Source organism: Papio anubis, chromosome 18 (genome assembly GCF_008728515.1).
Source record: "Papio anubis isolate 15944 chromosome 18, Panubis1.0, whole genome shotgun sequence".
NCBI lineage: Eukaryota > Metazoa > Chordata > Mammalia > Primates > Cercopithecidae > Papio > Papio anubis.
The window spans coordinates 24,457,210-24,601,388 of NC_044993.1; positions in this window are offsets into that span (position 1 = coordinate 24,457,210).

Consider the following 144,179-nt stretch of genomic DNA (forward strand, 5'->3'; position numbering starts at 1 on the left):
CATTAGGTATTTGTCCTAATACCCTCCACTCCCTGACAGGCTCCAGTGTGGGATGTTCCCCTCCCTGTGTCCACGTATTCTCACTGTTCAACTCCCACTTATGAGTGAGAACATGTGGTATTTGGTTTTCTGTTCCTGTGTCAGTTTGCTGAGAATGATGGTTTCCAGCTTCATCCATGACCCTGCAAAGGACATGATTTCATTCTTTGTTATGGCTGTATATCAGTGATAGACTGAATAAAGTTTTGTATTTTTATTAGAGACAGGGTTTTGCCATGTTGGTCAGGCTGGTCTCAAACTCCTGACCTCAACTGATCCACCGGCCTTGGCCTCCCAAGGTGCTGGGATTACAGGCGTGAACCACTGCACCTGGCCATGAAGAATATTTTAAATCTAAAAGTAAAGAGTTCCAAGTCTCATTACTTAGAAGTCAATGGTTTTATCTTTCCAATGGGTGTCCATATGTACACATTTTTTTGCAGGTATGTGGTCACAAGTCACATATAATCAGACATTTTGCTCTTCTCACTTTTTAAATCATTTGTTTTTAGTTTTTCAAAGTGTTTAAAGCAAGTATTTGTATTCTCTTTTCCATTATACAATTAAGTGTCCATGTTTACAACATATTTTCACACTTGGCTTCCTGTACAAATGTAGGTTTTTGGTGTCCAACTACCTGTGTTAAAATCCCAGCTCCATCTTTCCAGGTCAGTGCCATTGGGGAAGTTGCTTAACCTCTTGAAACCTCAGTTTTCTATTCTGTAAAAAGAGCATAATAGTATTTACCAAATATTATCATCATTAAAATTTTAAAAATCGAGAAACAGTGTAAACATGATGCTCAGAACATACTAATAAATGTTAATTATCTTATTACTGCTGTTATCATTAAAAGAAAATGACAATTTAAAACAGAATCTCATATTTATCATCTCTAAAATAGGGTTAACGCCTATTTACTGTGCTTTTGAGTTGTTATTTTTGTCTTCAGGGAGATTAAAGGAGATGGCATAGTATAGTGCCTATGTTTCTGAAAAAGTTGAACAACTGCCTGGTCATTCAGTTAGAGGTCGATGTGTGCCTGAATCAGAGAAATATTTACACTAATTTTTTAACCACTGCATGACATTGCCTAAATATAAGTCTGATGATGAAGGCCAAGGAGCAGTGGTGACATGAATTCAGAGACTATTGCTGTTCTAGTAGAATAGAAAAAAAATTCCTAAACATGGTTTGCTCTCTGATGGTGGGCAGATCATAGCCCCATCTGAGCTTTGGTTTTCTCATCTAAACATCGCTATGATGGAGCAGTTGATTTTCAGAGCCAATTACAACTCTAAGACTCTTTCTTTTACCCAAAATCTGCCATTGACACATGGATAGATTTTCAATGACAATTCATTTTTTCTTTTAGTTGACCCTCCTAACTTCTATACCCCAGTGAATATAAATTATTAGAGAGGGCTGCCATTATGAAAGTATTTAATGTTCTGCCGAGTTACCATATTGAAAAAATGTGTAGTTAAATAGGAAAGGGTGGACCACTTTGGGAAATAATGCGCTTACATTTCTTCAAAATATTCCGCTGGGCATTACATTGTCTTTGAGTTATTGTAGACAACAATAACTCAAGATACATTGAGTTACATTGTATGCCAGTAACTCAAGATACATTGAGATACATCCCATTAGAGATTGGACGTGATAACCCTAGAGGACACTTTTGCAGCCTCAGAGTTCATGAAAATGCACCTTCCTTACTCTGGAAAGAAGTGCTGCATGAGCAATTGCAACAATTAGCTTTTAATTGCACTTAATCATCTCCGTTTTTAAGCCAAAGGGTAGGTAGATCTTACTGCTTCTCCCACGAAGTCGAAGCACAGACATGGGAGCGCAGACACTGCTAGCTTGTGTCTTGGCAAAAATGCAGGATATGCATTGTTCATAGATGGGAGCCATCCATTGGCTGCTCAATCTGCCACTCTCTGGGATTTATGTGCCAGCCACCTGCATGTAGACAACAGTGGGCCATTATGATGCTAAAGTTCAGCCCCTCTTAGAGCCAAAGTAAAGAAAAGTAACTGTGTTTATTTTAAATATATAATCAATCATAACCCTGTGAATAGTCACTTTTCTATAAATGCCTTCATATATCATCTAAAGCCCTCTTACTTCCACATAATTCTCTTTTGTTTGGTTCCTGGTCTTTGACTTTACAGTTTCATTCAGGGGATAATATAGAACTAAAGCTCCAAACAAGTCTTTCCTCTATATTCTCTCCTTGGAGCCAGTGTTTGCAAGAGAAACATTTTCTATAAATAGGGCAGATGGGGAATGGACTCATAAACACCCCAGCTACAAGGACTGTGTGAAGTAGAAGAATAATCCAATGACTTTGGGGGGGTGAACCCAGGGTTTGAGAGCTAACTTTTAGTATTTGCTTATTCAGTCTTTAGTATTTGCTGACTTTTAGTATTTAGCTATCATTTAGTATTTGTGTGGCTGTGGGCCAATCATTACCTTTCTGTATTTCAGTTTCCTTCACTGTAAAACAGGAACCATGCAGGGCTGCTTGTGAAGACCCAAGAGTAGCTGAACACATAGTGATCCTTGAGCAATGTGCCCATAGGAAACTCTGCTGTTATCACTTCTCATTCACTTTGAGTCAGATCACATTTTCTTTTAAGAGGGTCATTGGTTGACTGACATTCACAGGCAGGTAAACAACAGGGTGAAGAGGCTAAAACTTACATCAGCATCTTATAACAAACAGTTAAAGAAAAGTGGGTGATGAGTTTTGAGAGAAGAGGGCTTAGGAAAGGAGCAAACAGAACCATCTTCCAATATAGAAAATTGAGGTCATTTGCTTTTTTTACTGCTGACAAGCCCTGTAAAGGGTGGGCCATTATTTGAAGGCATATTTTAAGAGCTAACTACTCAGTCTACTGACAGAACAGGCTGCCTTGTAGACTTAGCTTACTTTTGCTGAAGATAGATAAACATAAGCAGTGCAGTGGGGGTCCCAGTAGGGGTTAGAGAGAGAGCTGAATGGTATCAAAAGATGTTTCTTACTCTCAAAAGCCAAGTCTTTCTCATGAGAGATGTCAATTCCTTTTTCATAATGTTGACCATCATAAAAATTTCTCCTTATTATCTGCATTATCTAGACTCCTGTAGAAAGGGAAGAAGGCTCTACCACTTACTGAATATACTATTCTACATACCAGGCACTGAATATTTGTGTTATTTCATCTTCATATACCTAATGTAGGACCAGGTCCATAGGAAACAATCATTGAATATCTGTCACAAAAATAAAGGAATTAATGAATGACCTAAATGCATTATTATGTACATTTTGTGAGTTAGAAGAATGGCTTATAACAAGAGGTGACCATTTAGATTGGTCTTAAAAATATGCGTATAATTTTAAAACATCTTTGAAGAGGAGTTTTTACCAGCAAGATTCAGAAGTCAAATTTTCTTTCTTCTGAATGGAGAGTCAGAGCTGCAAAATCAGCAATTTAGAGAATCCTGCTGTTTATCAAAAGTTAGAATGTCAGCCATCAGCAGACAGGACAAGTGCACTAATGAAAATGTATGGCTTTTCATTATTAGGCCAATTTGCACAATGCAATTGGAATTGAGTAAGTTGTAACAGCTACAAGACCTGTTTAAAACACTAGGATTGATTTTAATGTTACGATTACCATAAATCTTTAACATTTTATGTTTACAAATAGGCCTCAGAAAAGGAAGCCTCTAGTAGGTATATTGCTAATGTCTCTGTAAGTAATTAAGAAAAAAAAAGGCACCTAGACCAGATGCTAAGCAAAGTAAAATCAGTAAGTTGATTTTCAATTTCCCAGAACTAGGAGAAAGTTTATTAAACTCCTGTTGGTCTTCTCCATCATGACAAAGAACAAGGCCCCCACAAGACTGATCCTTTAAGCTGCTGCTTTCAGAAAGGCCTCTATTCTTAGAAGTCTGCTCCTGTGATGATTCCAGGAATTACTCTCCAACAAACTTCAGGTTAAAACTCCTGAGGCCTGTAGCCAGATTAGAAAACAGATGCATCCTTCCTTTGCCCCAAGTTTAGCCACGCAGGAGTGGGCGTGGTCCCACATGTATGGCGTTGTTCAAGAAGGAGACTGTTAACTTACCCCCAAACCATTTTCTTTCTTCAAGGCCAGTTAATTTTGCTTATACCATACCAATGAGGGGTGAGGAGGGTGTTAAAATAAGAAAAAGAAAAATAACAAAGAAAGTAGAAGGCAGTTGATGATGAAAAATGAACTTTCATTGTTTTTTCATTTTTATTTATTTATTTATTTATTTTTGAGACGGAGTCTCGCTCTGTAGCCCAGGCTGGAGTGCAGTGGCGCCATCTTTGCTCACTGCAAGCTCCGCCTCCCGGGTTCACGCCATTCTTCTGCCTCAGCCTCCCGAGTAGCTGGGACTACAGGTGCCCACCACCAAGCTCGGCTAATTTTTTGTATTTTTAGTAGAGGCGGGGTTTCACTGTGTTCGCCAGGATGGTCTCGATCTCCTGACCTTGTGAACCGCCCGCCGCGACCTCCCAAAGTGCTGGGATTACAGGCGTGAGCCACTGCGCCTGGCCCAACTTTCATTGTTTTTTTACTGAATGTGTGTGCAGCAATTTGGGTATTAGATTGGAAAGTTGAAAGTGAATTGGAGAAAAGTTTTTTTTTTTTTTAAATCATTTATTAATTTACTGAGTTGTGCAAATGTGCAGTTTCTAATTGGTATGTTCAATGCCTTTCAAAGGTCAGTGGTAAAGTTGAGAGTAAAACCCCAGTGACTCTCTGCCTTGTTGAATTTCACCAGTCTGCATAATCCCCCACAAAAGTTTGCATTTTTCTTGAACATCCCAAAAAAAAGCATTTTGGACATTAGACTGCTGTCCTCATTGACCTAGGAATTCCTAGCAGGAAATTAAAGAGGATTAAGGAATTAAGAAAGGGTTGTTTTGTGTGTGTGTGTGTGTGTGTGTGTGTGTGTGTATGTGTGTGTTTGTGTGTGTGTGTGTGTGTATTATGGTGTGTGGCAGGAGGGGCTTTATTGGTTTGTATTGTTTAATCCTTAGCAGGAAATTAAAGAGGATTAAGGGTTTTCTGCCTGCATGCATGGGAGGGAGCGGTAGAAGGGTCAAATTGTATTGTTTTTCTCATTTATTTTTTCAACAATATTCATGAGTGCACTTAATATGTCCCATGCCCTGGAATTAAACACTAGGAATATAAAAATGAATAAGAAAAGTGTGTTTTCTTTTTGAAGGAAGTTAGAATCTCTTTGAGAATACAGACCATATATGCAAGTCACCATGAATGTACATGACATGATTATACATTATAATTATGACTTGTCCTATACAGTATATGAAATGACTAGTCACTGAATTGTCTTTTTTTTTTTTTTTTAAGATGAGATCTCCTAATTCTCCTGTCTGAGCTTCCCAAGTAGCTAGGATTACAGGCCACCACACGTGGCACAAACTGTCATTTCTTGATATTAAAGAAGTACTTTGCATCTGACCTAAGTATTAATATGTGTGAGAAGACCCTGTGTGATGAAATTGAGAGCTTGAAATACAGCCCTATGAACACAAGTCTAGGGGAGAAAGCTGATAGTGCTGTGCAAATGCGGATGAAGGAATGTTCAATTCTTGCAGACGGAATTTCAGGCACTTTCTGGAGGAGGTGGCATTGTATTGAATCTTGAAAGATTGGCAGGTGCTAGCCAAATGTGAATGCAAACGTGAGTAGAGGCAATTCTGGGCCCAGCGGGTGGTATGGGCAGAAAGGTAGTGTTAGGAAAGGAGAGTGGAGTATTAGGAAACCCAGAAAAATGTGGTCTGATGGTGTCAGTATCAAGGGGTGCTGGAGCATGGCGATGGGGTGAGATGACCCTGCCTTGGCTCATAAACAGGGTGAGTTGGAGCCATTTAATTAAAAACTTAGGAGTATGAACTTTATATTCTAGGTGATGGGGCTCTCAAAGTGTTCATACATAGCCAAGTTCCCCATTTATCAGAAATAAAGGATATGGGGTGACTCTTCAGTTTCCAGATTCAGAATTGGAGTGAACTGTAAAGGTGATTAGAAGTTGTTATCAAAAATCTTCATGACTTGGTCCTGGTCTCCTTGATAGCCCAATTCCTCACTGTTATGTCCCTTGCTACCAGGTAAAAATGATACCAGATTTTCTTCACTGTGCTGTCATTGCTCCCTGGATCTTTGTGTATTCTGGAATACGTGCCTGGGACACACTTTTGCCTCTATATCTGGCTCTTCATTCATCCTTCAGGTTTCAGTTGAAATGATCCTTCTTCCAAACAGTGTTATTTTATTCAGCAAATCTGAATTAGGATCCCTTTTTTGGGCTCCTCCAGCCCTTGGCATTTCTCCATTGAGGACATGTGTCACACTGAGTGGCACTGCTTGTTTAGTATCTGCAGTCTTTTCCATCATATACACAAATAAGTTGGCTGCAAACTCCTAAGCACATTGATCCTGTGAATAAATAAATGGGACATTCTAGTTGGCTAATGTTCCAAGAGTCATAGAATATGGTTAAAAAAAAGACTTAGTTTTATTTTTAAAAATTACTTGCGTATTGATTAGGGTGAAAGACATGAGCAGTCTTGTTAAGACACTTAAACAAACATGAGACAGACATGTGAGGTCTGTCTTTGGTGACAGAGGTATGGCAGTGTGGCCGTCTTTTTTTAAAACTTCACCTGTTTTCTTATGCCAAGATGGTAACAGCTGTAGGACCACGTGTTCCCCAGTCTCTGCCCACCCTTGCAGTTTCTTGCATTCTTGCCATTATGATAGGATTTATAAGGACCCTTTTCAAAGGAGAGGGATCAGGAAGAGATTTGACAGAGATATAAAAATAGCAGCAGGGTTGAGTGAATAGAAGCTTCCAGACTGAGCTGCTGTTGAAATATAAGACAGAGAAGGGCACTGGTGCCAGTGAAATTCGCTGGTACCTCTGTACCTACAGCTGGCTGCAAAGTCATCGGCACAGTCCTTGCTCCAGTGAGATTTTAGGGGCTGTGAGTTTAAAAGCCACTATAGATTAATTGGCACTTTTGGGCACTTTGGGGGCAGCAGTGGATTTCTCCATTGAAATGTCCATTCAAATTTCACATAGCCAGGTATGGAGAATGCACAAAGGACCAACCCTGCAGGGGTTAAAAGCAGGAAACGAAGCAGAGGTATGGAGCTGAGACTTCGGGGCCAGCTTGCTGGTGAATGGTTAGGCCTGAAGCTAGGGTGTGGAAGAATGGGGAGTGTCATCCCGAGCTGTTTCATAGGAAACTTATTATTGTGGGTTTGCTTGTCTGGACCCATCTTTCCTGGGTAGTATGTGCCAGCCAAGACCATATGGCCTGAATTATTTTGCTTACTTGCCTTGTCTTACATCAGTGACACACACAGACACACACACACAGGCACACACACGCACACGCACAGGCACAAACACACCCCTACCTACCTTATCTTCTAGCCTCACACTGCCTGGGTCACTGTCAGGTCAAGGTTGGTCACTATCAAGGCTGATCTTTATGGAACAGGAAGCTCTTCCGTAGTCACATTTTACTGCAATCATTAGCCAGGTGCCCAGGAAAAGCAATCAATAGCGATAGAGTAATCAGAGGAAGGCTGCAGGGGGCCCAGAGCAGCCAGGAACACATGTCCGGCCTGGGTGTGACTCAGAGATTGACTGCTCCTGCCTCACATGCTTTCCACACAGAATTTAAGGTGAGAGTGGTGGACATTATATGTCTCCAAAACCAGCAAACGTAGGACATTCTTCATGAAGGAGGCATTGGAAACATTCTATAAAGATCCTTCCTGTTGCAAAAGGAACTCTCGGCACCTAAACAGCCTAGATGTGATATAACTAGAAACTCTCATGTACTCTGCATATCTTTACTTTAAATTTAATTCCATCATATTTTGTGGTGATACATATTTATGATGTTAAGACATTTGATTATATATAAAGAGCTCCTCAGTCATAACTAAGCATTAAATGAAGCTTTCATATTTCCCTGTTCCGCAAATATGTTGCTACATGTTTCTGGTACTCCTCCCTCTCTTTTCTCTGTGGTCACTAAAGAAGGAACCTAGAAAGGAGAATGTGAGTCATCCTACTTAATTTGGGAGATTTATACCTTTATGAGAACAAAGCAGTTTTTTGATTGTTTGTTTTAAATATGACTTACTAACTCTAATACCATGTGTAAATGCACAAATCATAAGATTTTTCCAAGCAGAGACTTTTCCTGAATGTCTGCGTTTTCTCTAGTGCTAAGGGCATTGAATCCTTCTATTCTAAATGACCTTCCTCTTCTGCTTAGGAGTGGGAGATGGAGTCTTTGCTCGAGGGCCAGTCAAGGGCCAGCTGTGGTGGTGCAGAGGAAAGGACAGGTGGGAGGGGTCGTCCAGTGAATGATGCTAGAATGAAACTAGGAATGCTCCCCTGGGAAATGGGGGGACTCTGGAGGTAGAGGGCAAAGGCAATATTGCATAGTAAAGTCAAGACACAAATTCCAGATATAAAACATATATGAAGAATGTCCAGTCCAGTGTCAGGTATAAAAAGAGGCAAGGAGTTAAAGGGGTTAGGAGTGCCAATAGTCTCAACATCAGTTGTCCTGACATCGGCCCCTCATCAGATATTTACTGAGCACATGTTTTGAACTATGTCCTGCACTGGATGAGGAGGTTACAGCAGGAATAGAAATGACTTCTCACCTCCTGAATGACATTTATGTTCCAACAACAGTACATAGAGAGACAGGATGAAGTTGGGGTTTAGTGCACCAGACTTGGAGTGGCAGAACTAGGTTCTAAGCCTTGGTTTGCCACTCACTGGTCATGTGCTTTTGAGCAAGTTACTTAATCTCTTTGAATCTGTTTTCTCACTCATACACTAGGAGAACTATGTGACACATAAACTATGCATGCTGAATGCATGGTGCTGGCAGATGCTAGGCTCACAGTACATGACAGCTTATGGATTTGTCTTTGGGCTCCTGAGGCTGTTGTCCAGCGTGGGTGAACCTCAGGTCTTGGGTAAACACTATGGTTAAGAGCTAATGACCTTAGCATGATCATTCTTTGGTAGCATTTTAGCGCACAGTGCTAGTCATTAAGACTTTTCCATTCCTCACCTGCCATAGTCACAGGAAAGTCAAACTCCAGGTCACAGAGGTTTATTTGGGGCCCCTGACATCCACAAAACCTTTATTTTCTACCACTTGAAAACTGGTAAAATTTACTGGACAAGAATTTAACTGAGTCATTTTCAGTAACTGCTGTTAAATTTACCAGCAATAAACAAGTGTCTCTTCTACTTTCTGATAAACTGATTCCTACCCTTTGTGCCTGAAGGGGAGATGATGTCTACAGGAGAAATGGGTAGAACCATATAAAACAAAGCTTCTGGGTCTGTAAATTGCAGGTCGGTGAGGCTGAATTCTCCCGGAGCAATTTCTTAAGAAAACATGAAGATAACCATCTTTACTTGACTGCTTGTTTTTCCAGTGGTGATGATTCCATTTCCCTTGATGAAATACTAAGGGATTTATATGCATGAGATGCCTATGGGGTGATAGATGTTTATTGGCCCAAGGTTATTTCCTTGGGTCAATTTTCTGCTCTTTTCCTATGGGAAGAAGGTGTCATGAACTCATAATATCTAGCATATTCGCATTAAGCATTAGGGTAGGATGCTTCCATTCTCCTTGCTGGCAGCTGGCATTGTTCTTTCTCCATGGCTTCCTGTCCCTTTGGCATTTTGTCACCTTAATGACATGACAAAAGGAAGTGGAAAAGTGACTCTTGCTTTTGATCCAGGTAGACGTGTTTTGATCTGGGGGTACCACTAGGAATGTGAGAGTCAGCATCAATGTCTTGCCAGATTCGTTGTTGAACTTTCAATTGTTATTTTCATGTGCCTCATAGGCCTTCATCTGGATGTGATCTTTATTATAAATGTTTGTCTTTGAATTCCCCAACTGAAAGAATGAACTTCCCAATTCCAGAGTAAACCATAGCATATACATTTTTAACGAACATTTTCTCCCTTAATTAAACTGGTCACTATTGTTTTGAAAACCTCCTATGTGTCAGATACTGTTCTAGACATACTAAAGCATGTTATATCAAAACATCACAGCAACCCTATAGAAGAAGATGATGTAATGGCTACTCTCTGATGAAAGAAAGAAGGCCCAGACATTGCTCAACAGCAAATTGACAGTAAATAGATCCAAAAGAGGCAACCTTGGAATGCACTTTAATCCAAGCCAACGCAGTGCCTCTTGTCTTTATGCTTCAGGTTTCTGCATACCTCTAATGTAACACTGGGATCGTGTTGATCTGTGTTAGAGGCTGAGAGCTTGAGCAAGCTGGAGTCCCCATTGCAGTAAATGATGGGAACAACCTTCGAACTTGCCATTAATAAACTGAACTATTCACATTTCTATGGCATAGCTTGACATTTAAGCTGAAGGTTTGTAATGCTAATAAACAGCTCAGGATGTGATGTGATTGTGTGTGTGTGTGCGTGCATGTGTGTGTGTGTGTGTGTGTGTGTTTGACTGTCACACAATTAAAAGCTTAACTGAGAAGGTTAAAGCTTTCATTAAAAGCCATCCACTTTTATTTATTTAGTGTTTTGGGGACCTGGAGAGAGTACAAATCAAGAATAGGCCTCCAGGGGACATCTTTGTAGATATGAGCCAATGATACTAGTCTAACTATTGGACTGCAGGCAGCCTGATTGTTAGGTTAAGAAAAAAAAAATGAATGAACAAATGTGGTCATTTGAAGAAATCAGACATGTGATTATTTTTCCTTCGCTACAAAAGTACCCGAGAGATCTACCAGCCCCTTCTTTGATTAATACCGCTTGCGGTGGTTGCACACTGCTCAACTTGGCATTGCATTTATCAAAATTTGCCAGAGCAGACAGGCATCTCCATGTGAAAAGAATGACTGTAATGGGCCCCTGAGCCTTGCAGGGAATATCTGGGCTCCATGAATGGAAAAGGTGGACATGCTAGGATGGTGGGCTCATGGCCTAGACTCTGTGCTTTCTTTTCCAAACCATTAAGTCCTCTAAGCAGCTCTTAAGATGAAGGTTTTACTCTCCATCTTCCAAATGAGATGACCTGCATTGTATATAATCTTCAGGGTTCCCTCTTGCCTCTTATTTGCCTCTTGGTCCTGCCAAAGGCCAGAACACAGAGAAAGGTTTCTGGAAGAGCTTTCTCAAGCATTTGTTTCCAGATGCTGACCCAAACTGTTCACTTTTGATTCATCTGGGGAGTGAATTTTTTTAAAAGATGCATATTTGTAGGCCCTACCCTCAGTGTTTTTGATTCAGTGTGTCCAAAAAAAGGTGATTCTGATCATCCATAAGCTTTGTAAAACACTGATTTCTAAACATCATGCTGACTTTGCCTCTAGACACTCAACCTTTGTCCAGGTGGACCCCTGAGCTAACTAAAGGTTCATTCCCTGGAAACCTAAATGCAATAGAGGCCTTTGCAGGACTCTTATTACAAATCTGAAATATATCATCCTAGTCCTCATACAATTGCCATCGCTGAATTGGATGGCAGCCAATATCTCTAACTTTAATTGAAGGTTACTCTGAAACCTCAAAGAATGAATTCAACTTCTGCATTTGCAGTAAATTTTGGCAGGTAATACTGACCTTCATATTTCCCTGTGACCGTTTCATAATGGACCAGAAAAGAAGTTTCACTCAAAAATCAAGCTTCTTCCAGAATTGGTAGGATTTCTCATCTCATGTGAAATAAACAATGTTTCCTTCCTTATCTTGGATGACAGGAAGCTCAGAGCCCTTCTTTGTTCTTAATAGCAGAAACATTTTAACTCTTACCCTTGCTGTATCAATTTTTTCTTCCTTTTTTTCACTATTAATTATTTACCCTTTAAAATTCCTACTCAATATCACTTTAATAAACCATTTGGAAACATTTTGGGAAAAAAATTTAAATCTGAGGACTTGGTGAGTGCAGCATGACATTTGTGGGAAGAGGCATACAGGCCTTCCAGCATCCCACTAGAGACAAATAAGAATATTTTAGATGGTTTCATTCATTCTTTCTTTTGTCTGCTATAGTATCTTCCCTGCCTTAGATTCCTCCTCATGACCTTTAAGAAACTGATCATGCTATGGGCAAGTCCTTCTCCAGCACCCAGGCCACATCATAGATCTTACATTGTGAATATTGTTCATCAGGATGAGCTACGTTTCTAATATTTCCAGGTTCACATACATAAAACTTTAAAACTATATAGGTCTATAGATTTCTCTTATTACTTTTTATATTCAAATCCATTAATATGAAAAATTTCAAAGCCATTTTAGATTGGAAGTAATTCAGCCAGATACCATTTGAATATCAAGTCTGATTTCGGTTGGTTGAGAAATATCGAGAGGGGGCTGCACACGGCTGTTCCTATTTCAAAAGCCTGGATAAACTCACAGCCGTAAAATTTGCCTTTCACAGAATGACCTCTCTATGTATCCTCAGAGTTGAACATGAGAACCAAAATCCTTCTGACCTTTTCCCAAATAACCCTGCAAGGGGAATTTTAAAAAATGAATGAATAAAGTAAAAAAAAAAAAAAAAAAAAAAAAAAGAATTGCAAGCTAAAAATAAACTGGCAGTGAAATTTATAATTTTTAAAAGCAAAAACTCAGGAAGCGTATTTCACGGAATGTAAACATGCCCAACTCCTAATAAGTAGAGATAAATTCCAATTAATTATTGTCAATATTCCAAAAGTTAGGGAAAAACAAACCGACTATGCAGAAACATTTTATTGAAGTGATATTTATAGCATCAGAGTTTTAGAAAAATCTCCATATTCAGTGATTAGGAGTGGTTACCAAATTTAACATATGCCCATTGACTGATGCTTAAAGATAACAATTTTATTTAATAGGACAGGGGGTGTCATGAGTGAGCAATTTTATATTCAGTTTGATAGTCATTAATTTAATATTAATGTTGTTTGAACAGAGAAGGGCATTTTGATTTAAATAATGTTCATCCAGAATCACAATAGAGATGTGTCTATAGCTCAGAAATTCAGATTATTCTTTTAATTCTATTAAATTTGAGGAAATTATTTTATTATGTCCCAATGAATCCCATTTGGTGTGAGAAAAAGAGAAATGGACATTTCTTAAGTACTTGTTAACCCACAGTTTGTTACATCCATTTTGCGATGAAGTTTTCACAAAACATATTAAAATAGTATGTTTTAGTTGTCACTGGCCTGAGGATCAAAACAGGGTCACAGTAACTTTTTAAAAATGGCATGTTTTCTCTAGGCACACTAACTCACTGTGTAGGAAGGTCAGGGTGTTCCAAGCTCTCCCTAAATATTTCCAGGGAATGTCTAAGTGGGGGGTGTCTACACATGTGTGCTCCACCATGTGGCACATTCAACTCCTGTAGCATCTCCTGGTGTCCTGGCTTCTGTGGCCCACAATGTTGCTCATCCTGCTGCTGACCACTGCAAAACCCTTCCTGCGGGTGCTGGTCCCTAGCACTGGGTGCCATTATCCTTGTCTGCTGAAGCCACAGGTTTTGAATCTTCTCTGTGCCTCAGGGAGACTTTAGGAAGCCAGTGCTTTAGACTTAAGTAAACCTCTTTTTTTTTTTTTTTTTTTTTTTTTTTTTTCAGAGTCTTGCTCTTATTGCTTAGGCTGGAGTGCGATGGCATGATCTTGCCTCACTGCAACCTCCACCTCCCAGGTTCAAGTAATTCTCCTGCCTCAGCCTCCCGAGTAGCTGGGGTTGCAGGCGCCCGCCACCACGCCTGGCTGATTTTTGTATTTTTAGTAGAGATGAGGTTTTGCCATGTTGGCCAGGCTGGTCTAGAACTCCTGACCTCGTGATCTGCCTGCCTCAGCCTTCCGAACTGCCGGGATTACAGGGGTAAGCCATCGCGCCGAGCCAAGTAAACCTCTTTTGAAAAACAAATGAAGCATATACACAGAAAAGTGCAGGAATCATAAGTTTAGAGCCCAAATAAGTTTCATAAAATAAAACACCTGTGTAACCACTGTATCAAGAAGTAGAACCTTCCAACACCATTTTGTCACTTGCCTGACAAGGTAACCACTATTTTTACATTGATCCCCATCAGTTAGTTTCGTTTATTTTTGGACTTTGTGTAAATGAAATTGTATCGCTTACTAATCATTCTACTGCTGATGGACAGGTAGATATTTCCAGTTTGGGTCCATGATAAGTCAAGTTGGTATAAACATTCTTTCACTTGCAGTAAGTTTTCTTGAAGTAAGTTTTTACTCACCTTAGTGAAATGGTTTCCAACCTTCCTCCAGCCTCACCTCTCGTACCTAACATGAACTTGTAAGTCATCACTCCAACTATGGTAATCATGGCTTTACAATGTAATGAGTCTCAAATGTGGGAGGATGCCTCAGCAGGTTCATCCTTTGAAAGAGTCTCCTGGGGAAGCACCCCACTTGCTGTGTGGAGACACAGACAGTGGATCAAAAGTCAAGGGAGTCAGGCTGGGAGGGAGCCCTGAATAGTGGGTGCTGAGTTTCTCTCCAGATACCCCTCCTCTTCTTCCACGGTGACCTGTGGGTGGGCTTCACTTCTCTCTCCTGTGGGTGGTGCCCCTTCTCAAAAACTCAAGGAGGTCCTCTACCAAAATAAATAACTCAAGCCAGGACTCCTGGTCAATAATGAATGTGGGTTCTGGTGAGGAAAATTTGAGAATGAAATAAATTACTCACTTCTGGTTTTTGACATGCATTTCTCTCATCCTGGATAAGGTCAGAAGAGCAGTGGAATTCCCTGCTTTTGCATAAGACTATGATTCCAATGATAACAGTTAAAAGTTATCAAACATTTATATTTGCAGGCACTGAGCTATGTATTTAACATCCATACATCATATACTCCCTGGTAGCTTCATGAAGTAGATACTGTGATGTCCATTTTTCAGATAAGGAACCAGAGGCTCTAAGAGTCTAAGTAACCTTCCTGAGGTCACTCTATTAGAAAGTGGTAGAGTCAATAGCTACATATGGATTTGTGTGACTTAAGAGACAATAGTCTTATCCTCCTTGTACATTGCTTTCTATGGAGGGATGCCTAATAAAATAATTTTTTCCTGTAATGAAATGGGAAGGGCCAGGCACGGTGGCTCTTGCCTGTAATCCCAGCACTTTGGGAGGCCGAGGCGGGTGGACCACTTGAGATCAGGAGTTCGACACCAGCCTGGCCAGCATGGTGAAACCCCATCTCTACTAAAAATACAAAAATTAGCTGGATGTGTGGTGGACACCTATAATCCCAGCTACTCTGGAGGCAGAGACAGGAAAATCACTTGACCTTGGGAGGTGGAGGTTACAGTGAGCTGAGATCATGCCACTGCACTCCAGCCTGGGCCACAGAGTGAAACTCCTCAAAAAAAAAAAATATATGTGATAATGCCCAGTACCAGTTGTCACTATAACTGACACAGGCACACAAGGCCATATTATATGAGAAGACAATGCAGTGAATGATGCTTGCACAAGTCTGCTGTGTTTATTTTTTGTGGTTCTGAGCTTTCCCTCTTGTCCCTGATCTTTGCTACAAGGTGGATGACAGGATGCTTATTCGTGTTAGGGTTGAAAGAGGTAGAGTCCATATTAATGGGATCAGAGCACTTTCTCTGCAAAGTCACACCAACAGGCCTGGCCTGTGCTGACCTTGCAACATATGAAGGCAGGCTGCTAACAGGAAACACAGGGCCATTTCTGACTTGCTTTTAAGTCCACTGTCATCCGATGTCGGGAATGATCCTCATTACCATCTCAGAAACAGAGCTACCAGCTTGCAACTCTTTCTCCCTCCTGCTGATACAGGAGGTAGCATGCAAGTCTTTCATCTCTGGGATTGATGACTGCAATTTGTCTTTCTGGGGCTTCCACTGCTGCTTGGGCAGGCAGCAGCCAGACCTGAGAAGCCCTCCTGATGCTTCCAAGTCAGCAGATTGCTTCTGGGCTGGCCATGCTTCAGTGCCTTCCCGTTAAATACTGTATTGATTTTAGGACTTTCTTACTTCCATGCAGCTCAGGACCCATAGTTGGCTGGGATAGGAAAGTGGGGAGGAAAGGTATAATGAGGAGAGTTGCTCAGCAGGTTTGCACACACAGCCGTAAGCTATCTGATGCTACTGATTTATTTTATTTATTTAACAAATGTAATAAGACATGGCTTCTGATTTGACAGAGGACTCGGTGGGAGGAGAGACCTCGGGGTGAATCTGTGGATATGAGGGTTAAATTTACGGAAAACACACAAAGAAGTTGCATTAAGAAGGAGCAACAAGGGATTAAATTTATAGGAAACAAAAAAATAGGTTGCATTAAGAAGGAACAAGGCTTCAACCAGATGAAATTCCCTTCTCCTCTGTAGGACACCACTGCCTCCCTGCTATTTCATCAGCTCCCACCTAAAGGACTGAAGTCATCTTCATGCAACCCTCCCTATGGCCCTGTATTTCCCCTCTTAACTCTATTTCTCCAGGCAATTGCCAGGCATCCTTTTAAAAAAATTGTAGTAAAATACATATAATATAAAATGTACCATTTCAACCATTTTAAAGTGTACCATTAAGTGACATTAAATATATTCTAAACATTTTGTTACCATCACTACTCATTTCATAACTTAGAACTCTAATTCATCACCCCAAAAGGAAGCCTTGCACCCATTAAGCAGTTACTCCCCATACTTCCCCTCCCTCGTTCCTGAAAACCACTTATATGCTTCCTGTCTCTGTGGATTTGCCTGTTCTAGACATTTCATATAAATAGAATTATACAGTATGTGGTCTTTTCTGTCTGATTTTTTTTGACTTAGCATAATGTGTTTAGTGTTCATCCATATTGTAGCATGTAAAGGATATGGAGAAATTAGAACCCCCATACACTGATGATAGGAATGTAAAACGGTTCAGTCACCGTGGGAATGTTTGGAAATTCCTTAATAAGTCAAACATCTAATTACCACATGACCCAGCAATTCTACTCTTAGGTATATACTCCAAAGAGTTGAAATCAGATAGCAAAATAAGTGTACATTCATCGCAGCTAAAAGGTAGAAACAACCCACATATCTATCAATTGATGAATGGATTAAAAAAATGTAGCATATCCAGGGATTCCTTTGAACAAATCATATCACTTTCCTGCTCAAACTCTTCAATGGCTTTCCCTTCCATTTTGTGTTAAATAGGATTGGACCATCCATGGCTACAGGGTCTCAGGTTATGCAGCCCGCTCAACCTTTCCAACGTGCTCTCACACTATTCCTCCCTTTTCTCATTATCCTCTCACCTTGATACTCAATTTCCTAAAACTTTCAAGTCCTCTCCTGACTCAGGGTCTTTGGCGATGGTGTGTCCTCACTTTTCTTATTACTCACATGCATCTAAACTGTCACCTCGGTTATTTTTCTGTGTCCATGCCCTGTGAATGTCCCTTCAAAACAATTCATATTGTTAATCACTTGTTTATTTTTTCCATTTTTCAATGCCTGTTTTCTCAAGCTCTCTGTAAATGGAAAACTGTGTCTGTGTTTCCATTACAGAGGACATAGTGCCTGGAGCAGAGCTGGGTACCTAGTAGTTGCTCGATAAATACTTGTTGCATGCATGAATAATTACTTTTTTAATACTCTAAGGTTAATTTATTTTTTATTTATTTGTATTTGTATTTGTATTTTATTTTACTTTAAGTTCTGGGATACATGTGCAGAACATGCAGGTTTGTTACATAGGTATACATGTGCCATGGTGGTTTACTGCACCTATCAACTCATTATCTAGGTTTTAAGCCCTCCATGCATCAGGTATTTGTCCCAATGCTCTCCTTCCCTTTGGCCCCCGGCATTGCAGCACAATTTACAATAGCAAAGACTTGGAATAATTACTTTTGATTAGTTTTTGGTAGATGGCGAATTAGTCAGGTAATAGCTTCTATGTAATATGTGGCAATCAGGAGGTTAAAAATCAAGATGTTGGGTCTGGTTAATTTGCTCGAGAGGCAGGATCAGTGTCTATGTGGAGGAGCAATGATAGTTCAGTGGAGAAAAAAAAATTGAGAATTGTGGCACTTTTAAGACTCAGCATGGGCTGTGGATTCTAAAGACGCATCAGGGGTGTGAACATCAAAGTGGGCACCGGCCTTGGGTGACCACTCAGGAAGACAAATGAAGCACCATGGGGTAGGAGGAAGGGCCCAGGTTTTACCAGCTCTGGCCTCAGAATCTCAGAAACATCTTGAACATGATATTTCAAGTCATGTTCGTGGATGGTGAATGTTTTTTGTTATTCATTAAACCTCTTATTATAATTTTGAGCCAAGTGTGTTTATCCTTCATTTCAGTTCCTGGGGTCTCAATAAAGTGAATTTTCTCACCCAGTGATGCTCATGCAACAACTCTATAGGGTGGTTATAAAATATTGTCCATGTGGAGGGGCTAACATTTATTTGTCTTATTTCTATGACATCTGTGTGTATGTTTGCATGCATTTATTAGCAAGTGTGAATTGCATTCTTGCTGCAGCTCCAATCACATAAAATGAAATCACTTTGGCAACTTTTTAACCACTTTAGTTCCTGACATGACCAAGGCCCCCATATGAGAATCTATGGCCTATATGGGTATGAGGCCTGTGCTCTGTGTTTTCCACCAGTCTGCTGGTGGTGTTCATGCATGGCAGAGTTTGAGCATCACAACCCTCCTGTGTGTACTATCCTAGGCAAGGGGGAACAGCCTCTGCTCTCCAACATCAGACACTTCTTCTAGATAACCTATTGTCCTCTCCAGAGTAGGTTTTGGTGTTCTCTCTGTATACTCCCCGTCTGCTGCACCCCTTCGACTATGGACTGAGAGTACATTTGTCTACATATTTCCTTTAGTGTACTGTGAGCTCCCTGGGGAAATTTCTTGTGCCTCCGATTACATCCCTGCCCTGCATTCTTCTTTGTGCTCAGCATCTCAGCCCAAGCTTGGCATTTCAGTATGAACTTGAGAGATGTTTGAAGAATAATGAATGAATCAACCAATTGATAAGTGATCAAGAACAAAATAAAGTAGTTTAAATGTAAAGAGGAAAGAAGAAAGAAATGTCATATATAATGGGGACAGGGGGCAATGACTGAGCAGAGGTGGTTAAGAAATTGGGCGGAGAATAAGAAAGGAGGCAGAGAGAGCCAATGTTGCAAACTTGACCACTGGAAGTTGAGTTCATCATCTTATCACTTGACTGAAGATTTTCCCTGTTCAGGAATAGACCCAATGCCAAGAGCTCTTCTTAAATTCTCCCCCAGTGAACAGCCCATCACAGTGGGTGGAAGAAAGAGTTCAGGATGAGGACAGTCTGATTCTGAATCCTGGTTGCATTGCTGAATAGCTGAATGATCTGGACGGGTTTTCAGCATCTGAGTCCATTTGCTCATCTCGTCCGTAAAACGAGGATAGTGATGACACCTACTCCACAGGACTGAATGAGAACTCAATGAGATGATGCACATAAAATGCACACCACAGACCCAGTTTGCATTCACCCTGCGAGAACTGTTAGTTACTATTGCTGTTATGATGGTGTCTATTCAGATCCCTATAAGGAATTCAGCACCCTTGGATTCTGCCTCTGTGGTACCTCCCATGTTTTTTTCCAACTTTTATTTTAATAGCAAGAAGTTCTCTATGTATTTCTTTTTATTTGCTGCCACGAGAGATTTGCTGATAGTCATCCATTTGTATTTATGCCTAAGGCTTACTGCTTTAATTTGGTCTTTACCTCATTTTCAAGTTTGTTGTAATTATGTTCTCAGCTCCAGAATTGTTTTTTTCTTTTTATTCCCCAAAGCCTCTTGTGAACAGTACATGGAGTGCAAGAATGAATCACTTGCTCCTCTTTTCCTGCAAATAATAGGAACAAGGACACGGGGGTATCTCCTGTTTATTTCCAATAGTAGCTCCGGCTCTTTTGTCTTTTTGAGACTTGTGTCCTGTAAGGTTTGCTTTCGTCATTAGTTTTTTTAAACCAGGTGATCTCACATTTGAAAGAACCCAGTTGGACAGCATACCAGTTGGTGGCTTTGTGTGCATCCTCCAAGTCTGCATGCAATGGAGAAGAGTGCTAGACCAGGAATTAAGATGCGATGGAGACAGACCAGCCCAACAACCTGTCGGAAAGGAGAGAGGATCCATTCAAAGGTCACAGGACGACTTAGTAGCCAAATCAGGTTTCAAACCTCTTAGTTCAATATGCTTGATACTGTGAGAAGCTTGGCGATTTCTAGTCTAGTTTATACAAAATACCAAGGAAGAGCAAAAACAGCTGGAAAGATGTGTGTTCCAATGACAGCTCTGTCCATTCTTGACTCTTAACTTCATCAAGCCATTAAACTTTCTGAACCTGGGTATTTTTATCTATAAAGAGAAAGTAATAGTTCCTACTTGGTAGAGTTGTGATGAGAATTAAATGACCTATTGTGATACTTAAATAAGACTATGGGCTGGGCGCAGTGACTCACACCATAATCCCAGCACTTTGGGAGGCTGAGGTGAGCAGATTGCTTGAGCCCAGGGGTTTAAGACCAGTCTGGGAAACATAGTGAAACCCCGTCTCTACTAAAAATATGAAGGTTAGCTGGAAGTGGTGGCACATGCTTGTGGTCCCAGCTACTCAGGAGGCTGAGATGAGAGGATTGCTTGAGCCTGGAAGGCAGAGGTTGCAGTGAGCTGAGATCATGCCACTGCACTACATCTTGTGTGATAGAGTGAGACCCTGTCTCAGAAAAAGAAAAAACAAATAAAAAAATAAAAAGAAATTGTGTGTGTAATGCACTTACAGTGTTGTCATTTACCTAACGTTAATATTAAGCTATTACTATTATTATTAGCACCCATAGAGGCTTCTTAAGTATATTGCATTTATGAATTGTGCTCTGCTTTGGTGTTAATCCCAGCTCTGCCACTCAATAACTAAGGGATTATTGGCAAGTTGCATGGCCCCTCTTCTCTCAAATGGAAACAAGAACTCTCTGGCTTTGTTCTTAGAATGATTATTATAAAAAAACTGTTGTTATTAAATTACCCCCCTGCTCCTCCAAACATTCTTTTAAAACAAATGCTAGCTAGGTAAATACTGGTATTTAACTCTCAGCGATGACTGGGCAGACTCAGCCTTCTCTGATACTGATACTGGATGAGATTGTTTTATTGTGGGTTGCAAAAGAGCAAGGGCCGGTTCAGCTGTGCATGTTATGCTAACAAAATATTATCGACAGGTTTAATGCCATTGTCAGAAACAATGGAGAGGAAGAAATATGTTAACACCACCCCCCATAATAACTCTTCCCCCAAAGAGTTGACAAAGGGGACTTACTGTTAACATTGGTTTTATTGCTTCTGCTGGCGGAGGGCTTGCCTGTCCCTCTGTGTCTCCTCCAGGGCATGCTATGGGCTGAAGTTCATCCCAGCTCATGGCCTTCCATTATTACTAATGGTGAGAACTGACTGGAGTAGGTGAGCCACCATTTGATTATTCCATTTTTTAAGAAAGTGTCTCTCACAATCAGCTCAAGTGCCATGTTTTCCCATGGGGGCGCCTTCCATTTGTTTTTTAATGAAATACTTGGGTTGAGAAATTGCTTCTCTGTACAGTCCTTTTTCCTTCTCCAACATGGTGAAATAAATGGTTTAGGGTCTGGAGGCATAATTTACTGACTTCATTTAAATTGGACTGGAGGTGATGCTATTTGCACAGCTGTTTTTTTGTGCTGTGCCTACTTGCCTACTCCTTGCCATGTCACATAAGGTAAACTTCGAGTCACCAAGTCCCAGGTTCCTTATTAGGAATAGCATGTGTCTTCTAACCTTGTTGGTTTAAACAGGTGTGAATAGAGTGAAAGCAGATATGGTCAGTTAGATTGAGCTGGAAAAAATCAATGACCCTGGACTCAGAACACTGGATTTCAAGTCCTGAATACGATTTACAGGACTGAAGATTAATCACTGGACTTTTGGAGTTCATTCATTTTCCTGCATTCATTTATTCAAGCCATATTTATTGAACCAGACTTTTTTTTCCAGATCCTGGGGATGTAGAATAGAAAGAGTGAGGCATCTGTTCTCTGGATCCTCCATTAAAGTGGAGCAAGATCAGAAACACACAAGTCACTAAACACAAAATCAAGGCTGTCAAACATGCTTCCAAAGAGATAAACCAGATGGTAAGTGAGAATGACATTGAGCATGACTTTAGATGAAGCGGCCAACATAGTGTTTTAGAATAGGAGGCATTTGGACAGAGACCTGAAGGATGCTAAAGAGTCAGCCACAGGAAAAGCTGCTGGCTCTAGCATCTTGGTAAGAGAAACAGCAGAGGCAAAGGCCTTGGGGATGAGGAGGCTGCTGAGGTGCAGATGAGAAACAGAAATAGGTCAGGATCTTGAGCTCTGGGAGAAGTTTTGAACAGGTATGCAGGGGCTGGAGGATCTAGGCATTTATAGACCACACTAAGCAGACTGAAGTGTCTGGATCAGTGATTCTCAAACATTGCTGTATATGGAACAATCCAGGATCTTTGCAAAATACCACATTATTTCTTCAGGGATTCTGATTTAATTGATCTTGGTTAGGGTGTGGACATTAGAATTTTAATGTGTTCTAAGGTGCAACCAAGGTTAAGAATCAGTGCTTTAGCGACATAGAAATTAACTGAAAGTTTGAAGCAGAGAGTGACTGTGGTCATATTCACATCAGAAATATCACTGAATTCTCCTCCTTTTATGATTGTGCATAGTAGATGCTCATCAAAACATGAACAGATGCCCATTGATGAGTAGATGCTCATCAATTCTGAAAAAATTCTATGGCACTTTACAATTCTAAAAACACTTGGTGGCTGGGCGCGGTGGCTCACGCCTATAATCCCAGCACTTTGGGAGGCCAAGGCGGGTGGATTTCGAGGTCAGGAGATCCAGACCATCCTGGTCAAGATGGTGAAACCCTATCTCTACTAAAAATATAAAAATACAAAAAATTAGCTGTACGTGGTGGCGGGTCCCTGTAGTCCCAGCTACTCGGGAGGCTGGGGCAGGAGAATCGCTTGAACTCAGGAGGCGTAGGTTGCAGTGAACAGAGATGGCGCCACTGCACTCCAGCAACAACAACAACGACAACACTTGGGTATTTCACTAGTTTGAAGTTTTTTTTTTTTTTTTTTCTTCTGAGACGGAGTCTTGCTCTGTCGCCCAGGCTGGAGTGCAGTGGCGCGATCCCGGCTCACTGCCAGCTCCGCCTCCCGGGTTCACGCCATTCTCCTGCCTCAGCCTTCGGAGTAGCTGGGACTACAGGCTCCTGCCACCACTCCCGGCCAATTTTTTTTTTTTTTTTTTTTTTTTTTTTTGTATTTTTTAGTAGAGATGGAGTTTTACTGTGTGAGCCAGAATGGTCTCTATCTCCTGACCTCGTGATTTGCCGGCCTCGGCCTCCCAAAGTGCTGGGATTACAGGCGTAAGCCACCAAGCCCGGCCTGAAGATTTTTTTTTTTTCCATGGGGGCAAAATATATCTCTCATGGATCAAAAGTCTACTTGGACACCCAAATTATTTTCGTAGCTGAAGTCAAGTGGATTGGTCTGAATGTATCTTCCCTCATCAGTTAGGTCGTAGGTGGCACTGATCAGTACATGTCCGTTGGCTTGTCTCACTGTGGAGGTGAAAAGCTCTTTTGATCCTTCTGGTTGAGGCTCTCACAGGGACATAGGGTGAGAATAGGGTGGGAGATTCTCCATACTCAAAGAAAGTGGGTTGGCTGTAAAGCCAGTCCATCTGAATTTATGTCAGATAGTCACATTCCTTTTAAGCCTCAGTATCCTCAAACATGCAGTGGGGAAAAAGCAAGACAGATTCAAGGTTTCCAAGAGAAACACTGAGAAAATAGATCTGTGAGGGCTTTGCACATTCTGAGATTAGTGGTTCTCAGACTCGGATGTGCATTTGAATCCCCTGTTAAAATGAATTGTACATTTCCACCCCCGAGTTTCTGATTCAGTGGGGCTGGTGTGGACCGTGAATTTGCAGTTCCAACAGGTTCCCAGGTGATGCTGATGCTGCTGATCCTCAGAACAGACTTTGAGAACCACAGCTTTAAGTACAGATAATGATAAAGAACACTTATTAAATCAAAGGAGGCCACAGGTGAGAGAGTGGATGAATTTATTTCTCTCTTCTCAAGATTCCAATCAGTATCGTATTTTTCAAATGAAGTTGTCAAGACAAGCTCTGGTCTCAGTGACCATGGCTTCTGAGCACCCTCAGTTTTATGAGCCAACAAGGCAGAGGAGCACACAATGGAACCCTGCTAGTCATCCTCTGCCTGCAGCTTACTCTGTTTTGGCCTCAGGAAGTCACACAAAAGTCTTTTGGAAATATCTCCACTTGATTTCTCTGGTCCAGGGGCTATTAGAATAGAGATCATGACTTGCAATTCTTAAAACTAGGTTGACATCGTACATCTGATATGGGCAGGCTGTGTGTCCTTAAAGAGCCGTCACTTTTCCAAACCTCAGTTTTATTACCTCTAAAATGGGAACAATGGTAGCTGTAGAACTCATGATGTTACGGTGAAGAGAAGTCCAAATATAGTTCTGAAATGTGGAGAATGTTAAAAAATTCTTATTCTCTTTTTTTTCTGTCTCTCCTTCTCTGTCTTACTCTTAGTAAAGGTATCTAGGAGATAAAAGCTATGAAATCCCCAGAAACAAGCAGAAATATACCAATATTGTGCAGAATTGAGGAGGTTTTCCTGTCTTCTGACATTCTTTCATGAATTCCAGAGTAGAAACAGTTGCCTCCCTGGATCATCTCTCCCTCTTACTTTCTAACTTTTGTCTCTCTCTTTCTCATTTCCTCAAGCACTGGGCTTTGTTCAGTTATTCTGACCTGTGATGCGCTGGGAATGAACATGTGATAAAGGCCTTGATGAACAGAATTTTGTTAGGTGGACCTAAGCAGGGGAGAGTCTTTCATTTAGATGAAACAGCATGTATAAAGAAACAAAGTTTAGTGAGGACTTGCATGGTTAGAAAATGGGAAGATATCAAGTGTCTCTTAGAAGAAATGAGGGTGCCTGAGACAGAGAGGTGAAAGCTGAAGCCAGACGTACATAATGGAATGAGACTGTCAAGAGCCCTAAATCATCCTACCCTAGTCTAAAGCCTAAGGGTCAGGAGTTAAAAACTCAAATGCCTTAAGAGGCAGGGCACAGAAGGTCAGGAAAAAAACAAAACAAAACAAAACAAAAAAACACAGGACTAAAATAAAACAGAAGGAATTGGGCTAGTAAGTGCCGTATAAAAATACTCATTTGGAACACGTGGACAAATCGGGGGGGAAAATATGCACTGGGGCTTGTCGGGGGTGGCAGGGGAGGGACAGCATCAGGAAGACTAGCTAATGAATGCTGGGCTGAATACCTAGGTCATGGGTTGATCTGTGTAGCAAACCACCATGGCACACATTTGCCTACGTAATAAACCTGCACATCCTGCACATGTCACCTGGAGCTTAAAATAAAAGTTGAAGGAAAAAAGACAATTTAATGGGGCTAAAAGCTGTTGGAAGCGGGCTTCATGGCTCTATGAAAATGTAATCGAACTGTCTAAACTCCAGGAAATTTTCCAAATAATGACCACCAGAAATTGTTCGAATTTTAATGTTAAAATGGCTACAGATTTTAACTTCCTTCAAAGATACAATGTATTATTAGGCATCATTCTCCTTAGAAGTGCAAAAGACTGCTTGGACTTATAAAAATTAAAGAAAAATTCATAAAAGCAAAAAAAATGATCATTTGACCATTTATTGAAACTAAATTTGGTCAAGGGTAGAGGGATGCTTTAAATCAGGTCCCTAGAAGTTGATCCTGAGAGGGGGATTCACATACAACTGGCTTATTAAGAAGATACGTCCAGGAGATGCCAGCATAAGAATGGGGAAAGCAGAAATAGATGGGGAAGAACCCAAGCTGGGGTGTGATTTCAGGCCAAGGACCGTGGAAGGAATGTTCAGGTTGTTGCTGCGCTGCAGGGGAATTCTGGAGTGGAAGGGATGCTTCAGAGTTTTCTCCCTTTATTCATGGGCTTAAAACCCCTCAGCACTTTGTACTTCTTGTGCCAGCAGATGAAGAGGTGGCAGGCAGCAAAAGCCCGTGGAAGCCAAGCAAAGCTCAAGCAGAAATTATGAAAAAATATGCCAAAAAACCTGCAAGAAGTCCCATCAACATCCTCTATGAGCATCCTGCTTGCAACCTGTCCTTCAGATACTGGAAACTGTTGAAAATGTTTAAACCAGACATGTCAGGCCAAGACTCAGTGTTAGCACTTTGATTCTGGACAGTGCAGAGAATCACCTGGAAATGAACAAGGAAAGAGACAAGGAAACTCAGAGGAAAGCTGCCCAGCATGTCCAGGTTAGAGATAAAGAGGCGACAACCAAAGCAGCCAGGTTGTAGGGGCACAAGGGCACGCACGGAGGCAGAGTCAGCACCATATTGTCAGGAAAAGCTGCAGAGAAGAGGAAAGTCACACCATAGTTCCTCCTCTCTTTATTAAAGTATTTGTTTTGGGAAGTAGAAGGGAGATGCAAAATGTGAATCAATAAAGAAAACACAAGTAAACACGTGAATTGAGAGTGTCCCAATGAAGGGATGAGTCAAGGAGCATCCTAATTGAGTCATCCCAATGACTGGGTTCAGGGAGAGAGCAGAAGACACCAACTCAGTGAACAGAGCGTTTCCCAACTGCTAAACCCTCCCAGGGTCCCTGCCTGCTGTACAGCCTTGAGTTTCAACTTTCACACTTGACTGTGAAAATAATGTGGTCCTAACCCTGCCAGGCTGTGAAGAAATCTTCTCTTGGATTTTGGTCACCCTTGCAAATAGGCAGGAAATACTTAGCAGCCTGGGTGTAGTTCACAGTGTTCTAACAGAAGTCACCATCCTGAAATTAACAGTGAAATTATCACGAGACCCAGAAATGGACACCAGGGCTGCACTGAAGCTGTCATAACATATTCTTGGTCATGTTGCCACTCTTTATCAGCATCACTTTGTATATAACTTATATAATTCTTACAGGTCTAGGGTTCTTTTGTTTTTACATTTAAACTAATATTTGTTGAGCCTTGCCTCCACGCTAAGCACTCTATGAGACCATTTCAAAAACCTCTCATTTCCTTTCTTCCTGACAACCATCATTAGCTGAGACAACCTTGCTCCTTAAGAGTTAGATAAATTGGGATCTAACTCCAATCCATGACTTGAGGATATCCAATAGACTCTTCATGATTTTTATAGATTCCTCGAAGGCTCATTCTCATCAGCAACTTTGACTTGGAGCAATGACATTATACCTCTTCTGAGCATAAATTCCTTGCTACATAAAATGCCATCCCTTGTCTTGGTTTTTTACAAAACAAAACTTGAAGAAAATAATTATTTCTCTCTATAGAAGATTTTGATGAGAAGAGGAGTAACAGATGAAATCAACCAAAGCCAACAGATTGTAATTGAATATTAGACATCTCTGTTACTAAAGTCCCTTAGCCTGCTTCTTATAGATTTTTCATTGGCTACAGCATCCTAGTAGTTTTAAGGCCTTTCCTTATATTATTGACTTGTTTTTCACCCACTGCCGTCCATCTAGCAGTGGTAGTCAATTGAATTGCTAACCATATACTTCTGACTCTCCGTCTTCTGAGCACATGGAAGGATTACTCTTCCTGCCTCCCTCCTTATGTTGGGTGGGGCCAGGAGCAAGATCAATGGGTTTTAAAAGCAAATCTCTTGTGACACTTCTAGACTTGAGAATTTAATTGCCTGTGCAAGAGCCTCCTGAATTCTCTTTGTGAGTGGTATCTGCTCCATCAGCCTGGCTATAAGCAAAGCCTTTCTGTTAACTCACAATGATTATGTAGAATGAGCAAGAAATAAACTCTTGTTTTAAACCATTGAGATTATAGGATTGTTAATCACCACAACATAATCTAGCCTGTCCAGATAGACCCCCTCATTCTTGACCTACCAGACTGCACTTTCCCTACTTTGGACATAAATGAAATCATGCAGTAGGTACTCATCTATGTCTAGTTTATTTTGTTCAGCATAACTTTTCAAAAAATCATCCATCTTGTTGAGTATATCAGTAGTGTGGTCTTTGTGATGTTTGAATAAGAAATAGAACACTGTCTTAATTATTGTAGTTATATAGGTCATCTTCACATTCAAAAGAGTAATTTTTCTAATTTGTTCTTTTTAAATATGACATTGGCTATTCCAGGTACTTCGCATTTCCATATAAAACTTTAGAAATATATTGCTGTTTCTATAAAATGTCTGCCAGATTTTGAATGAAATTAAATTAGATATTTAGCAATTTGGGGAGAAATTATATTTTTAATATCAGGTTGTCCTATCCTTGACTATGGTATCTCTTTTCATTTACTTACGACTCCAATTTTTCTCAGTTAATTTGGAGTGTTTAATTTTCAAATTTTTACCTCCACATATTTAGAAACAGTTTGTGTTTATCTTTCGACCTTGTATCCTGTGACTTTTTCTAAATTCACTTACTTAACTCTAGTAGTTTATTTGTTGAAATCTTTGGTTTTCTTCAAATTGTATGTTTTTTATTTATTTTTCTTGTCTTATTTTCTTTGGCTGTAGCCTCCTGAACTATGTTGACTAGATAAGGTGTGAGTGGATATATGTATGTTGTTTCTACATGTAGAGGGTAAACTGTTCAAGATTTTGCTATCAAATATTATGTTAGTTGTGGTTTGTTTAATGCCCTTTATCAAGTTGAGGAGTTTACCTGTATTCCTAATTTTTTGGACTTTTTAAGTTTCTCCCTTATCGTTAATGGATATTGACTTTAACAGAAGCTTTTTCAACATTAATTGAAATGTTCATATTTTTGTCCCTCTATTGTTCTGTTTAAGTGGTGAATGTCATTTGTCAAACACATGGTAACTGACCAATTTATTATAATTGTTTCTTATAATACCCCTAAATTATGGGATAGAGAAAATTACAAAAACCAGAAATCAGATATTGCTATGCCTATTACCAGATTATTAAACTCTTAATATTCTGTCATGTTTCTTTTTTTTTGAAAAGAAGTAAAATATACAGATACAGCTAAAGACTACCCACCCTCATTTCATTCTCCTTTCCTAGTACTAAAATTGATGAGAATCCTTCATCAAATGTTATACTTTCTACCTAAAGTGTTCCTGCAACTGAACATAGGATTATTTCGCATGTTTTTAACATAAGCATAAGTGGTATCTAATTGTCTTTGACATTTTGCACTTTTAGAAGTTACTTTTGTGACTCTAAGGTGAGATAAGTGTCTAAATGTATTTGATTTTGTATATGAATGACAATCTTCACCAATCCACTGCCCCCGCCTCCACTCAATACCATCAATTCAATTGCCTATCCATTACTCACTCATTAGAAAGCCAATTCTGAAATATAGCAAGTACTCATTTACGTGCTCGCATGTTTTGGGATTCTAATTATAATACTGTATAATATTGGTGCATAAAAGGTTGACTTATTTTCCCATCTCTGTACCAATACCATTCTGAAATAATTACTAAAGTTCACCTTAAATATTGTTAATGTTAGTGTGACCCTCACCTTCTTTTCCTCTGTCCTTTACTCTTTCATATTAACTTTAGAGTAAGGTTATCTAGTTTCCAAAAGAAACAATTTGGAATTTTAATAATATTCAATGGAGTAAAGGGTGTCTTTTACTATAAGTAAAGACTAACATGAGATTAATTTGAGGCAAATTGGTATATTTTACATACTAAATCTTCCCACCCTTAAAATGTTATATAAATGTATAATTATATATATATATAAAAGGTCTTACTTTCTTCAATATTTTCTTTTATAAATATCTCGTTGTGTTTTATATTTTAGTTTCTGTTGTAAATATTTAAAAATCATATTTCCTAATCTGTTTCTGTTAGATACCATTGATTTTTTAAAAATTGTATAGTTTGACACTGAACTATTACCTAACAATACTGATAAACACTCTCATTTGTTCCAATAAATTATCTGTAGATATTTTAATATTTTCAAGAAAGATGATATTATTTGTGAACACTTTTGATTATTTTCTTTCAATTGCTGCATTTTCCTTTTTCTCCTTCCTTCTCTCTCTTCCTCTCTCCTTGACTCCATTTTTCTTTCCTTCTTTTATTCTTTCTTTTCCTCCTTCCTTAATTTACTAGCTAAGACCTCCAGAATAGGGTTGAATAAAAGATGTAATAATGGGAATTCACATCTTGAGCATCAGTTTAATAGAAATGTTTTAAAAACATCACTATTTATGAGGTAACTTTTGTCAAGTTATGGAAATTCCCTTCCATTCCTCAGTTCCTTAAAGTTTATTTATTAAAAGATCTTAAATTTTATTAATTTTGTTCTGTATCTTCTGAAAAGTCATCTAATTTTTATTTTTGGATCATTGGAGTTTCTAGTATTTAACAATTGTTTCATTCTTCAATAGGTCCTAGGTAGTCATAACAGTCTTAGATTCCTTTTGTTAATGTGATAGGTAGAAGTTTTACATCTATATTTTTAAGTGAGATTGTTTTATGATTTCCTATTCAATTAAATCATTAGAAATGGAAATGTCTTTTAAATCATTTCAAACATGAAACAGCATATATGTTGCATAGCGAGGTGTCCTGTGATGACCTAACTACAGCATCTCTAAAATTTTGGCGGTGAAAATGGATTCGGATTTGAATATAAAAATCAGTACTAGTATTTTCAATGATTTCCTTTGTTACTGTTCAGAGGTTGGTCTGACACTGGAATTTCTTTTTCCAAGAGCTTCAGGGAAATGTGGGTATGGATTCTGAGGGGGGTGAGGGTCTGAGGGTATGAGGACAACTGGGATTTGCATCCACTTGGGATTTCTACTCAGAGGCTGAGAAGAAAGATGGCAAGGAGGTGTCCTCCTGCCTGGGACCTGACAAGTCCAGGACCCACAGTCTAGCTTTGAGACTTAGTATACCTTTATTATAGTACCTGCTTTAATTTTTTAGGTGCTAGGCTTATTTTCAAGCATCACGGGTTCAGCTGTGCTTTAGGGGATTAAGAAAGAGTGTAATGTCTACTCCTTGGGCTCAGGGGAATCAGCAGATTAGCAGCAGCACACAGAAGCAGTGAGAAGAGGCAACAGGTGATCTGTGAGGCCAGCAGCAGCTGTGTAGACGGTAGCCGGGCAAAGAGCAAGACTAGGGGCAGCAATGTGGCAGTTGACCCAGGTCTGAATAGAAAACAGTGTGTCTATTATGCCTCTGACAGGAAATCTCATTCAAAGACTCTTAAGCAAAAAAAGGAGTTTATTATCTCACATAATAAAACTCCATGTATAACATGCAGGGCCAGTGTCATCATTGGCAGAGCCCAGTGAAAAACAGAGAGGTGGAACCTTTTGGAGGATGGGAAATCAATCTCTCTTTTCCATGGGGCCCACTGCTGCAATTCAAGGTATTGCAGTCTCCACTCCAGGACACACTTGGATCCTGCCTAGTGGACCAACTGCTGAACATACCTTAGTGCTCCCAGCCTGGGACAAAGATGGTCACCATCTAGCTCTTCCCTAAGTTGCTGCATGACACAGGTCTTCGCCTGTGGAGGTTAGCCAGCCACCAAGCCTGGCAAAGAGAAGCACCTATTGCAGATCAGCTATAGGGTGCAGGGAGCAGGAGGCCAGGTGGAGTCACAGCCCTCCGGAGCAGAGACCAAGCTGTGGAGAACTTGTCCCAGGGAAGGGGGAGAGTAGCAGGAGGCAGAACCATTCATGAGCCATAGCTCCAAGCTCCTGGTTCACACTCCATTGTCCCATTGAACTTCACTTACTAAATACAATTCTGAGGATACATTTATTAGTAATTTTAAGACAATGGCTGTAGAGCATTAAACCCCAACCATAAGGTCATGTGTGATTGCAGTCACTACATGCCCATGAAGCCATCCCTGGTAATATGATGCAGAGGCAATATTCCCAGGAGCTCATTATCACCAGGGCCAGCCACCCTTCATCTCTCAGTTCTGCTCTCCTCTGAGTTGGATTAATCCTCACAGGGATACATGGTAGTAGGGTGACTGTCAACCCCTGGAGTCTCACATCTTTTCATGTCCCAGTTCAAAAGGAAAGAGCACACCTCACTCACTAAAATGTGAAAACATTCCTGGGATTGTATAGGATTACGTGCCTATTCTTGAACCAATCATTGGGGTTGGATAGGATTACATGCCCATTCTTGAACCAATCACTGTGGCCAAGGATATTGACTGGACCGATCCTCTAAACTTGAGTTCCTGCCTGACCTGGAGTTGAGATGGAGACAATTTCAACAAAAGTGCACACACTTTGGCTTTTAACATGAAGGGATAGGTGGATGGTATCAAAGGGAAATTCACCCTTTAAAGCTGAGTATGCAGACATTTGGATGTTAAAGTAGTTTCATTCTGAAAAAAATAAAATAAAGTCAACAAATTAGGCAGTTTAGATGACCAGTTGTAAAGAGGTGGGGGTATCAAATGGTTTAAACAAAAAGTCTAAAATAATTAAAATCCTACAACAGTTGAAGGCTGAGAAAAAAAATGTGTTTGCGAGCAACACAGAGTGTCTTGTGATTCTTGAGATGAAGAGTTTAAAGATCACTGAGGGAAGACGTACCAGATTGAAAAGGTTGTTGAGTGATAACAAACTATCACTGCTCCACATTTGGTTGAATTCCTGGGGGCCATTCCAGTATGAAAATAATTCCGTCAACGGCATGGGGCTTCGTCCACCAAGGTCGGTGGTGTCTATAGGTCTATTCATAGACACAAACTGAAAATGACATTTCACCACTGGGACTGTGAGGAGAAAAATAAGGTCCAGCCAAGCCAGCATGAATTACAGCCTGTAGAAATAAGACTGTTCCTTTGAGAATAAAGTTCTTAAAAACATGTAAAGCGATGTGTTCTTCGTGTGTACAAATGTATTGCCTCTAGACAGAAGTTTAGCTTTTTTTAAAATATTTTATTCAAGGTCTTAAGATTCTAATGTGTTTCAAAAGTGGGTTACTAGGAAGGAAAAAAAGACAGTTAAAAAAGTCAAGTGATTTTTTTAGTAAGCAACTCAATTATTTGTGTTTCCTTTTTTAATTTTATTTTTCCATATGTTATTGGGGTACAGGTGGTATTTGGTTATATGAGTAAGTTCTTTAGTGGTGATTTGTGAGATTTTGGTGCACCCATCACCCGAGCGGCATACACGGCACCATATTTGTAGTCTTTTATCCCTCACCCCACTCCTACTGTTCCCCTCAAGTCCCCAAAGTCCATTGCATCATTCTTATGCCTTTGTGTCCTCATAGCTTAGCTCCCACATATCAGTGAGAACACACGATGTTTGGTTTTCCATGCCTGAGTTACATCACTTAGAATAATAGTCTCCAATCTCATTCAATGATTGACTATCATTGTTTCTTTATAAACTTTGTTTACCTTTCTTTTTAAATTTCTCTCTCTCGGTCTCTTTTTCCTCTCTTCCTGCCCTGTCACCCTCTGTGTATAGTATGCATTTTCATCCCTCTGCAAGGATAAAGTCAAGGTTCCACACTTGGGATCTGGAGAAAGCCTGTTGAATTTTAGCTAGCTACTTGGTATCTCTGTGACTTTGCACAATTGGCTTAATTGCCACTAAAATCTTGGTTTCCTCACCTGTAAAGTGGAGATCATAAGCTCCCTGCCTTTATTGGTTGTTTTGAACATTCGACTAGATTTTATTTATATAGTTCTTAGCACACTGCCTCTCACATAAGAACTGAATTCACGTATATTATTGTGTATGTGCTCACTCTCAGTCTGTTTTTCAAAAATTGTTTTGACCACCATCTTTCTGAATAAACGTTGTCTTTTCGTCTCAGTTTTGAATTATTGAAGTATCTCACTTTACGGCTAAGGGAGGGATCTGTGTAGGTCCAGAGTTAGGTCAACACTTCTAAAGTGAAACTTCGTGGAGTAAAAGAGGCCATCTCTATTGTTGATGGGGAATGGTAGCGCAAATGGCTCTAGAGATAACACTGTTTTGCGTGAGAGAAAATAATTCAGACATGCTTTGATTCATCTGTTTGTAGTGCCATTTTTCTTCTTTTGAAAACTCTTGAAAAGTTGCTGAACTGGCTTCGAGATCAGGAAAACAGATGTGGAGACAATCATTTATGAGGAACCTACTATGTGCTAGAAAATACCCAGGACACATTTTTCTTTTCTTCCTTTCCTTTTATTTTGTTTCATAATACACTTCCCTCACAACCTTGTGAGTTGTTTATAACCCTATGAATTATGTACAGTTAACTTCCTTTTCTGTGCATGAAATTGTCACTTAAAGGGATTCATACCAAAGGTTACTGAATCAGAAGGAGATACCAGGAATTTGAGTCTTGGGCTGCCTGACCATGGTGTCTCTGCTTTCTCCGCCTCAATTGTTGTAGTTAGTATTATTGCTGTCATTGTTGCTAGTACTAGTATTATCATTATTATAATATTTTGTCATTGTTATTGTTGCAGGCAGTGAATATTCATGCTGGTACATTGTATATGACTTCTTTTTTTTGCCACAATGTTGATAGACATCTCTTCAAGAAATTAAATGTTGCCATACCCATCAGTTCAATTGACAAGAAGAATATGCTTTCATGTCAATGTAAATAGTATTTCGAAAATCTACAAAGTAGAGGTGGAAGAAGAAGCAGTTTTTAGTTTATTAAGTAATTATGTAAAAGACATAATAATGTCTTTCATCATAAAAACATAAAAAGAATGAAGTGTATTTGCAAAACATTTATCCTCCAAAAAAGCAGATAAATGGTCCCAATATCCCTTCAATGTCATTTAATTTTCTTATCGATATATTTTTTTTTTTTTGAGAAATACGTATATGGTCTTTCCCTGCTGGCTCTCAGCTATGCCAGCTTTGTGCTTTGAAACCTGACCAACCCACCTACATCCTCGTTCAGTAGCTAATGCCATGGAACTTTGGACCCTCAAGGACTCATTTGTGCATAGGCAGGACAGATGGATTTGATTTGCTTCCTTCCCCAACACTCTTTGCCTTCACTCATTTCTACAGCCCAGAGACTCCCAACTCCTTGTTTTGTTTCCTTTCTTCATCACTTGCTGAATAACTGCCACCCCCCAGAACCAAAGTCTATATTGGATTCTCTGGTTGGATACCAGTTTTTAAATCCTTCTGGCCATGCCAAATTTATAAAAGTTAATCCAGTCCTGGACCCTAGAACAGCACCTTGTCATGCTATGTGTATGTGGAGTGGGTGACCTTGTCAGGGTTAGGCTTGACTCCCCAGTCTGCCCTCAACCCCAGGACTCCTAAGTGAGAACCTGATAGCCATCTCCATTGAGGAAATGTGTGTGAACAGCCTAAGGGTGAGTGCCAATATCTCTAATAGTGCTTTCATATTAATTAACCACAGCCGGTAGCTGGGTTGTAGTGAAGCACTGTGGGCACTGTGTGTGTGTGTGTGTGTGTGTGTGTGTGTGTGCGCGCGCGTGTGTGTGTTCTAACTCAGACAATTTTTATTCCTTAAAAAAAACTAAAGAGTGAATGAGCTTTAAAACATCATTTTAGTTTCTTGACTCTTTTGTACAGTCGCATATCAATTATAAGGTTTTTTTTTTTGGTTGCATACATCCACTCCTCTTTACCTTTGTCCAGCACACAGGGTCTGAAAAAAATGCCGACTTTTTATAAATGAAAGAGGACTCACGTTTTCTTTCCATTTTTCATGTACTGTCTGTCATATTTCTCAGTCTCCAAAGTCTGTGTCTGTGGAAATATAGTTTGTCATACTCAACAGGTAGATGCCAGATGAATCACAGGTACAAGACAAGAGTTTTATGATTGGAAATAAAGTTGTCCTGCGCCCACTTTGAAAAACTGGGTTTTTGCTCCTTTTCTATGTACAACTATTTCAAAACGAGTATTGGACATTGACTGTGCAGCTGATGATCTTAAAATAGGGATTCTCAAATGGAGGATCAAAATCTGCAGGATAATTATCAAATTTGTTGTTTTCTCATATCCCAGGAAGGGGCCTTGAACCATTTTTATATGAGATACTAATAGAAAAGTTGACCCTTAAGCCTTGAGAATGTGATGACCTCTGTAAACTGTGTAGTGAAATTATAAATCAACGGTGAAATGGGAAGGAACCTTAAGACGTAGAAGCTCAGGCAGTACAGAGCTTCAATGGGGAGACTGATGAGTGAGTGGTATCTAAGAGTTCAGCAAGTAACAGAAAAATGATGCTTAAGAAGAGACCATTCATTTTGGTGAGCCGAGGGTCATTTCTGATATTTGAACAAGGAATCTCAAGGTTGTGGTGGGAACAGATAAGCAATTGCAAGTGGTTGCAGAATGAGTGCATGCCATTCTTACTTAACAACTTTGCTGAACTCTTGGTAGGATATTATAGCACAAGAAATAATGGCATTTGTAGGGATACTTTGAATGCCAAGGCCAGTGGTAGAGACAGATTTATTTACAAACCTAAACAGAAAAGATCCCGTGGAGATGGAAAGGGCATCATGGTCAACCATGCCATCATAACTTTGCAATTAAGAATCTTGTTTTGAACCTAAAATCTCTAAACAACATTAATATGGAGTATTATAGATTGTACACACACACACACGTCTTGTCCTTGAGTAGAAGTACAGCCTTTTCTCAGGGATATTTTATTCAAGTGCTTAGCATTTCAAGGTGCTTTGAATAGGTATTGAAAACAATGAGCCTTAAAGTCAGGGCAGGACTGTCTAAGTATTTAAACTGTTCAAGAAACAATGTTCCTCTCCTGCTTTTCTACATCTGCCTTTTCCCTCGCCTCATTTATTGCTGTATCTCTCTCTGTGTGTCTGTTAGCAGAATGTGGTGCTAAGGCTTCAAGGCTCTGGTGAAAGCCTGTGTAGCTCTGAACACCAAATTCACTGTTTCCTAGCTTAGGTGACCTTGGGCCAGGTTCTGAACATCTAAGCCTCAGTTTTTCTGCACCTGTAAAATGGAATAGCAATTTTCCTTACCTAATAGAGTGTTGTGAGTTCTTAAAAGAGATAATCTATGTAAAATGCCAAATGCATATCAGGGTGCCTGATATATATTTGGTACCCAGTAACAGTCCCTTGAATTGCACAAAAATCCAAAGTGAATTCACATCTGAATGATAAGTGTAGCTGGTCAAGAAGGAACCACTATAACATTAGACTATTTTGTAATTTTCAGGATTGTGTTCAGTCATTTAGGAAGGTGAAGACAGACCTGGAATCCTAGAATTTTGTGTTGCTTTTATTTTTATTCCCTAATAGATCCATATATAGATGATGAAACAGGGAACTACACACATACACACACACACACACACACACACACATTGTGCCTCTGTGACAATCATCAACTAAACTTAGTGCACAGAGTCTCTTCATGGTCTCACTGCCAAGCTGAGTGACATAAATGAATTTTTGGTCCCTCAGTTTCTTCTGTAAACTAAGGATAATAATAATAACTTCTTCTTAGAACTGTTGTGAGGATTAAATGTTTAATACACGTGAAGTGCTTGGCAAAGTAGTCACTGTATTTGTTTAATAAGATCTATTTATTGTTGTGGCCATTATTTTAAATAAGTAACATAAAACATAGCAAGAGCTAATGAGTACATATGCATAAATTATTAAGCAAATAAGTAGAAACAATTCAGGCTCAGACACTTGAGAAATATCTCAAGTGATGGTACCTTTGAACTGGGATTTTAACAATGAGAAGGAATTTTTCCAGTATTGAAGAGTATTCTAGGATTAGTAGTAGCAAGACCAAAAGCATGAAGGATGCAAGAGCATGGTAGATCTGAAAGATGAAGAGAAATTTGATGATTAGACATAATTCTATCATCTTATAAATCACGGTGCCTATTGCAATGTCTGACATATGACTTTTGGATGGATGGATGAAGGGCAGGAGTGGGAGGGAGAAAGGAAGGGAGAAATGAATGAGTAGATGGATAGATAAAGGGATGTAGGGAAGAAGAGAGGGAGGGAGGGAAGGAGGGATAAATGGATGAATTATACCATGACCCCAACCTCCTTTCAGTTGTGGCTATTGGGCACAAGTTTGAGATGATGATTTTGTACCTGATACTGGCTTAAACATCCCCCTCAACGTTTCCTGCACTCTGCTCAGACAGGCCAAATCTAATCGATGAGCAAACTTGATCCGACAACCCTCAAAAGGCAACTGTGTGAACAGCGCCTTTGAATTTGTGGTAATATTGCAGACCTCAAGATTCCCATAATGAATCTGGCTGTCAAATTTTAGAGGTTGCCAGAACTAATAGCAGAAGAGAATCCCTACTTGCAAGGAATCTCACCTAAGTTTTCTCCTTTCACAAGTCAGCCAAGCACTGGCCTGGCTATATAAAACAATGAACTTGCATTCCTCTTTTTGCTGTTGCTTATAGCCTTAAGCTGTCACCTTCATTTTAAAAGACCATCAAGGAAAGAGCCCTGGCTTTGTTACATCTTGAAACGTACGTACTTGGAAATGCCTACCACAGTGGACGTTGCTAAATGCTGCAGTAGACTGCATATTTTTCTCTTCTTGTTTCTTTCCCCCTTTGATTTTTTTAAACTGCCTTTTGGATGTTTGGTGCCAACATTTTTTAAAAAATCAATAAGCTCAAACATTACGGCAGCAAGTTTAATATAGCTCACCTTCCCGGAACGGGCCTCAGGGAAAGCGAGAAGCCTCACGTTAAAACGGTGCTGAGCTCGTATCTCGAAAGATGTTTGGGGTGGAAGGCACTTGCTCAGCAAGATTTTGATACCTTCAGATGCAAATGAGATGGTCCCTGCAGGACCAGGCTTGGCATGGGACCATACTGAGATATTTGTAGGGAAATGATGCTCCAATAAGCTCTGACGACTATACTGGGAGCACAACGGCAGCTCAGAATGCTGGAAGACCACAACTGCACAATCACTGGAGTTCTGTCGGAAGGCTGAAGGTAGAACCTGAGGCCAGGGTCCTGTGGGGACTTGCCCTGCTGTGGGAAACAAACTACCACCATTTTTAACATGCAATGGTTCGCTTCATAAGCAACAAACCATGATGTGAGTTCTGGTTTTCTTTTCATCTTCTGAAGAACACAGGTTTGGAGGGCCAACTACATTAGGCAATTTTAGTAACAAATAAGGCTAGTGTCTTCATTCATCCATTCGTTGGTTAAGCACATATTCACTGGAGGCCAAGGTTGCAATCATCCTAGTGTGTTCTAGGATACCAGGGGAGCAAAGCTAGATTTGCTCAACATGGTATCCCAGTCCTGCCTTCGTGGAGCTTCTGATCTGGTCGGGAAAGAAAGACAGATCATCACCCAAATCAATGGAGTATTTTAATTGTGATGGATGCCACATAGGAGACGGAGCTTGGCCAACATTTGTTGAGTGTTTACTCGACTGGGTCCTTCGTATGCAATATCTTCTTTAAATCTCACAACAGTACTTCCATTTTATGTGTTAAATCAAACTATAAATCAGTACATAGAGTATTAATTGTAGCCAACTTTAGAAGATAGGGAATTTTGAATGTATACTGAGATGGTTTGATTTCATGGATTCGACCACCTTCTCAGCTCTGTGCTCCTTACAGTAACTGTCTTAATCTCTGTAACAGGTAATCATTCACTAGTTGCCGACTATGTGCAAAGGGCTGAAGGTGCAGCAGTGAAGAAGACAGGCATGGCCCCTGCCCTCTTGCCTCTTCTAGTCTAATGGAAGTGGTGCTTAGAGTTCAGTGAAGGAAGTCGACAAAAATCAAGCAAACTCTTTTTCTTTGTTATTCTATCTGACTCTCTGAGTCTGTTAAATAAAAATAAAATTACTGTGAATCCAATGCCAGCACTAGAATATTAAAATAATCCAATTACTTTAGTCCATAATTGATTATTAATTGTTATGAAAAAGATATGTAGACATCTTATTTACTCTGCAAGAAGATATTTACTTATCTCAAAAGAAGAGACATTTTGTAAATAGGAGGCTTCATCACTACACTGATTACTTGTCCCAGCACCCTGTGCAATCAGCATTTAATAAATCAAATTATAAATCATCTTCTGAAATGTTAATTAAGTGGTAAAACATTTACTGAAAGTTAAAAGTTACCAAGGATTTAATTATAACCTTGTGGACACCATTTCCAGTTAATTATATACCCTTCTTATGTACTTGATAAACCACAAAATGCACCCCATTAATGATCAATTGGTATTAAATTAGATGGAATTAGTTTTTATTAAATCTAAATTAGATTTTTATTTGTGATACAATAAAATAGTGCACCCAGCTCTTGCCACTATGATTTGGGGATATTTCTGTAGAGAGTGATTACCAGATGTCTAATTGGGCAATTAATAGATACAGTTTCTGAATTAACATAATTGGGGAACCTAAAAAAGAAAACAGAATGATTATGCAGCCAGCAGACCATCTTTTTTTAATCCTACCATTCACTCAGCATTGTCAACCAACCCTTCATTCTTTTGGAAAACCGTGCTTCTCTGTGCTGGATTCCCACCAGAAAAGGTCACTGTGAACATAAAGCAAATGGTGGTGATGTGCTCCATTGTGGAGACAGTAACTTTCAAGGCCACCTATGAGGACAGCCCTCTTCCAGGCTATGCTTGGCCAGTGGGCAGGTACAGTGAGCCTTCATGGTGTTTAGAGAACCTCGATGATAACCGGCTAGATAATAGGGTGTTTACACAGCTGACAAGAGTCCGAATGCACAAATCCATCTCTTTCCAAAAACAATTTGCCAGATGAGTTTAGTTTGATGTTCCAAAGCTTTTTTATTTTGCCATTTAATACACCACAGAAGGGATTGAGACTTAACCTCTCTGTTTCTGCCACCGTCTTAAATCCCTTTATAATTACTTTCCCCACATGTTGAGTGCATCATCCTGCAGTGTCTCCTCTGCCATCTGTATTCTCTTAAGGGATAATCTGCCCCCGACATGTAAACAGGCTCTGTTTAGACCAATCTGGAAAGGTAGGACTTGCCTGCTTTATACATTGTGGGCACCAGCCTCACTGTCTGATCCTTTTTGGTCCAATGGTCTTCTTAAGTTTCAGAATATTGTGCCCACAAACAGACAAAAATTGGTGAGAATTACTAAAAATTAAAAGTATAAGCTTATATATATACACACACATATATATACACACACATATATATATAAAACAGAGAATTTATACTAATGAATTACATAACATTTGTAAAAAGGTTTGACGTACATCATCCTCCATTTGTACTTGAAGTCCTTGTAATGATGCTCTGCTATCCATGTGAGTTGATGAAACACTCTGGTCAGACGGGCTGTTACAGTTTAGTGCTACTTTTATTACTGCTTTCTCATTAAAACAAAACAAAATAAACAAACTGCCTTCTAACTCCATGCTGGTCCATCCCATCCATTACTCATTCAATAAACCTGGGTTGTCCATCACTTCTCTCTTTAGGAGCTCATTCATTCATATAGCAAATGGGGGTGAACTGCCTGTTCTTAACACACAGCTTATAAGAGCTCATTCATTCATATAGCAAATGGATGTGAACAGCTCTGCACCTAACACATTGGGATGCAACAGTAGACAATACTGATAATAGCCCTGTTCTCATGAGGTGTCAGTTAGGTAGGAGAAACAGACTGAAAGATAAATATATAACTAATAACAAATTATTCTAAGCGCTGTACAAAGCAAAAATAAAAGTGAACTCTACAGAAGATAACAAGGAAGTCTTCTTTAACTATTTGGGCAAGAAAGATGTCTTTGAAGACAGATTATTTAAGCTTAAACCTGAGTGGAAGAAAGTGCATTCTGGGCAGAGGGAACATTTAAATGGGCTTGAGGTGGGAAGGAGCTTGGATATTGAGTAAACTGGGGGAACTGGAAGCAGAAGAATGTGATTGCAGCATGATGATGAATACGCAAGTGGCATGAGTTGAGAGTTCAGAGGAAGTAGGCAGTGGCAGTTAAAGCTGTGATTGAGGACCATGATCAGGAGTGGGAATAGTTGGAAACTTTGAGGCCGAGTGGCAGAGTGACCTGATTGGATCGGGCTTTAAGATCAAATCTTGCTGGTTGGTGGAGAATGCCTAGGAAGAGGACTAGAGAAAGAAAAGCTGAGGGGAGGCTGTTAAAAATTTTCCATAAAAGAGAGAGCATGGCCTGGAGTGAGGAATGGGCAGTGGAAGGGACTGAAGGGGACAACTGGGGATACATTTTAAGAAGGAACCAAAAGGATGGATTGGCCATGGGGTTAAGACTATAGAAAACTGAAGAAGTCTCCTAGATTTCTGGCTTAAGCAACTGAGTTTATTTATTCATTCACCAAATCTCTGTCTCTCTCTCTCTCTCATTATCTCTCTCCCTCCCTCCCTCCCTCCCCTGTCTTCCTTCCTTCCTTCCTTCCTTCCTTCCTTCCTTCCTTCCTTCCTTCCCTCCCTCCCTCCGTCCTTCCTTCCCTCCCTCCGTCCTTCCCTTCCTTCCCTCCCTCTTTTTCTCTCTCTCTTTCTCTCTTTCTTCCTTTCTTTCTGTCTGCCTGTCTTTCACAAGGTCTAGCTCTGTCACTGAGGCTGGAGTGCAGTGGCACAGCCATAGTTCACTACAACCTCAAACTCCTGGGCTCAAGCAATCTTCTGTCTCAGCTTCCCAAGTAGCTGGGACTACAGGTGCAGGCCAACACACCTGGCTAATTTTTGTATTTGTTTTTGTAGAGATAGGGTCTTGCTATGTTGCCCAGGCTGATTTTAAACCTCTGGGCTCAAGTGATCCTCCCAGCTTTGTCTCCCAAAGTGCTGATTATAGGCACGATCCACCTCACCCAGCCCAACACATATTTCTTGAGCCCTTTGTACATGCCAGAGATCAGATATTACAAATGTCATCCAGACAGGAAAGGTCTCTGCTCTCATGGAGTTAACACACCTTGAGAGGAGATGATAGGCTAATTGCAGAAAATTCCTTCTATCTTTATTTGTTCAAAATTTGGTTTGAGGAGTATCGAACTTTCATCACCTGTAATTCTGACACAGTTTGCTTTGGCAATGATTGTAACTTACTCTCATCCAATGTGAACTTACTCTCCTCTAAAATGACTTTGCTTCCCTCCTGTTGGGACAGGAGGGATTTCAGAGACCTTATTGTTGTCAGATTATAAATGCTTAACAGGTCTAAGGTTATGTCTTTGGGTGGGAGTCGAGTGGCACAACTAAATGTCCTTAAATTTCAGACCAACTACTCAAGCCATAGTTTTTTTGTTGTTGTTGTTGTTTGTTTGTTCATTTGTTTGTTTGTTTTCAGGGAGTGGTGGGGGGTGAGGGTGCTTTTTAGTGATTGGTCATATAGGAACTTCACAATTAATTCCAATTTTTTGTTTTAAATAAAGTTTCTTCCTAATTATTACAGTGCAATAGATCCCCTTGGTAAAATTTCAAAAATAAAAAAGTAAAAAAAGAAGCATGATCACTCATAATTCCACTTGTTTTATAAAGTAGTTATATAATTCTCATACTTTATATGCATATTTCAATGAAGTTTTTAATTATAAAATTATATCTTGAATTTAACAATGACAAAAATTGGTTTTTAAAACACTCTTCATAGATACAACTTGAATTATTTGGATGTAGAAGTTATTTTCAGTGTATTGCAATCATAAATATAATTTTAATGAAGTACTTTTTACATGAACTTTCTGTGTTATTCAGGATTATTTCATTTTTGGTTGTATCCTGGAAGTAGAATTAACGGGTCAAAAGGTAGGAATGTCTTAAAGACCCATGACGCATATTACTAAATTGTTTCTAAAAGGGTTGTGTTAATTAACACTCCCCAGAGCGATGCAAGAAAGTAAGTTAAGCCAACCTCTTTCAAACATCATTTTCTCCTCTCTCCTGCCTTTAAAATTTTTAATGTGTGTTAATTAAATGGGTGAAAAATTGTCTCTCGTTTTTTTTAGTTGCCTTCTTTTTTATTTTTATTAGATAGTTTGAAAATCTTCCCTACCCCATGTATGTGTTAGTCATTTCTAACTCCTCTTTCATGGATTATATTTTTCATTTCTGTTACTTGCCTATTTAGGTGCTAGTTTTTGTTTTTGTTTTCTTTATTTGTTTGTATGAAATCTTTATATATGTGGCACCCAGGGTTATCTTCTGTTTTACTGGCATTGTTCCTTCCTAGCCTCACCCCTGGTAAAGAGGAGCGTCTTAAAGGTCCTGACACATACGTTTTTATAAAAATGACCAATGTGAGCAAGGTAAAGTGATTTAAATTAATTATTCCACTCTGGGGAAAAAAAAAAAGGAAGAAACAAAAGTCAGAAGTCTATGCCACAGGGGACTGTAGAAAAACACATGCAGTAAGATGCGCCGTTATTATGGATTCACTTTGCCTTCCCAGAATGGGATCCTATAGGACACAGTACTACTTCAGGGCTCAATGCTTTCCAGCATTGATCATGGGAGGACACCAGTGGAGTTTAAGTTGCGACTCAGGATAGAACTCGAAGTAGAAAAGGAGGAAAAACTGTGACGTTTGGAGATACACCTCTCCAAAACCAATGATAAAAAATGAAAGAGCAAGCAAACACCATCAACAAAATACATGCACAGATAAGCTAAGAGTGCTTTGTGCTGTCTTCTAATCTCTGTCATTTCATGATTTGCTACTGGCAATTGTTGTTATTCAAGCAATGAATGAGGACAGAATGTCCTTCCAACCATGGTACCTATAGCTGTTCCTTTTTGTGCAAAATTAAGCAAAGTGCAGCAATTCTTGATTGCTATTATTTTCTTTCTTACTCCAAGAATTTTAACTTTGTTCAGGTTGGAAAATGGGTGATCTTAGTTCAAAGGATGCCTCTGATAGCTCTATCTGTTTATCCGTCTATCTATGATGGTTAATTTTATGTGTTAACTTGACTGGGCCATGGGTGCCCAGATATTTAGTTAAACATCATTCTGGGTGAGTCCATGAGTGTATTTCTGAAGGAGATTGATATTAGAATTGGTAGACAGAGTAAAGTAAATTGCCCTCCCCAATGTGGGTGACACTCATCCAATTCATTAAACGCTGTGTAAGGGAGAAATGTGCTTTCCTTGTTTGACTTTCTTTAAGCTGGGACATTGGTCTTTCTATGCCCTGGAACTCTAACTTACACCATTGGCCCTCCTGGGTCTCCAGCTTGCCTTCTGGACTTCATGGGATGTGTCAGCTTCCATAATTATATGAACCAATTCCATATTTTCTTTCTTCCTTTTTGTATGTCTATCTATCTATCTATCTATCTATCTATCTATCTATCTATCTATCATTTATTCTTGCCACTATTCCATATCTACTACCACTTTTAATCAGCTCTTGATATATATTTTTTTCTTTTTTCTTTTTTTTTTTTTTTAGACAGAGTCTCACCCTGTCACCCAGGCTAGAGTGCAATGGCAAGATCTCAGCTCACTACAAACTCTGCCTCCTGGGTTCAAGTGATTCACCTGCCTCAGCCTCCTGAGTAGCTGGGATTACAGGGGCCTGCCACCGTGCCCGGCTAATTTTTGTATTTTTTTTTTTAGTAGAGATGGGGTTTCACCATGTTGGCCAGGTTGTCTCGAACTTCTGACCTCATGATCCACGTGCACTTGGCCCAAAGTGCTTGGATTAAAACAACACAAATGTATTGTCTTACCATTTTGAAGGTTAGAGGTCCCACACAGGATGAACTGGGCTAAAAGCAAGTTGTCGGCAAGGTTGCATTACTTCTGGAGGCATTTGGGGAGCATCTATGTCCTTGTTTTTTTTCCTGTTTCTAGGGGCTGCTAACATTTTTTGGCTCACGGTTCATTTTTTTTCCATCTTCAAAGTCAGCAACATTGCATCCCTCTCACCCTTCTTTCATGGTCACATTTCCTTCTGACCACAACCAGGAAACATCTTCCACTTTCAGGAACCCATGTAACCAGATTGGGTCCCACAGGATAATCTCTTCATCTCAAGGCCCCTAATTGTATACGCAAAGTTCCTTTTTCCATGCAAGGTGACACATTCAGTTTTTTTGAATTAAGATGGTGGGCATCTTGGAGAAAGGCGTGGTGTGTTCTGTGCATTATCCTGCCTTCAAGAAGCAAGCCCCATTTTTAAAAACATTGCTTTCTGTGTTTAGGGTAAATTCTTGTTATAAACTCACCAGTTTCTGATCCTGAAAATGACTTTTGGTATCCTAAGATCTCATGTACTGAAGAAGTATCAACTAATTTAAATGCTCACCCTGGAATGTGTGCCTTAGGGAATGTCACCACTTCCATGAGCTTCCAGTCTTCTCTTTGGTGTGGGAGAACAAGCCTGGTTGCCTAAGTTCCCTAGTGCAGTGAGAGTCTTGAAAATATGAGGCAGCTCCCCTATGCCCCCACAAGCTTCCATTCTCCTCCGAGCTCCTCTGGACTCCATGCTGGGATGCTCTGCCTTTACTACATGCATGCGTATGTCCTTCCTAATTTCCGAGAGAAGAGAGAGCCTTGAGGACTTGGGTTATCCTAAGTTAATGACTAAAATTTATGTGTACTCCAAAATTCAGATCTATTTATGCTTCTGCTTATCGAATCTCTCAAATCCACCTCAAAATTGCCACGTCCAAAATTAAATTTGTTGTCTTCCCCACACTAAATTTCAAAATCTGTTCTCTTTTTTGGGCTTTCTATTAGAGCCAGTGGTACTAGTAATCACTTTTTACTTTCACGAGCCATTGATCTCCTAAAGAATTGTGGAATTCTTTCACTTCAACAACTGTCTGATCTGAGCAGCAACCATCGCCTCTTACCTTTAGTGGTCACCTAACTGATGTCTCCATACAACCTCTTGCTCTTTACAATCAATTTTCTAGAAAAAAGTCCAGAATGAGCTTTTCAAATAACCATCTGGTAGTATCCTCCTCTCTGCTTGAAACAATCCAATACCTCTTCACCATGGTTGGTCATGCTTGATCTGGCCTGGCTCTGTTGTTATATTCATCAGGCATCCTTACACTCAGTGCTTTCAGCCACCCAGAACTTGGTATGCCATTCACAAAATGTTCTGTGTTCCCCACTAAGAGAAGGCTTTTCTTCAGGCTCCCCACTCTGCCTGGTATCCTCCTCCACTACCCTCATCCTCTGCAAGCCCTCTTCATGAGATAAGCACAAGTCTGATTATCAGGCCTCGAGTCACACATTCAGCTCTTATTGAAACCTTTTTAGCAACCCCCTATGCTGGATCAGACCTCATTGTCCTCATTGCAGCTTGTAATTGCATTCTCATGCAGATAAGGTATCTGTCTGTCTGCTTAGGATTGTATTTTCAGCACATAGTCCAGGCATCTGCCTTGTTTTAGTTTCACACATAGCATCACAGCAGCTTGATGATCAGCTTCCCTCTCCCCAGGTTTCCCTTTCCCTCTCTCTGCCTACACTGCCACTAGAATGAGCTCTCAAAAGTGTAAATCTGAGGATGCCAGTCCTCTGCTTCTGATTTATTTTTAGAATGGGGATGCTTTCATATTGCCTACTGAAAGTAGTCGAACATCCCTTAGCTTTATTGATAGCACTGCAGAACTTAGGCACCTGCTCCCTGATTCCCCATTTTTTCTCCTCCTGATACCCAATGGTTACCCCCACTCAGAGCTGCTCACTGTTGCTGGGACTCTCTGCTCTACTTTCATTTTTGCCTTTCCCTCTGTTGCCTGAACCACCCTTCCCCCAGCTTCTGCATGCTCCAGGCTTTCCCACAGCCCACTCCCACAAGCCGGCTCCTCTAGCCTATTCTTGTCCTTTCCAGCTGGCCAACCTCTCTTCATCCCCCACAGGCTCACATGTTTGTCACATGTTGAAAACACACAGAGCAGCAAGACTAGAGCTGTGTGTGCGCAGATGTCTCCTTTCAACCACATAATAAGCAAACTATTTGTTGAACTTCCATTATATGCCAGGCATTATGGACACAAGAATAAGTAACACACAATTCCTGTCCTCAAGGAGCTTACACTCTAGTGAGAGCAATAGACAAGCAAGTGGATGACGGAATACAGTCATCTAAGTATTATGCTCACCTTAAATAGTCTATAAACTCCTGAAGAAAAGAGCCATATCCTTACATCCCTTTTACCCACATATGTTTTAATAAAGAAATAGGGTCCAAACATTAATCAAACCCTCAGAGTTTTATGGTAGAAATTGTGACTTCTTCTGTCTAACTGCAAGAAGATATAACAAAGACCCCTGCATTGTGTAAAGTCTTCTATATGAAAAGTATTTCTAGATCAGGAATGGAGCCAGATCTGGTCCCTGAAGACCCATTCCACGTCTGTCATTAGAAGCCAAATGACTACCATCTTTACTCAGAATAATGAGCAGCAATGCCGATTGCTGTTTTAACATATGACAGCCAAAACCATTCAGAGAGGCACAGTGAGAGTACAATTCTAATGCAATGTTGTCTTAATCAAACACTTCTTTATCAATAACTTATGGTTAAATTTTTTTTTGATTGATTTGCTTGCATTACTGACCCTAAGGAGAGGTGTTAGCTATGGCAGTTTTATTACACTTTTGTTCAAGTCAACCATCATGACCCAGACCCTGTTGGAATGATTTTTAAATAAATGAAAACAACCCAAAAGTCTAGTCAACAAATTTGATTATATACATGCATTAAAAAATTATTAAACAAATATGCACATGGCATCCTTAGCTGGTGCTTCCCTAATGACAACACCACTCCTCTTGGGCTTGTTAAAGCTTGTACCCCACTAGCTTGTGAACTCAAAGAAAGCAAAAGTCAAGTCTCATCCTCTGTAGCTCTGCAACATACTATGAGTATCTGTCTAATGAAAGAGAGTTCATTCCAATTCAGTTAGGAAACTGGTAACTAATTAGTAAAAGAAACAGATTATATAAATATCCCCCACAATAGAAAACACAATTTTGCAGTAAATGTTGGAAAGAAAATATTTAAAATCACAAGAATACATGGACACAGGGAGGGGAACATCATACACCTGAGCCTGTCGGGGGATCAGGGGCAAGGGGAGGGAGAGCATTAGGACAAGTATCTAATGCATGGGGGGCTTAAAATCTAGATGACAGGTTGACAGGTGCAGCAAGCTACCATGGCGTATGTATACCTGTATAACAAAACTGCACGTTCTGCACATGTATCCCAGAACTTAAAGGAAAATTAAAAAATAAAAAATAATGCAAAGGCATCACCACTAAACAAGATGATCTTAAAATGATAATGCCAAATGCTGTAGAACTTACAGTAAAATAGGGATAGATAATTTGCAGCAGTAGTACAATAATTTGTGTGTTTTATTTATGGCAAGAAAACAATATGGAAATGAAACAGTAAATCATGGCGTGTCAATCTGCTATGGTTTGAATATATACCCAAAGATCATAAGTTGAAAACTTAATCCCCAGTGCAACAGTGTTGAGAGGTGTGACCTTTAAGACACGATTAGGTCATGTCAGCTTTGTTCCTATGAATGAATCCATGCTGTGATCACAGGAATGGTTCCTCATCACAGGTCCCTGATGAAAGGATGAGTTCATCCTCTGGCCCCCTTTACTCTCTCTTGTCCTCTCTTTGTCCTCCCACCATAGGATAATACAGTAAGAAGGCCCTAGCCAGATATGGCCCCTCAATCTTGGAATTCACAGCCTCCAGATATATGAGAAATAAGTCTCTGTTCTTTATAAATTACTCAGTCCCAGATATTCTGTTATAGCAGCACAAAATGAACTAAGCTACAATGCAGTAAAACATTCCACAACAATTAAAAATGATAGTTACAAATACTCTGACATTATGCCTTATGAAACTGTGTATTTCATAATACACAAGAGCTGCAAATAAAACAGACATGGTTTGATTTCAGATGGCACACTCTGGGTGAACCTTTAATATGTTTTATTTTTATTTTTACAAGTGTGCTCTACAATTCAACAGCATAAAAATCATAAACTTCTTTTTCGGACTGTGTTCTAAAGTTCCATATTAAAAATGATGTGATTTCTAGTAACTTCATATTTGTACCACACCATGACTCAACACAATTTCTAAATATTTTGAAAATACTCCTTTTCCCTCTCTACACATACACTGTATATATGTATTTGGGGATGTGTGAGTGTGACTATTTTATTGTATTTATGTAAAAACAATTCCAGGTAAATTCCAGGTAAATATGTTAGATTGAATATACAAATACTATATATTTTCTCTTCCTCTCAAAATCCCATTAAAATGACAATATTGGGCTTCTGTAAAGGGTGTCAGCTGAGTACAGTGGCTCATGCCTGTAATAGCCCAGTGATTTGGGAGACAGAGGTGGGAGGATCACTTGAACCTGGGACTTTGAGATCAAGCCTGAGCATATGTGCCAGACCCCATCTCTCTCTCTCTCTCTCTCTATATATATATATATATAAAAGAAAGAAAAGAAAAGAAAAGAAAAAAAGAATTAGCTGGGTGTGGTTCACAGGCTTGTAGCCTGGGACAGTGAGGTGGGAGGATTGCTTGAGCCATGAGCCCAGGAGTTTGAGGCTGCAGTGAGCTATGATTGTACCACTGCACTCCAGCCCAGGCAATAAAGCAAAACCTTAAAGAACTAGGAGTAGAACTACCATTTGATATAGCAATCCCATTACTGGGTATCAACCCAGAGGAAAATAAGTCATTATACCAAAAAGATACTTGCACATGCATGTTTACAGCAGCACAATTCACAATTGCAAAAATATGGAACCAGCCCAAATGCCCATCAATCAACAAGTGGATAAAGAAAATAATGGCATTTGCAGCAACCAGATTGGAATTGGAGACCGTTATTGTAAGTGAAGTAACTCATGAATGTAAAACCAAACATTGTATGTTCTCACTTGTAAGTGGGAGAAAAGCTATGAGGATGCAAAGGCATAAGAATGACACAATGGAATTTAGGGACTTGGGGAAAACGTAGGAAGTGGGTGAGGGATAAAAGACTACACATGGGTGCAGTGCAGTGTACACTGTTCAGGTGATGAGTGCACCAAAATCTCAGAAATCACCACTAAAGAACTTATTCATGTAACCAAACACCACTTGTTACCCCCAAACCTATCGAAATCGTAAGAAAAAGGCATACATAAGAAGAGAGAAGAAGAACGGGAACAAGCACATGCACAAAATTTTGGAAAGGAAAAGGATGAAGAGTAGTGACTTAGTAGTACTGAGAAAAATGAATCATAAGCTGGTCATGAGGAAAGTTGAGAGGCAATTCATTTTAGACCCCAGAACCCTCCAAATGGCTCAGGATAACACTGGGTACCTCTGAAAGTGAGGGGAAAGACGGTGCTTTTCAGAAGCAGGCTCCCTGTTGATTGCGCCTCTGAGAAGCAGTTTGATTTCCAGATTATTTCCCCACTCTGCTGAGTAACTTTCTCCCATCCCAGCAAGAGAACGAAGTTTTCTTCTCCATAGATGATAAAGCAAACGTTCTGCTTTGTAAAATAAGAAACTTCATAAAAGAAATATGTGTATTTGCCTTTCAGAACTATCACTCAGGTGCCTGGAGTGAAGAGCTGGAAAGGTGAGGTGGAGTCGGAAGATAGGGAAACCAGTTAGCAGACAGTGAAAGCTAGGGAAGAGATCATCTGGAGTGGGAATCCCTGGAGAAATATTTTCTAGAAAGTAGAAATCACAGCCCTTAGTAAGTGACTGGATGTAAAGGAGGGGCCCGAGAGGGATTGATTCCCAGATTTCTGTTTTGGATGACCAGATAGTCACTCTCTCTTTCTGTCTCTTTCTCTCTCTCCCACCCTCAGTATTTTAATTGTTCTGATATTTCCGTGATAAATCCCGGTATCTCAAATATTTTTGGAAAGGAAGGAAAAACACACTTTAGTCAATTTATCCACCATCTCTCTACTTCAAGTTTCATAGCAGCAGTAGGTTTCAAGAAGGAGACTGGGGGGAGAGAGAGAGTAGACATACTATTTAGGTGAGATGCTTATAAACCAGGTGGTAGGAATGTGAGATTTTGCATACTGAATATACAAAGTTCAGTGATACCCTTTTCTATGCAAATTAGCCATCCCTACTATGTGCCATCTGGAGAAATGATTCCATTTGTCTTTGTTATTTGCATCACTTGGGGAGTTACAATTCACCCTGGTGTCAAGTCTGTCCCCAGTACATTTTTCCATCCAAATTGTTGATACATTTTTTTTTGGATACTGTTACTGTAAAGTGAGACACGGGGAAATGGAAAGATCAAGTGAATGCTTGCTTTGCTTTGTCTGGGCAACTCTTCTTCTAAGTGATATTTACTGGTATTTGTCAGTAGAATAAAGCACATTTTAATGTCATGCAGCCTTTCTAAAAATAATATCTTCTATTTACGTATCTCTGTAATTGTAGAAGGAATCACACAATAAAAAGTGACCTTGACAATGCCTGAATATGGCATCTTGACACAGCTTATCCATTACAAAGTTAACATGTCTCCTTACTGGCCATTGTTAGTAACAGCTTGGTATCTGTGGCCACTTCCTGGAAGACATGCAATTGAGCCTTAAAAATTTTTTTTTCATTATGACCAGGGAACAACTGCAGAATATCTGCGTGGCTAATGCTGCCATATCTTTTTTAGGCAAACAGCTGGTAGTTCAATGACTTTCTTTCTAAAAAAAAAAAAAAAAAAAAAAAAAAGAAAAAAAAAACCTGCTTCTTGCTCTGAAGTTTCAGCAGGGAGCTGCTGCTTCATCGTCAAGTCATGTCACATATTTTATAGTGCTAAACTTTGCCGTAGGAGTTGAGAAACAAAAATGAAAGAAAATTGATGCACTCTATGAATTGGTGCCAGTGAACAGAAAGTAATGGGTGGGCATAAAACTCAGCATCTAGTGAGGATGAGGGTAGCACAGTCCCCATTGACATTGGGAACTTGAACATTAGAGCCATTTCAGATGCCTGGAGGAACAATAGTGCTCAGCGGAGGGTTTACAGTGGTGGTGTGATCTGATCATGGGTTCTTAGTGCAATTTCAGGGGGATGGAGTTTGTAAGAGAATGAACTCAGATGAAAAGACTTTAGAAAAAAGTCTTCAGAAAAGAGATCAGAAATGATAGACAGATTGCTTAGAAATGAGAAACAAGAGTCAGGTATGATATTTTCCACACAGGCAAAGGCATGAATGTAACAAAACGCACCTGCCCTTAACACATAAGAGGAGAAATAACTCTGCTCCGTGGTTTTAAAAGGGAAACAGTACACGAGAGTCATTAATAAAAAAGGATGAATGACATTTGTATATAAAGAGTGTTTATAAGTAATTAAGAATTTTATAATGATACATAAAGAAAAGACAAATATTAAATATTACAAGAGAAGAAATGCATCCCATGAATAAACATTTACAAGGTTTAGTCTGAGTAACAAAGAGTGCTAAGTAGAACAACCATGAAGTATCATCTTGCATCTCTCATTTTATTGGAAAATGATAACATAAAAGTTGCAGTGGAATGGTTGCACGTTTACATTGCTGATGGCAGTAAGTTTTTATTTATCTTTTCTAGGAAGCAAGTTGTCAAATCGTGTAAATATATTCCTATTTAGTAATAGACATTCTGGGAGTCTTTCCTGGGTTTGACAATTCTAAATATAGAAAAAGATGCATAAACTGAGAGGTTAATATGTGTGTGTGTGTGTGTGTGTGTGTGTGTGTGTAATTAGAGCTTAATATCAGAAGAAGCCAGCACAGGATAAGTTAAATAAATGATGACATACCCATTGCCTAGATGAATTAACTAAACACTTTAATTATGAGAGCTATGTAGCAACTTGAAAAGCATGTATAATATCCAACTAGGTGTAAAAGAAATAAGCAGGATATTTAATGGGAAATGCACTATGATTATAACTATGTAAAAAATAATAGCTACCATTTATATAGAAGTATTTCTTGTCAGCCACTTTGTTAAGCACTTTGCATTGACTATCCTATTGAATCTTTGTAATAGCCCCATGAGGTTAGCATCCCATTTACAAATGAGCAAACTTTGACTTGGGAGAATGAAGTTTATTGCCTTAAATGACAGAGTTAGCAAGTAGTCTTGAGTATTCTGGGCTCAGCTCTGGAATTTCTAACCACTACTCTGTATTACCCTTTCTGTGAGAACAGAGCAGAAGACTTGGACAGGAAAATGAAAAAGATTTGAAAAGTATATTCAGAATGAGGTTGTTGTTATTTTTATCCTCTGTTTTTAGAATACGCTCTTCTATATAAGGGATATTAACAGCATCTCTGTGATTTAAGTTGCAAATATTATTTTCGTTTTGTTATTTGGTCTGTGACTACCTTTTAAAACTGAAATCTATACATGTTTGCAATGTCTGAGCCAGGTTCGTATTACAGATTCCATACCGATCTGGAATTGAAAAGGTACAAAATAATCTTCTCAAATCTTTGAGAATTAAGTTTCCCCATGGAAGTTATTGAAGCACATAGAGCCAGATAAGTTATTTAAAGCATCATTTGAGTTTTGTAAGGTATTTATAAGACAAAGTACATAGAAAAGGCAGAATTGTATCACTCCCCAGTGACAATTTTGCATTTGCACCATAAAAATATAGTGATTTACAATTTATACATTATTTTCATGTCTTTTAAAACATTAACATTTAAACACCTGGAAACTGACTTTTGGTGATTAACCTTTAAAAAATGAATAGCCTATTTATCCCTGCGTTTCAAAGGTCTTGACATATCACAATAGCTCCAAAAACGTTTAAAGTTAGAGCATAAAGGGGAAGAAGAGAGGAATGGAAGAAAGAATACATCAGTGGAGAGTGGACAGGAACTGAGGAGTCAGACAAATTTTCTCATGTAACATGACATTTTCCACAAAGATGCCTTTAGCAAAAAATTTTATTTTCTAACTCTGAATTCTTTCCCTAAGAGAACAGCATCAAAAGAAGTCCATTTTCAGGACATCCCTAAGAAGACACGATATATAAAAGTAAATGCTATTTATTTTATGCCTGTAGTGCCCAGAAGTGCAGTACATAGAGAAGAATTACTGCTTTTTCCACTAGAGTAGATATGGATTTGAGATTGGGCACAGCTAGCTCTGTTAGAGAAAGTTTCACTTCCTTTGTATGTCAAGGACTCTAGCAGTGGTTTAATGATGGGAAGGACCTTGCCAAGCCTGGGAAGGTGGAAAAGAGGACAACCAATGAATCATGGAAGCATTGCTCATGTGAGTTATAGAGGAATATTATGCAAGTTGAACTGTTATAAGTGGAGGGAAATAGGTGGATTTTAAAGCGCAACACATTTGAAAGAGATAGACTTAACAAATTGTTTTAAGTAGAAATCTGCAAACACACACACACACACACACACACACCCCAAATGTTTATATGTCTCGGGTTATATCTATACCTATATCTATATAAATATATACATAGTATGCAGACAAATACATAGATATGGTGTTTCTCTTTAAAAATCCAGCAGAAAGTTACAGTATTAAACCCAAAAGCTAGCGAGAGTAATACATAATACTTATTGGATGCTACCATATGTTAAATATTTTACATACCTGATCTTATTTCAGTCTTTCCAATGATCCTGTTAGGATTACCCTGTTTCATAGCTGAGAAAACAAAGGCTCTGTGCAGTTAAATAATTTTCCAAAGTTTACTCACAAGAAGTTAGGAGGCTAGAACCCAAGGCTGAGTTGGCAGCCTTTTATTTTTTCCACTATACCCGCTGACTTTAAAATATATTGATGGCTTCCCACACCACTACTGTGGATTTGTGTCTCAAATCCATTTGTTCTCAACAAAGAACCACAAGACACTGAGAAACCGGACCAAGTTTTATTTTTCATTAAGTGGAGTGACGAGAATAAACAAGAAATATTGCTAACATAAAATACAATGCCCCCTTCTGCTCAGGAATGAGTTAGAAATCCAAGGAAAAACCAAACCAAGTCACAACTAATAACTAGATTTTTTTTTGGCTGAAGTAACGATACAAGGCTTACTTACTATTAATGCTCTAGTCATTGGGTCAAGGAAAAGCTTGGCAAACTCTTGGATCTTTTATTGGAATAGTAATTATCCAATACCAGAGACAGAAAGATCTCATTTGTTTGTAAGACAGACTACTTGGGTTACTTTATCATGAGCCTATAAGGATCTTTGAAGTGTAGTCTTAATATAATTGTGAAATGAAGATGTAATTTGAGGATTGCCATTATGTTGTAGAGTTTCCTTCTACATTACTTAAAGTATTTTATGAACAGTAAGCAAGTTATTACATAAAATTAATTAAATCCAGTCACTATTTCTTCTTTGACAAATTACTTTATCAAATTAAAAAAAAAATCTTTGGACATAGATTAAACTGATAAAAAGTATTTTGAACAGGAAAACTGAGAAATCCCCAGATGTTTCTACATCTTTGTAAATATCAGAAATGAGGTATGATTTTTGAATGGGATGAGGATAATTTTGGACAGGATACATTTTAGGTCTAATTCTGGACTTTACAAGGTTTTTATTTAACTTCTTCAATCTAATGTCTTCATCTTCTTTCTTTCATTCTAAAATTCCTGCTTTCCAACATTACTCATATTGTCCCTCATTAATTTTTCTGTAATACTTATGTCTTCATGAGGGTCTCAGCTGCCTCTGTATATCTGATTTTATAAAAGCTACTGGCAGAATTCTGATCTTCAAAAGTAAGAAAAGCATTCCCAGATGTTTGGGGATAAGGATAATGTTTGGGGTTTGGACGCAGGACATCTGTGTGGGAGTCCCAGGTCCACCGCTAACTCACTGGCTGAGTAGCTTGGACGAGTCACTTCACTTTCCTGAACGTCAGTGCCTTCACCTGCAGAGTCATACCAACTGCACACTTTAGTGTGGGTTAAATAAAATCTCTGAGGTAATAAAATCAGTTCCACTAATGTGGATGCTTAGTAACTGTTGGTGAGAAGATACATTTGCCCAGAAATCTTTCTGCAAACTTATTTTTTTTTAAATAAATGACTTAACTCTAAGCTTTACATAAGTAACTTGGTTCAAAGCTTCATGAAGGTGGACACTGTTTCTTTATGTTCACCCTGGAAATTGCAGGCTGTACCCACACTAGTTGGTATAAACTAGGATCTTGAAGTCATAGCTGTTGAATACAAAGCAACATTAATGATTCAGCCAATCAGTAAGTCAATCAGCAGGTATCCATTGAATGCTTACAATGCATGGTGTGAAGCAGATGGGAAATCTATGGCTGCTTTATTACTCTTTTGTAAGCTCTATGAAAACAGCTACTTGATCCAAATGGCTCAGCTGTATCTCTCTAGTTCTATAGTAGCTGAAATAGTTGCTGGTCTAATATAAATGATTGACAAATGTGGGAAGAGTGAACAGTTGTTTCTATCAAGTGGATATAGTAGTAGTGGGGAGAGAGTGGATGCACACTAAATTTTGAAAATCACTAATTTCTTATCTGTGGGCAGAATGGAGATTCGGTCCTGGGCAAAGTTTTCAGAGGAGAAGAGCTTCATAGAGGAGGCGAGAACCAGCTACGATGATAGCATGGGTAGGCTTTTTGGAAGTGGAGAAGAATCATAATGGCCTCTTAGAGAGGGACAGCAGGTGCACACAGAGACATGGGTGCAGGATGGTGTGGAAGGAGAGAGGTATACAGAGACAGGGACACTCTACAGCATTCCTTGGAGGGGGATTTCTTGTCACCGATGAGGATCTTACTCTGTTCTGTCATGGATTGATAGATGGGATGAGTCATTTAGATTCTCTCAATCTCAGCAGTTCTGTGCTGTCCTAGCAGTAGCACTCATCACAGAGGGCCCTGGATATGACAGTGTCTCTAAGATTTTTGAAACATGAAAATTGCCATTTCAAACCCTTAAATTGTTTTCTGTCTCACAAACGTAAATTTGCATTTATCATTGTAGCAATGTCTCTTTTTCTAGAGAGATCACTTCATGGGGCTCTTAGATACCAGAACTTTAAGCCTCACCCAAGTTCCTGGAGTAAATGAAAATCTTGACCTACTGGAATGTAGGTGATTTAGGCAGAGAGCAGGTTCTACAAAGATGTGTAGCTGGTCATTCTGTAACTTTTGGGGAAAATTATGTTTTCATTATGTATATGTCAATTTCTGTTAAAGTTATGAGCGTTCTTCTTTGGATGTGTATTGGCAGCCATGTGGAATATTGTAGCAGGAGCATGCAGGCACAGGCCTAACTGATTATATTGAAATAGTGGGAGAAAAACTTAAATACTGGGTGTGGCATGGTTCAAGGTAGATAATAGGCTTTTGAGATGCAAAATGTGACGTTATTGAACAACAAATAAAGTACTGAGGAGGAATTGACTTTCCCTGGAAGAAGTGGACATTACTATTGTCATCTCCCTGAAAGGAGGCTGAATGTATGACAAAAACCAATGAGAATTCTGAAGGTGACCCTAAGCTCCATGAGGAAAGGCATTTGGCTGGAGTAAAGGAAAAAATGTCTTTCAGATCCTCACTAGACATACTCAGGTCCCTGTCTGTGAAAGGAGGTGAGCTGTCCTGTTCCAGTCCCTTCCGGTAGCCTGGAACTGAGCAGGACTGAACTCAAGCTGGGCTGGGCAGGTGCTCCATCTTGACTAGTGCAATTGGTTGTCACCATGTACTGGAATTACAGCATTATCTCTGAAATCAGAAGGCATGAATTCAAATTCTGATCTGACCCTTATCAGATAATTGGGCAAGTTATTTTACCTCTCTGGGCTTCAATTTCTGCATATATAAAATCGGGGTAATAATAAAAGCATCTGTCTATACAATAATGGCCATTAAGGTAATACATGTAAGTCCTCCTTACTGTGATCTATTCGTTTTTCTTTGGTATAGCACATGTCATCTTATAATATCAAATTTATTATGCTTATTTTTTATTGCATCTTTCTCGCCAGGAGAATGCAAATTTCGCAAGTGCAGGAATTTTTGTCTAGTGCTTAACAGTGGTTTTTTGTTTTTTGTTTTTTGTTTTTTTTTTTGAGACAGAGTCTAGCTCTGTCCGCCAGGCTGGAGTGCAGTGGCGGGATCTTGGCTCACTGCGAGCTCCGCCTCCTGGGTTCACACCATTCTCCTGCCTCAGCCTCTTGAGTAGCTGGGACTACAGGCGTCCACCACCACACCCGGCTAATTTTTTTGTATTTTTGGTAGAGACGGGGTTTCACCATGTTAGCCAGGATGGTCTCTATCTCCTGACCTCGTGATCCGCCTGCCTTGGCCTACCAAAGTGCTGGGATTACAGGCGTGAGCCACCGCGCCTGGTCAAGGATTTTTTTTAAGTAGATACTTAATAAATGTTTTTTGACTGAATAAAGCACTTAGAAGGATGCTTAAAGAACGTAAGCAACCTTACATGAGGATGTAGAAGAGGACAGCTTCATTTCTTCTATTTTTATTACCTACAGTGTCCAGTAGAATCTTGTTGTGCATTCTAGCCTGGCCTCTGGTGTGTGCAGGGCAATTCGGAGCAACCCATTTCAAGGCCAAGTCCCTGTCCCTGGTGCCTCCGCTGTGGGCACTGTCCTGCCTGCACCATGGGGGAATCATCAGAAGTCATAGGAGCCCCATTAATAGAATTTAGTTCTGGTTTACAAGCCACCACAGTCCAGTCATTGGTCTCATATAAGGTAAGAGAGGAAAAAGAAAGAAAAAAAAGCAAATTCTTTATTTTCTGCAGCCTGGATGTAGACCTTATCCCAATAGCATTATGAGGAGATAAAGTCTACAATGATTTATTGTCTGTTGGTGGCAGGCATTTTTGTTTCACTTTTGGGATAACAAGATAATAAAATAATGATGATATTACTAACAATAAAAGCCTGTTTGGTATTTATTGAGTACTCTTCTAAGCCTGTTACATGCACTATTTCATTTATCAAAAAAGTTGAAATTAGGGAGGGATGCTGTGGCCATTTTCAGATGAAGATACTGAGGCTCAGGGAGGTGCGGTGATGTGGTCAGTGCTGTTCAGAGGCAGCTGCAGGGCAAGGAACCATACCACGTGTGTCTGCAGGTCATAAACTATAGTTTATACTAAGGAAAGTATTATTCTAACTAAATCTGTGTGTGGTTCCAGCTTTTGAAGGTGGGTGACTGATGAGGCAAAGTCAGTGTATTAGTCTATTCTCATGCTGCTAATAAAGACATACCTGAAACTCGGTAATTTTAAAAGCAAGAGGCCTAATGAATCACAGTTCCACATGGCTGGGGAGGCCTCACAATCATGGTGGATGGCAAAGGAGGAATAATGGCACATCTTGCATGGTGGCAGGCAAGAGATCTTGTGCAGGGGGATTGCCCTTTATAAAACCATCAGATCTTGTGAGATGTCTTCACTGTCACAAGAACAGTACAGGAAAGACCCGCCCTCATGATTCAATTACCTTTCACTGACCCCTCCCACAACATGTGGGATTATGGGAGCTGCAATTCAAGGTGAGATTTGGGTGAAAACACAGCCAAACAATATCAGGCAGGTAGGTTATTATTCACAGAACACTGCTTCAGGAGGGAGGTAAGGTGCTGCGAATGGTGATAACTGAACATGTCTAGGAAACCAAGGGGTTTTGTGGGAGCAGTGACATTTCCTAGACAGCAGGAGGGAAGTGGCAGGATATTATGGGCCCAGAGTGTGTGTGACACACAGGCAAGGCAAGGAGGGCCCACAGGGAACAATAGCCTGTGCAGGGAGACAGATGTGAAGGATGCTGCTGCTTCCAGGGGACCCAGACAAATTGTCTGGCTCAGATTTCAATGTCGAAATCACCAACTGACCTTTATTTAAGTCTAAGGTGCCTATGGTTGTGTGCAAAGAAATCACCTTTGAAGCCACTGCTGAAAGAAAGCAGCTTACTGGCGTTCATTAGGTTTCAGACAGAGCTCAGGAATTTGCATGTTAGCATGCAGTCCAAGAGCTTCTGATGATGTACTGGGGATCACACTTTGAGGAAAGTGGCTATTTATGATGGAAACCCATTGACAGCTTTATAGAAGTGATACACTAAAGAATGTTGGTACATCCATGCTTTACAAAAGCCCTCTCATGGGGCTTTAAGGATGACCTAATAGGGAAGAACTAAGGCAGGGAAGCTCTTAGAAGGCTGACCCAATAATACGGCTCAGCCAGAACTGGGCTAGGGAGGCACAGGCTTTCACGGAAGCAGCTTCCAAGCCATGGGCAGCTTCCATTGTCTGGGATTCTTCATTCACTAGAGTCATGACCCACTGGCTGGAGCAATGGTAGCATGAAGATCAGCACCTGCTGGGAGAAAAACTCTCCATCAACAACAGGAAAGAAACCTACCTTGGTACAAAACAAGCCTGATGTACAAGCAGAGTATCGGTTTGAAATATTTTGAGAAATGGAGTTGTTCAGCTTCTATGACGTTTTGGCTTTTACATTACAGTTGGGAGTATCTTGTAGTCATAGGTATCCTTGATGAATTGAGCAGTTTCCTTGGCAGTTGCAGTGCCAAGGAAATGGTGCTGCATCACCATTTAAAAGGATGAAGTGGGTTGCATTCTTTTACTCATTACTTACAAGCAACCTACTATGGTAGGTAGGAACAGTGGCAAGGGCACAAACGACCTGGCCACAGGAAGCTCTTTGGGGTGAGAGTGACAGAATACAGTGACACAATGAGTGGTGCAACCAGGTTCCAGGTGAGTTCTAGGGAAAAGCCTACAAGCATTGAGAGGTAGAACCGATGACTTCTAGCTGGGATAATCCAAGAGGCAGTAGGACTTGGAAGATCGAGAGGATTGTACATACAGAGAGTACATGGGGAAGAGATTTCAGGCTCTCTTCTGTGGTAATGACTAGAGACAGCCAATTGGGGGTTGAGAACAGAGGACATAGCTCATATAAACTGAAGTTTAGAATTCATACATGGATATGAGGATTGGAAAAAACAATAAAGCAAACTACATTTACTGAGCATTTGTCATGTACTAGGAATACTGTTAAGTGCCTTGAATATTTTGACTCTAAATGTTGCAGCAACCCTATGGGGTGGCTTCCTGTCCTCCAGACAGAAAGGCCTTGACTATCAGGCTAATGAGCTGAAATTTATTCTTCTGGCCATAAGTGATCAAACTGTGATCTCACAGTGCTCTGTACTGCCCCAGTGTTCTGTGAAGATGCCCCAGAGGGACGCTGCGGGGTGAGACGGAATGCAGAGGGCAAAAAACCCTCAACTAAAGTCTAAACTAAAGATAATCTGCTGTCATCTGTTTTATTATCTAGGCTTTTAATTATTACTTTCTTAATTTTTCTTAAGTCTAGAAATTATTTGGAGTAGTGAAGTGTCATGATAAAAGCAGAATATGTAAACATAAGACTAATCTGGGAGTTTGTGTAGGATTACATAAAGAGGAAAGCTTATATTGGTTAAGTAGTCCAGACAAGAGATAATGGAGCCAAGTGCAGGGGCAGTGACAGCAGCTATGGTGGGGACAATGAAAAGGTATGGATGGATCCCAGAGCTAAGGAATATGTGGGCTTCAGATGACTTGGGAACTGGGTGGGGAGTGCACAGGAGCAGGGAGGTGGAGAGGATGGCTCTAATGTGAGCAGAGCAAGCCTGCCTATGAGATGAGGGGGCGGAGCTCAGGTCTGGCTGTAACCAGGTTTCATCTTGTCATACTTGCCATCTTCTCTGCGCAGAGAAGCCGGCTTTCCCACTGGGAAGGACTCTGAAGTCACTCTACACCCAGCACAGCATCGCCAATGAAGTAAGACCTTGATGAATCTGTACTGATCTAATTTGACTATCGCCATGATATCATCTCAAGTTCAAGTTTTAGACAAGGTGGAGACAGAATGTGCTTTTGCTTTGACTTTAAATAGATGAAGGGAATGAGACAAGCTTTCAGACGGCTCTTGGGGCATAAATTCATCAGGCAGAGTCATGCAGCAGAGAAAGCAATGGCTTTTGTAGCGAGAATGACCCAGGTTCTAATCTTGCCTTGTCCATTTCTACACTTGCCTCCTTGGAAAATGTTAACTGTTCAGCGTCTGTTTTTGCATTGTACAACGAGGGAAATAACATCTGTCTTCCTGAAATGGTGTGATCATACATTGCCATAATTTATGTAATGGTCCAGCGTACTGTCTGGGTATTTAGTAAGTGTTATGCAAATGTTAGCACCTCTAACCCCTAGACCATGTAAAAGAAATAATGCCTCTTAAACCCCTATCTGTATCTGATGTCCTACAGCTTAATATCTTTAAGGTGTTATGTGTATATCAAAGGCTATTAGGTAAATTAATGATAACATCCATGATATTGTCTAATGTGGATGTGAAAGTGATTAAATCAACTAGGCTAGGCTGTGAGTGAGGGTTGAATTCAGCATAGTGGTGGGAAAAGGTAAAACCATTCCATTAGAAATGAGAGACCTCCACCAAGGACATGACATTTTTTTGTAGGTGTCATGGGGGAGGTCAGAAAGCAACAGAGAGCTGAAGTCACTTCACAAAGCATTTTGTCTTTCTCTTCATATTAGAATCATTAATACCCTTCAGATGTGATTATTTTCCTTTGCTTTTGTTTTTCTGGAAGGGAAATACATATATATAGAGCTTGATTTTCTAAAAAAAAAAAAAAAAAAAAAAAAAAAAAAAATCCAGGTCTTGATTTGAAAACAGTAATTGTGAAGCACTTGGCGGTGAAGTCAAATACCAAGGATTTAATACCAATGCCATTTGTAATTTGCATAGTCTACAAAAATAATCAATCTTGCATTGTTTTAACTTCAGTGAGTACACAGCAGTTGATGACTTTGCCTGGGATAATCCTTTTTAAATGTTATTTTCAATTCAAAAGTGCCTGCTGAATAATACTGAATTTCCCTAGTACAACAATGGCATGCTCCCACGGAGGGCGGAGGGTAGCTCTGCTGCGGAGCTGAAAGGAAGAATGTGGAGCAAAGAGCACCTGGGATAGCACCAGGTGTTCCTCGTGAATGGCCTAGGGGGCAGGCATCTACTGAGAGGCTTACATTTTGGGTTTCTCCAGGCATGGTCAAGGATTGGCACCAACCCAGAGGCAAGACCAACATGTTTCTGTTGTGGTTTGATGAAACTGGCTTTTATTGGCTTCCAAGATCTGATTGTTACATATTCAGAATTTTGGGGAGCTAATTTTTGATGTGTCGGTTGTTTGAAACAGGCCACGGTGGGAGTCTTTACACCATGAAATAGGCAAACACTCCATACCACCCCTACTGGAGCTGATTTGCTGGCATACCATTGCCAGTGGTACTTGGAATGGTTTTATCTTTCCTACCACTAAGTTGTAGTCAAAGGTGCCTTATGTCATTACTTTGTCTAAAGTCCAAATCTAAGATTCTATCGTGGCTTAATCCAGTTTATTTGGTAAATATTTTGAGTCCCTAATCAGTTCCAGGCATTATATATTAAGCTATACAATCTTTATCTTTTTAAAGCCCTGTAATAACCCTATGCAGTAGACTTTGTTATTCAAAATTTACAGGTGAGGAAACTGGGACTGCAACAGCTTAAGAAACTTGCCCATGGCTTCATGGGTCACACATGGCTGAGGAAGAACTGAAACCCAGTTCTGCTTTAGCACATACCCTCCAGGACCAGAGACAACCTTGAGGAGTGTTTGTTTTTGGTGAGATATCTCCGAATGAGCAAAAGAGTCCAGGAACACTCTGAACTTGCACATTCATGAACTTTAAATTTCTCATGACTCCTGAAAACAGAAAAGAAACAGCCCTTCTTCCTTCAGCATCTCACTTAGGGGCAATGAAACCCATAGCATCAGAGTCTGCTTCCCTAAGAAGTGCAGCTAGATTCTGCAATGGCCATTTTGATGAGTTATTTCTACATTTTGACAGATTTTCTCAGAATATGATCTACCTTTGAAGAGCAATAACATCCCAGATGGCATCTTCAATGAGGTATTTGAATGGCTGTTAATTCCGAATCAATATGATTACTCAAAGTGAGTTGTGTGTTTGTAGAGTGCATCTGTGGGTGTTCCCAACAGCAAGCTTGCACAATTTAAAGAGGGGAGATTCAGAGATTCTTTGAGAAAGCAGCTGCAGAGTGGGAAAACAGCAGGATGGAAAGGGTAGAATGGCAAACGTGGCTTATCTTGTACTGCCTGGTACCCACTTAATGCCAAGGGAGAAACTGAGGAACCATTATTTATTCATTCATTTGCTTATTCTGTTTTTTAAATTTTTTTGTCCAATGCGTATTTTTGGGTATGAATGGCACCATATCATGTGCTGAAGATAGTTTTGAAAAAAAAATGGGTGGTCCTTGCCGTTAGGGAGCTGCTGGATGGGGAAGACAGTTCTCAAACTCATTATTTCACACAGTTACTTAATTTCAATTGTAATGTGTTCTCCCATAGAGAAAGACGGGTTGCAACAAGAACAAATAACAGGGGATCCTACCTAGACCCAGGTGATCAGGTAGGACTTTCTTGAGAAAAATGATATTTAGCTGTGATTTGAAAGAGAAGGAGTTGAGCAGATGAAAAGAGAAAAGTAAACAGCTCCAATAAGAGGAGAGCATGGCTGGGGTCATGACTGTAACCCCAGCACTTTGGGAGGTGGAGGCAGGAGGATTGCTTGAGCCCAAGAGTTTGAGACCAGCCTGGGCAATATAGTGAGACCCCGTTTCTACAAAAAAAATTTAAAAAACAGTGGGGCATGCTGGCACACACCTCTAGTCCTAGCTACTTGGGAGGCTGTGGTGGGAGGATCGCTTGAGCCTGGAGGTCTGGAGACTGAGGCTGCAGTGCGACATGATGACACCATTGCATTCCACCCTGAGTGACAGAGTGAGACCCCGTCTCAATGAATAAATAAATAAAGTAAATGGGATGTGCCAGAAAGACCCAGGAATGATCAGGAAGGGGAGAGAGCTGATGTGTCTGGGTGTAACAAGGGAAGAAGATTTGGTAGGGAGAAGAAGCCAGAATAATAGGCAGGGGTCAGTCCTGTAATACCTGGGAGATATTTTCTGATGGGATGTTTATCCAAAGTTCAAACAATTAGAAGCTACATGTTAAGGATTTTTCTTTTAAAATATATTTTGGGCTACTGGGAGCTTTAAGAGAAACAGGAAAGAAACGTGTGAAGACCCTGGATTCTTGAACTCACATCAGCCACCAAGTCCTAACCATTCCTTAATGTCTCTACAGCATGCTCCCACTTTGCCATGCCAAAACATTCTAGAAGAGAGTGATGCCCCAAAATGTAGGCACTGCCCAACAACAGAGGGATATAACATTTTGGGAATAGAACTTTCAATGATTTGTCAATGCCTGATTTCTTTTGTTTCTCTAAGCTACATGACACGTAGAAGCTTATGTTAATTGCCTTCTACAATCTGCCCCCTACCTAGTTTCTATTATGTGTTCTGGGGGAATAGTTATGGAACTTTTTAGTAAAGAAGCCTAGAACTTCCTTCTTCCTTATGGAGCCTCCACTTAAAAGATTTCAACTACAGCTATTCTTTTAGGCAATAAAGAGTCTTTAATCATGGAGGGAGATGTGAATCTTCACAGTCTACACAATGACAATGCATGCATTCATTCAACAGTCCTGTATTAGTGCCATCCATGCCCCAGGATCTGTGCCAGCCTTGAGGATCTAAAGGTGAAAAGAATATTCCTTGTCCTCAGTGAGATGCAATGACATACATGCAATGATAATGGGAAATATTGAGGTCCTGGGGGAGCAGAGAGGAGGAGGTGAGTAATTCAGCCTAGGAGACTTTCTGGAGGAACTGATAATTGAGCTGAAGCTAAATTCATGAGCAGGAGTCGAACATGGAAAACGTGGTTAGAGAATGGGGAAGGAGACCACATCAACCATACGCAAAAGAGTGGAAGCAATAGACCTCTGGTGTCCAGGTTTCTATTGAAGCAGCCAATCAAATGCTATGAATCTTTATATTTGTCTTTCTCCCAAAAGTGTCAGTTTCAGAAGAGCACAACATTTCATCATGGTTGTACCTCAAGGCAGTGTGTCAAGACAGAAAGAAGGCAATTTGCAGATCATACAAAATTTGATTTGATTCCCACCCTCTTCCCTAGCTTCGTGGCCTTGGACAAAGAACTTAATCTTTAACTTTTAGAGCTTGAGTTTCCTCATCTGTGAAATTGAACAATAGGGTTTGTGAGCGTTTTGTTATTTGAGCTACTCTAGGCAAGGTACCTACCACCAGAAGACACTCAATGGATATTGAGGTCATTTGCTGATTCATTATTTAGCTGATACTTATGTTCTCCTGTTTTTCTTTCATATTCTTCATTATGTAACCACAGTCTTAGGCTGAAGACAATCTTTTAAGTGATTTGAGCATCAGAACCAACCTTCAGGCAGTTGCTTCACCTGTAAAAGGAAGAGCTCTGGGTGCCCTTCCACCTTTGAAACTTGAAGACTCTGATTTATTTTTTAAACATTATTTATTATAATTATTATTTTTTGAGTCAAAGTTTCGCTCTTGTCGCCCAGGCTGGAGTGCAATGGTGCAATCTTGGCTCACTGCAACCTCCGTCTCCTGGGTTCAAGTGATTCTCCTACCTCAGCCTCCCAAGTAGCTGGGGTCACAGGCGCATGCCAACACGCCTGGCTACTTTTTGTACTTTTAGTAGAGACAGGGTTTCACCATGTTGGCCAGTCTGGTCTTGAACTCCTGACCTCAGGTGATCCACCCGCATCAGCCTCCCAAAGTATTGGGATTACAGGCATGAGCCACTGCACCTGGCCAAAGATTATGATTCAAAGGCAATTCTAGTTAGTGAAACCACTGACTGTTTCTTCCAGCAGAGGCATGAATGTGGTCAGAAGACAATAGAGATGTATCCATCAAAATACTATTAACTTTTTATTGGAGTTTTCTATGAAACATGGGTTATCTCCACTTTTGCCCTATACCATTTAAATTTCTATTTTCAAAAGAAATGGAAATTTTAAAAATTATCTTTCTAATTATTGGATATTGACAGTAATTGTCTGTAGAAAACATTCGTAAGTCACCCCTTTTAACTGGTTTTGCCTAACTGATTGGGGATGTGTTTTATAAACTTGAATTCTAGCCCTTGAACCCAAAACGCAACTTATTTCATTGTATCTTATAAATTTTAAGGTGTGACATTATTATATGTACGACAAAAGAAAATTGTTGCCAATTAAACTATGACATAATGATTTCTTATCATTTTGAGTTTTTAAAATTCACTAGACTTATTTAGATATCAATTCAATTTTAGACTTATTCAGACATCAAATTTGTCATCTCTAATTCATGCATTAGTTTTAAAAATGAAATAAATTGGCTAAAGCATTAATCCAACTTCTTCATCTTCAGAATTGAAACTTTCATGGTCACTTTTCAACTCAGAGCTGATTATAACTGGTTTTTCCCACACCAAGACGACTAGTTAAATACAGCGTTTCTCAAGAGAGTGTCCCATTGCTGTAACGGGGATTTCTGCCCCCCTCAAGCAACTAATCTTCATTCTCTAACTCTCATGCATATATACAGGTGATGACAACTACATTAAGGTTTCTGTCGGCCAAGTCAATAGCATTCTGATTTCAAAAATGCTAAAATGTGAAAGGAAAAATAAACGATGTCAGATATGTCTGAGTATTGATAAAACACATTAAAAATATGGTTTAGAATGCACCCAAGATTCATCAACTGTTCTGGGGCTTCTTTTGATCACTAGAAACCTGGATAATTGTACAGTGATGATCTTGGAGCCACATTTTCAACTTCAGGATCAATATTTCACCTGAAGTTAGAAAAGCTCCATGGCTGCTGTTTTATTATACCTGTTAAAATTCCATTCTGGACCCCAAACTCGACAGCATCACTTAATGCTGATCAAATTGCACCTCGGTGACATTCCAGTACCATATGACTCTTCCGGAAAAAAATGGGAACATTCACTTGGCAATAACAGTAACTGCAAGAGTCCATACAATATGAAGGAAAACTTTTTTTTCTCTCTGATTTTATATTTTACCTCATCCATTTTCCCTTCTGTTTCACTTTGAAAATTGCTGCACAAGTCTCTGGTGGAACTCTGCCTGTTAGAAAGGCTTTTTACTTACTGGCAGCTCCTACCATTTGTGCTTCCCATTATGCACCTGACAGGCCAGGCAACTGAAATGACCTGCAGAGGTGGGCCTCTGGGAACAGCATGAGCCTCATGTGTGACCCCTAAAACTATAACTGCTGTACCCTGTGTCTATCCATAGGTTTCTTACTAACAAGCTACCTATATGTATTATAGCTTACTCTTCTGTTCTTCCATATATTCCACAAATAGTCATGGACCAAACTCTACACAGTTACCTGGAAAACAATGACATCAAGGAAATATCCCTGACTTCTAAAAGTTCCGAATCTAGCAATAGGACATTTGAGATAATCAAAGATGTCAAAACAGTGTTTTAAATACCAAAATCAAGGTGCCTATGATATTTTGAGATTGGTGAAGGGGACTGGGCCAGTCAAATCAAAATGGGGTTGTGGGCAGGGAAGCAGATCAGTCTTCAGAGGGTAAAAGTTACATCAAAGTCACAGATTACTCAGTAAGTTCAAATAGGAGATTGATGAATTTTGGTGAAGTTGAACACAGCTTTAATTTTTCTCGACTGGTAAGCTAGGACTTTGGACCAAGTCAGGATTCTCAACATTGCTATTCTCTGTTCTTAAGGCTTCCCAGGATTCCTTAAGCCTCATAAAGATGACTAAATATATTTATGCCTGTTAATTTGACTCTATGTTCCATGTGTCAGAAAGTCCAACATTAAATGATTGAAAATACAGGAGAATTTTTAGAGCACATAACCAGAAATTTCAGAGGTTTATGAACTTCAGGATAAGTTTGATCCAGCAGTTTACACAATTTACCAAACACATTTTTTACTCCCATGTCTCTGCTCTGCCTTTGTGGTTTTAGTTTGAAATTAATGTTGGCTCATCCTGATTGCAAAATATTTTCTGAGTTCTTGAAGCCACACATTTCTTCTCTCCACAAACAAAAGACTAAATTTCTCCTCTACCAAGAAACAGAATTTCAAGTCTCATGTGAATTATCCCAGGTCATAAGTTTGCCAGGAAAACAATTACTGTTGTTTATCATTCACCACTGTCTGGTAAATGGGCTGTGCTAGTGTAGTATACCAGTAGGGACAAACCCCTGGAGCTCAGAGTGAGTCTGAGCCTGTGGGCTTCCAGGAATTGGTGAATGCTTGATGAAAAAATGGGGCACTGTTAGGAAGAGAAAGGAGGGATATGTCTGCTGATTGAGAACTACAGATGTCCACAGCAGTGGTCTTGACTAAGCAGTCTCTTCAAGTCAAGCAAGCTGCTTTGTTTATGTAGGGCGTGTCAACAAAGAAAATTGTTAATAGACTTAGGTGGTTTTTTGAGTGAATTGGGGTTTCACTTCAAGTCACCTTTTCTGGGGCATTCCAGATAAACGCATTCTCAATCTCTGTAATGCTCCTACGAGTACCGACTAGTCATAGTACCAACTCTAGGAGCATCCTGTGCCTGAAATGTCCCCTTCTCACACTATAAAAATCTTTCCCAATTTCAGAGACAGTTGCAGGCCAGATCTTCCCAAGCCACCTTCCCTGAGCACCTGTGTCCATTGGGGTAATTTTTCTCCTGTGAGTTCCTTCTGTCCACATCACTATCTTGGATCATCATAGCCCAGACCACTTGGGGCTGTCACTCTGGCATGTATAATAGGTAAAGAACCACAGATAGGAGCTGGCAGAAACCTTGGGGACTTTGCAAATGAGAACAGCCTCTCAGTGAGGTTTAGCAAACAGAGTCAAGGTCTTAGAGGTAGTCAGAAGTAAAGCACAGGCTTGAATCGAAATCCTTGAGTTACATTCCTACTTTTCTTCCACTTTATCACATGATGCACTTTTCAGAATATTCTGTTGTCTTTCACATTTAGCTACATTAAATGCTAAGAAATAGCCTTATACCTCATTTTGCCTTCCAGGACACATGTCATAATTTCAACACATAGGACGTACTCATCAAATATTCGTTGAAACTAGCTTGAGATTATGGAAAGCACACCGAATTCCTCTCCAAGGAGCCAGAGTTGGACATTTATTGATTGTACGATCTCCATCCACGATGTCTCTGTTTATATACCGCTCTGACAATGCTGTCCTCACAGAATTATCCTGGAGACTAAATAAAATAAGAGGGAGTAGATGCCCACTGGGATGTCTGGCGCACATTGGTAACTCATTATATGTAAAAGGGAAGGAAAAGAAATCGTGCCACATGTGTGTGATATCTTCTGGAGGTGAGGGGCGCCCTACTTCATCAGACGAAGTGACCTCACTGAAGACATCTGTCAAGACTTTTATGTGGAATGCATTATAGACTCACAAGACGTTGCAAAAATAGTACAGAGAGATCCCATGTCTACATCACCTAGTTTCCCTCTTTGGTGGCATCTTACATAACTGTTGTGGAGGATATAAACCAGGAAATTGATATTGGTCCAATATAATTACCAGTCTACAGATTGTCTTTGACATCACCAGTTATTGCATGTAGTCAATTTTGTCTCTGTTTTAAACCTGAGAGTTTTAAGTGTAGCCATTTGTAGAGCATGTAAGAAGGAAAAAGTTCAGAATTCAAGCTAAAATTTCCTTACAGGGCCAATGTTCTTGTTGGTTTTCTTCTTGTGTCTATTGTGGAGGTGACCTTACTTCAAAGGGTGGCATTTGGACAGGAGATGGACAAATAAAGAGCAATTAATCCGAGCCTCCATGCAATCTGAGCAGTGCGCCATAGTCAGGAAATGAGCCAGCTGTTGAGAGTTGCTGATGGCATTCAGCATCATTTGTTTCATAATATGTCACTGGTGTCAGCTGACATTGGATTTGTATTTCAATTGTGATGAAAATACCAGTGTGGTACAGCAGAAAAATGCTTGGGCCTCGAGATCAGACGAAGTAGGATCTGAATCCTAACTCTCTCCTTTGCTAGCTCTGCACCTTCTCTGAGTTTCAGTACACTCCTCTGTGAAACGGGTATGCAAATAGCACCCTCCTGGGAGGAGGGGAGGCTTTTGTCCCAATATCAGGCAAATGTAAGTGCTCAATGATTGGGTAATGTGATTCCATCTATCATTAACATTCTGCTGTGACTTTCATGTTCTACATGCCAATATTTACTTTTTAAAAAAAATTATAGACAGCCTGACAGTTTGCAAAAATGCTTACACATATATTTCTTATTTGCTCCTCTCCATAACCTTGTGAGACTCCCAGATTGAATGGCCTGAGGTCACACAGGTAGCAAGTGGCTGGCCACATCTAATCTCTGTCTAATGATTTCAACTTCCATGTTCTCCATATATACCCAGTCACCTCCCAGGTGCCAAGGGAGTTGTCAAGATTGCTCTCAGGAAGAGAGATGAAATAGCTCTGGATAATTTAGAGTTAAAGGAAAGAAAGCTTTCAAGTATGTAACACAGCCAAACCTGGAGTGCGTGTTTGTCTCCTTCAGGGAGGCACCCAGGAGCATTTGACAGTGATACTGAGTTTTGTTTTTGTTTATGTGTTTCCTGTGGCATAGAGAGGATCTTTCTGTCCCTTTCCCTGTTCGGTGCCAAGTCATCTGTTTGGTTGCCCATTAAGTGAGGATATATGTTGTGTTTCTGTTTTCCACTCTAAGCCAGAGTGTTAGGATGAAATGGTACCTAGATAACAGATCACTGTTTAGTTTCTTTTGAGAACCTGTTGTTCTGGGGTAACTAGCAGACAGCTTGGCAAATGTTGTTGGGCAGAGAAAAACCATGGAACACACTTAATTGTTTCTCCTAGAGACCAGAAACTACTTACGTCCCTTGGGAAGGGACTACAAAACATCTACAGCGAATACATCTTGTTGAGTAGCTCTTCTTTACCAAGGAAAACGTCTCCGTATCTCCTGACACAGAGACACTGAGAAATAATAGCTGATCTGTCTTCATTATTAGCCTCCAATCTGCCCTGTCTTCACTCATAAAAGTGTGGTCTGTGCCCCATGGAGCTGATTTGAATTGGACCCTGATATGGAATGCACTCTGGTGTGAGGGACAGCCTCCGATGTGGGCTTGGGACAGGTGGGTTGAAGTGAAATCTTGAATCTTCTAGTGTCCATGTGAACGTGGGCAGGCTTTTGTTATCCTTGAGGCTTCTTTGTACTTTTACTTATGAAATATGAGTTCTAATATATTTTTTAAAAATGTTCACATGAGGACTGAATAAGACGATGGATGTTAAATGCCTAAAATAATTGTCTAGCATACAGTAGGTGCTCCGTAATTGCCTCCCTCAACCGTTGCTTCCTGTGATGTTTCTGTTCATTTCCTACAGGCACGTAGTAAATACATATAATATAGTCTCTAAGAGCAGATGCAATCTTGCCTGGTTACACCCACTTCGCCCATTTGGGCGCTTCTCTTGCCCTGGCCGCCTTGGCCATAGGGCTCAGACTCTGCCTACTGAGACCACGGCCACCATCTTGGGAGGGTCCTTGGAGCCTCTGTCTGGTTCCTGTGCCCCAGGCACTTGCCCCCACCTACCACAGGACGGATGGGAGCAATTCTCCAGCTAATTTGCCAGTTACATGGAAGATTGCTTCCCAAATCACAAGGCTGTTGAGATTAAACTGGTAATTACCTCATGCAGATTTCCCAAAGTATTCACTTGTCTGTTTCCAACACTGAGTGGCTGAGAGTTTGAGTGGCCTCTGAGCCAGGTTTAAATTGTGGCTGATGTGGATAAACTCCAGGCTGGAGAGAAGTTATGGGACTCAGCGGCCAGATGTGGGAAATGCAGTCAGGGGTGCAGATCCCCTCTTTCTCTGACTGAAACCCATTACCTTTTCATACCCAGCCTGATCACCTCCCTGGCAAAGCCTTCCTGAATTCCCTTTCCCCAACCCAAGCTGGATGAATCGCTGTAGATCTGCACACGGACAGCATCCACAGGAGCATCAGTATCCTGTGACAGTTCTTGATGTATGTTTTGAGTTGTCTGCCTCCACCCACTGGGGATTGATTTGAGATCAAGATTCATTATCCTCAGTGCCTGTGTCACTACCTGTCACATAGCAGATGGTCAATGGTATTTGGGAAAGAAGGAAAGGGGAAAGAAAAGGACCTCTATTAAATCCCCTATAATTTCTCTCTTAAAAGCAGTTTAAAAGAACATGTTTAAAAGAACATGGTGCGAGAAACTGTACCACCTTCGAATCCTGCCTGCCTATGTGCCCTACACACACTCCTCCCCACGACCCCCTGTGAGGAAAGCTGCCTGACTCTTCCAGAGGGAGAGTGGAGCAGGAGCTTAACTTCCAACCGCCTTCTCCTTGGGACCTCTCTCATGTATCTCAGAATTCGACCTGGCTGCATGCAAAAGAGAAACATGACAACAATGGCTGAACCCAGCGTAGAACCTTATCTGGCTCCTTAGTAAAAGAAGTGTTAACATTGGCAGTGTAAGGTGGTCCTGGTGGCTCCTTTCCTTGGGTCTACAGAGACCCAGGATCCTATCTTTTTGTTCCATCACATCTTCAAGGTCACTTTATGATCTACGATTGTGACTGGCACTGTAGTCCACAAGGACACATTTCAGGCTAAGAGAACAAGCAAAGGCAAGAGAGCAAGATGGGGTCATCCCCCAGCCAAGGTGGCTCCCCCGAAGCAGGAATTGATGTGTGCCATATCCATATACACCCTTTGGACAGAATGTAAGCACACAGCAATGCTTGGCTAAAAGGGAGGTTGAAAATTCGAGTGTTTTTTGTTTGTTTTGTGTTTTGTTTGTTTTTTATAAGGGAGTGCAATGTTTTGAATGTTTGCTCCCTGCCAAAATGTGTTATATTGAAGTCCTAAACCCCAAGGTAAGTGTATGGGGAAGTGGGACTTTTGAGAGCTTAGGTCATAAAGGACAGAGCCCACTTGAATGAGATTAGTGCCCTTATGAAAAAAGGGGGCCCTAGAGAGCTCATTGCCCCTTCCACTTTGTGGAGACACCATGAGAACGTGCTCTCTGTGAGGAAGCAGACGCTCACCAGACATGGAATTAGCTGGAGCCTTGATCTTGGACTTCTCAGCCTTCAGAAAGGTGAGAGATAAGTTTCTGTTGTTTATAAGCTACCCAGTCTATGGTATTTTGTTATGGCATCTGGAAGGGACAACGACAGAAGGCAATGATTCCCTCCAACCCCAAATCGGAGTTCTGATATTAAGGAGTTCAGAGAGAATGGGCATTGAGATGACGACTAACAGACACTGCTTTCAGGGAAAATAGATAGCAAAAAAAATGAAAGCGAAAGGAGTTGGATTTCTCTCTTCTATAAAGACTCCAGCCCCCAAGTGCCATTTTTCCTGATAACTGCATTTCAGATATCTATCTCAGAAAGACAGAAAGAAAGGGGGGAAAGATGCTTCCTTCTCTGTTTCATGGAAGCAGCCTAAAGAAATGAAACAGCAGGAAAGGAGCAAATATGTATTAATTTCCTATTTGCCCCAGGCAAAGACACGCATTTACGCATTTTATCTTATTTAATTCTCACAACATCCCCAGGAGGAAACTGTTACTACTTCCATTTTGTATTCAGAGACTTGAGTTCGGAGAGGTTAAGTGACTTGCCCAAGATTGCAGAGTTAGCAAGGGATGAGCTGGAAATCCATACTAAATCCCATCAAAAACTAGCTGCTGCTCTTTAATGCTAACTCTAGACACAACAGTAGAAGAGGGAGGAAGATGCATGACAACATCTCTGATTCAAAGGACAAAATGCCCTTGAATTTTGGTTCCAGCATTTGGTGTAGAATATTAAATGTTCATAGTTCCTTTAATGTGCAAGCATTTGTCTGACAGACAACATTTTCTGCATACATGAATTTTGAAAATATTCTAAATCTCAACCAAGAGTTTTATATTGGTGGTGGAGGGGAGAGAGGAGAGTTGAATGCAAAACCTCAAAGGCTGAATGAGAGTAATCCTCTGGCCATCTAATTCACTTAGATTTCTCCTGTTCTAGAGAAATGTTAGTGCTTATTGGTGTGAAAGCTGGTCCGTGCTGGGCTTCTAGATGACACAGGCCATTAAAGAACACAGCACTGGACTTACAGAAAGGAGCTGTCAGTGCAATTCCTTAGGAACCAGAAGGAACTCAGAGGTCCCTATGGATGCCCTTCTAATTCCCTGAAGACCAACTATCCAGCTTTTGGAAGAAAACTTTAAGATAGGGACTTGCTATTTTCCAAGGCAAGCATTCCATTGATGGACATCTGCTTTTAAAATAAAGCAAAACTCTGAACCCCGAAGACTCTGACTTTAACAGTAAGTAAATATTGAGAGTCTCCCATGCAATATTCTTTTATGCAAGTTATCTTCAATAATTCTAATATTGCACCTAGGCCTATGAGGATAGTAGATATTATTTCTTTTCTTTTGCAATTGGGTAAAGAGACTGGGAGCCTAGGACTTTCCAGAGATCACAGGGCTCAAGAGATGATTAACCTTGTCATCTGACTTCAGAGTGGGTATTTTCTCCTTACACAGTCACTGAATCTTTGTACTGGATCTTGGCTCTTATTCTTACACTTTGGTCCACACTTCCCTGGTTCTGGCTGGCTGGATGTTAGTGGTACCATTATTTCTTCCATGTAGGACACAATGTTTAGACCATCATCACTTGATTGACCTTCCTTGAACACAAGCACAAGTCAACTTTTTCGAAGTTTTTTTTTTTTGATGGTGGCTCTCAGAACCGAGAATAATATGTCGGCTGTGATCAGGATGAGATGGGATTTGCAAACCTTGCATTTGAAGATTCACATGCACCTTCTGCTGAGCTGCTTCTTCAGTTGACGTGTGGACTCAATTGAAAAATCCAAGTTCAATGCCCAGACTCTGTTCTCCTAGAGCTCAAGCTCATGCAATTGATACTGAACACTTTCACATATACTCCTACCAATGTGAACCATATTCTCTGCCCATGCCTCAAAAGGGTTGCCACTTTGTCCTTAAGGACTTTTCCTTTCCAGGAAACAATATACAGACATGGTAGGAGTGTAAATATAGAGCTACCTACGCTGCATAGGTGACCATACCAAAACGTAGTGGCTTAAAACAGCAATGGTTGTTCATTCTACTCTTGGATCTACCATTTGGGCAGGGCTCAAGAACCATAGTTTATCTCTGTTTCATGTGTCTTCAACAGGACAGATTCACTTAGGGAGTGGGAGATCCACTTGCAAAATAGCTCATTCACATGCATGGCCAGTTGGTTCTGTTAGCTGAGAGCATGGATGGAACTGTGCGTCAGGGCCATGGGCTCTAGTTTCTCTCAATATGGGTCTCTCCATGGGCTTTTGTGGCTTCTTCACAGCATGATGTCTGGGTACCAAGGGCAAGTGCCCCAGAGGAACTAGAGAGAAGCTGTGTGACCTTCCCTAACTTCATCTGAGAAGTTACACAGTGCCACTTCTACCACACTTCATTGATGCACCTGTCATTAAGCTGAACCCACATTCAAGGGACAGGGACATACACGCCATGTAATAATATGACATATATCAAATAATTCATGACCATATTTTAAAACTACCCCACAGGCCATGTGTCGTGGTTCATGCCTGTTATTCCAGTAATTTGGGAGGTGGAAATGAGAGGATTGCTTGAGCCCAAGAGTTCAAGACCAGCCTGGACAACATAGTAAGGTCCCATCTCTAAAAACATTAATAAATACAAAATAAAATAAAAAAGAAGAAATAAAATTGCCCCACGGACATACTTGAGAAGGTAGCCAGCTTTAATGTGTACTTCAGTGCCACCTGGAGCAAACTACTTAACGACCTTAAACCCACCTTTCCCCTTTCTGTAGCAAGAAACTAGAATTTGTGGAACAGTGTACTGTACTGCCTGCCACCGTCCCTATTCAGAAATATAAGTTGGCTTCCTCCTGTCTGCTCAGTTTCTTGTTATTATTCAGTTCATGTTATGTGAATCAATTAGTCCATCTGAAAGAATCAGTTCATCTTCTCCAGCTCCTTCCAAGTTTTTAATAAAACTTTCAAGCAGGTCACAGTGCTGGGGCACACCAAGTGGGGCTGCTCCTCAGCCTGACCCGCCAGTCTCCATCAGATGAAGTGACTCGTTCCACCAGGAGTCCTTGTTAACCTCCTGGAGTTCATGTGGTCTCCTGAATCTTTCTCTTCCAAATGTGCTGTACTCAGAAACATGATGAATGAATGAGCAAATAAATAGAACCTATATGGAAAACTAAATTCCATACTAACTTTATGACGATGCATTCAAATCATAATTTCTAGATGTGGGCTAAGAATTTATTTTCTTATTAGGGAACAAACTAGGGAACAAACATGACCCAGTAGAGACTTACTCTCAGATTAGAAAGTTACGCCGTCGTATTTAGGATCATTTGAGGTATATACTTTTTTATTACCAAACTGATTCTTTCTGTGTGTATGTCATTGTAATTAGGTGAGTTAAGCTAGGATAATTTTCCAGAGAAAAAGCTTCAAAAGGAAAAGTTTCTTGAAAAATTGTGTTAGATTTTTTTTTTTGAGCCAACTTCAGTGCCAAGTCAACTTCACAACAGGCCATCTGTCTTACTGCAGTGGAAGTGATCACCAAGAACTCCCTCGATAAAATAATTGCAAAAAAAACCACTTTCTTTTGTCTGTTGATATCTAGGCATCATATCATTTGATTCCTGCAGTACTTAAAGTGGTTAGAAATCTTCAAGGAATTATTTTATATATTTGAATAAAACTGTTAATTATTGCTTTCTGTTGTGAAGACATGAACCAGGGAAAAGATAAAAGCATCTTTCAAATTTAATGTCCCAATTAATTAATTTTTACTTATAAAATTGGAGGCTTTGCCAAGGCTTCTGGAAGCATTATAAAAGATTGATGTCATAAAGATAAGAATTTAACTGGGTCAAGCCCGACCATCAGATTATTCTTAATTAGGACTGAATCTCTCTATAATTTCTCTAAAATTGGCCGAATAACAGATGACACACTGAATTACTAATGTAATTCAAGGGGGTATGTGATTTAAAAATGGGCTGCTCCTTTCTTGGCCTATTTCATCGATGGTACTCTCTGCCCTGATTCAGTCTGCAGGTTGTTTATTTTCCAAGTTCAGAAAAATGTCATCTTTAATTACAGATGGTGGCCAGGACACGCCTCCCCCCTCAAGCCCACTCTCAGTATTGAATGTAAAAGATTGGCCTGGATAGAAAAACATGTGTTTGTGTCAGAGGAGGCATCATTTCCCAAAGGTCACATTTGAAACTTGCCGGGTGAGTCAGCCTGGAACTTGTGGGCTGTGTGCTGTGGTTTTCAAGAATCAGAAAGGTCAGTCCCTCTAGGCAACTCTAGATACTGTGGAGGAAGGTAGCTTTCATCAGGGAAAAGACAGAAAGCATGTTTGAGAGATTTAATGTATATTATGTCAAAACATCATAAATGACATTCACAAATGTGATGTTGAGAACACCTGCATCCCTGAGAATACATACTGCTTTATTCCATTTATATGGAGTTCAATAACAGGAAAAACTAGGCTATAATGATACATGTTAAAAACAGTGGTTAATTAGGGTGGTTGATATTAACTGGGAAGAGGCATAAGGAAACTTTCTGGAGTCATGGAAATGATTTATGCCTTGATTTGACATGTACGTAATTTGGTATGTATATCTAAACATTAAGTTTCTGTAGCTTGATCTATGTGAATGACACATCAGTACAATGACATACACACAGAAAGAATCAGTTTGGTAATAAAAAGCATATACGTCAAATGATCCTAAATACGATGGCTCAACTTTCCAATCTTAGAGTAAGTATCTACTAGGTCATGTTTGTTCCCTAGACTTCTGCATCAGACTCAGCTGGAGTATTTGTTAAAAATACAGATTCCTGGACTAATTCTAGCCTAACGGACACAAAAGGAATTTGAGAAATCTCCCTTTTCAGTAAACTTCCTATGCAATTCTCCTATCTCCTTATTAAAATGTATTTTGAAGGAGTGACCCATGAACCTAGCAACTCAGCATTTTCTGTTAGCACAGATGGGTTCATCAGAATTATTAAGGGAATACCAGGAAACCAAAATTCGGAACCAGTATGCAAAGGAGTTATGAACCCTCTTACTGAGTATTTGCCATGAGTCTTTGTACTATCTTTTTTAGTTTCCACAACTCTAATGTGAGACTTCATATTATCCCATATGCAAGAGGTGTTGGGGTTAAGCTGGATAAGTCAGGCGCCCCCAAGTCACACCCTGTAATGGAGGAGTCACCAAGATATGGATGACTCCATAGCCTAGACTTTTAGCTACTGTGCCTTTTTAAACAATCTTATGGTGTCCTAGTCAAAAAACTAAATATGAGTTGTATTGAGAGAGTATGCTGGAGTGGAATCTGCCTGTGCAGTGGAATCAGACAGAACAAGGTCGCCAACTCTGTAAGACTGGACAAGACCATGCTCCCTCTACACTTCATTTTTAATCTCTGAGGGAGAGGTGAACCTCCTAGCTCACAGGGATGGAACACCTTTATCTGAGTAAATAGCTGTCTTAACACACAACCCCTGCCTACAGAGCTCACAGCTCATCTTCAGCAGAATATATATTAGTGATTGGCATTTGAACTGGTATTTGGTGAGTACTACTGTGCCTGGTGCTCTGTGACTCACACCCACAGTGTTACACAGATGGGGGGCTGCAGTTAGGGCTTCCCACCAGGCTATGGGAGCAGCACCAAGGATGATGCGGGCTGGGAAGGACCAGGGCAAGAAAGGTTTCAGATTAGAGAGGACCCATTCTGAGTCTTGCAGGAAGGGTGGGGTTAAGTTAGTTAAAGAGGAGCCAAGATAGACACCGAGGTGGGAAAGGCAGTGGAATAGACACCCATCAAGGAATTCCATGAGAGACAAGCTTCAGGCATGATTGGGTAAGTGCTGGATTTTAACCAAAAGGAATGAATAATAAATGTAAACGAGGAGGCTGAGACAGACTGGCAAGGGTCTTGAATGCCAAGTTACCAGGTTGGTCTTTCCTTGTATGTTATAGGGAAATAATGAAGGTTACTGAGTAGGAGACCGAAAAGATGACAACAGATACTTAGGGACATCAGTCTGTGGCCTGCACTAAGAATGAATTATTGGCCAGGCGCGGTGGCTCATGCCTGTAATCTCAGCACTTTGGGAGGCCGAGATGGGTGGATCGCCTGAGGTCGGGAGTTTGTGACCAGCCTGACCAACATGGAGAAACCCCGTCTCTACTAAAAATACGAAATTAGCCAGGTGTGGTGGTGCATGCCTGTAATCCCAGCTACTCAGGAGACTGAGGCAGGAGAATCACTTGAACTCGGGAGGGGGAGGTTGTGGTGAGCTGAGATCGTGCCACTGCACTCCAGCCTGGGCAACAAGAGCGAAACTCATATCAAAAAAAAAAAAAAAAGATTATTGAGCTATTGCCCATGGACATTCTTATCTTTTCTTTGAATATACTGGCCAATCATCTAGTGAGATCTTCTCTCCCTTTATTCCTTCCTTCCTTCCTTCCTTCCTTCCTTCCTTCCTTCCTTCCTTCCTTCCTTCCTTCCTTCCTTCCTTCCTTCCTTCCCTTCTTCCCTCCCTCCTTCCCTCCCTCCCTCCCTCCGTCCTTCCTTCCTTCCTTCCTTCCTTCCTTCCTTCCTTCCTTCCTTCCTTCCTTCCTTCCTTCCTTCCTTCCTTCCTTCCTTCCTTCCTTCCTTCCTTTATCTCGTTTCTATCTTACCTTCTTTTTTCTTCTTAAGAGAAGGGGTCTTGTTCTGTTGCCCGGTCTGGAGTGCAGTGGCATGGCACATGTGTAACTCACTGCAGCTTCAAACTCAGTCCCCCTTTTTCTTAATCTCTCTTTTCTTCTCAACTTCTGGGCTAGGCCATCTTTCAATAATATGGTTAGCCTAATCTTTTGAGAGCAAAAGTTTGTACTGTTTGAATAAATCCTACTTTACAGAAAGCACATTCAGCCATTCAACTACGAATTGAATTGATGTATGCATATCTCATACAATTTGATTCCATACATTTCTATTTATATCACTTACTTTTTTGTTGCCTACAGTTAAAGCTATCTATTATTATGTTTGGATATGTAGGAGGGTGAGGTGAGCCCATTTTGAGATACACAAATTAGTTTAGTTATTCGTATGTTCATTTCCCCGTAAAATCACAAATATCTGAAAGGAGCAATGGAAAACTTACTTTGATTTTTAGTTAGCTAGGGCACATTTAATTTTGTCAAGGCTTAGGTCAAATTTAGAATCTCTTACACTGCTGAATTGTAATGTTGCACCCAAAGAGTGTGACAGGCCACAGAGAGCTAGGGTAAAAGAGAGAGCATGTCTCAGAAAGAATTAAGTGCGAAATAAGTGACCTATGCAAAAATTTGTAATTGTAAAATTTGACCTTATGAGTCTCATAGCATAATGGCCACTGGGAACATGAACTCTTGCTTATGCCTGTCTCTGTCCAGATATCTTTCTTTTTTTTAATTTTTTTTTCCTAACTAACTCTTTCTCGGTGAAATATATTTCAGCTTTATCTGTACTAATTTTATGTTATTAGGTGCAATGGGCTTTACTTATGAGTGCAGTTTGACTTCAGCAGGTACACATTTCTACTTTTCTCTGTTTTCACAAGAATCTCTTCATTACTGAAAATCACCTTTATAAACAACACAGAAAAAAAGCTACACAACGAAGCATGACCCAAATGTTTATTTCCCATCGCCACATTTCTCCAGGCTGAAGTACAGATATCTGCAGCTCTTGTCCAAGCAGAACAGGCTTTGGAGCCCACTATGAGTCATAAGGTTTGTAGCAGGAGAGTAAATAAGTATCTCTTGAATACCCTGCTGGAACGTTACACACACTTTTAATGTGATTGCCCTGGATCTTTTGGTTATTTCTGTTTTAAAATGGAAGAAACTGGGGCTCAGACACTTGAAGTGCCTTGGGGAAGGACATAGGGATGGTCCAAGTAAGGTGAAGAACAAGAAAGGGGAATCAGGTGCTGGCTAAGAACTGAGATGAAAGTGAATGAAAACCACAAAGGCAGCTGCAAGATTCGACAGATAAATGTAAACACCCAAGAAGGTAGAGTGGAACTAAGCTACCATTATAGAAAAATATTAGTTCATTATAGAAAACTGAATACAGAAAATAGTAACAACTTTATTAATAACCTTAACCATTACCTCTAGGACACACCTGCCGGATGCCAACCAAGGTATCAAAGTCTGGGGCATGACAAGGGACAAAGCAGATAAACTCTCTGCCCTGGTGGAGTTCACAGCCTAGGGGGAACCAATGCTGAGACACATCTCTCCATGAATTTTAAATTCTTAATGGTGCCATTATGACAGCCCCAAAGGAAACCAGAGCTAGTGGCAACAAGCCTGGCTCCAAAAACTCTGTGAGCGGGTCCAGGGCAGGGTCTGCTCCCTTTCTTTTCCTTGTTTTGCCTCATCCCATCTTTGACTTGTCTAGATCTCATATTAGTTCCCCGTTCTTCCACAGAAATTTTACTTCTGGGTGGCTATTAGGCATCTATCTCTATATATGCACTTCCTTTGATGTTTGCTTTCTGCTCCTTTAAAACTAACTCCTGCCAGTCTCTGGGTTCACTCTGAAGATGCTCAGTTTCACAGCTGGTGGGTAGCTGAACTAGAATTCCTATTCATCCATGTTCGTTTTGTTGCCTTCCCCAGGGCATGGAGCAGGAAGTAAATTTACACCTACACCTCTATCTTAGTTCCAGATACTTTACCAAGGATGTGGCTTTTTTTCATGCAAGTGTCCACCTCACTAGTTTTGTACTTGTATTTGTTTTAATAAATAAATGAGTAAATAAATAAAACTGAAAAGATCTCATTCATAGAAACATTTTTGCATCCTACAAAAGTAAGTGACTTGGATTAACTTGGCCCCAAGGGTTGGAAATGAGTAGATTCTCGACTACAATTTAGCCTTCCTGGAAGGGAAGTTTGGCTTTTGAGTCAGGAGAGTAATTTAGCTTTGGGAGTTTCCCAAAGTGCTTTATACCAACATTACAGCATTAGTCATTTCCATAAGATCTTCACATAGTACCTGCAAGGCTTGCTATGATATCTGAAATTGAAGGCTCAAGAGGCTTTAAGTGGAAATAAGTGTTTCTACTATCATGCATGCTCCTGGAGCTTCGTTCAGTTGTTGCATTATATCAATATGGACTTTAGGAATAAAGGGGGCCACTTGTACAGCTGGATGGGAAGTTGGCAGATTTGTGAGGACAGGTTTGGGCTACAGTTCTTTGGGCAGAAACAATTACTTCAAGTATCAAAAAGATCATGATAGACTTTGATTGCAAAATGACCTTGGTTCAAATCTCTGCAATGAACATTACTAGCTGTGTGGTATTAAACAACTGGATGTCTCCAAGTCTCACATGATATAAAATGCAGATAATAATGCAGACACTGATATTATGTATGTTAGTTTATTAGAGTTAGAATACAGAAACACGTGTTAAGGAAGTAATTACGTATCCCGACGTTTTCAGGATTAATTCTGATGTCAGTACTTAATCCCTCCTATCCTCGAATTCCTGTATCCCTAAACCTAGTACATTGGGTGGCTTACAGCAGGCATGGAAATATTGAGTGGGTGAAATCTTTTTCTTAAAAAAAATATTTTCAGAAACTTTTAGCATTTTCTCAATAAGTATTTTAGGTGAGCATGCAAAAAACATGTCAAAAGTGACCACTGGGTAAGGAATTAAGAGATTTAATTTCAAAGCCCAGCTCAGGCATTTTGTGCATAATTTAGGCTAAGACACTGGACCACATGGGTCGGTTTCATGAAAACAAAAATGATGGCAGTGGGAGGTGTAAGGTGTGAACAGGAGAAACCTTCAAGTTTTATTGGGTCATAACTTTCAGTAATTAAAAGAACACAGCACTTATCCATTTATTTCTTCAAGAGGCTGATTCTCAGGAAATATATGGATCTAATAAAAAATATATTTTATATGTATATATAATAAAAATCCCCAACAGATGCACAATATGCTATTTTTCTTAAAGAATAAATTGGCATATTGGCATAGCAGGGTGTTTTCTGTTCCTTTTATGAAAGAATGGTTTTAAGGAGCATAAGTATATGGTCTTTGTCAAACATGTATGTCTGCATTTTCATTTAAATGTAAATGCTGCTTTGAGTCTCAGGAAACACACACACTGGATTCACAGCCTTTGCAGAAAAATACCAGAAACAGTGAGCTTTGGAAATTGAAATTCCTTCTTAGATTATTTTTTAAGTGTCTCAAGATCATCTTGATAATTAATTTTTTAATATATTTTAAACATCTTTTTCTTTCCTTGCAAAGAGGAAGAAAGAAACAACACTGGTGAAGGATCTCCAATTGTCAAGACAACACGATGCGTTGCTAGCTGGGGAGACATTCGTGCAACTTACAGAGAGATATAAATATATTAGTTTGGGGATTGCTACTTTCAGAGCAAATATTGCATTGTCACAAATATCATACCCTCAAGCCAAGGTATGTATTAATGGCTTCATTATTAAAATCTGGTTACCGTTTCAGAACCGTAAATCCGTCAGTTATGATAATTTTATAAAATGAAACCACAAATATTAATAAAAGTTTTCAGTTCAATAGAGCATCAACAATAACCAGATATTATAATTCTGGGAAAGTTAGGGAACGGTATTTTTAAAGTATCAGAAAATATTCTCTAATTCAAAATTTTGACTGGAATTTTCAAGTACCAGCCATGACAATAAATTTCTCCCACTGCCCTCTCTACCAAAATGCATGATTTCTCACGGTCTACAGGAGAGGGACCATGTTTTCCCAGCTTGGCATGCAAGAGCCTTACCATCTTCATTTATATAAGCTTTCCACACTGCATCCTTAAATGCAGGCACATCCTCGATGCCTGCCTCTCTTATGACATTACATTGCCTTCTGATCTGTGCCCTGGTTACTTATCTCCTTGCCCCACATGCCGACATTGTAAATTTCCATATGTCTTCAGGGTCAATACATAGGTTGACTCAGAATAGATGGCATTGAATATCTGCTGAACAAACACTATCTCTTCTTTGCTTAAAGCAGCCCGCAATGGGCATGCTTCCCTTTAAACTATTTTTCTAAAATTGTTTTGGTTGAATTGTAAGCTCTTTAGTTTCTCGTACATAATAGATTCTTAATAGCATATCAATGACAAAAGAATGAATAAAAGACATTTGTTTCTGGTTTCTACTGAAGAGCCATAGAGTTTATATCTCTAAGGTAGGCAAAAAGGGTTTTAAAAAGAAAAGAATATTAAAGCTCATTAGGAAAATTTTGCCAAAAGAGAATCTGGAGAACAAGCAGGATGGCTTTATGCCAATAAATTATGTTTCTTTTTAATCAAGTGTACAGCCATTTATGCAGTTATTAAATAGCCAGATTTTTTAGAAGGAGTTGGCTGGTACCCTTTAGGTTAAAGGCGCTTGCTTGTAATACATGCATCACAGATTGAGCAAGATCGAACTAGACATACAGAAGGAAACAGCAACCTATTTTCTTTCCTAAATTGCAGAGGAGTCAGTCTTTCCACATGTTATCTCTATTCTCTCTCCAGTCATTCTCTTCTTAGTCTTATTTGCCAAAATTACACACAGAACTGCAGCAGTACTGCACACCAAATATGCCCTGGCTTCATCGTAAGTATTTCAAAGTACACTATTAAGGCAAGAGGAAAATCGAATCTTATTAACAGGATTAAGTTCTGAACAACAAGTCTCAAAATCCATTAGAAATAGAAGTGACAGTGTCAGCAATAAGGATCTGAGAAATCATTTAATTAAAACTCCTTTATTTTAAAAAGCAGATTACTTATGTGTTCTGGGGGCTCTAAGCATTAAAACCTGGCAGAATAGATATTCCATGGTGGGCCACAATCCCTTATGGTTTGTTTGTTGAGGATTATTTCTTAAAGTCGCATATACAACACTCATCTGTCTCACCCTAGCAAGTTGATTTATTTTCTGAAGAAAACACACATAAGGGCCATGCACATAACAGAAGGAAATTAATACCATAAACCTATCATGAAACATTTCAAGTCAAAATAAGATCTGGTGAGACTTGAGTCCTTTATGGTGTGTGAGGGAAACTGTATAGTCCTCAGTTACAAAACCAAGTCTTCCAACTTCGGCTTCTGCAAAATAAAAGGCCTACATCTTGCTGTGCAAGGGACGCTTTCTTTCTTTCTTTTTCCCATGAATTCCACCCTTCCTACTGACTTTAAGGTAATTCATTGGTTTATTCATTTATGTTTTGCTTAACAAACATCTGACACATGGAAGGACCTGGAGGAGGTATCCATGAACAAGGCAAAGCCCCAGGAATAGAAGGCTTCTTTACAGATAGCTGAGTCCAATTTTACAGCCATTTGTCAGAGCAAGGACCTCTGGTTGATGTCTGGTGTGGGCATGGGAAGGCTGGTGAAGTTTTGCAATTATTAAGGAACTGACAACCTCACTGCTGTAAATATGTTAATGAGGTCAGAGAGCCCAATAGTTCTGGTTTCTTACAATTGGGATTCCCAGAGTTTCACTTTGTGGGTACCAATTTTGTGGAAAATGTTGGTTATCTGGTGCATAGGCTCAAGTTCAGAGAGAAACTAGTGAAGTGTTTCCAAACCAAATCTAGCGCTTGTGATGGATTTACATCAGGGATGTTCTGATCATCTTAGAGGGGTGCTGAAACGCAGCCCACCGCCTCCTTAGCAAGGGCTGGGGTTTTGAACTCAATGGCAAACATAGGGCAAGTTCAACACAGTTGTGGGCTTCTTCTGTCATAAACAAGATGAGCTTCTGGGTGTGGGGTATTAGGACATAGCTCACTTCCTCTTCTGTTGATTTCTAGACCTTATTTGAAGAAGAAAACAGTTCCAACTAGCTTAAGACCTAGTATAATTTTCAAGTATTTTGTATTACGATTCTCAATAACCTATTCCTGAATTCTGTGAGCATAAACTTAAAAAAATTCTCCAAGTATCTGTATTGCTTTTCCTATTATGTTGGCATCTGACCTTCAGTTATGGGCTATTTGCATGTTCATTTTGTGACACTATGTATATTGTAACAGACTTTACCTACATATATTTTTGCTGATACCCACAGTTAGAAAGTCTCTTATTTAGAGCAGAATTCCACAACCTTTGATAGTATCTTTTAAATATAATATACAAAGGTATCTATTTAATGATGAATTGTGTTTCAGATGTGTTTCAATAAATTTTCAATTTTTTTGGTTTTGAAAGAATATTTCCAGTTTAGCTTTAAAGTAGTATATGTGAGGAATATTTATCTATATATGTAATCTCTCTCTCATCTATTAATAAGCATCTATCAAGTGCCACCTATATTTAAGAAAAAATATTTGCATAGAGGTTATAGTTGAATCCTAACATCAATAGGCAAATTCTTATTACCTGATTAGTTGGCATTCGTTCAAGGATATGGCTGCCTGTGTTAAGAATGTGTATCTCTCTGATGCCCATGGTATTCTTTCTTTTAAACTCACGAGGTGAGAGCAGGAAGTTGACCCAGCATCTTTTTCTCTCATTCTCCTGTCTTTTCTTCTCAGGGGTCTGAATGCAGGATGAGAAGGTTCAAAAGCTGGGCTGGGACTTGGTGGAACAGGCAGCTTTTTGGTGTTCATTATTGACTCTGAACTGCACCAAGTCACCAGAACTGTTTGTACTGAGATGTGGGGCTCAAGCCCAACTGACAATGAGGACATTTCCACTTTTGTTTGCTCCTATTTCCCATTTGTTTATCTTCCTTGGAGAGATTGAGGGGAAATGAGAGGGTCTAGGGAATAAGCCCCCAAATCCTGGGTCCAAAAGTCCTCTTAACACCATCAGAACGACTCTGAATCTTCACATTGTCTTTCACAGCTGCTGCTTCTCTCTCTACACCAATGTCTGCAGGTTCTCCTGAATGAGAAGTAACCCTCAAACTGGGTGTCGTGCTGGGATCACAGCATGGCTGGTATCAATTCCAGTGAGGTTTTCTTTGGATGTTGTTCATAGCAGCACCTGTGTTCTTAGCAGGCCCAGTGGAGTCAGCTTTGGAAAGTAAGAAGTCAGAGTGCAAGAGGTGAAATGGCTTTGGGCCATGAGTAGAAATTAGCTTCATGTAGAAAAGTGATTCTGACTTCATAAAATGGTTTGGGTGCCAACCATTGCTCTCTTTTGAGCATTTCCCTTGAATTTGATCTTGCTTATTGGGTTTTGTGATGAAAGGCTTTTATTGATTACTACTAAGCACTTGAAAGTTAAGTGGCTCTGTGGAAAATGGGGAATTAGATGATCATTATTTTTTATCTTTTCTGAAAAGTGCAATTTCTAGTTAGACATTTGACTAAATAAAACCCAGGGCGCCTTTATACCAGAAAGTGAGTGAAGAAGTAAAAAGTGGAATCTCAAACGCAGCATTTCAATATGATTGGATTTAATTAAATGCTTCAGATGAGGCTGTGGGGAGGAAGCCAGTTCTCACCAGAAGTTAGGTGGCATTTCCTTTTATGAACCAGTGTAGTAGGGAGTAGGCAGGCCCTGTTAGCCATCAAGGTTCCCTTCCCTCATGCCCTATCAAATCTCAGCAGGGCCTTAGACTAATGCCTAGTGTCAGTCTGTTCTTGCTCCCAGGCACTCTTTAGAGGTATTAAGGAACTAAAGCAAGCCTTGCCTCACTTAGTCTCTATGTCAGTCTCAAGAAAAGCCTACTGAGAACTGCAAGCAGGTGAATTGGTACACTCCAGGATGGGAGTCCTGATCATGCCATGATTGGTTAACTTCCTTTGTTTTTATCCCAGTCACTGGATGATATTCTTATGCCTGCTCATCAAACGCCTTTGCTGCTAACAATGGCCATGACAATGTCAGTTTTAGAGATGTGAAGATTACATACAGCAGAGGCGATTCACCTAAACTCCAGGATGGGTAAATGGGCCTATGTGGATGAAATTATCTTTCTGTGTTTCCTTGCACAAGACAGGCAAGTCCCTGACTACCTGGAGCTTACACTTAAATTGGAAGAAGCAAACCATGAACTAAAGAGATTAATATACTAGATAAGTTCAGGTTGTGATAAATTCTACAACAAAAACCTACAAGGCCTTTTGACAGAATTTTACGTGAGGTTTTCAAGGCAGGTGAGCAACATGAGGATTCCTCAAAATTCTTCACGCCTCTTGGAGAGTAAATGAAAAGCCTTAGCCTGGGAATTCTGGCAGAACATCCTCAAACGGTCCACTGAAATGAGCAAATTTCTTCAACACTTCTTGTTTTAAAATAATGTTTCATGCAAATTCTGTTACTGCTCCTTTCTATATTCCTGTTGGTTTTAATATGGAATATATTTTACAAGTGGTCAAGAAAAGTTAGGAACAAGAGGATACTTGCTGTGCTGTCCCCATCACTTTATATGCCCCACTAGGCATATAATCTGCTCTAACTGGAGAAGCAGTTTGGGACTAGTGCCGTGCCACCTTCTCCCACAAAGGATTTTTGGACACTGGCAGTAATTGATTCCCACTCCAGGATGTCCTATTCCCATGGACACTGTGACCTGGGTTCCTGGACTCCTCTTACTGATGTTATTGCCTTGCTAGTCTTCCCATCCTGCCTTCTCCACTGGATCCTTATCTTGACCTATATAGTAGCTCCACTGAAGTTCCCATTGTGCTATGACTGGACTCAAGCAGGTTATAATCCTGAGAGTCCTGAGTCGTTCTCTTTTAACCTCACTTAGAAAAATCATTAATGACAAGGACTTATAAGGAATTTTGGGAATATAAGTGCCATTCATTTCCTCTCTAATTCTATAGGCTCCACCTGAGTGGTAGAGTGTCTGGATCCGTAGGCAGCTGGATATACATGAGGCCTTGCTTTTGTTGGAATTCTTGCAGCATGGAGGAAAGATTAGTGCTGAGCTTTCTCTGCTTGGAACTAGCAATAAGTCCAGGGCATGAATAAGAAATCAACAGGAACTGACAGGAGCTGGTACTTAGTACTCTGAGGATCTCAGGGAGAAGAGCTGACTTCAACCCAACTGAATGCAACTGGTAACCCCCAAGTCCCTGAGTGCTATGAGTTAAATGAGTGGCTTAAGTCTTCCCTGCCTCCAAGGTTGGGTATAATTGAGAGTCAGTAAGAAGGTGATTTCCCACACGTGCTTTGAGAATGAAACCAAAAATAGATTAATAGATAACAAATACAATATAGACGGATATAAATAAATGTAAAGTAAGTAGATAAATAGATAGAGAGATAGAAACACATCACTCTGAAAATAGAGAATATACATTGCTCTTCATCACAGGGATTTCTTTTTTTTTTTTTTTTGACGGAGTTTCACTCTTCTTGCCCAGGCTGGAGTGCAGTGGTGCAATCTCAGCTCACCACAACCTTTCCCTCCTGGGTTCAAATGATTCTTCTGCCTCAGGCTCCCAGGTAGTTGGGATTACAGGCATGCGCCACCATGCCTGGCTAATTTTGTATTTTTAGTAAAGACAGCATTTCTCCATGTTGGTCAGGCTGGTCTCGAACTCCCAACCTCAGGTGATCCACCTGCCTTGGCCTCCAAAAGTGCTGGGATTACAGGTGTGAGCCACCATGCTTGGCCTATCATACGGATATTTATAAGCAGCATTTCTTTTTTTTTTTTTTTTTGAGACGGAGTCTTGCTCTGTCGCCCAGGCTGGAGTACAGTGGCCGGATCTCAGCTCACTGCAAGCTCCGCCTCCCGGGTTTATGCCATTCTCCTGCCTCAGCCTCCCGAGTAGCTGGGACTACAGGCGCCCGCCACCTCGCCCGGCTAGTTTTTTGTATTTTTTAGTAGAGACGGGGTTTCACCATGTTAGCCAGGATGGTCTCGATCTCCTGACCTCGTGATCCGCCCGTCTCGGCCTCCCAAAGTGCTGGGATTACAGGCTTGAGCCACCGCGCCCGGCCTATAAGCAGCATTTCTTAAAGTTATAAAAGGTCATATTCTCTGTTTCTCATCCTAAGATGAAGAAATCAATCAATCAGTATTCAATAATGTTAGCTTCTTGGAAATTAAATGGTACCCTCCTCGATGATACTGAAATCAGAGAAGATATAAAAGTGAAAATGCAGATTATCTGGATAACAATGAAAAAAATACTTTATAATGAAAATTACAGGACGCAGTAAAAGCTTTCTCACCAACCTTAATTAATTATTAGTGGAAGAAAAACACCAAAGGAGACTAAGCAGTAACCGTTAAACAAAAATTATGGGAGGACTTTTTTTTTTTTTGAGACAGAGTCTCACTCTGTCACTCAGACTGAAGTGCAGTGGCGTGATCTCTGCTCACTGCAACCTCTGCCTCCTGGGTTCAAGCAATTCTCGTGTCTCAGCTTCCCAAGAAGCTAGGACTACAGACACGTGCCACCACGCTTGGGTAATTTTTATATTTTTAATAGAGACAGGGTTTCACCACATCGCCTAGGCTGGTCTCAAACTCCTGGCCTCACATGATCCTCCCACCTCAGCCTCCCAAAGTGCTGGGATTACAGGCATGAGCCACCGCACCTGGCCAGGAGGCCATTGTTTTGAACAGAGGTTTAACATTTGACCCCAACAGACCAGACTGAACCAAAGTCACTCATGCTAAATGCCACATAATGAAACTGAAACTTGAAAGAAAAGATAGATTCCCCAAACAGATCAGTGTTCCCTGAAAACAAGAAATTTTAGTCTGCCTGAGGCACTATAATAAGAAAGTGTCCTCAGCTTTATCCCTTACCTAAAAGTAACCTAAAGTAACTTGATGCTAACCAATCAGCCTTTTTTTGTTTCTATTGTTTTGTGTCCTTGCTCCCACTTTATAAAATCCACTGTTTTGCCATTTCCCAGGGGGTGTTCTCATTCTTCTTTGTAGAATGGAAGCTGCCCTGATTTATGAATCACAAATAAAAGCCAATTAAATCTATTACTAAATATCTTGTAATTTTGTCTTTTGACATAACCTCAATAACTAATAAAAGAACAAAACAATTGAAAGGTAGAAATGAGAAAGCTAACATACACATACACACAGTCACACACACAAGACAGCCATCCCAGGAACACACAGAAGAAATTGGGAAGGTGAATATAATTTTAAAATGTACCAAGATTAGAGGGCTTTGAAGAACAGACAATTTTTATGTTATTTAAATAAACTCAGGCTATGAAAGAAGATGGAAAGTTTGTCAGTTTGCTTTATGGAACAAGTATAACTTTAACTTTAAAACTAACAAGGATAGTTCAAATAATTAAAAAGATAGATAGAAATATATTAGACATAATATAGTATTAATAGTCTGTCATCATAATCAAATATATTAATAAGTTTAGCAAGATCTATTATATCATATCCCCACATTTTGAAAATGTTTTCTAAATTCAGTGGAATAAGAAAAATAAATCAGCTATATGTAATAAATAATGTTTACTAAAAATGGTAGCAAATACATCCCAAAGAGAAAAATATTCAGACAACTTCAAACTCAAATCATGAACTTCACGGCAATATTTGTCATCAAATTACCTTTTCTCTCTTGAATGTTTTAGCATATGCAATATGACAAGAAAATTAAGTGACTATTATAAATATTGAAGAATGAGGGATATAACATAACTTTCATTGAAAAGTAGTTTAAAATACAAGAGAGTAAAAAATATAATTATTGAACAGGTTTTATAATGTGAAAAGTGAAAGGAAAGAATAGCTTCTGCTGTTTTAGAAAACAGTATATAGAAATTAAAATGGGAAAAATAATTCATTTTTAGCATTCGTAAACAAATATATGAATACATTGTACAAGATAGCAGAGAAACTGTCAAGAAAGTGCTTATTTCTTATTGAAAGAAAATGCTATTGCAACTAATTGAAATAAATAACTTGCTCTTTAATTTAAAAATGTAAGCATTACAACAATTAATTTTTCCAAGATTTATAAAATAAAATTATTGGCCAAGTTAGATACATTTCAGGAATTCAAAGATGGTATAATATTACCAATCTATTATCATAATCATTTGTATCACAAATTAAGAGAAAAAATGATATATATTATCCAATTGTGCTGAAAATATATTTGTAAAATTCAGTGGGTATATTTAGTCTAGTTTTTATGATTAATTTCTAAATCTTAAATTTTATCCCAAAGAATACATGTCTGAAATTATCCAAAAAATATGACAAAGAAGGACCATGTAAGAAGATTTGACTAAGGAGTTATATTTAAAACAACAACAAAAGAAGCAATAAGAATTTTGTCAGAAAGTACAGGAAACTACATTTACAATCTAGAAGAAGGAAGCACATTCTTAATCAATAATGAAAACACAGAAGTTAAAAGGTAAAGTCTACATATGTCAATAAAAACTAAAAAGCAGAAACAAAGCCAATAAACATTAACAGAGATGGAAAAAATCAAATTGCATCATTGATAATAAATCGTAATGTCTGTAGTATACAAATACTTCTATATGTTGCCAAGAAAAAAACGAAGAGTACAACAGAAAGATTGGACAAAAAATTTGATTTACAGAAGTGCAATTCAAAATGGCTAACAAATACATTTTAAAAGTGCTCTATTCACTAGTCATGATGGAATGCAAATTCAAGTAACAATGAAATATTACTTTACCTCCATCAGACTGAAATAGCCATTTCGACTGCTTGAATGGAGAAAGTTTACTTCAAATATTGCTGGTGGAAATGCAAAGAACTTCTGCCTTTGGAAAACAATCTAGCAGCAGCAATTTAACTTTAAAAACATTTATTCTTTGAGGTAATAATCTCATTTCTGGGAATCAAGAGCCTGGAAATCAAAGCACCTATATATAATGCTCATGATGGGAGTAGGGGGTAGGAAAGAGAATACCCACTGATCAGTGAATAGCTGTATAAATTGTGGCATATTCACAACATGAAAATAATAATTATTCAAATGAATGAGTATAGTGAAGTTTAACAATGTGTGTATAATAGCCGTTATGGTAAAACAAATTACAACTAAGGAAAAGCACGCCATTAGGTTAGCCTATACTGCACTTTAAGAGCACGGAGAAAAATATGGAAAGATATAGATTGATGCATGCGTTATCTTGTTGGTGGTAGCGGGTCTTACATACTGATTTATGTAAAACCAATTGTGGGGATGTATACAGAAAAGATTGAGGAAGAGAATAACGTGTGTTGAGGCATTTAGAGTTCCAAAGGTAGGATGCTCACAAAGTGTTTATACGAATCACAAGGGACCAGATATTCCCACTGACTTGAGTAGGACTTAGATAGGAAAAAAAAAAACCCTTCAGAATTAATCCTCTACTAGGGATGTGACTCCTCAGTCACAACATCCATGAATAACCAAGTATTTACATATATCTTTTTTCCCATTGTTCCCTTTCATTCTGGGTAATCACTTTTGAAAACCTCCTCCAAAGACTGAAAGCTACTTTCCTTGGGATCAGATATATTCCCTAGGAATGTAAGGTTCAGAAAAGGTAAGTAGTGTAATCTCTGTTTCTTACTGTGGTTCATATAATAGAATGACAAGATTTTTGAGGAATTGCATGAGGCACAGAAGAGTCCAGCGTGGCTTACTGGTTGAGGTTGTGAATGAATAGCTACAGGAAGGAACACTAATCCTAGGCAAGGTGACTGTCAGAATCTCTGTGAACCATCAGAGTGGTGGAAGGGTAAAACTGGGAGGACACTGGATGAAATATTGGGAATTAACTTTTTTTTTTTTTTGAGACAGAGTCTCGCTTTGTCACCCAGGCTGGAGGGCAGTAGTGTGATCTCAGCTCACTGTAACCTCTGCCTCCCGGTTTCAAGTGATTCTCCTGCCTCGGCCTCCCCAGTACTTGGGATTATAGGCGGGTGCTGCCATGCCTGGCTAATTTTTATATTTTTAGTGGAGTCGGAGTCTCACCATGTTGGTCAGGCTGGTCTCGAACTCCTGACCTCATGGTCTGATACACTCGCCTTGGCCTCCCAAAGTGCTGGGATTACAGGAGTGAGCCACCATGCCTGGCTGGGAATTAACTTTTAAAGCTTCCCATTCTAATGAAGACATGAACTAGGGAATAACTCGATTCCCTGAATAGGAAGAAAACAAAACACCCAACATGTTGTCTTACATTTTAGCAAAAAATAAATAAATAAAAATACAGTCATGGCATTTGGGGACAGAGATCTGAGTTCAAATCTCAGCCCTTCCATGAACTTGTGCTACTTGCTTGGTTTCTTTGACCCTTACTCTCATCTGTATATAAATGGGCACAGAAACCCTTGTCCTGTGGAGCTTTTGTGAATAGTAAATGGGATCTTGGCACTTGGCACTCAGGGATCAATGTCTGGCACTAAGGGATCAGTGTCTGGTATTATGCTTTTGCATGAAATCAAATATCTGGGGGAGAAAATGGGCTAGCCCCATATGCCAAGAGTGAATGAGAAAGCTTCAGTGCACAATGAAGTCTTCCAGGAGTACGTTTGAAAAGGTTCCAATGGAAACGGACACTAAGTGGCAAACAAAACGCCTTGTCAGCCTTAACTGGGAAGATGCTGGTAAGGAAGTTATTAATTAATCACCAACCAGCCATAAGGTGTTATGGAGCCTGCTAAGTTTAAATATGTTTTATTATCCGACATCCAACATATGGCACATGGTTATGAGGTGGATGACACTAGTTTTAAAGGTCATCGTTACCCAAATGAGCGGATCTGAAATGGAGAAATTAGTTAATGCTTTCATCTGCTGATTTAGTGTGAACACATCCAAGAGAGCCGAGGCACTCCAGATGGCAGGCAGCAAAAATAGCTAAGAAAGATGATGTGTGTTAACTGTTTCTTAATGACACCAGTGGTTCACCAGGGAAGGACGGCTTAGGAAGAAAGAAGGAATCCTTCACCAAGTACTGATTGAACTTATGGGCAAAATGAAGATCTCTTTACCTAGTTCTCAGGAGATTAAATTCTACCTGTAACAAACAGAAAAACTGCCTTTCCATCCTTGTTATTGGTATTGCTACTGAGGATGATGATGATTTGTTGTTTCAGCTACATTTAATAAGCACATCCATGTGCCTGGCACTGTTTTGTGTTTAACGTTCATCTTTTTAGTTATTTCTCTCAATGCACTGAGGCAGTCATGGTTAAGAATGGTGGCCGAGGAACCAGACTTCCTGGATTCCAATCTTATTTGTGTGGCTTTCAACAAGTTACTTCTCTGTGGCAGTTTGTCTGTGAGGTGCAGATGATGTTACTATCTATCTCACAGGTAACTGTAGGCTCACATAAGATGACACATGTAAAGCACTGAGAAGGAATGTTTGGGACATAGTAAATGCTCAGTAAATATTAGTGCTACCTCCTCCACCCCGCATCCAGGTGATTTTCTCCTTTTTTGCATAAAAGGAGAAGGAAAGTTTCAGATGTTAAAGAGCATGCCCAAACTCACCTGACTCAAATGCGCAGACAGATTCAAGCCTGCCTTCTAAACTTACGTTGCACTTGTCCCAGGCAGCACACTTTTCTCCCAAATGCACTGAAGTCACATTTTCAGGATAGCAGCAGAGAAACAAGAAAGGTACTTGCCAGTCTTCAGAACACCACCGTATCACAAGCAGGAAAAGTCAGGAGCCTCATCAAGACCAGACCCAAGGTACTTTCCTTCTATTAAAAAAAAAACAAACAAAACTCAAACCTGAGCGTGCATTAGAGTCACCTGGAGGGCTGAAATCCGCTGCCAGAGTTTCTGATTCAGTAGATCTGTGCTAGACCCCAAGAATGTGCATTTCTCACTTCCACTTCCCACGTGATGCTGCTGCTGCCTGTGTGAGGGCCACACTTTAAGAGCCAGTGGATAATTAGACTTCAGAGCCTGGATGAGAGTCACAGAAAACTTCCCAGGACCACCACTTGGGTAGTTGTGCAACACTGAGCAAGTCCTGTAACTCTTTAGAGCTTCAGTTTCCTTATCTGCTCAGTAGGAGTATAAGTCATTATAGTCTTACTGACTGTATAAATAGTTATTAAAAGGATGCAGTTAATAAAACCTATCTCCTAGAGCTGTTATGGAGATTAAATGAAATACCATGTATTAAGTACCTAGTAAGTAGCCCGGAACACAATAATAGCTCTCACATGGTGGTAAATAAATAAACTTGTCACAAAATTATTAAGTGCTCTCTGTGTACAGAGCACATGGAGAGAGAGAGATGAAGTCACATTTCCTATCTGGAACAAGTAGATTTAACAACTGAAAAGACCCAAGAAGAAACCTAGATGCACACCCAGACCGCAGGACACATATGCATGTGCACACCCAAACACCAAGAAGCAAAAATACAAAGCAAAATGTGATGTGCCTGTCCGGGGGCCTGCAAAGCACTGACGAAACCTGAGAATGAGTGCAGACTTTCAACTGGAGAAATTGCCAGAATTTTCTGGAGAGAGGACCATCTGAGCTGACTCTGAGAGTAGCTAGGCAGACATATAATTATTGTTCTTATTTTTTATTTTGAAAGATTGAGTGCTGACTACGTGTGAGACACTGTTTGGCATTTTGTGCATAATTCTTGTAGCCCCCAGCTGGCTAGAGGCTGGGCATTGCTATTCTCCTTTGACAGAGGAACAAACAGGTCTGAAAAGATTAAGCAATTTGCCTTAAGTCACACCGTGTGCATGTGGCGCGTGGGCCTTGGGAGTGGGAATGGCACAGGCAGGAAGGCTTGTTTCTTTGTACTTAGACCCCAAGCAGTGATCTTGTCATTCTGCCCCGTGATTTCCTCTAGTGGAGGATTGGCAAGCTGGGCTCTGTAACTTCACGTTCTCATTCTCTTTACTTAAAGCCAGTCCCCCGAGGAAGGCAGGGGAGATGTAACTGCATATGCAAAACTGAGCTTGGAACATCTGAGGCAAAGCTGGGGGAGTTCCAGGGGATCCTGATGAGAAGCTGTTTGGAGCCCCAGGACAACTGTGCCATTTGCTGACTCCCATTCCAGTTGGGCATAAACCTACCTCTGCAACTACCTGCCATACCCCCACTTCCTTCTTCTGAACGCAGGCAGCTCATCTGAGCAATAATGTGTAGGAAAGGTTGTGGTTCTCTCCAAATCCATAACAGACACACCCTCAGAAAGAGAAGCTTCAGGTCTCTGTCTCTCTTTTGCAAATAGTATGTTGTTTGGGAGCAGGGCGATGATGTTTCTCACTGGAACATGGGCACAATTCAGTTGAGTTCCCAATCTCTTCACAAAACACGTCCACGAGTCATTGTAGAGATGCAGAGCCTGGGACTCATAGGATACTTGGTGTCTTTTTATGAACAATGATGCCCCACTTACCTAGAGGCCAGACTTCTAGCAACTTTACCAAAATGTATTCCTGAAATTAGAAATAAGTGAGAAGGGCTTGCAATAGGCAGAGATTGTTTTCAAAAAGCCCTTGAAACACATGCACACACACACGCACACATGCATACACACATATACACTATGGGAGGAGCCTTTAGAACTTCACTCAGTACACTCAGGCTCTAACTCTATACATACTTCTAATAAATCTTTTTACCTGGTTTCCAACTCATCGAAGACAATTAGGGAAGTGCCTTCTACTGCTTGGTGCACTGACAGTAGGAAGGTTAGATAAAGCAGGTTACCTGCCAACTTAGAGAAAGATCCAGATACAGAGACCTAGGAATCTCTGTCCTCCAAAATAGTCACACAGATGAGCAATAATAACGAAATAAGCAAGTGTCAATGTGGAGTCGGGGAACTCTACAATTAGTGTCAGTATTGGCAAAAGAGAGAACTGGCAGTCAAGGGGTGAAACGGATATAAGTTGGCGGGGCCAGTAGCCATAGGACTTGGAATGCATCTCTGACTCAGAGTCAGATCCATTTCCTAGGAGGCTGTGATTTGGCATGGAATTATCATGAGAGTAGGTGAGTCCCTAAGGAGCGGAAGTGCAGATTGTCCTCCATGCACAATAAAGCTTTTAGCCTTTGACTGGGGGTGGACTTCCCAAAGGGCCAATTAATGCTTTCCTTGGCAAAAGAATGCAAATCAATCCAAACATCCACGACCATGATCCTTGGAGAGTATCCTTTGTGCTTGGACTGATATGAGTTGTTTAGTTATGTCTGAAAACAGCAGCCTGAGTGGGGCCAGGGCTTCCTTGGGGTGACTCAGGTCTCCGAATTCCTGGGGCCTCTTGTGTGTTGGAGCACGGCTTGGAGTGTCTCCTTCTGTGCAAATTCCTGAGTCCAGGATGTGGACCTCTGTTCCCTGCTGTGGGCAAAGGACACAGGTCGTTTCATTTGTTTATTTTTGCTGTGGTTTGCAACAAGGATAGATCTGAATCCTGGCAAAAGCAGGCTGCCAAGACCCCACTGAGATCAAGTAGAGGACTGAGAGGTGAGAAGAAACAATTGTATGTCAATGCTCGCACAAAGAATGCAATTCTAAGCCATGTTTGGGGCCAGAGCTACTTAGAATCCCCCATTCTGACTTCACTCATGTATTCTATGGTTCCCTAACTCAGGAACCACCAGGTGAGAGAGATCTCTGGTATCAATGCAAGGAAAAGCTGAGCTTGAAAATACCAGCTCTTCTTTTCTAGTCTCTCCCAAGCCCCTCTTTCCTGTTGTGTTACAGAAATCAAGAATTGTGTAAACAATTGTATTTCCTGTTTTTTTGGAAGCTTAAATGAAAGTCTAGGCCAGTATTTAGGCTTCCATGAGGCCATGTAGAATGCTTATATAGTGGCTATTGCTTTTCTCTGGGGGTCGTTCCTTTTCCTAATCAGGAAACAGATTCACTCATTTACTCAACTACAAGGGATGACATTGGAATGAGACTGGCTCCATCATCATAAACATCCTCCCAGCCAGAATGAATTGTCCAGAGATGTCCATGGGACCCAAGCTGTGCCAACTGGGGTCCTACTCTAAGAACTGGTAGAGAAATGCAGATGTTCCAGTAAGTCAGACCATCTCCTTGCCTTTAACTAATGGAAAAGTGAGGACTCGGTGCAGAGTAACAGAGATGAGAAACCTATGGAGAGAGTCCTGACAGTGTTCAGAAGCTATTTCTGGTCAACCTCAAGGCCATTTCTGCCATTGTTTACTACTGCAGTATTGTATATGCAGCAATTAATTCTTCATTGGTCCTCAGGCAATTTCAAGCTGGATTTCCATCACTTGCAGCCAGAGTGCTGTCAGGATCCTGGCTCACTAATATTTTTCCTGGCTTTTGTATTTGCTGTCCTGTATTTTCTCCTCATCTTGATTCCTTCAGTTATTTGTCCTTTTTCTTCTGTATTACATGTAATTTTGTAAGCTGCCCTCAAATTCTTTGTGAAGAGAAGCAGAGTGTAAATATGCATGTAGTATCAAATAACTTCAAATCCAGCACTTTTTCTCTCTGCAACAGCTATTGATAATGGCAGACTGTGACATCAAGAAAAGGTTAGCTTGGTTTCTATATTTTCTGTTTCAAAAAGCCAAGAGGTATGTGATACATTAAATTACAGTTTCTTTTAAAACTAGTTAACATAAGCAATTACCACTGGGATCAATACTAAGTCTTAGTTATCTGGAAAATTCATTCATGTGAAAAAGTATACTCACTCATTTGGCCAAATCCATACAATATCACCATTCAGTAGTCACCTCTTATCTGTAGGGAATACGTTCCAAGATCCCTATAGGCTGCCTGAAGCTGCAGATAGTACTAAACCCTATATACACTTTTTATTCCTATACATACATATCTATAATAACGTTTAATTTTTAAATTAGGCACAATAAGAGATTAACAACAATAACTAGTAATAAAAAGAATAATTATAAAAATATAGTGTCATAAAAGTTATATGAATGTGGTCTGTCTCTCTCTCTCTCTCTCTCAAAATATCTTGCACTATATTCACCTATTTTTGGACTGTGGTTAATTGTAGGTAACTGAAACTGTGGGAAGTGAAACCACCAAGGAAAAGGAATGACTGTTGTATTTAAAATATATATATATAAAATGAAGTCAATTTACAAGACAACCAAAAGCAACTTAGTGGCTGTTATTTTAGTTTTGGTATATGTTTCAGAAACAGTTCTCTAGGTTACAGAGACTTCCTAAAGCATATTTTATCCCAGGCCCTAATTTCTTGGAGAATATTGTACATGATGATTTTGTGTGCATGCCTCTGTATACATTGTATAGTCAAATAAATACTTCTGGCCGGGCGCAGTGGCTCACGCCTGTAATCCCAGCACTTTGGGAGGCTGAAGTGGGCAGGTCACTTGAGGCCAAGAGTTTGAGACTAGCCTGGCTAGCATGGTGAAACCTCATCTCTACTAAAACTACAAAAAAATTGGCTGAGTGTGGTGACACATGCCTGTAATCCCAGCTACCTGAGAGGCTGAAGCACAAGAATCACTTGAACCATGGAGGCAGAGGTTGCAGTGAGTTGAGATTGGAGCACTGCACTCCAGCCTGGGTAACAGAGTGCAACTCTGCCTCAAAAATCAAAAACAAAAGCAAATAAATACTTTTGTGCAATGATGTCTAATCTGATAGAGCAAATCAAATGAGAATAGGACCAGTTTCTTTGGTGATCCATGGCTTTAAACAGAGAAACCTTCTGGCTTTTTATTTTAAATTACATTCATTTATAAATAAGTCATCTTGGAGTGGTACTTCTTCCGAATGTGAATGATACAACTGACCCAACCCACTAATGGGAATACAGAGATTATGTTGTCACACCCTGAGGTAGTGCTGAACCTGTTGACAGGTGATACTTAATCGGGCTGAAGAGGGTTATTAAGATGGTCTTTGTCTAAAGGATAATCTAATTTTGCCATAAACCCCCAATGGGAATTAACTGTTTCCTCAGAAAAGCATATAGAACATTTGTTCGTAAACCACAGTGGTAAAATGACTCCCACTCCTAAATACAGATACCACCAACACTACCACCGCTGCAGAGAGGGCAGGGGCAGAATTCAGCATTCAGGCTGGCAAAACAGAGAGCTCCTTTGAATACTCAAATAAGCACAGATATCAGTGGGAAGCATGTCGGAAGGAAGCGGAAATAAATGGAGGCGTACCCTTACAGATGTATACACTTAACTGAGAGATAGGAGATCTGGATTGGTTCAGGATTCATGGCAGAAAGTGGTGTCACACACACATAGACACCCACAATATGACTTTTTCCAGTTGTGTGTCCATCAGACACAGTTGTTAAGCATTTCTACCAGACTTCTGGGAAGAGGAATGAGAGGTCAACATCAGAACTGGATCGAACAGCCCTCTATATAATTGCACTTATCTTATTTCAGATGATAGTTAAAAATGCCGTGTCTCTCCACAGCACATTTTACAAAGTTTTCAACACAGAATATAGGCTCACTCATGCTTCACAATACACGCTATGGTGAGGCATACATGACCTTTGCATTTGGGCCACCCAGTTCTGTCTTATGCCACCTCTGTGACCTTGACAAGTGCCTTAACCTTTACAGGTTTCAAGCTCTTCATGTTTAAATAGCAATATTAATAGTACCAATTAGAGTTGTGAGGATTTATAAGATTATATGTATGTAAGGAGCTTGGTTCCATGCCTGGTGCATTTACATGTTTAATAAATGTTAGCTACAATAATTTTATTATCATCATAATTAGTATTATTACCAGGATTATCATGTTCATAAATCCTTTAAGGGACTTCATCTTTCTTTTAGTTATTGAAGTAGAAAGGATGAAAAAAGAAAGATGATAGAGAACAACCAAAGACTAAAGAAGACAGAGAGAGATAGTAGAGAAGAAAAAGAAAACAGGACAGAAAGAAAGAGGAAGGAAGGGGGGGAGGGAGGGAGGGAGGAAGGAAGGAAGGAAGGAAGGACGGAAGGAAGGGAAAAATAAGGAAGGAACTATGATCTTATTAGGATTGGGAAATACTGTGTGTTTATTTCAATTAAGATTCAGATGACAAGAACAGGACAAAGCATAAAACATGTCTGTTTTGTAGACATCTGCCTTGAGCTATTTCTGCTCGGGGATATTAAGCATTAGAATTGTAGATTTAGCTCTCAGAAGGCATGCCAGGATCTGAGTGACTGGTTACAAGAGGAAGAGGATGAAGACCTGTCTAGGTTCCCGAGTGGACACTCAACAGTAGCTCGACCCTCAGTCTGCCAAGATGCAACACATTGAATTCAGACCTAGCTGGGATAATTTTCTGAGCATGTGGAAGTGATGGGAGAGTAATGGAGAAGAGATATCCAGATAGCCAACACTACCAGCATCAGAGGGAAGAAGGGGTAGCCAAGTAGCAGCCCAGACAGTAAACAGAAACCCTGTGGTGAGGATGGAGTTTTGACTCCAGAGAAGAAGTAGAGAAGCCTCCTTATGAGAAAGTTCCCTGCAAAACAATGGTTGGAGGGAAGTCCCAATCCTGAGTGTTGAGCAAGAGTCTATATAAATAAGATCATGTTTCATCTCTACTTGCAACCCTTCAAAAACTTTCTACTTCCTGTAAAATTCTAACTTCTTGTTAGGTTGGCAGGTGTCTAAATGATATGGTTTGGCCGTGCACCCCCAAATCTCATCTAGAATTGTAGCTTCCACAATTCCCATGTTTCATGGTAGAGAGTCAGTGGGAGGTAATTGAATCACAGGGGCGAGTCTTTCCCATGCTGTTCTCATAATAGTGAGTAAGTCTCATGAGATCTGATGGTTTTATGAAGAGGAGTTTCCCTGCACAAGTTCTCTCTCTTCTCTGCCGCCATATAAGATGTGACTTGGTCCTGCTTGCCTTCCACCATGATTGTGAGGCCTTCCATCCATGTGGAACTGTGAGCCAATTAAGCCTCTTTTCTTTATAAATGACCCTGTCTTGGGTATGTTTTTATCAGCAGCATGCAAACGGACTAATACACTAAGTGATCTGGATCCTGCCCAATCTCCTGGGCTCCTCTTTTGCTACCTGTTCCATTTCCTTGAACATGCCAAGCTATTCTCATTGTAGGCCCTTTGTACTTCCTTTTTCTTTTTATTGTAATGTATTTCTGCCCATCTCCACATGATAAGCTTTGTCTCATCAACTCCAATGCCATCTCCTTATAGAAGTCCTCCTCTGCAGAGTAGACTTATTGTATATGGTACCACCATGTTTATTCCCATTAGAGCATGTATCACAATCAATATTCACTTTGTTTCTTTTTTTCACTCTTATTATCTCTCTCTCACTGTCTCCAGGGGCCATACCCGTCTCGTTGCATTCCACACTGCTATATTCTCAGCACCAAGCACAAGATCTGACAGTGGACAGATGCTCCAGAAATACTTGTTAATTAGATGGGTGAAAACTCTTAGGGCTGAGTATGATGCTCCACAGCTCATGTGCTATTAACTGTGCAAGGTTAACATGGTAACCTGGTCAGGAGTTTCCTGCCTCAATAGGGCTCACTAGAATCAGCCAGGTAAGCTATGAAATCTATTTGGGTCACAGTATGTGAATTCCCAACTTGGCTACATGTTGTAACTTAAGAACAGATATTTGGTGGAAAAAAGAAGCAGAGGATCACATTAGTGTTTCTCAAGGACAACAGGTATAAGCAGTAATGGTATTAGTGGAGGGTATATTATGCAGAGCACAGGAGAAAGAATGCAGCTTCTCTTCCACCTCTAGCAAAGAAAAGGAAGAACGTCTTTTCCCATGTCACTACTAAGGGCTGCTTTGTAGAATTCTAAGAGTGGAAGGAAGAACTCCACTACCTCCTAACTTACAGATCATGCCAATAGAGAATTAGAGATTTTTCTTCTATGAACACCGCATCATTTGACATAAAATAGGATATTTTAAAAACAGTTTAGAAATATTTTGATGCTGTTTGTTATCGCCACGCTGAACTTTTTGGATATCCTATAATATTCACAAAAGAAACTTTTAAAACCCAGTTTTAATGTTTTAATGCCAGTTTGCAAACCAGGTACAATTCTCATCTGATTCAAGAGTTAAATAAAAAGACAGAGAAACAAAAAACCTTTTATGAGAATTCAGTATTTGAGAAATATGGTTTCCAGTCACTCAGAAGAGCTATAGAGATGGAAAACATGTGGGGTGAATAATATATGCTGTAGACAAGGCAAAATATGTGAAAAACTTATATTTGTACTTTTGTTTTCGCTATGCAGTTTACACAAATCACTGCCTAAGCATTAATATTTATACTCCTAAGCGTTTTTTTCTACCATGCCCATCAAACTGTCGCATAATCAGGGTAGTCAGTATATCACATCACACAGGGGAGAACAACTTGCCGGCCTCAGTTCCTGTAAATATTTTTCTTTTGTGCTGGATTAAGGTTATCCTCATGGTAGGGGTCCTTATGGAAGCAAAGTTTGCCAACATATTTTATGATTTAAAAAAATATGGATACTTCATGACTCTACAAAAAATTGGTGTTTATGTTCTGCATGGAAGATATGTTTCTGACCTAGCCCCTGAAGTTTTTGAGGTTTATTCATCCTGAATTTATTTTTAAGCTAAAGAAAGGGCCCTTTCCTGCGGAGAGATATTTTGCTTGGCAGAAAACACAAATACCAAATTCATTCTTGGGTTATGGCGTGTTTGAAAGTGTTCCTGCTACCCCTACACTGCGTAAATAAGGTAAGCACTTTTATACTACCTTTGCTAAAATAATTGTAGGACTGCTTACTATCTTCGAAACATAAGCAGGAAAAGCTCTTTGCCCCGGTGTCCAAAAGCCTGTAGATTTGACCTCAATCTTCCTTTATCATGGTCTTTATTTTTCAGTGCTTCCCTTTTGTGTGAGAGAGGATAGGATGGCACAATAAGCATGTGAGTTTAGGGTGAGGCAGACCTGACTCTGTATCTTGTTTCTGTTTCTTAATACGTGCCTGATTTTACTTGTTCCAAACACAACTGCAACATTTGGATCATATGGATAGGCAGTATCAGCAAGTGGTTAAGCCTTATGGCTCTAGAAAAAGGACAATCTGAATTAAAATACTAGCTACACATGACCTAGCACAAGTGACTTTGCTTCTCTAAAGCTTTAGTTATTTCACCTTTAAAATGGGGATGTGTAACAGTACCTATTTCACAGTTGGTTGTGAGCAGTATATGTATATCAGCTAGCTGTTGCTGCATAACTAACAAAACTCAATGGCTTAAAACAGTAATTGTTTATTATGGCTCGTGAGTCTACTGGTGATTTGGGCAGCTCTTCTGTTTTACCTGGGCCATTTTTGCTTGTATGGTCAGCTACAAGATGGGTAGGTGGCTTTGCTGATCCTGTCTGAGTTCTTTCACGTGTTTGGGAGTTGGCTAGCTCAAGATTCTAGAATGGTCTTTGCTGGAAACACTGGGTTTTCTTTCTTCAGTAGGCTGCCCTGGAGTTGTTCTTATAGTGGTTGGACAAAGTTCTGGGGGAGAGAGAGGGTGGGGAGAGAGAGAGAGAGATTGAAAGAGGCAAAGGGAGAGAGAGAGAGTGAGTGAGAGAGAGGGGGAGATGGAGACAGAGAGAAAGAGAGATTCAAAACGAGGGGGAGATGGAGGCAGAGAGAAAGAGATTCAAAATCTATTGAGCCTTCGGCTCAGATCTAGTATAACAACATCTCTGCCATAAAACAAGCCCCAAATCAGAAAGGCAGTTACAAAGTTACAGCAATGTCCACAGCTACAGGGAAGTCAATAATTTTGGCCAAAAATACCACAAAATTCAAAATGCTTAGCATAAAGGTGCTCATATTGTAACTGCTTAATAAAAAGTTTTCTGTCATGACAGATTGGATATTGAACAATAGAATTATGCTGAGGATTAAAAACTCATAGAGACAACCCTAACTAAAGTAACAGCATCTACGATGAAATAGGTTATCACAAAATAGTGTCAATGATGCCCCCTGTGGCCTAGACCAAAACCACTGTATCTCCTCTTCTTTTTAGATGTCTTTGCTATGGATGCTTATACACCCTAGGATGTTGTGATAGTTAATTTTATGTTTCAACTTGACTGGGCTATGGGATGCCCAGATAGCTGGTAAAACTTGGGGCTATGTCTGTGAGAATGTTTTTAGAGGAAATTAGTATTTGACTTGGTAGACTGAGTAGAGCAGATTTCTCTTCCCCACGTATTTTATATTTATAAATTGTATTTTCCTTTTTAGCTTAAGAAATACTGGCCAGGCCGGGCGCGGTGGCTCAAGCCTGTAATCCCAGCACTTTGGGAGGCCGAGTCGGGTGGATCACAAGGTCAGGAGATCGAGACCATCCTGGCGAACCCGGTGAAACCCCGTCTCTACTAAAAAATACAAAAAACTAGCCGGGCGAGGTGGCGGGCGCCTGTAGTCCCAGCTACTCGGGAGGCTGAGGCAGGAGAATGGCGTGAACCCGGGAGGCAGAGCTTGCAGTGAGCTGAGATCCGGCCACTGCACTCCAGCCTGGGTGACAGAGCAAGACCCCGTCTCAAAAAAAAAAAAAAAAAAAAAAAAAAAAAGAAATACTGGCCAATCTGATAATATGTGGGTAGAAGCCAACCAATCCTTTGAAGACCTGAACAGAACAAAAATGTGGAAGGGTGAATTTGCTCTTTCTGCTTTAGCTGGAATATCTACTTTCTGTTGCCTTTGGATGTCAGTGCTCCTGGTTCTCAGGCCTTCAGACTGGGGAGTGGGACTTACACCATTGACTCCTCTGGTTGTCAGGCCTTTGGGTTTGGACTGGAACCAGCTTTCCTGGGCCTCCAGCTAATGTTTGGTATGTTTTGGGTCTTCCCAGCCTTCATAGTTATGTAAGCCAATTCCTCGTAATAAATCTTTATCTATATATCCTATTAGTTCTGTTTCTCTGCATGCCCTTTCCCTATCTCCATAGATCACAAAATCTTCTCCAAGGTCTTACTTCTGATTGTTGCCATCCCCATGAGGTCATGCTCCCAATAATCCCACAGAGACTTTATCTGCACATTGTGTCATCCAGCTACTTCCTTCCTAGATTTTGGTTATTTATGTTGATGTTTTATCTCCTTGTTGATTCTACTCACTTCTTGAGCTCAGGGGCTGTTTAAAAATCATATGTTTTGTTTCCTTCTGCACATGATAACTACTTAACAAATATAGGTATTTGGGAATTAGTGTATAAAAGAGAGAATCAGGGAGAAAAATAAATTGTATTTTCCTTCTTAGCTTAAGAAATATTGGCCAATCTGATAATATTAAATTATTCTTTCACCACATACTGCATAGTTAACTTGAAGAAATAGAAATACCTATAATTAGGTTCAATATCTTATTTTCTCTCTGTTTACTTTTATCTTTAAAATTTTACCATTAGAAATGTGTTTCTAATGTGTAAGACATTGTTACCCCTTAGAATGGCTCCTCTATAAATTACTTTTATGGTAATTGACGCATTGTTTCTGTATTAGTCTGTTCTCATACTCATAATAAAGACATACCCAAGATTGGGCAATTTATAAAGGAAAGAGGTTTAAAGGACTCACAGTTCCACATGGCTGGGGAGGCTTCACAACCATGGTAGAAAGCAAAGGGAAGTAAAGGCATGTTTTACATGGTGGCAGGCAAGAGAACTTGAAAGAGTTCAGGAACTCCCATTTATAAAGCCATCGGATCCCATGATACTTATTCACTACCAACAGAACAGTATAGGGGAAACTGCCCCCATGATTACATTATATCAACCTGGCCCTGCCCTTGACATATGGGGATTATTACCATTCAAGGTAAGATTTGGGTGGGGACACAGCCAAACCATTTCAGTTTCAAAAGAGGTGTTTACCTATATTAATTTATACCTAATAACTCGTTTATCCAGATGCCAGCCTGTTCTCTTGACCCTGCTGGTCCCTTAGCCTTGACCTGGATTCCACTGATATGTATTCGAATTGGCAACTGTTTACATTCCCCAGAAATAATCACTTTGTGTCCAAAGACTTAGAAAATAATTTTGATTTTGCTTTATATCTCTGACAAGTGAGGGATGTGAACTTGCCCATTTTTTTTTATACCTTTTACTGCTCTACTTTTCTCCAGAGTCAAAATTAAACCAACACCCACCCTGAGGGTAGGAGTTAGAACTAGTCACAGGTGACATATGACTTTCTTGTCATCCTACAGGCCAGATTTTTTATGCTTTGCAAAACCATTCATTTCCACGTTCTCAGAGAGCCTTATATTGTGCTTTCTGACTTTTTTTTTTTGAAGAGGGTATCACACTGGTATTAATTTAGGGGTTTATTTTTAATATCAATGTTAGATTTACTTTACTCTGCCAACATTTCCAGAAGAAAGGCAGTAGATAAATACAAAGCATCATTATTAAGTATTATTACATTGATGTATAAAACACCACTATTATTACTGTCAGTTTGGTCTGTTGGAATTATACGACACTTACATAATTTAGGCCAGTTATCAATACCTGTGATTTTTGCCCATGTGTTTGATGTTTTCATCCTTTAGAATCATAGTTCACTAAGCAGGCAAACTATTTTACGGAGGCAGAGCACAGTGGGGTGGAAACTGCATGGGCTTATGGAGATCAAGTTTTAAATTCTACTCTCTAAGCACTGGATGGAGAAGCCCTATCTAAATGGCAGTCCCTGCAGAAAAATGGTCTGCATTGGTTGACCTCATGCTCACCATGACCAGCAGCATAAAATAGCTGCTGGAAAAAGCAATCATGAACTTAGTCTAATAAAACTCAATGACAAAGAGAAGAGATAAGTAAACCATCTTCTTTTATAAAGACAGCAGCTATGGTCACATGCTGCACTGGGGTATTGCATTTGAACAGGATGTTGAGAAAGTGTGACATCTCCCCCACCTTCGGGAGAGTTGAGGCTGTTAAGATATTTAGGCTGGAGCCGAGACGGGCGGATCACGAGGTCAGGAGATGGAGACCATCCTGGCTAACACAGTGAAACCCCGTCTCTAGTAAAAAAAAATACAAAAAAACTAGCTAGGCGAGGTGGCGGGCGCCTGTAGTCCCAGCTACTCGGGAGGCTGAGGCAGGAGAATGGCATAAACCCGCGAGGCGGAGCTTGCAGTGAGCCCAGATCCGGCCACTGCACACCAGCCTGGGCGACAGAGCAAGACTCCGTCTCAAAAAAAAAAAAAAAAAAAAAAAGATATTTAGGCTGGAGAAGAGATCTAAGCAGAATGATGATAATAGAAAAATGACTGAGTTCAATCATGTGATTGGTAGATACATAAGAAAGATGTTAGAATTGTTCTTTTCCAAAAGGCAGAGCAAAGCCAAAGAAAGTGTTGTTTCAGAGAAGTTAATTTTGGCTGTATGAAAAAATTCCTAGAGATAAGAATAATTCAATAGGAAGGACAGCTGCCTAGAAATGTAGAGACCATTTTGTCACTAAACGTAGAGTGGGGACAATATTATTCATTACCTTAGAGGTGGGCAACAAAATTACTCAACTGGGATGAGTGTGCCCAGAGATGATCTAGTTATCTTTAAGATTCCCTGGCCTACTTGGGGAGGATTAGGAGAGAGTTGAGTTCAGAGCTGGGGCTTACCTGAAGCTTAGAAATTGCATAGGTAGAGGTCACGTGAGATAGGAGAAACAGCAAAAGCAAAGGTTATGAGTAAGTATGAGTTTTCCTATGAACGCGAGGAGAATGATGAAAGGCGCTTACGTGGATTGCAGTATTCATGGAGAGGGAGGAAGATAAGTCTTAATGTACATAACATGAGCCCAAAACATAGAGGATACTCTAAGGATTTAGTCTCAGTTATGCAGGTAATAGAGAGCACTTGACAACTTAGTAGGTTAACAGAGGTTGGAGAAAATATATTTGGATCAGTATTTAAGGAAGATGGCCCAAGTTCCAGAATGAACTAAAATGTGAAGTGTGGCAGAGAAGGTGAGAAAATGTTAAATTAAGTAAAATAAGCCACCTCTAAATTCACATCTCCATCCCATCAGGAGAGAAGGTCACTATTCTTTGCATTATATTGTATTAACCAATTTTTCATGTCTGTCTCTCACACCACGAGCTTGAGGTTAGCAGCATCTCTGTCCCACTGACCACTTTATCTGACTCTTAGTAAGTGCTTAATTTGTAATTATCGAATAAGCATTTCAGTTGCAGTGTAAAATGAGGAGAGCTTGGGCATGTGACAAAGATGAAAACAAACAAGAAAATGAAATAATTTTTGGAATTATGGATATAGATCATTTGAACAGTTTGTGATGGTGGGTGGTTTGGGTCTGGAAGTGGAACCTACCCTGTATCTTTAATCAGTTTTTATTTATTTCTAAATATTTTGAGTCCTTCTCCTTTTGTTGTTGTTTTATTTTTTGTTTTGTTTTGTTTTTACAATAAAAAATATATATATTCCTAAAATGGAATAGAAATAGAATATGACAACTAATGAGGATGCCAAGATGCCCCCCACCCCATATTTTAAAGATTAATCTCCCCAGTTGTGTAGCAAAGGCAGGTTGTGGTCATAGTTGTTTGTTTAGGTGAAGTCATAAATTTTCCCTCACAGGAAATCATAGCCAAAAAAGTGGAACTGTAGTCAAATGGGAAATGGAAAATTTGTATAGCAGGTGTATGGCTAACAAGCCAGATTCTCGAGGCAGGTGGAGTGGTTGGTGATGAAATATTCTGTTCTACTCCTGAGAATGGAAACAGATCTGTACATGAGTCTAATGATTGCCTGTCCTCCTCTCCCTGATCACCTTCAGGTTCAGGGGGTCTTTGGTCGACTGAGACCTCTGTCCAATTGAATGACCATGTACACCCATGGGCTTGGTCCTCCTGTGGTCCAGAGAAACACCTCTGGACCTAGACAGACACCCTGTTAGAAGATTGGATCATACACTGAGCTTCCTTTGGACTCAACTTCATGTTCAAAGTTGAATGTATTTTATTTATAGTAAAATATTTCAGATGACCCTAGATAAAGGAATATTGTAGAAGGAACATGAATTAGGAACCAGACACTACTGAGTTTGATTTGCAACTGCATCACTGTATGAGGATGGAAGCTCTTTACATCTCCGGGTCCCTTAATCATCTCATCTATTTAAGAGGAATAACTTTAATGCTTAAAGTATATAAGAGCCCTAGTACAGAAGCCAATTTTAGTACAATTCTTCTAATAATTGAGTATTTATAATTAAACATATTTATATTGTGTGTGTATGTTTAAATAGTGCACCCTTTCTTTACTCATCTTACAAACAACATCTTATGACTTGACTTGGGGGAATTGTCAAAGGTCTTGCAACCAGTCAAAGGCAGAATGAAAACAAATACCTCAAGTTTCTTGATTTGCAGGCTTGTACTATCTCTACCCCACTACTCTTCTCCAGGAGATGTTAAATGACAGTCAGGCCCATAAGAAGTTAGATGTCGGCTCTTCGTATTTTCTTCACTGAAAGAATTAGCTTCACAGAAATTGTCCTTGAAGGGTCTAAAGTGGATAAAAGTAAGCTTCATCCTAAATGAGGAGACATCTAACAAACTGTCAAACTTTCTGGACCTGTATCTCTTTTGGCGTTATTAAGAGAACTGACATATTTCATCATTTGTAAAGTGAATGGCTTCATTGTCACAAAGGTAGCACAAACCACCAGAGAGCAGATGTTTGGGTTAATATGGATATTTCATAATAGATGGAATCATAGTACGGTATGAAGAGTCAAGTCAGTGTGGGTTTGAATCTATACTTTGGAGCCTAAGTGAATTGTGTGAATTTGCCAAAATTACTTATCTCACCTGAGTCTCAGTTTCCTAGTCAGCAAAATGGGTATATTATCCCTAATTTAAAATTAATGCAATATGAAATGATGAGCATTATATATCAGACAACAAATAACTAGTACATAAAAATAAAAACATGTTATTATTCTTCTGCCTTTGAAAGATGTTGCTTTATCCTCTATTGCTGACAATCTTTTCTGCAAAAGAAACTCAGCTGCTGTGAAGACTTCCTAAGCCTTTATTAGGAAATCAAATCCAGTTGCCGATTTTACATAGATGTTGAAAGTAAAGCCCCAGTGACAAAGCCAGGCAACTCAATATCTTTGGCATTTCTGGTGTCAAGACCTAGCCAGAGCTGTGATGGATGACGTGGGTGAAAAGTCTCCCATTGTACTTTTTAGTTTTCAAATCAAGGTCACAAGGGACAAACACATAAATTAATAAGCAAAAAGAAACAGAAAGAATGCCCTGGAAGTCCTAAGAAGCCCAGGAGGTTGAGAAAACCCCAAGCCCTAAGGCCAGGGATACAGAAGGACAGTGCCACTCATGAGTTCACATTTGGGCTGGCTCAGTGAATGCAGCACCGTTTTTCTGCATCGCTGAGATCACACCAGGTTTTGACAAATCCCTTTATATCCCCCACTGAAAGTGGATTCATAAACATTGCCCCTTTTGCAGGGAATTTAAAGGTAGTTCTATTTTGTGATCACACGTCAAAGTAGGGATGACATTTCTCTTGTTCTTAAGTGAACTGTTATTAGCCTACAAACTAAATCTGTGGAGGGTCTTAAGGGGGGAATTAACATTTCATTTTCAGAAGGTAAAAAAAAAAAAAAATGACAGCTTTGGCGGTCATATAGGTTTACTGCACCTTGAATCCCTTTTATTGCTATGCCTGCCAGGGCTGCACAAAACTAATTTTAAGTTGATATTAGAGGAATCTAGAAGACTTTGCCCTTCTAATGGAGTTGAGCATTAAAATCAGTAGCTGTTCTGCTTGAGATTCTGACTGCCTCATAAAGAGAACATGAAACATCTAGACATGATGGGATAAAATATGGGTATTAGCATAGCGTCACACTATGACCAGGATAGTCCTGTTCTCTTAGCTATTTGACCTGAGGCAAGTAGCTTCACCCCATTGAGTCTTACTTTTCCTCTCTATAAAATGGGAATGTAACTACAATGTGATGCCACCTTACTCCCACAAGAATGCCAATTAAAAAAAAAAAAACAGATGTTGGCATGGAAATGGTGAAAAGGGAACACTTCGACACTGCTGGTGGGAATGTAAACTATATATGTACAATGGAATGCCACTCAGCCATAAAAAGGAATGAATTAATGGCATTCGCAGCAACCTGGATGAGATTGCAGACTTATTCTAAGTGAAGTAACGCAGGGATGGAAAACTAAACATCGTATATTCTCACTCATAAGTGAGAGCTAAGCCATGAGGATGCAGAGGCATAAGAATAATACAATGGACTTTGGGGACTTGGGGGGAAAGAGTGAGAAGGGAGTGAGGGATAAAAGGCTACAAATTGGGTTCAGTGTATACTGCTCAGGTGATGGGTGACCAAAATCTCACAAAACACCACTAAAGAATTTACTCGGGTAACCAAATACCACCTGTTCCCCAAAAACCTATGGAATTTATTTTAAAGGGAATGTTCATGCCATCTTTGTTTTACCTTGGAGGATATATATAGCATTCTGACAAGGTCCAATCTCTCATGCCAGTGAGAAGGTGTTATGGATCAATTTGTGCCCTCCCCAAATTCCATATGTTGATGTCCTAAGCTCCATACCTCAAAATGCGACCTTATTGGGGCATAGGGTCTTTATAGAGGTAATCAAATTAGAATGATGTCATTAGGGTGATCCCTAATCCAATATGACCAGTGTCCTTATGAAAAGGGAAGATTTGAGCTGGGCACAGTGGCTCACACCTGTAATCCCACTACTGTGGGAGGCCAAGATGGGCGGACTGCCTGAGCTCAAGAGTTCAAAACCAGCCTAGGTAACATGGCGAAACCCTATATCCACTAAAAATACAAAAAATTAGCTGGGCGTGGTGGTGTGCACCTGTAATCACAGCTACCATCCCAGGTTGAGGCACAAGAATCACTTGAACCTGGGAGGCGGAGGTTGCAGTGAGCCAAGATCATGCCGCTGCACTTCAGCCTGGGTGACAGCAAGACTCTGTCTCAAAAAAAAAAAAAAAAAAAAAAAGGAAGATTTGGACAGAGATACCTATAGAGGAAAGGCGTATGATGTTACAGAGAGAACACCATGTGAAACGAAAAGACAACTGTCCACAAACCAAGGATAGAGGCCTGGAACAGATTGTTCTTCACAGCCCTCAGAGGGATCCAACCCTGCCGACACCATGATTTTGGACTTCAAGGCTCCAGGACTGTGACACAATAAATTTCTGTTGTTGAAGTCACTTAGTTTGTAGTGCTTTGTTACAGTAGGGCTAGCAAACTAATATGCTAGGGGTGATGGATTTGGGACCTCCTTCTGAGAGGAGTGACTGTAAAATGCAGGGCCCAGAGTTGAATAGAACTCTCCTTCTCCAACCAAAGCTCTCTCCAGAAATCACTGGCCCTTCTGAATACTCAGATTGGGATTTAATTGTCTCAAAAACACAGTTGTCATGACAACTGGATATAAAGTTTAGTTCCAGAACTTGAACCTAAATATGTTAAAATCTCCACAAAACATTTTCTTTGAGAGTGAATTAAGAAAAGCATGTGCATGCACACACACACACACAATCTCTTGAAAACATTAAAAAGGGACTATGTCCTCTGACTCACACATCAGTGGTCTGGAATAGGAGACATTCATTACCATCACCCTTGTATTCACTCAGCTGACATTTATTCATTTAATTGGCATTTACTGAGCAACTACAATGTGCCAAGCACAGAAGGAAAGTTCTTGGCAGATTAACTGCTTACATCAGAAATCTTGAGATTGTTTGAATATCTGGATTGAAAAGTGACATATTTACCTGTGACAGGTTAGGGAGCACCGTGAGCTTCACGAGAAAGGGGAACTGTGGCTTGCTCATTCATTTCTTCTTCCCCAGGGATGTAATGCAATTCCAAGGACCTTATAGCTGCCTAGCAGATATTTACTGAACAAATGAATGAATGGTTGAACAAAAGAAAATTCAAAGACAGCACTGAAACCAGTCTGGGATTCTTGAAACATTAAAATGTCTAGTTGTGGATATAACATTAATGCTAGCCAATATTTATTGAGCACTGACTATGTTCCTGGCTCCAAGCACTCCACAGATGATGGTACAGGTTTTGCGTAATATTTGCAAAGATCTTTGCTGAAGTGAGTCATAGCCTCATTTTATACATGAAGTGAATGAGGCTTTTAGAGATATCATGAATTGCCTTTGACTATAAAGAAATGCACAGACCTGCATTTGAGCCCAGGTTGGTCCAAATTCAATGCTTGTGCTCCCTAATGTAGCTACTCACCTCCCTCTTTCTTTAGACTCTGTTGCCTCCTCTCAGGGGAAAAGGAAGAGTGAGTGAGAGTCGATTGCTAAATCTATTAGTTGCTCTTTTATACCCTCTTAAATGGTTTTCATTAATTTTCATAAATGACAGCCCTAAGAAGAAATTTGAAGAATCTTGATGTGTGTTTTGTCTTCTTCACTGTCTCAGGAAACCAGTCATTCTTTTTTTCAATCTTACAAACAAAAACTCCAAAAAACTAAAATATGACCCACCTACAATACTTTCCTACAGGATCATAATCTAGCTCCCAACGATGCCCCACTTGGCAGGATTTTAACACCAATTCCAAAAAATGTCAAGGAATGTCATTGATTTGAATTTACATAATTGATAGAGTAGGATATTGATTCAGGTTAGTAAACCAGAAGGCTCGAATCTGAGATGTGAGTTAATTGGGGTTAAACAGTGTCATCTCTTAACAGAGAAAAATGTTTTAGCCTGGTTCTGTTGGATTCTGCAAATTATTGCTGTCTTCCCAGCCCCCATTCAAATAAGAGAGACTTCTCTTCTGGAATTGCTGAGTGTGGAGTCAAACTGAATGTAACATGACAGGCCCTTTAATTAAAAAAATGAGAGTAAAGCAACTTGACCTTCCACTTTAAAGGTGAGTTTTCAGGAATAAAGGACAAATACTAGATAAAGTTGTTTGAAAATAAAGATGTGTCTGTAGAGAGGGGAAGAGGAAAGAGGGACAAGTGTCTGATGAAGGCTGACTTATTTTTTATTTATATTTATTTATTTATTTATTTATTGAGAAGGAATCTCGCTCTGTGGCCCAGGCTGGAGTGCAGTGGCACCATCTCGGCTCACTGAAAGCTCTGCCTCCCGGGTTCATGCCATTCTCCCACCTTAGCCTCCCAAGTAGCTGGGACTACAGGCGCCCGCCACCACACCCGGCCAATTTTTTTGTATGTTTAGTAGAGACAGGGTTTCACCATGTTAGTCAAGATGGTCTGGATCTCCTGATCTCGTGATCCACCCACCTCGGCCTCCCAAAGTGCTGGGATTACAGGTGTGAGCCACTGCACCCGGCCAGGCTGACTTATTTTTAATGCACAGTATAAACATTCCAGTGAGTGACTCTCCATGTATCATGAACTTGACTTGCTACCATGATATATGGATGCTTGAATTCATTTATTAATGCATTTGTTCAACATTGCCTATCTACTGAGCCTGACACTGTGCTGGGCAACGGGCACAGAAGCCCAGCTGACCATGCTGAGCTAGACCTCTATGATTACTTGAAGGGTTCCCAGTCTAATAAAAGATGGAGACGTAAAGGAAGCAATCACAGTAGGGCAGCATGCTACGGGGCACAGCAGCAGGTATGGCTCACTCATCTTGGGCAGGTGGAGTTAGGCTGCTTGCAAGGCAAGGAGCCCAGTCTGGGGACCTTTAAATGTGGATGATTGGAGTTACCCAGAATTTGAGGAGCAGGACACCATATCAGAGGGGTTTGCGTGGGTGAGCACAGATAGTGTTGGAACTCACAAGAGATTCAGCATGACTGGAATAAAGACAAACGTGATCTCACAGCACCTTGTCCTTTTTCTTTCTAGCCTTTGTCAAAGTGGCAACTCATCCATTCGTTGTGATTTTGTTTGTTTGTTTGTTTGTTTTTTATTGTTTTTGTTTTTGTTTTTTTGAGACGGAGTCTCGCTGTGTCGACCAGGGTGGAGTGCAGTGGCCGGATCTCAGCTCACTGCAAGCTCCGCCTCCCGGGTTTTTACGCCATTCTCCTGCCTCAGCCTCCCGAGTAGCCGGGACTACAGGCGCCCACCACCTCGCCCGGCTAGTTTTTTGTATTTTTTTAGTAGAGACAGGGTTTCACCGTGTTAGCCAGGATGGTCTCGAACTCCTGACCTCGTGATCCGCCCGTCTCGGCCTCCCAAAGTGCTGGGATTACAGGCTTGAGCCACCGCGCCCGGCCGTTTGTTTGTTTTTTAGATGGAGTTTCACTCTTATTGCCCAGGCTGGAGTGCAATGGTGGGATCTCGGCTCACCGCAACCTCTGCCTCCTGGGTTCGTGTGATTCTCCTGCTTCAGCCTCCTGAGTAGCTGGGATTACAGGCATGTGCCACTATGCCCAGCTAATTTTGTATTTTTAGTAGAGATGGGATTTCTTCACGTTGGTTAGGCTGGTCTCAAACTCCTGACCTCAGGTGATACACCTGCCTCGGCCTCCCAAAGTGTTGGGATTACAGGCGTGAGCCACTGCGCCTGGCCCATTGTGATTGTTTTTAACAATACCCTCATTAGGCTGAAAGCTCCATGAGGACTGGAATTCTAACTGGCTTGTCCATTACTTATTCTCAGTAGCTCAAACAGTGACTGGCAGATTTTAAACAGTCAGTATCTGTGGATTAAATAAGTGAATGAATGTGTATATAGGCATGTCATGACATGAGATCGGAATCAGGCCATTATCATATCATAGAGAGCCTTGAATGCCACTATATAGGCGCTCAAGAGATAGTTATTGAATAAATGAACAGATGAATGAATGAAAATTCAAAAGAACACTAAAACTGCTCTGGGAACCATGAAATCTACAGTGACAAGGAGATTTTGAAGGATGCTAAAGAGGGCATTGACATGGTTTATTCTGGCAAAGAATCACTTATTAGGTGCTGGTGATGTCGGTTATTTGAGGACAAATGAAATATATCCCTATTTGATGAAGATTATAATCTAGGAAGTAAAGGAATTTACTTTATACATTTAAATACTTTGGACACTTCTCTACAGGGAAACATCTAGATTTTTTTTTTCATTCAATGCAATGAAAAACAGGATTTGTACTAAAAATAATTATTTTTACCATCATATGTATATTTTCTAATGGTACAAACCATAGTGAGAAACAGCTACAATTCCTCTATATTAGGGACCAGAAACTATGGCAGGAGGGGCAAGCCAGCCCACTGCCCATTGGTGTATAACTGTGAGCTAAGAATATTTTCCAAATTTAAAAATTATTTTTCAAAATCAAAAAAAGAATAAAATTTTATGTCATGTGAAAAGCATGTAAAATTCAAATTTCAGTGTCCATAAATAAAGTTTTATTGGAACACAGCTATGCCTGTTCCTTTCTGTATTATCTGTGGCTGCTTTCTTGTTACAGAGCAGAGTTGCTAGTAACTACAATTTGGCCCACAAAGCCTACAGCAATTACCATCTGGCCCTTTACAGAAAAAGTTTGCCGACCCCTGCTCTAGATTCACAGTAATTTTTAGTGGCACGATATGTGCCAGTATACATCTTGGTGACCTTCCCTTAAAGGAGTTCCTTTTCCCGAATCAGTGGTTCCCTGCAAATTAGAATGCAACCACATTTGGGGAATTTCATTTCCTACTTCTCAAAATGAATGCCTTGCAAATGATGATTGATTACGCCTTTGATTAGGAAGTAAGGGGACATACTGCTTAGTATGAAATGCAAAGCTATTTTAGGTCAGGGCAGCGTAGTTGAAATAACAGCAGCTTAGGATCAGGAAGCCCATAGTTCACCCTGCAAGCTTGGGCAGCTTACATCCGTATCAGGACCAAAGCCCCTTATTTATCAAACTACAGGGCCTAGAAGGCAGTCTTTAAGATTTTTTTTCCCTGGGGCTAAAAGTCTGTAATTCAGAAAAGTCACTATTTGTGCTCAGAGTTCTACCTAATCCTAGTAGATACACATTTTACAAAGAAAACACTCATTGACCACTAGATACCTTTGATTATTTACCCATGTTTGGAGTTAATAAGAACTGCATGGGAATGAGGCACAGGCTGGAATTTCAAATCTTCAGGAAGCATGGGAGCAATTAGAATTCTGTGGTTCATCTTGTAGCTTTGGGAGGCATTTTTGTCTTTTTATCCGGAGGTGGCTGGGGAAAGAAATATATTTACAATATTGTGGAAGGAAAGAGTCAATTTTAAAAGAGGAAGTATGGTTGCAACCTGTAGTTACAGCATCTTCACCCCATGCCAATTTCTCTATGCTTTAAAAATTGCAACTCTTTCCTGCTTCATCCCAGGATTATTCTACCTTAGAGTTTCCTGACAAAATACTGGCAGCTGATAACCAGGGCAGGATTCAAACAGCAAAACTGACCAGTGAGCACTCCTACGTGGTTTATCTGGGCCCCTAAGTGATCTCTCATTGTTCTCCCTTTTTAGGCCAGATTGTGGGTGGGAACATTAGAAATGAGCTTGCAAAATATCAATGCTTAAGTGACTGTTCCAGTTGTTAAATCATAATACAGCGTGATTTCACTGAAATGAAGTAATTACAGGAGGAAAGAAGAAAAGTCAAATGATATAAAAACAGGTCTTTTTGGATTGTCTAAGTACTAATGCGCTCTCTGATGCATATGAATTTCTCATTTCCGAAATACTCGCCGCACAAAAGGTTCCACTCTGTTAAGAGTGGAGGTTCGTGTTATTTTGGCTTAAGCTCTTATCCCCAAATTTGGGCAAAGATAGCTGCACTTACAAGGCCTCAAACATTTCTCAAAGAGGCTGTAATTATTCTAAATCAACACATCTCATGTTTTAATATTTTCATCTGAAATATACAATTCAATCTCCCTGCCCTCCACCATTTACATTTAGCGAACAGCATCCTTGTTCAAATCTTAGCCCTCCTCTGTCCCGACTGTGTGATCTTGAACAAATTGTTTCAAGTTTTCAATCCTCAGTTTCTGCATCTTTTTAAAGAAGGATAATAATAGAATACACTTCATATGGCTTTTGTTACCTTAAATATAGATGAAAAGCGCTTCCTAGTGCCTGGCACACAGTAAGCACTTAACAGATATGAGCTATTATTCTCTGGCCTTTGGGTTCAGATGTTACTAGTCTTGGAACCTGTCCTTGCTTCCTGAGGGCTGGTAAGGAGGCTTCCCCTATTACCCTCTCCAGACTTTTCTTTTTTCTACCATTATTTTCACTGTTGCATCATTATCTAGCTACTTCCCTCTTTTCTGAACGCTGGGTTTCTCGAGGGTTGTAAACCTGTCTGATTTATTTCTCCATCTCTGGCTTCCTTCTCAGACAGATACATAGCTCAGGCCAAGAAGTGTGGTTTTGAAGAGGTAAGTATATAAAAGCAGTATGCATTTTGAAGCAACACAATCATGGAAATTACTTGTCTATGGAAACCTGCTGCTCTAAGAATAAAAAAGAGAACAATCCAAAACCTTAGCAAGGAATCTGTAGAGTTCCTCCCTTGACTTTCAGCCTTTTCTGAGAACATGCCTACTCTCTGTAGTCCCAGCCACAATAGAAATTTTTCAGGACCCCTGGCCACAGGATCTTTGCAAGTGCTGCTCCTGCTGTTTGGGTCTACCACACTTACCTTTCAGTTCACAGCTCAAGTCTTACTTTCTTGGAGAGCCTCATATCACCTCTCAGTCTAAGTCATGTCTGATTGCTACATGCTCTCGTAGAAATGTGTTTCTTCCTATTTGAGCTCTAATTTAAGTTTTAATTAATTATTTAGCTTTGTGATTATTATATTAATGTCTGTCATTCCTCAAGAGATTGAAAATTCCATGGAGACAGGAATTACGTCTGTGTTTTTTTTGCTGTTTCGCATCCTCAGGGTTATGAATAATGCCTAACACATAGTATACACTCAGTAAATATTTGTTAAAAATTAATGAATGAAGAGCCAGCACCTTGTATTTCAGAAATAGATACGAAACAATTTTAGTTGCTTGACAAGGCATTAAAATTATGTATTCAGTTAGTCTAACCAATGGCAGGCTTTCTACATGTTTACCAAGAGACAGGGCTTCACCTGCCTCACCATGCCAGGTTATTTAAAAAGCTATATTGCACCTTTCCTGCCAATACTGGGTGAGACATAAACTGGCAATGATCAAAGATGGACTAAACTCATCTAGGTGAGAAGTATAGGCTAATAGAGGACTGGTTCTTAAGCTGCCCACATGGTCCCATGCTTACTTTCTCATTTTTTAAAAGCTTTTGACCTCTTTTTGCAGGCTCCCCTGACATGCCTGGGGTATCAGTTTAACTCCATTTGTGTCTTTCTGGTCATAGCCATGATTCCTCCACAGATGATTCTGTTCCGTCTTTCCTCCCATACCCACTCCACTCTTTATCCCAAACTATATCTGTTACCTGATTTCAAAGAACATTCCACCTAGGTGAGACTCAGGTCCCGCAGACTTCCTCTGGACACCTTTGGCAGTCATTGTTCCCAACTGATTCTGCAAGAGATGAAGGACGGAGGATAGAATCATGAATAACAACATCTTAGTTGCTGATTGGGTAAGGAACTCAAGGGTTCATGATCTGGAAGCTAATTACAGGTTTGAGTCCTGCTGTGGTTCATTGGATGGTCTGAATATCAGTGTCTCCCCAAAAGTCATATATTGAAAGCCTAACCCCTAAGGTGATGGTATTAGGAGGTGGGACATTTGGGTGGTGATTATATCATGAGGGTGGTGCCTGAATGAATTGATTAGTGTCTTTATAAAAGAGGCCGAAGAGAATCCCCCTTTCCCCTTCTACCAGGTGAAAATGCAGCTAGGAGTCTCTGTCTATGCATCAGGCAGTGGGCCCTCACCAGATACTAAATCTGCCAGTGCCTTAATCTTGAACTCCCCAGTGTCCACAACTGTAAGAAATAAATCTCTGTTGTTTATAAGCTACTCAGTTTATGGTATGTTGTTATTGAGCAGCCAGAACAGACTAGACTTGCAGCCCAGGTCATCTTCCCTCATCCCCTCACTCACAACGTACAGTGTCTCAATTTGCACTAGTCTTTTTATCTTTGGTTTCAACATATCCATTTTAAATGAACTAGTCTACGTTCCTAGCTTTTTTGAAATTATATAACTATTAACTCATTTCATTAAAAAAATTCTTCCATCCCTACTCAGCCATTCTGGATTCCTCCACATTCTTACTTTCATGTTCAATTTATATGCATTTTATTTATTCCCAGAAAGCTTTTGATACATTCAAAGACCTGATCTATTTTTCTTCATTCCATTCCACAGTCTTGGTTCAAACTGTCATCATTTTATTCACTGCAAAAAAAAAAATAGTTAATTAGTAGGCAATTTTTCCCATTCTACCACCCAAGAGGCTGACAGTGTCATCTTAAAACAGAACAAAACAAAAACTATACTTATTAAATTGTAACTTCAAGCAATGGTCATCTTCCAATTTCTCTCTCTTCACCTGCCTCATCCCATGCCCTGAATTAGGTACCCCAGCTACATAAAACTTTCCACCGATACCTTCTACAACTCCAGAACTTTGAAAGCACTACTAACTCCTGATGAGATCCAACTGCCTTTGGTCCAGTGGAAAATATACTTTTTCCTGCCCCTCAAGAATCAGATTGGCCAAGTGCAGCAGCTCACACTTGGAATCCCAGCACTTTGGGAGGCTGAGGGGGGTGGATTGCTTGAGTCCAGGAGTTCAAGACAAGCCTAGGTGACATGGCAAAACCTCCTCTCTACTAAAAATACAATTAGCCAAGAGTGATGGCACATGCCTATAATTCCCGCTCCTCAGGGGACTGAGGTGGGAGAATCACCTGAGCCCAAAAAGTTGAGGCTGCAGTGAGCCATGATTATGCCACTGCACTCCAGCCTGGGTGACTGGAGTGAGACCCTGTCTACAAACAATAATAATAAGATTTAAAAAATCATATTTTCTCTGAAGCCATTTCTGACTTTTCAGAAAGAATCAGTTATCACACCTTCTGCAAAACCATAACTGTATACATAAAGCAGAAATAAATATTTTAAAACACAATAGGATTTCAAAAAGTTCATGGAAAATGGAATTAAAAGTTACAAAATAAAGACATAAACTTTATTTCTCAACATAAGCTCCACTAGGTGTAACACACTTTCATAAGCCACAATAATAGCCATTTGGACCAACCCTAAAAAAATTGAGAGCCCTGGGAATTTAACCACCTCAATGCAATATTTTTTATATTATTAACTGAAGAAAAATTGATACCCTTTACAGAGTTTTTGAATTAAGAAACAAATAAAACAAACAAATAAACAAAAGAAAGAAAGAGTCAGATCAGGACTGTAAGGTGGATGCCCAATGATTTTCTACAGAAACTATTGATAAATTGCCCTGGTTTGATGAGAGAGTGAACAAGAGCATTGCCATGGTTGTGAAGGATGCTTTGGTGAAGCTTTCCTGAGCATTTTTCTGCTAAAGCTTTGACTAATTTTCTCAAAACACACTCATAAGAAACCCTTCGGCCCTCTGGAAAGTCACCAAGCAAAATGTCTTGAGCATCCCCAAAACTGTTGCCACAATCTTGGTTCTTGACTGGTTCATTTTTGCCTTGACTGGACCATTTCCGCCTCTTGGTAGCTGTATTATTCCATTTTCACACTGCTATGAAGAAATACCGAGAAATAGAAAAAGAGGTTTAATGGACTCACAGTTCCGCATGGCTGGGGAGGCCACACAATCATGGTGGCAAGTGAAGGAGAGCAAAGGCATGCCTTACATGGTCGCAGGCAAGACAGCGTGTGCAGGGGAACTGCACTTTATAAAACCATCAGATCTCATGAGATTTATTCACTATCACAAGAACAGCATGGGAAAAACCCACCCCCATGATTCAGTTACCTCCCAATGGGTCTCCCCCATGACACATGGGGATTATGGGAGCTACAATTCAAGGTGAGATTTGAGTGGGGACAGCCAAACCATATCAGTAGCTTTTGCTTTGATTGTGCTTTGTTTTCAGTATTGTACTGGTAAAGCCGTGCTTCATCTTCTGTTACAATTATTTGAAGAAATGCTTCGGGATCTTAATCCCACTTGTTAAAAATTTCTACTGAAAGCTGAGCTCTTTTCTGTACCTGATCTGGGTGTAACACTTTGGCCACCTATTGAGTGAAAAGTTTGTTCAACTTTGATTTTTCAGTCAGAATTGTGTAAGCTGAACTAATTGAGATGTCTATGGTATTGGCTATTGTTTATACTCTGATTGCCAGTCCTCTTCAGTTAGGGCATAAACAGGATGAAGTTTTTCCTCTAAAATGGATGTGGCTGGTCTGCCACTGTGGGCTTCATCTTCAGCGTCATCTTGTCCTCTTGTACCCATTTGCAAACTGCTTATATCTTTGGGGCACTGCGTCTCATACTTTTTTATCATTTTCTTTTTTTTATTATTATACTTTAAGTTCTAGGGTACATGTGCACAACATGCAGGTTTGTGTACATATGTATACATGTGCCATGTTGGTGTGCTGCACCCATTAACTCATCATTTACATTAGGGATATTTTCTAATGCTATCCCTCCCCGCTTCCCCCACCCCACAACAGTCCCCAGTGTGTGATGTTCCCCTTCCTGTGTCCAAGTGTTCTCATTGTTCAATTCCCACCTATGAGTGAGAACATGTGGTGTTTGGTTTTTTGTCCTTCTGATAGTTTGCTGAGAATGATGGTTTCCAGCTTCATCCATGTCCCTACAGAAGATATGAACCCATCCTTTTTCATGGCTGCACAATATTCCATGGTGTATATGTGCCACACTTTCCTAAGCCAGTCTATTATTGATGGACATTTGGGTTGGTTCCAAGTCTCTGCCACTGTGAATAGTGCTGCAATAAACATACGTGTGCATGTGTCTTTATAGCAGCATGATTTATAATCCTTTGGGTATATACCCAGTAATGGGATGGCTGGGTCAAATGGTATTTCTAGTTCTAGATCCTTGAGGGATCGCCACACTATCTTCCACAGTGCTTGAACTAGTTTACAGTCCCACCAACTGTGTAAAAGTGTTCCTATTTCTCCACATCCTCTCCAGCACCTCTTGTTTCCTGACTTTTTAATGATCGCTGTTCTAACTGGTGTGAGATGGTATCTCATTGTGGTTTTGATTTGCATTTTTTGATTTGCATTTCTCTGATGGCAAGTGATGATGAGCATTTTTTCATGTGTCTGTTGGCTGCGTAAATATCAACTCTCCTAATATTCAAAATCATATTTTCATACACTGTCATATTTAATAAAACTGAAATTTATAGCCTATGACAAAGTGTATGTACATATATACAAATGTATAATTTGTCTTAAAAATTTTCATAGGAAACGTTGATATTGTCCAGCAAAGTTTGCAATTCTGGAAATGGAGGGAAAAAGTCTTGTTTGCTTCTACTCTGAAATTATCTGGTCAGTTATAAAAATAACAGGAGGATAAAGGCATTTTTATTGAAGCATAAATAATAAACGTCTTTGTAATTTTCTTCACTATTTGCAATTAAATCTTCGAAATTAGGGAGTTTCAATTACTTAATATCTATTGTGTAAGTTTCCTTGCCTTACCTTTTTTGGGTAACTACTTTTTTTTTTTATTATACTTTAAGTTCTAGGGTACATGTGCATAACATGCAGGTTTGTTACATATGTATACATGTGCCATGTTGGTGTGCTGCACCCATTTACTCGTCATTTACATCAAGTATATCTCCTAATGCTGTCCCTGCCCCCTCTCCACTCCCCACAATAGGTCCCGGTGTGTGATGTTCCCCTTCCTGTGTCCAAGTGATCTCATTGTTCAATTCCCACCTATGAGTGAGAACATGCAGTGTTTGGTTTCTGTTCGTGCGATAGTTTGCTGAGAATGATGGTTTCCAGCTTCATCCATGTCCCTACAAAGGACACAAATTCAACTCATCCTTTTTTATGGCTGCATAGTATTCCATGGTGTATATGTACCATATATTCTTAATCCAGTCTGTCACTGATGGACATTTGGGTTCATTCCAAGTCTTTGCTATTGTGAATAGTGCCACAACAAACATACGTGTGCATGTGTCTTTATAGCAGCATGATTTATAATCCTTTGGGTATATACCCAGTAATGGGATGGCTGGTTCAGATGGTATTTCTAGTTCTAGATCCTTGAGGTTGAACTAGTTTACAGTCCCATCAACAGTGTAAAGGTGTTCCTATTTCTCCACATCCTCTCCAGCACCTGTTGTTTCCTGACTTTTTAATGATTGCCATTCTAACTGGTATAAGATGGTATCTCATTGTGCTTTTGATTTGCATTTCTCTGATGGCAATTGATGATGAGCATTTTTTCATGTGTCTGTTGGCTGTATAAATGTCATCTTTTGAGAAGTGTCTGTTCATATCCTTTGCCCACTTTTTGATGGGGTTGTTTGTTTTTTTTCTTGTAAATTTGTTTGAGTTATTTGTAGATTCTGGATATTAACCCTTTATCAGATGAGTGGATTGCAAAAATTTTCTCACATTCTGTAGGTTGCCTATTCACTCTGATGGTAGTTTCTTTTGCTGTGCAGAAGCTCTTTAGTTTAATGAGATCCCATTTGTCAAATTTGGCTTTTGTTGCCATTGCTTTTGGTGTTTTAGTCATGAAGTCCTTGCCCATGCCTATGTCCTGAATTGTATTGCCTAGGTTTTCTTCTAGGGTTTTTATGGTTTTAGGTCTAACATTTAAGTCTTTAATCCATCTTGAATTAATTTTTGTATAAGGTGTAAGGAAGGGATCCAGACAGTCTCACTCTGTCGCCCAGGCTGGAGTGCAAGTGGTGTGATCTTGGCTTACTGCAAGCTCTGCCTCCCTGGTTCATCCTGTTCTCCTGCCTCAGCCTCCAGCGTAGCTGGGACCACAGGCGCCTGCCACCATGCCTGGCTAATTTTTTGTATATTTTGTAGAGATAGGGTTTCACCGTGTTAGCCAGGATGGTCTTGATCTCCTGACCTCGTGATCCACCCACCTTGGCCTCCCAAGGTGCTGGGATTACAGGTGTGAACTGCCACCCCTGGCCCCCATAAACTTTTTTAAAACGTCTGTGATTTGACCATTGTTCCACTCAAACTTTACCATAAATTTGATGTTCATTCTTGCTTCAATTTTAGCAGGATTCATGTTGCTGAGAGAGGGGTTCCTTTCAAATTGATGTCTTGTCCTTCTAAGTGCCTCAAACTAGATCCCCTTCAAACATGTTATGTTATAACAAGTTAGTATGAGTTTATTTTGGTGCAAACATTTTTAAAATCAATGCATAGTTTTTTTGTAATATGCCTTTTCTATGAAATTTTTGAGGTCCCTTCATAATTATCTCATGGCATCTTTCTACCTTAATGAACTAGGAGGTTTGTGAGTGTGAGACCGATGACTTACAATCCAAATGTTCCCTTCATGATTAGTACAACACCTGCCACATTATAAGCATTATAGTATTTTCAGTGAATAAAGAGTTTAGCTTAAAAATATATCATTTTTCCTTTGATAACAAGCATTTACTCCAAAAAAGAAATGTGTTCCCTCCTGACATCGAAATGGTGTTTTGTTGAAGCAGCAGCCAATTGAGAAATACAAAAAGTGGGTAACATCTGCATTTTGATGTGTGTATGTCTGTAGTAAATTGTCATTTATGGTGATCAAAAAGAAAGGGAGGATAAGGAGTTTATATTTTAAGACAAACTACAAAAATAACCTAGATTGTGATTCTGCCATTTTAATTTTTTCTCAGTTCTGATAAATATTTCTCTTTAACATGCTTGTCCTCCTAAAGAGTGCTGATAAGCCCTCCAAACAGACCCCCCCACTTCTTGCATTTCTAAGCCTAGTAAATGCTAAATGATAAGAATAATCCTCAGTGATGTTTGTGAAGTTCTGGAAATACTCTTTTCATCTAATTTTCCTTTTCATAGACTTAATCTATATTAGCATTCCAATGCTTCTCTTTAAGTATGATCTTTATTTATTTCAAGAATTCAATTCATTCCAATTTTCTATGAACATTTATTGAGTGTCTACTGTACCCCAGGCTTTAAATTGAGTGCTGGTTATTCTGTAATACATTAGACAGTGTAATACATAAGCTTAACAGGTTCCAAGTCTGAGCCAAAGATTTAAAGGAATAAGGTCTTAGTAACAATTGTATTAAAGGAAATATGTTTAACCTAAGGGGATTGATTAGATTGACTGTTGGGAAAGTGGATGGCAGAGTTGACTTCAAAAAGTGATGGCTTTTGAGCTGGGCTTTGAGGGCTGAATAGGAGTTTGCCATTACGCAGAATAAGAAGCAAATCAAAAGATTTAATAATGTGTTTATAAACTAATATCGTAATTGATTTTAATCAAGTCCAGAGAATGGATATTACCCAGTAGGGAGGAGAGATAGGGGGATGATGTGATTTGAAAAAAATTTCCCCTTTTGGCATTTTTGCTGTTATTTCATTGTCTTTGAGGCCGCGGGAAAAAGTACTTTGTGAGGGCTGCTTTGATGTGTATGAATTATTCATCATTAAGAAGTCAGGCAGCTGACACTACTCTTTGTTAACGCTATTGAGTGTATTACAGCCCCCCTGGAAAAGCAGCCTGTTTTTTCATTCCTTTCTGCCCTGTGTGAGGGTCATCTGCATGTGTAGGAAGCTCTTGGTCAGCTTCTCTCTGATTGGTGCATCAGAGGACATTTTGAGCCTTCTTGTTCTGTCGTTTTTTTTCTCCAGTCTTTTTTTAGGATGAAAACTGTTTATCATTGGTGACACAGGCACACATCCACACAGCCAAGCTGCCTGAGTGTGTGGGTTGCTTGCTTTATTAAAAACCCAGAGTCTAGTCAGACGGAAAGACACGACCACCTAGTCCATTAGCGTTCTTGCCCTGACACAGGCAGCTTGACCTGGGAGCAGCCAGAGCTAAGGGGATGTCTCATTAAAACAGCTTTCGTCAGAGTGTTTTCCCCACCATTTAACATTTTCCTGTGCATTGTGCAGGATGTAGTGTGAGGAACCAGCTGTCTCTTCTCAGGACAGAACAATGTAGGCAATAGAAAGACTTCAATGAGTGCTGAGGACCTACTGTGTGCCAGAATTACCCAGCTCTCTCAATAACTCCACTAAAGCCACCATGAATTGTCATTTTGCATATATGCTAATAGGATGAGTCAAAGCTAACATTCGTACTGGTCGACTGGGTCTCATTGTTCTATAAATGCTTCAGGTAGATTATATCATTTACCCTAAAAATTCTATGATATATGCATTAATACTGTTCCCATATTACAAATGAAAAAAGCGAGACTAAAACAGATTATGTTACTTGTTCGAAGTTAAGAACAAGTTTAATTGATGAAACCATATTCAGTGCGTTTCCTCTTTGTACAATGTAATTATACTTCTAATCTGGTGTTTTATCTCCACAGTAGGCTAGGCAGCATAGAATAAACTCAACAACAAGAAAAATGCTTGGGTTGGTGGTTGTGATTGTCATTGTTATGATTAAAACCAGCAGTTGCTGAGGTCTTGCTATATGTCATGCCTTGAACTAACTACTTTATTTATATATCTCATTTAACTCTGTTTTCAGCCCCATGAAGTAGGTTCTCTATCTGTTCCTATTTCACAGATGTAGAAATAGAGGCTTAAACTAGTTAAATACAAATGTCCGTCTACTTTGATTCCAAATCTGTATAACTTTAAATCAGAAGGAAGAAATGATGGTAGCTTGGGCTAGGGTAATACACTAAGAGAAATGAACAATTTTGAAACATGTCTGTGATTTATGATGGATAAAACTTGGCTATTTGTTGTTGAAATGTAATTCAATTTAATGGCTTTTTATTGGGTAAACCTACTGGTATGAGATATTATGCAAAGTCTTAAGTATATCCAGGTAACTATCACACAATCTCTATCTTATGATTCTAATTAACAAGAAGATCAATGAACATGTGAGTTTTATGATATATACATCTACCTATATATGAATATGATACATGAACAAAAACAGTAATACACTGATTTATTTTTATTCATGAAGTATGCAAATAATAATAAGAGCAAACACTGGGCGTTTGCTTGTGTGATACCTATGCATTTGCTTTTAAAATCTTCTTAGAAGTTTGATGTGATAGGTGTTACTATTATTCCCATATTACAGATGATGGAACCAGAGACACAGGGAAGATGAGTAACTTCCGTGAGTTCCCAGAGCCAGCCATAGTTTCTGAAAACAAAATGAGGAAACAATTACTTCCACCTGGCTGGGGAAGTGTGTGTTACGGTCTGGAATAAATTCTACAGAGAAATAAAATTTGAAACGGGGGAAAGTAGAACCAATCTCCAAGGAAAAATCAGATAAGCACTGAAAACAATTGGTAATTTACACAATAAAAGTGCAAATTGTCTCTCAGCTTATGGCAAACTCTTGGACTCATGCAAGTTAACGTCTTGTTTTGAATTCTAATTGCACAACTTACTGAGCCTTCATTTCATGTGAAAAAGTGTGTTTGAATACCTATCTGATAGGGGTGTGATGAGAGTTAAAAGCGATAAAGCAGGTAGCCCCAGTGTAGTCTGTTTGGGACGTAGTAAATGTTCAATAAGTGTGCAATCAGTTAATCAATCAATCAATAAATGTGGAAGATACTGTAATGGCCCACCCTTTTGTGAAGTTCTGGTGGTCTCAGTAACTAGGAGTGCCATCTGCAAATGACTTTCAGCTCTCGCCCTTGCAGGGATTCTCTCATGTTGTGGACAGCCACATTGGTCAAGATCATGGTCCTTAGTGGGGCAACCTGCAGTCAAGAATTGACCACTGTAGGGGCATAAGGTCTTGGCCATTGACTCTGATTCAGAACTACTCTGATGGACGATTCTAACTCCATGATTCTCTTTGGGGTCAGCCAAGTCTGTCTTGTCTGCATCACATCTTGAATTTTTTGAAATCTTGCTTACTTTCTCTCGCTTCCACAAGTATTGATTCTAAGGATACCCCCTGATAAACGTCTTTTGTGTTAAAGCCCATTCCAGAATCTACTTCCCAGCTATCTTTGATGTTCATATTGTCAGAGGTGGTGGGGGCTGGAATAGGCAAAGATATGGAGCATATCCTGGGTCCAGGTTAGTGTCTTAGGATGTGTGACAAGTGCCAACTGGCTGAGAGACAGCTTTAATATCATACCAACTGTTTTAAAATGGGCTTGCATTTTTCCTATGCCAGCCAACAGAATCCTTCACTTAAAATGCTAATTGTTAATAAAATCACTGCTCAGCCATTTTATAGGTAAAGGAGGTGGGTGCACACAAGTGAAAAGATGTTGCTGAAGTCACGTGGCTTCAAGCAGTAGAGCCGACTGACTGTCCTCTAGACCAGTGGTCCCCACAGGGTGAAAGCTTCTCTCCATTACAGAGCATGTGTATATTTTTTTCTTTGTCTGAAGTTATTTAGGGCTGCATCAGATTTGCCACATCTTCACACAAAAATGATGGTGTCTACCTTACAGGACCTTGGGAGTCCAGAGGAAGGTCTTTTTACCATCAGCATTCTCTCCTGTGTTCAAGAACTGACAGCCAAAGATGGCCAGGTAAGTGATGGAGCTTTAAAAAGTTAATTACCATTAATCATTATGAAAAGGCAGCTTATTATCCATTCATAAATTCAGAATAAATTTATTTTGCTGACAAGTAAAATGTCCCATTTGCCCTGTGGACCTGGTTCCCATTTTGAAAAATAAATATTTTTTTTCAGGTAATGGTCTTTGTATGAACCACTGTCTTTTCCAACACACCATGTGGGGAAAAGCTTAATTAAATTCATAAAGTTGGTTAAGTTATTCCACATTTATCAAAAACCTTTAGGATTACACATATATGAGTATCTGTGCAGACTCAGATGTACAGTTGTATATCTATGAATAGAAATACACAGAGGTTGTTAACCAACACCTTTAAAGTGTGTTCTACAGGTGACTCACAGAAGAATCTTACTTTAAAACTTCTACAAAATGTTTTGTGTATTATATTTTACTAAACACAAAGCTTAAGCATTCAAGATTGCAACCTGCAAAACTCAGTCTAGCCCAACTCTAGGTTGCAATTCAGGTATTATTAAAGCCATCTCTATCCTTCATTATCCTTTAGAATGTATTTATTAATTGCTTGCATTTTCGTGAATGAAACTATGAGGCAAAATAAGGCAATCTCAAATATTAAAAGTAATAAGAATAAGATCTACCATTTAAACATTCTATTTATGTATCAGGTTCTCTACTGTGATGGTGAATTTTATGTGTCAGTTTGACTGGGCCATGGGATGCCCAGGTACTTGGTAAAACATTTCTCTGAGGATGTTTCTGGATGAGATTAACATTTAAATTGGTAGATTGAGTAAAGCATATTGCCCTCCCTAATGTGAATGGACTTCATCCAATCTATTTGAGGCCTGAAGAGAGCAGCTGATTCCTTATAATAAATCTGTTTTTATATATCTGTACATTGCAAAGATTTTGTCGCTTTGGTGAATCCTGACTACTACATTACTATTTATAATACTCAATAGTATACTGGTATGATATAATGAGATTTATAGCTACCTTCTTTCACTACCCATTCCATATTTCCTTTGCCTTCAGCAAGTACCTTGGTTGATTGTGGTTCTTTGCCTGGTGGGGCGACCCTAACCTTCATTCCTGATGAGTCTGAGCCATCAGTAGGATTGAATTGTGGTGCTTTTCATTGACCTCAATCACAGGGCATGACCTTAATCACCCTAAAGGATTTCTTGTATTCCACACACATTCTTCCAACCTCCATTGGGCAGAAGTGCTTCCATTTCTCCTTGGTGGTCATAAGCAGTCACCCTAGTCAGCACAGTGACTCCCTTTTTGCCTGTTGATTTAAAGGCAGGGGAGCCCAAAGTGACCTAGTGGCTATCTTAACTTCCTGTTTAATGGAATCATTGTTGGGCCTGGTGGAAGCACTCCTCCCTTTGGAACTAAGACCTTTAGGCCAGTAGAGCATAAGGTCATAGGGAACAGAAAGCAAGGTTTGGGGTGGAAAGGTAAAGAGTATGCCTTGGCTGCACTCATCTACTTGAAAGTATCAGCATACCATCTACCCTGTGTCTTGCTTCCTGCCCTGGTAATTAAAGGGCAGGGAAACAGGTCAACTAAGGCTTCAATATGGAGACATTTTTGGTGGTCAGCCCAGTATTTATGGACAGTTGTCTTGGCCCCATCCCATCTTCTTTTCTGTGGCCCAAGGAGAAGACCCTCTCTCTTCCTCCACAAAAAGGGATAAAATAACATCTTTCTGAGAACACTGGACTTCCCCCAAACCTGAATTCTATCTTCTTGTTTAATCAAGGAGGACAGGGTTGGTATTAGGGTAAGCTCCCCAAATTGCTCCCTTTCAGTAAGCCCTGCAGAAAAATGACCACAAGAACTAGCATTCTTATGCACCTATAATTGACATATTTATTAGCATTGTCAGCATTTAAGGATGTATTCTTTTTCACTTATTTCCCCCATCCATTTCTCTTTTGTTATTTGTTTTTTCTCAACTATCCTTCTCTCTTTCTCTAACTTTGCCCCATTCTGTCTCTTTCTTCGTTGCTCAGAAATTAATTTTAATAAAAAAGCAAAATTATTGCTCTGATGTTCCTTCTACTTGTACCATCTAGGAATGAAAAATCTTAGTCTTTGCCTGTCCCAAACATCTGGCCGAAATGGGTTCTCCCCACCCCTGCTCAAGTTCGACCCTCTGCTATATCTTCCCTGGTTCCATAGCACCAATAGGATGGAATGCTTTTCCTTCAACTGCTTACCTGATTTTAAGGATGCAGTGGACACACACACACACACACACACACACACACACACACACACACACACACATATATGGCAAAGGTTACAAGATTGCTAAATATGTTCCTTGCTTGAACATTATAATAAGGAAACATTGGTATGGAGCATGTGAGATTTGTGGGGAAGGAGTGTCCCAGAACATGGTATCATTGGCAGTCTTTCTGATGTTGGCATCTGAAATTTTTGAAGCCCATTCTTCCAGGTGTTCTCAGCACATTACCCTGATTTGGTTTGGCAGAAGACCTTGTTTAAACCTGAAATAACAACAGGTGTTCTTTCCTCTATTGGCTCACCATCTAGTCCTATCTTTACGTCCTGTGGGGACACAGGTGCTGATTTCGTAAGCAGTCCCTCTCAAAGAGTGGACCGGAACATCATCCTTCTGGAAGGAAAATGCTTTCCAGAGGAAGGATGAGAAGCTGGGAAGATCACCGGGATCTCAGTTCCAGTCATCCCTTCATTGTTCATTGACATTGTAATCCTAGAAAAAGTCTTTCTTCCCTCAGAGTGTATTTACATATCTCTAAATGAGATGAGGTGGCTGGACACGAGCTCCTGAATTACTTTTAGTTTTAACATTCTATAATGCCATATACTTTTCTTCCAAATTAAATTCCAACTCACTTTGCTTATACTTTCCTTCATAAAGAAATGCATTCAAAGAACCCATATTCACAACATAAATAAATAAAGGTAACTATATAATAAAATTGACTTGCTATTTCAAACGCTTACTAATATTTTTATCAATGTGGAAAATGGGTATCAGTGAGTATGAACAAGAACAGGACAATGTAAGTGCCATGGGTAGTATGATACCTGATAGGTGAAAAAATATGACAAATTCAAGAAAGAAAGACAGAATTTATGAAACTATGAACAACTACTTCTGAGAGGTGAGATTATGTGTGCTTTATGTTTTCTTTACTTTTTGCAGCCATTCCCAAATTTCTCAAAGTGATTGTGCTGCATTTTCTCATCAGGAGAAAAAAAAAACCTGCATTTTTCAAATAAGTTATTTTTCATGTGAATTGGATGTGATTTTGAATCAGGTTGGAATATCACAAGAAGCTTACCATTTTAGCTTTTCTATGTCATTCCTTTGAGATCAAGTTCATGTAAAAGATGTATTCCAACTTTTAAAAAAAGCAGTGTGTGCCCATCATATGCATGTATCTGTAGGTATTTAGGTATCTGTTTTAAAGTTGGCAATGGAGTTGAATTCCAGATGTTCAGTGAGCCTATGTATGAAATCTCATGGAGCCAATAAGATGATCTAGCATGAGGCTATAATTCTAATTAGATTGTTTTCATTCTTTCTAATGGAAGAGAAATGCAAAAACATCAATGACCGCAATTTTAAAAATTCATTCCTCAAAACATATTTCTGCATGTAATTATATTAAAAATCACCTTCTCCTCAAATTCTTCTTCTCTTTGAAAACTGTTGGTAACTAGTGATCTGACACCCAAAATTCCTCATAGCCATCATTCATTTGCTCATTATATACTATGAAAATGCCCACACCTCCATTCCTGCCTTTGGCCATGACTCCAATCTCAGCCTGTTTCCAGAGAGGGTGAATCATGTTTGATAAGGGTGTATGTGTGCAGGAGGGAATCTAAGGGAGATATTAGGGTCAAAGCAGAATCTTGCTTTGCAAGCCCATTTTTTAGAAATTTAATATATTCCTTTAAATTCATTCCTTGTGCCGGGAAAAAAAGATTTATTCGTAAGAAGCTGCTAAGGTAATAAGAAAATATAAATCTTTTGGCTGATTGTGGAGATTTTTAAACGATTCAGGGAGAGAAGCTGAGTTTGGGTTGCCAGGTAAGCTAGGAATCAGGATGCACTATAAACTCCCACCCTCTACTTCCTCTGCAGAAACATCACGTTTTTCTAAGCCTCATTTTGCCCATCTGTAGAGGAAGCAAGATGTTTTTCTACAAGAAGGTATAAGAAAGCTTAATGAAATCATGGTCTTAAAGAGCTTCTGACAAAAGCCCTATCCTGATATAATGTGGTTTCAGGACTAAGATCAATTATCCTGCCTGAAGCCTAGAAGCGATGTCCTTCTTAGGCAGGTGTAGACAGAATGATGCAGTGAGTCTTATTCATCTTTGCATACCTAGACTGAATCCTTTTCAAAGTGTTTTTCAGCAGACTTGAGATCTCTGATATGTGAAATATCTACCTCCAGGAGAACAATGGCAGATTATAGCCTCATCTCTGCAGCTGCCTTTTCTCTCTGAGGGGCTGAGTTTCACCCTTCAGGTAAATCTCATGCATACCTAAGTACCGGCACCCTCTGAAGTGGGTAGGTGGGCTTTTTTCCCCATCCCCTTCAGTAGACAAACACATCTGGCATTGAGTTCCCTAGAACCCACCTATTGTGGCTCAATTCTAATACCTGGGAGGTGATTTTCACCAACCTGCACTTCCTTATTAAAATCATTAAATTCTCATTGTCTACCACTTTTCACTTTGCTCAGGATGGCTGAAAATTAAGTCAAGAAAGAAAAGGTCTTTCCACTTAAACGTAGTCACTCAGATGCAAACCTCCCTGAAGCTCATTCTCCTTCTCATCAATTTCGACACCCACTGAACAATCCACAAATGTTGACTCATTGACTAAACAGCTATAAGGTTAATGAGCTATAAGGGAATGTGTTCAGAAAGGAAATACACTGTAGATTTGGTCTTGATGGGCAGGGGAGATTTGAACAGTCAGAGAAGTATGAGAGAGAGGAAGAAGACATGAAAATGACCAGATGTACGTTGGGAATAGAGAAGCTTCTATTTGCCTTTCTAGAACAAGTCTTCCACTCACACATTCATTCACTTTGTATTCCTTAATTCAATAAACATTCACTATCTCCATCCAGCAGGTCAAATACTCTTCTAAGCTTGGGGGAAGTGATGCTCCGGCCAATCTTTGCCCTTAAAATTCTCCCAAACACATAGACTCAGCCACACCCAAACACAAATCTGCAAGTTGAGTTGATGGTAGGGTGAGCTCAGGGTATAAAAGAGCAAAAACATATCTCTGTTGCACTGGGTTTAGAAAATCTCAACATATGAGGTGATTGTTGTGGTGCTCTTTAGATGTGTACTCATGATTGTACACAGGGGCCAATAGAACATACAAAGAAAGTGGAGAAATGATGTTGATAGATTTGATAATGCACCATGAAAGCCAGGGTAAGCATCGTTGGTTTTCAAGCAAAGCAGTGATATAGTGGAGGTGGGAGGGCTAGGAATGGAGATGCATTTGCAGAAATAAAATATTCTCCAAAGGATACTGGATTTTCAAGGGTGGAAATTTCAGGTGAGTCCCCAGTTTTGAAGGAGGTCTTGACTCTCCCTCTCCCCAAGATCAGAGTGTTACTCTGGGCAAGACAATAAAAGATCCAGGGAACGCTGAAGTTTCCTAAGAGTGAGTGTGCGTTCTTTGAGCCTTGCTGGGCATAGGATATCTTGGTATAATACAGGCAGCATGACAGGAAGGTCACCTCACTGTGTAACCCCCTATTTTAAAATATTATTTAGAAGCATCCCTGAGGATCTGAGTGTAATTTTGTTCAACCTTTATTTAAAAATCCACCTCTATGACGACCAATTTTTACTGGCCCCTTAGGTGATAACTTAAGACAGATTTCTCTTTAATAGTTTTATAACAATTTAAGTCTCAGGCTCATTCATCTCATTTTATTTCCCACATCCATAAAAAGAGCCTGGGTTCTCACTAGGGAAGAAAGAGGAAATCAGGTACCTGGAAGGAAGGGGCAAGTCTCAAGCCTCCCTGATTGGTTGTGGCTTTGCCTAGAGTTCTACTTCTCCCAGGCCTCTGAGCCTCACTCAGCATCCTGGACATGTGGCTAGTCAATCCTAGGTGCAGAACCTAATTCTCCAGTTTAAAGACTGTGTGACTTGAGAAGTCATTAAAACTCTCCAACAGTCAGTTTGCTAATCTGAAAAATGGAGGTAAATGTCATCCGTATGTTATGTAACTCAAATGAAGCAACCTGCAAATGTGCCCAAGGTAGGTGGGTAACTCAAAAACATAAACCATCGTCATGGTTATATAACCAGAAGGACCATGGTCATTTGCATTTCCTGTTGTACTCCCCTTTCTAGTTCACTGTTTCTCCTTCTTCTACTTTTTACAGTCATAAGAAAAAACTAGTTACTCCATGTTCCAATCCCAAAATTTTCCAAAGCAGCTAGATTCAAGGGAGAACAGCTTACACAGAGTCGAGGGCACATGCAATTTCCAGTCCAAGACTGCCCTGTAAATACACCAACGTTAGTGTTTATTTGTAGAAATTAATCTGTGTTCGTAAATGTATGTCAATAAACTCTGAATTCATTACCATCATGAGGTCTCTAAGGAAACATACCCCCATATGCAAGAAAGCCAAAGGACCAAGAAAAAGAAAAAGAGAAAAAAAATATTCTGCATCTTCATGTGATTTTCCATTAGCAGTAGAAATGCTCCTTTTCATCGTCGATCAAGACACAGTCACTGTTCTGAGTTGCACACAAATGAGTGTCCTTGTATCGTCAACTGGGGACACATCATCAGTTAAAAAAAAAAAAAAAAAAAAAAAAACCAACAGACTAGAGCCAAATTCTGAGAATTTTAGAACCTAGAAAGGTAGAAAGTAAATGCAAGACACTGATTCTTCAGTTAGTAAATGTAGCTCAAGGCTGAATTTTCAAACTCTTTCGATCCTAGCTAAATATAACTCAGAGGTTTGAATTGCTATAAATTCATATTACATTTATCCACAGGATGAGGGTCACATACTAAGTGCTTTTCCAAACATAAAAAAGGTCCCAGACCATGAATTCATTCGCTTTTCAGCATATTTTGCCAATGTTTCTTTAGTTGTAAATAGCAGTGATATTTCTATTAAATTCATTTTCTCCCTCGGTAGCATATCTACTCCAAATACCATCTCATTATCTGCAAGGAGGCAGATTCCCGCTGGACCCTTCCAAATTAGGCCATCAGACTCCCTTGTTTATGCCTTTTAAACTCATTCATACGCGGGCAATGCTATCTCATCCTTCAGAGAGCAGAAACTCACCAATCCACTCTGCAGAAGATAAAGAAAAATGAAGCTAATATTTCCCTTTGCTATGCCCGTATTTACTGCTTCACCACAACGTAGCTCTTTGCTACCCTCTCTGATGGACACTAATGCAGAGCCAATGCATTTTGTTCCAAGTACTGCTTAATGTGCTCACAGATAAATCTTCTGCCCTGCTCTGTATCAAAAACATCTTGCAAATCTAGGTAAATTATACACCACCGCTCCGGTTTTGTCTACTAATTTTTTAATGTACATGAAATATTCAAGGTGATTTGTGAGGCATGAAATACCTCTCATGAATCCATCCTGACACCTCCCTTGCTCAGAATACATTTCTAAAGGCTGCCCACGTCCATCTGGGGCTGAAGTTTTCAAACTAGATTAAAGATCCACTGGCTGAACTGATAGAAAGATGGAGCCTAAGCATCCCCTCAGGCGTGCTACTAGTTCTTTGCTTTCCTCCTTTGCTGCCAGTGGCTTTAGGAGTCTGTAATTTCTCCTTGCGTCTCCTGCTCCATGGCATATTTACTGGGTTGGAGGGCTGGAGAAACTGGAGCTGGAGTAGTTTTTGAACTTTGGGAACTCCTAAGACATCCCATGTCTTGAGGGTCTTTTGTCTACCCCACGGATGGGAGGTGAAAACAAGACAGTAAAAGCAAATTCTTTGAATATAATAGAGAACCCAAGACTCTAAATAGTAAGAATAAGGTCATAGCTTTCAGGCATCTGAACGGGGCAAATTAAAATGGCCCACGTATTTTAATCGACTGGTGTAATGCAAAAACTGGGCTTTCATTTCCGGATTTATCAATCATTAGTGGCAAAACCCAAGATATTTAATTTAAGCCTTCTGTACCTCCATTTGGGGGAAATTAGTGTCACTCTCATAGGGTTGTTGGGAGGATTGAAAGAATTAACGTGTGTTTGTGCCCAGAACGCTGCCAGGGCTCAGTCAAGGTTAATTTCCTTCCCTCCCTCCTAGTTCATTTCTGTAATAGCTCTTTCCACATTGCCACCTTACTTTGAAATTGGAATAGCTTCCATGTAGGGAGCTGTTTGGCAGGCCATTTACACACATTTTTTTAATCTGATGCTCATAACAGTACTGTACAGTAGGTATTAGTATTCCCACACAACAAAGAAAATACTGAGGATATAAAGGTTAGAAAAATTGGCAAAGGGCACACTTTCTTTGTATCATAATTTTTATATCATAACGCCCAATGATATGATCCCAAAATTCATTTATGCTCTTTTAACTATGCCTGATCACTCTTCTTTACATCATTTGCCTGTCATCCTGCAAGAAGAAAAAAATCCCTGGAATCTGAAATATAACATCTCTCTTCTTCTTTTTCTGCTATATTATGGCAATATGTCAGATTGCTTTAAATGTCTGTCTAATCCCTGCCTTTGGGGCTACCCTTTTGCCACTCTAATTTCATAAGGGTTTTATGAACTACATGCTTTTCACCAATTAGAGATTTCTTACAAGGTTTTGAAACATTACTTATCCTCATTTTTACCAGATGCATTTCATTCTTGCCTTTTTATTTTTTACACATCCTTTTCTGCATTTTTATATCTTTGATGGCAGCTTAGGATTTTAGTGTCTTGCATTATTGGCCATTTATTCTTTGCTTTATTTATTCATTTATTCTCTTCTACTTCTACTTCGATTTATCATTGAACAGCGCTCCCACTTTTCCAGATGCATTAAGTTATTAACTCCATCCATTTCTTTCCTGTCTTCACCTACAATAATATTACTCCACATATTCATTCCTCTTCAACTTTGCCTACCAGAGATCCAATATCTGTGGCTTATGTTTTCCCTTAACTGCCATATGCTCTTATTTTTAGCCTAATTATGAGCATAATAAAGTTTTGATTGTGATTTTTTTAGGTTTCCTCTTCAATAACTTGAGTCATAACCTCTCTGGTTGCCAATTCTAGTACTTTCACCTATTAGAAGTATAAATAAAATATTAAATTAGAAAACCATCCTGCCCTATATCGCAAATACTCTGCCACTGTCACCCCTTGCTTTATTCTGTGCAATCTTAGCTACATTGGGTAATTAGAAATGACCCAATTTGAGGACCCTTGTCTTTTTGTTCAGCTGTGGATAGGGACTGACACTGTGGTTAGGTTTCTAAGTGTGCAGGCTGTGTTTGGTGTCAAGCCCAGTGTGGTAGAATTAGAGAACATGAACCCTGGAAGGGCCTTTAAGTGTCATTTTTAAAAAGTGACATAATATTTCAAAGTTAAAAAAAAAAAAGAAGGACCTGGAAAGGATCACTTATAAGGATGTGGGAAGGATCACTTACCCGCTATGCCATTTTAAATAAGTCCCTTAACTTTGTTAAGCCTCACTTTCCTCCCTTGCAAGACAGGATTACAAAAGCATGTATTTACCTTATGAGGCTGTGTTGTGGAATATATGAGT